General features: G+C 34.4%; 5 protein-coding genes across 6 annotated transcripts in view; 2 read left to right on the forward strand and 3 right to left on the reverse strand.

The window, feature by feature from the left end:
- Positions 1 to 5,459: 5,459 nt before the first annotated feature.
- On the reverse strand, positions 5,460 to 6,948 carry LOC128557187 (uncharacterized). The gene is made up of 2 exons (XM_053544156.1): positions 6,817 to 6,948; positions 5,460 to 6,651 (listed from the first exon to the last, which is right to left on the reverse strand). Coding segments are annotated over exons 1-2 (570 nt in total). The 5' UTR covers positions 6,819 to 6,948; the 3' UTR covers positions 5,460 to 6,083.
- Positions 6,949 to 8,252: 1,304 nt separating this feature from the next.
- On the reverse strand, positions 8,253 to 12,388 carry LOC123557802 (uncharacterized). The gene is made up of 4 exons (XM_053544731.1): positions 12,150 to 12,388; positions 10,066 to 10,221; positions 9,448 to 9,657; positions 8,253 to 8,569 (listed from the first exon to the last, which is right to left on the reverse strand). The coding sequence occupies exons 1-4, from the start codon at positions 12,226 to 12,228 to the stop codon at positions 8,253 to 8,255; spliced, it is 762 nt and encodes a 253-aa protein (XP_053400706.1). The 5' UTR covers positions 12,229 to 12,388.
- A 9,838-nt stretch (positions 12,389 to 22,226) lies between these two features.
- LOC123557803 (uncharacterized) lies at positions 22,227 to 82,377 on the forward strand. The gene is made up of 18 exons (XM_053544732.1): positions 22,227 to 22,238; positions 22,476 to 22,570; positions 25,268 to 25,537; positions 26,013 to 26,225; positions 26,655 to 26,866; positions 65,378 to 65,599; positions 65,856 to 66,083; positions 66,749 to 66,895; positions 68,682 to 68,819; positions 69,377 to 69,526; positions 72,371 to 72,508; positions 73,520 to 73,666; positions 74,905 to 75,042; positions 76,175 to 76,276; positions 78,540 to 78,690; positions 79,048 to 79,082; positions 80,428 to 80,490; positions 81,551 to 82,377. The coding sequence occupies exons 1-18, from the start codon at positions 22,227 to 22,229 to the stop codon at positions 81,577 to 81,579; spliced, it is 2,490 nt and encodes an 829-aa protein (XP_053400707.1). The 3' UTR covers positions 81,580 to 82,377.
- A 12,434-nt stretch (positions 82,378 to 94,811) lies between these two features.
- On the reverse strand, positions 94,812 to 102,839 carry LOC128557394 (receptor-type tyrosine-protein phosphatase mu-like). The gene is made up of 8 exons (XM_053544733.1): positions 102,761 to 102,839; positions 101,503 to 101,675; positions 99,615 to 99,765; positions 98,767 to 98,840; positions 98,015 to 98,212; positions 97,645 to 97,767; positions 97,277 to 97,422; positions 94,812 to 94,962 (listed from the first exon to the last, which is right to left on the reverse strand). The coding sequence occupies exons 1-8, from the start codon at positions 102,837 to 102,839 to the stop codon at positions 94,812 to 94,814; spliced, it is 1,095 nt and encodes a 364-aa protein (XP_053400708.1).
- A 9,365-nt stretch (positions 102,840 to 112,204) lies between these two features.
- Positions 112,205 to 144,179, forward strand: part of LOC128557189 (multiple epidermal growth factor-like domains protein 10) — a 48,950-nt gene continuing 16,975 nt past the window's right edge. For both annotated transcript variants that reach the window (XM_053544171.1, XM_053544172.1), the window contains exons 1-4: positions 112,205 to 112,361; positions 129,269 to 129,424; positions 138,274 to 138,489; positions 140,991 to 141,218. In XM_053544171.1, the coding sequence (XP_053400146.1) occupies positions 112,295 to 112,361; positions 129,269 to 129,424; positions 138,274 to 138,489; positions 140,991 to 141,218 (667 nt within the window). In that variant the 5' untranslated portion in view covers positions 112,205 to 112,294. The remainder of the gene's footprint in view (positions 112,362 to 129,268; positions 129,425 to 138,273; positions 138,490 to 140,990; positions 141,219 to 144,179) is intronic.

Here is a 144,179-nt window from a genome sequence, read left to right on the forward strand (position 1 = left end):
TATAATGTGAACAGTTAATACGGATATCTACTGGTGTTTTATAGTAAGACTGACTTAAATAAATAACACAACAGTTTTTGTGACGTCCTTGAATAAAGTATTTTGTTATTTCATTTTGAACCTTTTTATCTTCACATACAAAATCATCAAATATTACTACTTTTTGTTTTTCTGATTCAAGATTCTCACAAGGTTCAATTTGGTTGGAATCGGCCGAATATTCAAGTATTTGATTTGGATCTACTTTAATTTTTTTTGCAATTTGACTTAAGTGGTTAATTAAATCTTGATATTTAGATTGTTCTAAGATTTTAGCATATAGGTATAATTTATCATAATATATAAGAGGTTTTCGAAGTATATGCATTAATGTATTTGTTTTTCCAGATCCAGAAGATCCACATATTAACATTCCAAAACATGAATCTGGCATAAAAGGACAATGTTGTTTAAAGTTATTAGATTTATCACTTTTTGTATCATAATTTGGAATTTCCATTTATATATAATAATACATTATCTTACATTATATTACATTATTTTACATTATCGTACATTATCGTACATTATCGTACATTATCTTACGTTATTATATAAATGCAATCAAAACTTAATGAAATAAGAATAAGGAAAAACTTAATCGGGCAAAAGATGAGAGCTCTTAGAGAAGAAATAATGAGAGAAAAAATTAAGAAAGCTACAAATCGGGATATGTACACTGAAATTTATAAGCCAATTACTGAAGGAATAGAAAGTCAAAAAGAAAAATTATCAAGTCAGTTAAAAGCATTACCTGGAATAAAACAACAATTAGCGTTACTAGGTGATGAAATGAAAGACATACAAACATATCAGGGTTTACCACAGATATTCCAAGAACCGCTACCAATTACAGGGTCTCCTGGAGAAGTTGAAACATCTAAAAGACAACAAGAATATATACCAGTAGACTGGGGAGATGAACCTGTTAGATGGATACCAGGAGATAAATTAAAAGAATTAGAAGATTATGGAAGAGAAAAGATGGGAATAACTGAAACAACTGATGATACAGCTGAAGAATCAGAAGAAGAATTGGGAGCAAGACCAAAAGAATTTACAGTTGATTTTAATAAAGAAATTGATTTAACACTTTTAGGTGAAAAATATAATACACCACAAGAAGTGTTTGAATTTTTTCACAGCAAATCTAAAGATCCAGATGAAAAAACGACTAGAGAAGAAGTAGAAAATATCATAGAAAAGGCATCAAAGGATATAAAAAAATTGGGTAATGATTCTGGTTCAATAACTAGAAAGAAAAACAAAACAGATTTCGATCTGAAGCAAAATAAATTAATTATAGCCAAGTCGGATAATTTAAGAAAATATAGAGAAACGATTAAAGATATTCTTAATCAAGGAAAAAAGTATTTGGGAAAAGGAATAAAATATCATAATCCATATAAAGTTTCACCAAAAGGACAATATGGTAATTTAATTATTAACTTAAATAAACTTTATGGTCAAAACAAATTGGTTGCTAAGGATAGAATAACTGGAAAAGAAGTAATTAACACTAAAGTAGATAATGATTTGATTGATTTGATTAATAAAAGATATAACAATAATAAAAAACATTCAATTCATTCTAGAAAAATATTTAAAGAATTAACAGAAAAATCAGGATTACCTATCAATAAAAGATCTATGAAGTTTAAAAAAGTAATTAGAGGACAAGGTTATGACGTTTGTCCATGTAATCCGGAAGAATTGGTTAATGAGTTGGAGTTAATTTGTGGTTCAATTAATGCTGGAAATAATAATGAAGAACTAAAAAATGAAGGTATTAGAATAATTGATGAACTATTAAAAATGAATTCACTCTTACCAAAAGAACATGAAATGTTATATAAAAATTATTTTTCTTGAATTTAAATTTTAATTATATATAAATGGAACAAAAAATAGTATTAAGTTCTGAAACAGTTAAAGATAATAACAAAAATACTCCGAGTGATTTTACAATCAGATTTAGTCGTTCTTTAATTTTAGATAAAAATAAAACTTATGTTGTTGGTTTGGATAGTATTAACACTATGACCTACTCTTGGCATAATATTAGTGATGAATATGATAATAAAAGAATTCGTTATAATAATGGTAAGGATTGGAAAGATATCATATTTACAAATGGTTCTTACAGTTACACAGATATTAATAATTATATTAGGGAAACATTAATAAGTAATGGTGATTATGAATTTGATAAATCAGACATTGCTCCAATAAGTTTGGAATTTGATTTAAGTAGTTTTAAGATTTTGATTTCAATTAAAGATAATTTTATGTTGGATTTGAAAATATCAAATTTTCATACATTGCTTGGATTTGAGAAAAAAACTTTAAACAAAACTGAATGGGGAACTACAACACCAAATATAACTAACTCTGTGGATACAATTTACATTCATTGTGATCTTATTGATAATTCACTTGTTGATGGTAATTTCAGTGATATTATCTATGCTTTAAGTACTGCAGATTTAACAAGAGCTTATCCATTTACAAAAGAACCACAAAGAGTTGGATATTCTGAAATTAATAAATATATTATAAATTCAATTAGAATATATATTACAGATGTATTTGGTAGAATAATTAATTTTAATGAGGTTGAAACAAGTTTTACACTAATTTTAAAAGAAATTAATTAATTATGAAATTATAAATTTTAGTTTTATATAATGTACAAAAAAGTTTATGACAAAAATAAAGGAATATTTATTTATGTTGATGCTCACACAGGAAAAGAAATCATACACGGAACAGGTATCTTTGACACTTTATCTAAATTGTTTTCAAGCGGAGTTGCATCTTCAATTAGCACAGCTGGAAAAAAAGCTTTGGAAACAGCAGGAAAAGCAGCACTTGAAAGTGGAACAAAAAAGGTTGGAACAGAAGTTGGAAATTTAGCTGCTAATAAAATTGTTGAAAAATTTAAAAAGAAACCTGCTCCGGCAGTTGGTAATTTAATTGCTAAGGAATTACAAGAAAAGAATAAAAGTAAAAATAATAATAAAAATAATAATGATAAAGAGGAGGATATTCATATGAGAATAAATAGAATATTGTCAGGATCTGGAACTTCAACTCAGCGTAAACGTATTAACAGATTAATTTATAAAAACTAAAGTTTTAACTTTAATAAAAAATAAAAATAATATATAATATATACATGTTTAGAACAAAACAATATTGTGAAAGAAATGAATTAACTCCTATTCAATTAGATACAGCCTTAATATCTGTCTTGGGAAATAATGTTAAGCAACAAAAAAACGGATATCATTTTACAATTAATGATAGAAGCTCATATTTTGATTGGTTTAATGCTTACTTTGAAGTAAGTTTTAAAGTAAATAAGCTTGCTAACGGTAATAATTATGTTGCTGATGGAGATGATAATCAAATTGCCCTAATTAATAATGCTGCTTCATTAATTGATCAGTTAGTGGTTAAACAAAATGGAAAAATTGTATATGATTGTAATAATTTATACAAAGTAACAAATGTAAAGAGTTTGGTTGAATTGTCTGAAGATTATGCAAAAACAACTGGAACAAACGAATATATTTATTTAGATACTACTGATACTGCTGAGAGCAGGAATAATCAAGCTGGATATAATAGTGGTTTTGCTTCTAGGAAGTTATCAATCCAGGGTGGTAAAGAGGTAAATGCTAAAATTCCATTAAATAATTATTCATTTTTTCAGGGTTTAGAAACTAATATTATACCTCCAAGTCAAATTCAAATAACACTGCAACTGACAGATGATGATGAATTAATTTTTAGAGCTAATGCTGTTGATGCTGGTAGAGTAATTGTAACAAAATTAATTCTATGGGTTCCACATTTGGTTTTTAATGAATTTGGACCTTATTTAATTTCTGAAAGATTAACAAAAGCAAGATGGTCATACCTACGGGAAATGGTGACGCAATCAACTGATACACAACAAACTAATATAACCTTTAGAATAACGGCTGGTGTAACAAAACCACAACATGTATTTGTTTATTTACAACGACCTGATAAAAGTAATTCACAAGAACATAATCCACATTTATTAGATACATTTAAAATTAATGCATTAAATGAAAATTGCACTTTGAGCTCTTGTCGTCTTGAAGTAGGTAATGGTGATTTTTATCCAGAAACAGAATACACAAGTATATCAAGAATATATGATGATGTAATTAATTATTATTATAAACAAAATAATAAGACTACTGGAAGTCTGCTAAATAGATCAAATTTTTATCATTATTTTGGATTTGTTCATTTTAACTTAGAATATAAAAAGGAAGTAACTACAGAAGATCCTAAGCATATTACATTAACAGCTAAATTAAATATTCCACCGGCAGCTAATATTAGTGTTTACGCAATTGTATTGTATGAAGAAACAGTCGAAATAAATACTATTGGAAATGAACTTGTTATTGTTTAGAAATAAATTAAATATAAATTATATATAATGACATCAAATTATATTGAATATAAAGTTAACCTAACAGATGGACAAAAGAAAAATTTAGCACAAGCTTATAATAATAAAATTCCACATACTTTTAGATTAAAACATGAACAATTACATGGAAACTTCCCTTTACTATTAACAAAAACACAAATTAATCAAATTAAAAAAGCTGTTGCAAATAAGAAGGGATTAGAAATTAAAATTTCAAAAAAACAAATGTCCAGTCAAGGTCAAAATGGCGGATTTTTAGGAGCTTTGGCTGGTTTGTTAGGAAAAAACAATTCTTCCAATGGCAGCGAAAATAGTTCCAAAAATATTAGCCCCTCTAGGCATCGGTGCTTTGTCTGGGCTGGCCAATACTGGTGTTAGTAAAATACTTGGAAATGGTATGATTTCAGTAGCTAATGATAAGAGAAATATGATATCACCATATCTTACACCTAATCAAAGAAAGCAACTAGTAGGATCTGGAGTGATTAAATTAACACAAAAACAGAAACAAAATGGCGGGTTCCTGGGTATGCTGGCTGCTAGTCTAGGAATACCTTTGATTACATCTTTGTTAAGTGGTAAGGGGCATGGCCAGGGTATACAGATTGATTCTCAGAGAAGACCTTACAGACGAATTCCTATAGTAAAAAAAAAATAAAATTTATAAACAAACCAATTTCTAACTTTGAAATTGAACAATGGATTAAACAATTAAAAATTAAAAACTTTAGGGGTGTATTTAGTAGAAATAATTTACTAAAATCAAAAGCAAAGGACGAGTGCGGAATAATCAATTTAGATGACTCTGCTGGACCTGGAACACATCGGGTTTGTTACTTGAACACTTTGTACTTCGATCCATTTGGACTTCCTCCACCAAAAGAAGTAATTAAATATATACCCGGAGTCAAGTATAACAACATACAATATCAAGACAAAACAAGTACACTCTGTGGATATTATTGTTTATTTTTCATTAAAATGTTACAAGATAAAATACCGTTGTATGATTTATTGTATAAAACACTGAGAGTAAACAATCAAAGAGTAAATGAACAAACTATTATAAATTATTTTAATAAAATGAGTTAAAATGTATTAAAATGTATTAAAATGTACCAAGAACGTAATATTCTTTACTACTAACAAAAATGTACCATAAACGTTATATTCCATACTACTCTCAAAAGCGTATACGGAAGTGACGTGCGTTTACACTGTAAACGTTACTATAAATAGAAGTATAGATATATAAAAATAAATTTGAACGGAAGTGACGTGCGTTTACAGTGTAAACGTTACTATAAATAAAAGTATAGATATATAGAAATTCCACTAATGTTAAAAATAAAATTGAACATGGTATACGGAAGTGACGTGCGTTTACAGTGTAAACGTTACTATAAATAAAAGTATAGATATATAGAAATTCCACTAATGTTAAAAATAAAATTGAACATGGTATACGGAAGTGACGTGCGTTTACAGTGTAAACGTTACTATAAATAAATGTGAACATTGCACATGGAATCCTTACATAGATTCTTACTGTTAAAAGCTGATTTTGTTACCAATTCAACTCTGTACATATTTCTTCGATTAATTTCCTATTTTTGATTAAAGTTCCAGTGTTTAAAGCACACTTCAATAAATTCTTATGTTTCTCAATTAATTCATAAACTAAAGCCAGGTTTCGACAGTAGGAATCTGTGTAATGTACACCTCTGAGATGAAAATAAAGTCCCAGATCACAATCCTTTGGGCAAACTGATCTTAAATTTTTAATAATAAATCCAATCTGATGTGTACAATAAACAATATTCCGTTTGTTTCTGTATATCTGCTTGTCTAAATTTCTAATGCTTTCAATACATTTGTCCTCGCTTGAAATATCCACATTAAAATTTTCTAAAACCTCCTCTTGTGATTTCGTAATTTCTTCTTTAAGCTTTTCTTTTAACGTACTCCTTGTTTGTCGCTTTGTTGGCTTACATGTATCAACCAATTTCTTGTAATACTTTGAACTGAATGTTGTAGCCCATTCTTGGCATACAAAATCTTCTTTGTAATTATCTTTTAAATGGGTTGTTAATTCCGTCAAATCTTTTAACAGGTCTGCTGTTGTATTTTTATCCCTAAAAAGAAACACAATCTAAAGAATTACATAAGTATAAGCAGGTAAAAATAAATTTATCTCTAAGAAACACAAAATAATATTTCTAAAGTTAGTGAATGAGATCCGTCAAAGATCTGCTAAAGCTTGAACATAGTGGCGTAAATGTGTTTTGAAAAGTACTTACATTGTAATCGTTTTCCTTGTTTCTGTTCTATCGTTGTATGTATTATAAGTCAGCAAAGAATGTTCTGGTGTTAATCGATTAGGTTTGTGTTGCAAAATACGTCCATTTTTCAGAAAATATCACGTAGATCCCATATAACATTTTCAGATAATACGTCAGTTATTTATAACCAGATTTTCCGAAAATATGATAAAACGAAAGTAAAGGAAATATGTCAGTTATTTATAACCAGGTTTTCCGAAAATACAAGAAAACGAAAGTAAAGTAAATATGTCAGTTATTTATAACCGGGTTTTCCGAAAATACGGGAAAACGAAAGTAAAGTTAAAACCTGTGGATTTTAAATTGTCCGGCATTAGTTGGTTCGGACCGAGGATTAAAGGTCAAATGGGGTCAAATAGGGCTCAAAATCGGTATTTTATACACTACTGCTTTATAATAAGGTACTGATCAATAAAAGAACAACACCAAAAAAGAGAAAGATTAAAAAACGGCATTATGTTGTAAGAAGTGCGAGTTTGTTGGAACAACAGGGAGAAATTATGGTCATTGCTGAATTTCATGGAGGAAATACATGGCTTATATAAAATGGTAATACATTTAAAAACGCAACCCTTTTATAATATGTCGTGCTCGGTCAAAAAAGGTCACTGCTGCTTGTTATATTGTTTAATGAATTATGCGGTCTACCTGTTTGATGTGTCGTGACTCGTTTTAGCAAGTTAAGGACATATTTTCAGTACATTGACATTTTATCAGTTTTCCCGATTTGAACGTACACACCATAGTCAAAATGTTTCATCAAAACAAGTTTTTTAACTATAGCGTTTAATCTTTTATTATGATGAACACATGAGATCTAGTAATTTCGTTAGCTGTGTAAATCAGTACGATTATAGCGTTCTTTAACTTCCGTCAAGACTTCGGTTACTTCAAAATTGATTGTAGCAAACTAATAAAAATACTGCAGCTTTTCAATGTTCATGAAGTCCAAACTATTATTCATACGTCGATATTTCAAAAATACTCATTCCAACTTCTTGCAATGCTATTAAAATTGTTCTTATAGTCGAATGTTTAATTGTATGTTTTATTTGGCAAAATGTCGCGTTTTCGGGTATATTCACAGTAATTGTAAACTTGTTAAAAACTACCGGAAATACAAAATATTCATAAAGTAAGAAATATTTATAAATCTTGTCTGAATTGATATGAAATATACGGCAAGATATGATATTTTCTTGTGATATTTAATTGAAGGTGTGTGCACAGTAAAACCACCATTACATGTAAAACTGTTCCTAGACTTATTAGAATATTTTTACATTACAAGTTAAGAGTTCGTTCTTCTACTGCAATAAGCAGATTTATCAAAATATACTTTTTCTTTCTTTTTTAATCGACAATAGATAAAGTGTTGCGATTTCTAAAGCGGTTCAATATATTTCAATATACCTTTCATTTCGATTCGGATAATTAAGTACATCAACAGATAATAAGGAAACGGTTTCATTCAAAATAATACCTCCATATACCCTAACGTCGCATATAACAAGTTGTGCTGATACATTAGCGAGTTGTAGACGTATTTGATTCCCAACAAGATTCTCGGCACACCTGATGTACATAGTTTCAGTTGTTGGTATAGAGTCATTATGCTGGTGACACAACTTCCCATCTGAATGATATTTTCTGCCTACGCTGTCCTCTTTCGAAACATTTTGGACAGTTAAACTAAAGCCAGGAAAATGCACTAACGTGGAAAGTGAAAATTAAAATTAGACACATGAAACGGACGGGAACTATTTGTAACAGTATATAGTGCATATTTTCTGACCTGGCAGAGATATTTTTAGTTCAGGCTGTACCATTAAAATCAATAGGTAACTTGGTGCATATCGGATTTATCCGCACGGAATGAAACCAAATGTAATGATGTAACCGATTACCCAAAACTAAATGATAGAATGGCCCATTGATGACCTTTCTATAAATATCTCCGCCAGGTAAGAAAATATGCACTATACAGACAAAGTGCAGAAGGCAACATGGAAATAAGTACGATATCGATTTGCATACTTAGAAGTTCACCATATTGGCGAATTAATTATAGTACTTGTACCAGTGCTAGTCCCGAAGGAAACAGACGTGTAAATTACCAGGCATTATGTGTAGGTAAGAAGAATCAATAGAATTACGTCAATCACAAGTAAAATCTAAGTAAATAATCTAATATAATGTGTAATTCGAAAATATTCCTATAAATAATGATGCAACTAATATTTTGCTACAACGGTTACACCGTTAAAAGATAACTAACTTGACCAATGTTTCCAATGATAAAAGGTAAAGTTGATTTTTACGTTGTAAAATGTCAGCGTATGTGACGTTGACTTAATTAAACACTTCACGTGGGAGTTTTAATGTGACACTCTACAACCGCAACCTGTCCAGAATAATTTCGGTGACTCTCGCATACGAGATAGAAACTTAAGAAAGAAATGGACGCTGTTCGACATTGTTGCTTTTAAGGGTTTCAGAAATGCCTATTTTTGATGAGAATAAAGATCAATTGACTAGTTATTTAGGGGTGGCTGGGACGGAGGTGGATAATAGCAGTATTATACTTACATAAGTGTTTCATTTTGGTAACAATAACAAGGTTTCTGAACCTAACATAGTAAGGTAACCAAAGTGTCCACCAAGGTGCAACTGTTCTCGATGCTTCTGCGGTGTCAGTAAAACTGCATGTTGATAAGTCACGATCATTGGCATTGTCTGAATACTTTGGAGGGTTAATGTTATCACTATGGCGAACTACTTCATTAAGCGCAATGTTGTCTGAAATAAAAATATATTATTGTACACATCCGCACTTGACACTTCCAAAGGAATAAATATATGTATCGGCTGAATATCAACTACCGGGCAGCTTTGGTTAAACACAGAAACATTTATGTGAACTGTTGCGCATGTAATGTTACTGATTACGTGCTACCAGATTCTTACTGAGCAATGGTCAGACAATTAAATATGTAAATATCGTAACTGGCGGTAGAGAAATAGCTTGACTACTTTGTAGCCTGAGTGAAATTATTCTATTTCGTTTGAAAAGATAAATAAGTAAAATCAGCATTATTTCTTTTTCTAAACAAATTTAATACGTGATATTTTTCTATTTTGTTTACTTTTTACAAACTTCCTGTAAATGACTAGCGAGATGTACACCTTACCGCAGTAAACACTTACTGTATTGACAACCAGGTCCTGCCCATTCAAAGTCACACCCTGAGGTACAATCACCTGTACTAGAGTCGCACTGTTTTTTGCTCATACAATGACAAGCGTGTCTACAGTCTGGTCCAAAGCGTTTGATTCCGGCTGAAGTTTCACTACATTGCGCATCTGAAGTGATACAATTTTTAGGGTGTTTGCTTAAATCATGTTCTTTTTAAATTATTAATTGTTATCCTAAATGTAATAGTCGCCAATTTTAAACGAGGTTGTGTTTATTCAGATTTGGAGGTAAACTCTCTCAGTGCTTCCTCAGATTCTATCAGTACCTTTTGTTATTTTGAAAACAACATTGCTTGTATGGTGTAAGTTGTTACTTTTCGTTTTACAGCATGCCTCTTTTACACCCATTATCATTTCCCTCTTAAATCATATCAGCAATACAAACCTACCAAAAAAGCATATCTATGTCGTATCTGACAAGTTTAATATTAATAAATCTATATACCACAGAAAGAGTTGTTGAGTAGTAAGACAGTAAACTGAAAAGATATTCGACGGATTTTCATGTAGAAAATACATCGCTTGGATGCAATAAAACAAAGAACGATATATGTAAGATGCATAACACACGGACGAATAGACTACTGGCTCATTTACGCCCTTTCTCTTTTGACTGTGAGAGTAGGTTCCCACCATTGTGTGGTCACCGGCCGTCCCCGGGCGGTGCCTCAATGTGTTGCTTTTGCCGTTTTGTGTGTGTGTTTGTGTGTGCGTGTGTGAAGGTGGGGGTGAATGGGGGAGGGGATACTGCTTTTTTGGAGCGCGGCTTTTCCTGTTCAGTATTCATCCTTGCATCTTTCAACTTCACCTAACACCCTCATCCCTTGCTCTACCCATTATTTTATTTTTTTGTATTTTGCATATGATTAAAATGTACTTGCTGAATTTTTGAAGCAACCCGTCTACTGTGTCATTCCGCTACAGTTTCTTTTTGTCACAGGCCTACCTTGTGAAGAATGGCTTTCTGGCAGTTTTGAGGCACGCGACGTTTTTTTCCGTGAAATCTGTCAATACCTTTTATTCTTTATTAATTTTCATAAATTTTGTAATTACGCACCATTACTATGAATATATTTGAAAAAAGCTGACTTTCTTTGATTTGAATATAATTTCAAGTGTTATATTTGTAATCAATAGATATTTTCCGAAACGAAAGCAAGTTTGAACCAGTCTGTAGCTTTCAAATTTGATTTCTTTTTAACGACGAAAGACAAATGGAGATAATAATAATTTCAACAATCTTGCAATGCTGAAGAATTTCGGATAAATAATTATGTAGTTAGCAATGGAAATCTTTTACAAATATAACATAAATATCCTTATCAGCACTTTATTTCTAAGGCAAAGCATGTTTATTTGAATTCATACTTACCCATTAATAATTTTATCTTATTAGTGAAAAACAACCATTTACTAAGCTCTAGAATGAACTCAGATAGATGTTGATAATCATGGCTACGGTTTCGAACAAATCTATTGCTCTACCAAAATCTGATTAACCAACTTTAAGAAAAACACTATAAGAAGCGCCTTTAGAAGAATAGAACTTCATGAAGCAAACTAAATGCAGGTTTGATTTGACTGACTGTTAAGAAGGGGTAATGTAACGTGCAAAACCCCTCATGACACATACCATCGGCTTAACTGGAACACTTTTATACCTAATGACTGAATGGGTCCCAACGGAGAACAAAATATAACATCATTGAGGTACATCAGAGATAAAAACAAACCGGAAGCTATGTTTAAAGAAGGCTATGTTTCAATAGTCCTATTCAAACTATATAATTGCTTAAAATAAAGTTTCTTCAATATTTTTACTGATTTCTTAACTTCTCCATAAAACTTCATTTACATAGTCAAGCAGTTAAATGGATATTCTTATTCAAACATTTGTTCCTGAAATAGTATGTATACGTGGTTGCTCCAACTAAAAAGGAAGAAGTATTTTTTTAAAATTCAGATTTTCATAGCATTATATGAGATGAATTCTGACAGTTAAGATATAGTCGTTTGAAGGTTTGAAAAGTACATACCAGACATCGAAGTACAACACACAGTAGTAAAAAAGGTCCACACAATTCTAAATTTCCAGTTTGCGTAATTTCCTGTCATGTCCTCTTTTTAATCAAATGCTACATTCCGCGTGATGAAACAGTAAGTTTTCTTGAAACGTTTCAGATACATTTATCTTATGATGATATCTGTAAAAGTTTGACTTTAAATGTTTTCCGCATTGTTAAATTAGCTTTTGACATTGAAACAACAAGAGCTGTCGCTAGGACAGCGCGCTCGACTACTCCCTATTACACGGTTACAGATGTAATTAAAATTTATTATTTTTGGAAGTGGGTGTGTCTGTATGACACAAATAGTAAAACAACGTATTAACGTATGAGATATAAGATACAACTCAGTAAAAGAAGATTGTAAAAGAAAAATTACTGGGGTCGGAATATGGGGAAGTAGGTGAAAATGAGGGATATGTGGAAATCGAAAAAGAAACTCGTGTTAGGAATGTAAAACTATTTCTAATGGTGAGGGACGGGGTAAGGGGAAGTGAGGAGATGACGGATACCAGGACGAAGAAATATAAAAGCTATCTCTGTCCCTTACTTAGATTAATCCTTATGCGAGGTTTGATAATGATAGGGCTGGAGTTAGTAATTAAGATATAGTGAAATTGAGAATTTTGCTGTAAACCTTTAAACAACTACCAGTTACCTCTAGGATACTTGACCCTAGACTTATATATGCCTGCTCTCTAAAGAAACCAACATTTAAATGAAGATTTGTGATATTAATTGCAGTAGTTAAGACTTAAACCCGACACGAAACTATTTTGCAGAAATCTACATTTTGCGAAAATTTTCATCAGAATTGTGAATTTCCCATAGACTTATATTATCAGAATTTGCGTTAGATCCACTTTTATTAGACTCGTCTGTGAAAGCAACACGCACACGATCCTATCTTTTTTATTTGCCGAATTTTCTAAGTATATTGTGACGATTTCAATCGAATCTACATAGAAGAATAATAACACGAACGTGCAGAACCACATTAATAGAGTATCATTTCAGCTTTTAAATGCATTTAATGAGGAAAGAGAATAAAAGCGTTAGCTGTTAAATATGAAGTAGGAAAGGAAGAATAAATTTTAAATAAGACAAAAATAGAAACAGATAAAATCTGCATAAATAGAACCTATAAGGAGATCTTGCAAACTTGTGACAACCAGCAAGATGTGGTCGTACTGTAAGTTGGATTCTTTTTGCGACACTTCAATCACGCAATATGTTAAACAAGATACACTTTTACGTTGCTAAGCATTCGCTCTCGCTATCATAGCCATCCGTCAGTCAAAAAGCACAGTAACAGTTGATAAAGTGCCATATTAATTCTGTCTTTAAGTCAAGAAAGTGAAGCATCTTGAATTAAAGATTAAAAATTAGAAAAAAAGAAGAAACAAAAAATGATAGCATTTGGTTCGAACAACCTTATCTACCTTCCTTTGCTTTCAAGTGATAAATACAAATTTTCTTTTAAATGTAAATTTACGTATTTGCGTCTTCTGCTATCACTTTTATGGCGCACTGTTTGTGTAAACGGCAATAAGATAATTATCTCATCCTGCTAAAACAAAGAAGATTTATAGCGACCGGAACATTTAAACATATCTTTCTATATCATGCTGGACACGACTGATTCTGCATAAAGTTGCGACCAGTGCAGATGTGCAGGCTGATCATGGTAAATACCCCTTTTAACATACAAATTGAAATATGAACAAACTCATTATAGAATTCTATCAGGGTAAGGGTAAAGATATATGAGTTGATTGTTAATTCTGTTCGTTGAAACATATAACAACATTTACTGACCGATATTACTGATTAACAAGACGGTAATAGCTACGTAAATGTCTCTCCGTCTCATTTAATATTTGGTTCAAAACTGAAGAACATATTTCATGCCTTTCCATCATAGTTTTAATAAGTTACAATATATACATGTATCATATTCATAGATTTACAAAGTTCATTCAATTGATAAATTTCAGTCTTATGGAAGTGGCGGTTTGTATCAATATCTTTTTAAGCATATATACAATGTACTTTAAACATAGATTTGATTTAGCAATGAAATATAACTAGGATGCTCTCCGGGATTGGGGCGCGATTGTTTGTTGGGTTTTTCGTAACACCGACACAATAATAGATCATATGGCGCCTTTCCAATTTTTGATAGTAGTTGCTCCCCCCCCCCCCCCCCCCCCCCCCCCCCCCCGGCGCTTTTTCAGACACAAACGGGCACCTGGATAGAACCAATAGAACCACTTAACTTCCGCAAACCAGCTGGATTGCTTCATGAAATGAAATAATTTTACACCACGATGAGGTTTCAAACACACGGAGGTTTGAATTCAGTGACCTTAAGAACTCGTTCATGGAGGCCCATCTGGGGAATGAAATGTTTAATTTCAATAAGCTTCAAATCATTTCGCCCTTATAAAGGTAGAACAATACCATGCTCAGTGCAAACAACTGGTTCAAAAGCATATGAGCTGGCTTACATGACTTGGGCAACCTGCGGTTTTACAACTTTTTTTATTTTCACAAACTAGGACCCACGACAAGCTGTATCGTGCCCTCGTTTATTGTGCGCAGACATCTAAAGGTAATTAGGTAAATATTCAGGGTTCGAGAAATAAGAGTTATTAACTGACAGTAATAAAGTTACTTGCATGATGTTATCTTCTTAAAATATTTTATTCCTTATTATTCGCCAACGATTTATTTAGTCTTGATAGAAAGCGTTAATTCGTACAATATTCAAACTAAGATATCCCCAAAATATTTATAATGTTGCATTAAGCACTACACTGCGCATGAAACAACAGGCCGAAAACTAGCGGTGTTCAAATTACGAAGGCGGTCTTGAATTCTGCAGCAGTATTGACTTGTTCTCTGTTGGATACTTTGACTAAAAAATGGAGGATGTATTGCTTCGGATTCATTTCAATCTATCAAACAATCACAGATACAAAACCTCGCAGAGGTTTTAACCCCGATCCTCTTAATTCGAGGCATTTTGTTATACCTACTAGATAAACTTGCTGTGTGAAGGGGAATACGTTTAAAAAAAATTGTCATTTTTCTTTTTGATGGCAAAATGACACAGACACACTTTATTTTGTCTATGTTATCAGTTTTTTTCCAGTCTTATTTTCAAATCAAAACTTCCATATTCGAAGACGCATACGCAGTTTTATTGCTTTAAATCGCGATCACTATGTGTATCTATATAAACTATTACAAGATAAAGCTGTAAGTACAAAGTACGTATAAAATATGTCAGAGCCATTCTAAAAATAATCACAATTGTGCTTGAAAATGGTAAAAAGTCTGCAATTCGCCCTTAGTTGAGAAATCAAAGCGGTGAACGCTGCAGATTGGTCTCCCCCTGGTATGGTCTCAAATAACTGAAAAATTGCACTCCCAAATTCTTTATTCGATAAATATTTGCGCCCAGCCAGAGTCTTTTCAGACTTTGAAATAGGAAACATTCACAAGAACTTAGATCTGGTAAATAAGCAGGATGATTGATTTGTACACGGTTTTCTTCTTTCAGAAACGTTTGAACGATTGCATTTTTGTGAGAGAAGCATTGTCATGGATCAACTGCAAACGGCAAATTTCGTTTAACAGCTGTCGGTGCTTTTTCTGTTTAAAACTTACTAATGGCTGACTTTCCTGACGGTGTTGGACATTGTACAAATTTTAAAATACACATTGAGTTAAAGAAGATGGATTAATAAACCTGTTTGACACTTTTAGTTCTTTTGGCAATTACTGGTGTACGGTCACCTTTTCGCAGCCACTGTCTTTTGTCAATGAGAGGCTGCGGCTCATAAAGTATATCCAGGTCTCATCTCCAGTGAGGAGCTGTGACATTGTGCGATCATCTAAATTTAAGAAATTCTTCAGCATTTCTTTAGCACATTTGACCCTATTTGCATTTTGCTTCTCGGTAAACATATGAGGCACCAATCGGGCACAAAGCTTTCTTAAACCCAAGTGAAATACATAACAATGTCAGAGTTATATGGATAAATAATAATAACAGCAATGTTTTTAATAGTTCGTGTTTAAACTTTAACTATTTAACTGAAAAGTCAGCTTGATACTGCTCCCTCTCCTAGAGAAATAAAGTAATTTTACGGCTGCAGTTCAGCGACGATTTTGTCTATATGCAGCAAAGTGCTTAAGTGCTTGGCCATAATGGACCCTAATGACGTCAATTGCAAACTAAACGTCAGGATCCCAGAATTTATTTTTTAAAAATTCTCCTAGTTTGTTGGGTGCCGCGTCTCGTCGGTTTTATGAGTACAGCAAAGTCAGTCATTTTTTAGTTATCAGGGACCATCTCAGCGGCAATTGCAAACAAGACAGGATCTTAAAAGTTTAGTTAGGTGGACGGATAGCTCAGTGGTTTGCACACTGGCCTTCCAATCCTGAGGTCGGGGGTTCGATCCCCGGCAGCTACTCGGGAATTTTCAGAAACGCTTTTCAGTGTTTCCCACCCAACTATAGGTGTACTGGTCGGGAACCCAGGCAATCCTTGCGTGTATCAGTGCTATACACTGGGCACGTTAAAGAACCAGGCTGTCTATTCGAAACGAGCTAGGCTAAGTTAGCCGGACAAGCCTGTATCTGATTTCTGATCTCTCTGTCGTGGGGGCTTTGTCTCACTCTGTCCCTCTGGTCAGATCGCTCTGTGTCTGTACTAGTAGAGGATGAATTATGCGCCCTGTGTGGCTGCATTTGAACTATGTAAAGCGCCTTTGAACGTGAAATTGATCATGAAAAGGGCGCTATAAAAATCTGGTATAATAATAATAATAATAATTAAAAACCGCTATATTTATGTACTCACTCTAAGTGAGATAAAACGACTTTTACGTGTGTCGGTTCGCAATAGTACTATGGGTATATATCGGGGAGCCTTCTTGCATCATTTAAAATGAAATTATAGGATCCTTAAATTTCATAAAACCGCTCTATTTTATTTTCAAATCGAAATACGTCGATATGTGGATGACATTCCTCGCCGGTTCTGTAGATATAGAGCATTCTGTGTTGGTGCTTGATGATCTGGGGCACTTAAGCGTCAGTTGCAAAAATGAAACATTTGGTCCGAAAATCTGTTCAAATACCCCTTTTAACGAATCCAGTGACACCCTTCGCCAGCAAAGTCTAAGTATTTGCTCGAACATCTGTCCAAAAGCCGCTATCTTTTGGTATAACGGCCTAGAGAAATATGTTGTTTTCTGTGGGTACAGTTACTCGCCATATAAATTATTTGGTAAATAAGAAAGTTCATTGATTTTTGTACATAATGGACAGGCCTCGTGTAAATTGCAAATAATAAATCAGGATCCTTCATTAGGTAAAAATCCGCTGTATTTCTCAAGTATTTTATATTCTTGTGGAATTGTATGTCGTTAAATTATGTTTAATCTATCTTGTCCCCAAATCGAATTAGATAATTAGTTTCAATCGAGTAAGATTCCTGAGCGGTATTAGAAACCAGGGAGAAAACCAAAAGCATTGGATCACCGGTTCAAATTGATAAGTCCGTGTTTATGTAGTATTGCGTGGCATTTGAGAAACAGATTTTGACGCATTATTTCATTTCGTTCCTCCAGGATCTCGCTTACGACCAATAATAAAACGTATAATGTTCGTGCCGGCGACACGAGTTTTAATGGTAAAAGAAAATTATAATGTTTCATAAAATAACAACATGTAATTTAAAAGAAACACGTACAGAATACTTACTGCTACCTATGACATCTTCGTTTGCAACTTTTTTTTTTCAATATTCAAACATAGCATTCATGTAAGATATCAGATTAGATCAGATTATAAATATAAGGGCGTTTCATTTGAATATCTGGTTAGTCCAAATTAAAAAGAAGATGATATCGTATTTTAGAGTATTATACTGTTCACTGAGGAAATATTTTCACCTTTTGCACAGTGGTCTGACTAAATTTGTATGTTTCAATTACGATTAAGTAGCTGTACTTTTAATTGTTTCACACTTCATCTGAGTCATTTTAACATGACCCTACTGTATTCCTTCTTCATGTATGTTTATGTTAATAAACTAATCAGGTTTATGCTCAATCTGGAAAATAGGTCCCATATTGCCCAAGAACATTTTATTTCATTCAATTGGTTACCCGTCTGTAAAAGGGTGGAACAAATAACATTGTGTCATGTTTTCAAAATTAAGAATGGTCAATCTCCTGTCTATATGAGTCAATACTTTGTGACCCAAGATTCTGTGCATTCATATAGAACAAGATCTAGTGATAGTGGGTCTTTTATGCTACCAAGGGTGAAAGGCTTTGGTTTGAAGTCTTTTTCCTTTTTAGGTTGTAAATTATGGAATATGCTTCCATCTCAAATAAGGAATCTGTCCAGCCTTGCTGTTTTCAAAAGTGCTGTTAAGGATCTTTTTTTTTTTTAATATTAGATTACACATGCAGAATTTTGTCCTATTGTGCCAAACTTTGTACCTAGTCTTTAATTAAGTGCAATTCTTAATTAAATATCTTAAGTCTTTTATAATTCTTTATGAAAATCATGTTTCATGCCTCTCTATGTCAGAACATCACTAACAGGGACCAAAATGGAAATAAGGGATGTCTTCCCTTTTTTTGTGTTATCCCTGATATTGATTTACTGATATGGTTCATTACATATGCATATTTTCATGAATTTCATTATTTTTTTCCTTACTGATAAATCTTAATATCATATCATGAATGTTGTCATTGTAGCCATGTTGTCAATATCGCAATAAACAAACAAACAAATGTTCTGTTTGTTTCGTCTGTGTTACTATCGCATTCGTTTGTGTAATTACATACATTTGCTTAGCACCTGTAAACAGTATCACGTAACAATGCTTCCCTTTGTTTAACCTGGATTTTTATTGGATAAAGGTGGTCACATGGTGACTCCTTATATTTCTGTGGAAGGTCGGGAGATTCGTCCTGTCGAGTTGGACTGAAACAAATTGGCGATTACCACTTCGATTCAAAATTACTTTCTTTAAAACAATGATATCACGTCGAGTCACAACTTAATGTTTATTTGGCCTAAACTTTAAAGGGAGAGTAATACGTTAAACGAGTGACCTCCTGATATAACCTTGACATTGCAATACTGCCGCCTGTGGAAACAACAACATGGCATTATCACGTTTCTCATTCTCGTAGAGGAACGGCGTTTAATTGTCTACGCCAAGAAGACTTTAAAGCCAAAATAATCTGCAGTTAAAGTATTAAAGGAATATATAGCCGAGATTGTTAAAAGTGCTGATTTTGAATAGTTTTCAGTTGAAGAACTGGACATCATACATGGACGATTTTGGATGAACATCGGATGTGTTGATGGGTCAGTTCATTAATTTTCGCCATTATCTTCGGGCGTTTTCGTTATTTTACGCTATATTTGTGTTCTGAAAATATCTACATTAACTTAACATAAATAACCTGTGCAGTTAATCAGTAGCGCAGTGGTAAGCTCTCCAATCTCTGCACACGTCTCCAAAAGTCGATCTCAGTTCAGACTGTTATTAATAATTCATTGTAATGAAATTTTATCGATATTGCTTTTATTTGTACATTAGTTTATGAAACATATTTCACGGTTTTGTAGTATTTATTTTATTATTTAATTTCTATCGTTTAATGACACCAGTTCTTGAATAAACGAACACCTGTCCAGTCCAGAAGATTTAAGTCGACATTTTGAATAACGGTTCACTGACATGTACGTAGAAGAATGTAGGGAGCATCCGAGGGGGGAAGGTCGCTGACTTCAAATCACTTGCTCCTCACCGATGTGGGCTCAAGCCCCAATCGGGGTGTTGAATCCTACATGTGAGGAAGCCATCCAGCTGTCCTACGGAAGGTCGGTGGTTCTACTCAGGTGCCCGCCCGTGATTAAATGATGTACGAAGGGGGCACATAGGGTCTTCCTCTACAATTAAAGCTTGAATCTCGTCATATGACCTATAATTGTGTCGATGCGTCGTTAAACCCAACAAAAACATCAAAACAACATGTGTATTTCTTCAGATAAATGAATAATAAATCGTGATAAGTTTGACAATTGTCCGCTTTTATAGTAAACAGTTGAAATAAAAAGTAATATGGTCCGACAGGGGCCTCGAACCCACAATCAAGAGATTGGTAACTGAACGCTTTGTCCGCACAGCTATATCTGTACATGCCGTTTGGCGATTTATATATTGTTTTGTCAATATTTATATCGCTATTTAGGTCTGGGCACAGATTTACGGAATATTTATGAGTGCCAGGTCAATACGTATAGACAATATCTACATTAAATTTGTATTGTGATTCGATTTCATTTGGTATAACCATGATTACATATGACATACTGCAAAAAACATGTTTACAAAAGTGAAAAAAAAGGTTGGTCACGAACTTTCTATGAAATCACTCCAGATAAAAAATAAATTACACAAGGATCGGGATTTTGCTCGCATTACTAATGTTTCAAATGAAGTTCTTACAGGAACAGCTGTCTTCGTAAACACTAGAAATAAATAGTTCGTATGAACTACAACAGTAGGTTTCAATATACAGATCAATAACAAAAATATTAATGACACAAAGACAAAGTTAGTATAGGCATTAAGTTGTACATTGTTGAAAAAGGTGTTTCAGTATATCAACTCTATTTTCCTTTTAACTCGAACATGTGAACAAAAAAATGTCTTGGTTATGATTGATTCAAATTGTAATACAATATATATCTTAATCGAGATATCAATGTACGTAAATCGTTTGTTGTCTACGTAAGAAAACATTTTATCAGGAATCAAAATCATTACAGGTATAGATGTGAAATCAAAGGAAGAGCTTGATGATGCCTCTGACACTATTGAAGGCAGCAGTGGTGAGAAAATTGGTCTAATAATTCGCAAGTCTGATTACAATTTTCATATTTGATTTATATATAGTGCTTATGTTTCTTTTCTGAAAACCTTTGGAGAACAATGAATCCATTTGCATGTAAGTAATTGAATTTTCAATTTAAGCGTGTTTTATTTACTTTAATTAGACATTATATTAAAGGAGATAAAAACAAATAACATTTTTTTCGAAAAATCGTTCCATTTTTGTAACCAAAGACACACTTTCCATTGCTCATTATCATTTGACTTTCTTTACCACTTTATTTAAACTTACAAATTAGGTTACACTCGATAGTAGAAGTAGCATTCTCAGAAGAAGAGTACCAAAGACATTTCTGGTAATGAATGTTTATCTTGATTTTATAAGTTATGTATATTTTACTATTTAAAACACACAGGGTAAGTGTTAATTTTGTGCTACTGAAATATCAGTGCACAGAAACATATTTTGACCGTCTAATAAGGTAATATTATTAATGCGTCATTAATGTGTTCTAAGGTCGTCATTGCACAATCAAATACTACATAGTTTATCAATGTTTATATAATCACACTAAATAATACCCATTTTTCCTTATAAATCATAAAAATGATAATAATACATCAGACGGTTTTTAGTATGAAATTTATGTCACACAGTTATTTTGGTATTTCAGAAGATGAACATCAGTACGAACTACTTGATTAGAAACATAGATACTAAACACATTCTCACTGACCAGAGAAAGAAGCAAACCTCCTTTGTTAAATATTTTATGACACAAGAAGTAGCAGTTTTAAACAGATAATCAACAATATTTTCATTTTGAAAGTAACAGTTTACTTGGTTTTCAGCTGATTCAGTATCAAAATATATAAAACATTTGTGTCTATTGTCTGAAATGTATGTTGCGAGTTTATATACTACGTCATTTAATAAAATTCGCTAATGAAAAAACAATAGAATATTTGAATGATTAATTATTTATGAGTCTAGTGCCATGTTTCTTTGATATTTCCTATGCAATCGCTGGTAGCATTTTTGACATATATGGCTCATGCGGGGTTCGTTGTACTCAGTATTCAAGACATATGTTTTGATGTGCTCAATGACGTCGGAGGTATGTTTTATGTGTTCGATGATATTAAAGATGTGTTGACTGTACTCAAAGGTTTCAGATATGTGTTTGATTTTCTCTTTGATTTCAGACAAATTTTGCTGTGCTTGATGATTTTCAGTCACGTTTTGCTCTGCTCGATATTCTCATAGATGTGTTCACTGTGTTCGATGATTTCAGATATGTGTGTGATGTGTTCAATGATTTAAGACATGTGTCTGATGTGCTTGATTATTTCAGATATGTATTGCTGTGTTCGATCATTTCAAATTTGTGTTTGCTATGTTCGATGATTTTAGAGACGTGTTTGATGTCCTCGATGATTTCAGAGATGCGTTTGCTGTGTTCGATACTTTCAGATATGTTTTTGTTGTGTTCGATGATTAAGAGGTGTGTTTGTTGTGTTCGATGATGTCAGAGATGCTTTTGTTGTGTTCAATGATTTCAGATATGTGTTTGATGCGTTCGATGATTTCAGATATGTGTTTTAGTGTTCGATGACTACAGAGATGTTTTTGTTGTGTTCGATAATTTTAGAGATGTGCTTGTTGTGTTCGATGATGTCAGATATGTGTTTAATGTGCTCGTTGATTTCAGAGACGTGCTTGTTGTGTTCGATGATTTCAGATATGTGGTTAATGCAATCGATGATTTCAGATATGTGTTTTAGTGTTCGATGATTTCAGAGATGTTTTGTTGTGTTCGATTATTTCAGAGATATGCTTGTTGTGTTCGATGATGTCTGATAAGTGTGATCATTTAAAACATCACGAATAAGACCATTGCTAAAAAAGCCAAGTCTTGACCAAAACACACTCAAGAATTACAGGCCTGTTTCCAATCTGCCATTCCTCTCAAAAATCCTTGAAAAAGTGGTAAACAGAAGAATTGAGGAACATTTGACGAACAATCAATTACATGAAATAAACCAGTCAGCATACAGAAAATTTCATTCAACTGAAACCGCATTGTTAAAAGTTCAGAACGACATTCTCGAATCCCTTGACAAAGGTGACGTCACAGTACTTGTGATGTTGGACCTGTCGGCTGCATTCGACACCATTGACCATAACACCCTTCTTCACAGACTCAAATTTAATTTTGGATTCGCAGATAAACCCCTTCAATGGGTGGCATCATATCTAACAGACCGCTACCAAACAGTATGCATCGATGGCAAACTCTCTGAACCAGTCCTTATGAAATTCAGTGTTCCTCAAGGATCTGTTCTAGGTCCAAAATTCTACACGATGTACACAAAGCCAATCGGGTCCATCTGTAGAAACCACGGTCTAAACCACCACTTTTATGCAGATGACTCCCAACTCTATCTATCGTTTAAACCAGTTGACCAAGCATCAAAGGCAGCCACAATCACACGAGTTGAACAATGCCTAAAAGAAATCATCTCATGGATGAATTCGAACATGCACATGGACCATCATGTTAATTCTGTGACTCGAACATGCTACGGCCAAATACGACACGTTGGTCATATTCGACCATATTTGACAACTGAAGCCACAAAAACCCTGATAAACTCGCTTGTGACCTCACGGTTAGATTACTGCAATGCTCTTTTGTACGACGTGCCAAAATCAACAACGAGCAAACTGCAAAATGTCCAAAACACAGCTGCACGTCTTATTACGAAAACAACCCGTTTTGAACATACAATGTATAACACCAATCCTTAAAGATCTTCATTGGCTTCAAATACAAGATAGAATCAAATACAAAATTCTCATTCAAACATTCAAGGCCTTGCATGGACAGTCGCCGGTGTATATGAGAGACTTACTAGAGGTGTACGTGCCAACTAGAAATCTGAGGTCAGCAAATGCAGCAACAACCCTTGTGCCACAAAAAAGTCGACTGGTTACCTACGGGGATAGAAGTTTCAGGGTTGCCACCGCAAAACTATGGAACTCTCTCCCTGACAATCTCAGAAAAGATTCATCACTTAATTCATTCAAAAGAGCTCTCAAAACACACCTTTTCAAAATTTTCTACTACACATAGATACCAACTGTGACTGTTTCTACTCATAATAAATATGCCATTGTTATTTTTGTAATACAGAACTACAGCAAGTCATTCGTCGCTGACGAAGATCTCTTAACTGTACAATTCATCATGTAATTAACTAAATTGACAATCCATCTTTTATTTCATCATGTCACATTTTAAGGGTTATGACGTTCTATATGTGTGTTTTTCGCAAGACTTAAGTTTCACTTGAAATGTGTGGTATTTCTATCTAAAACAGTACATGATGGCACCATTTACCGGGAGGTTGAACCACTATATGCAGCCCGTCTGGGCGTACCAGATGTTTAAAGCACTGGTATTGGCAATAGGGGTAAAACGACCTCAGGGGTGGGGGTTGCGGTCATGGCTGTTTGTTACAATAAGGCTGTAAATATTATCATTGTTCATTTATGATATTGTTGTAATAACTATTATTTTTATTACTATGTACAACGCCATTGAAAATATCATTATAAAAAAGACGTTTAATCAAATAGTTCAGTTTCAGTTTTGTGATTGCATATGTCATGTTTTGTTATTTTCCTACATATCTGCGATGTGTCACATGTTTAATTGTAAAGCGCCTTTGAACGTATATTACATATGAAAAGGGCGCTGAACAAATCTGGTATAATAATAATATGTTTTTGTTGTATTCGATGATTTCAGATATGCGTTTGATGTGTTCGATGATTTCAGATGTGTGTTTGATGTGCGCATTTGTTTCAGAGCTTGTTTTGCTGTGCTCGATAATTACAGATAAATGTTTGCTTTTCTCAATAATTTCAGAGATGTGTTTGCTACGCTCGATAATTCAGATATGTGTGTGATGTGTTCAATTATTTAAGACATGTGTTTGATGTGCGGGATTATTTCAGATATGTACTGATGTGTCCGATCATTTCAAATTTGTGTTTGCTGTGTTCGATGATTTCAGAGATGTGTTTGATGTCCTTGGTGATTTCAGAGATGTGTTTGCTGTGTTTGTTCGATGATTTCAGATATATGCTTCTTGTGTTCGATGATTTCAGAGTTGTGTTTCTTGTTTTCGATGATATCAGAGATGTATTTGTTGTGTTCGATTACTTCAGAAATGTTTTTGTTGGGTTCGATAATTTCGGAGATGTGCTTGTTGTGTTCAATGAGGTCAGATATGTTTTTGTTGCGTTCAATGACTTCAAATATGTGTTTGATGTGCTCGTTGATTTCAGAGATGTGCTCGTTGTGTTCAATGATTTCAGATATAAGTTTGGTGTGTTCGATGATTTCAGGTATGTGTTTTAGTTTCATTGATTTCAAAGCTGTTTTTGTTGTGTTTGATGATTTCAGAGATGTGTTTTTTGCGTTCGATGATTTAAGATATGTGTTCGATGTGTTCGATGATTTCAGATATGTGTTTGTTGTGTTCGATGATTTCAGATATGTGTTTGTTGTGTTCGATGATTTCAGATATGTGTTTAAGTGTTCGATGATTTCAGAGATGATTTTGTTGCGCTCGATGATTTCAGATATGTGTTTGATGTGTTCGATGATTTCAGATATGTGTTTTAGTGTTCGATGATTTCAGATATGTATTTGTTGCCTTCGATGATTTAAGATATGTGTTTGATGTGTTCGATGATTTCAGATATTTGTTTTAGTGTTCGATGATTTCAGAGATGTTTTTGTTTTGTTAGATGATTTTAGACATGTGCTTGTTGTGTTCGATAATGTCAGATATGTTTTTGTTTCGTTCGATGCTTTCAGATATGTGTTTGATGTGCTCGATGATTTTAGAGATGTGCTTGTTGTGTTCGATGATTTCAGATATGTGCTTGTTGTATTCGATGATTTCAGATATGTGTTTGCTGTGTTCGATGATTTCAGATATGTGTTTGATGTGCTCGCTGATTTCAGATATGTGCTTGTGTTCGATGATTTCAGATATGTGCATGTTGTATTCGAAGATTTCAGAGATGTGTTTGTTGTGTTCGATAATTTCAGATATGTGTTTGATGTGCACATTTATTTCAGAGCTTTGTTTGCTGTGCTCGATAATTTCAGATAAATTTTTGCTTTGCTCAATAATATCAGAGATGTCTTTACAGTGTTCGATAATTTCAGAGATGCGTGTTCTGAGCTCAATAGTTTCAGAGATGCATATCCTGTCCTCGATAAGTTCAGAGATGCGTATGCTGTGCTGGATAATTTCAGAGAATAGTTTGCCGTCTTCTGTTTACTGTGCTCAGTAATTTCAGAGATGTGCTTGCTGTGCTCGATATTTTCAGAGATACGTATCCTGTGTTCGATAATTTCAGAGATGTGTTTACTGTGCTCGATTATTTCTGATATGTGCTTTGCAGTGCTCGATAATTCAAGACATGTGTTTGCTGTTCTCGATAATTTCAGAGATGCCTCTGCTGTTCCCGATATTTTCAGAGATGTGTTAGCTGTGCTCAGTTATTTTAACAATGTGTTTAATGTGCTCAAATATTTCAGCGATGTGCTTGTTGTGCTCGATAATTTCAGACACGTGTTTGCTGTGCTCGATAATTCCAGACATGTGTTTGCTGTGCTCAATCATTTCAGCGATGTGCTTGCTGTGCTCGATAATTTAAGAGGTGTGTTTTGCTGTAATCAGTAATTTCAGACATGTATTTGTTGTGCTCGATAAGTTCACTTATGCGTATGTTGTGCTGGTCGATTTCAAAGAGAAGGTTGCTATGCTTAATGATTTCATTGATGCCTTATATGTGCTCAATGATTTCAGAGATGTATTTTACATTAGAACGCATAAATTATGTAATGAGAAGCAAGAAGAAATATTTAGAATCCAATTGAATCAAGGAAATAAATATTTCAAGGAATTGTATGACCCTTAAAGGAACGTAATTCCAGAAAAATTCAAACGCCTTTGAAATTTAAGAAAAAATGGTCTTATCTATTGTCTGTCGTACACGTACATAATAAACTTGTACCTAATACGTACGCTTGTTCATGATGACAGTTTTATATAACATTCACATTTTCACATAATGCGGTACATAATTGACTTATTTAACTGTTTTGCAGTCGTCTATGTTTTATTTTACTAAGTTAAACATAGTTACAAGCCAAAACTAAATTTCAACAATGTTTGGATTGTAAAACTGAAATATCACACATTTAAATAAAATGCGTTTACAACTATTATTTAAAAGTTATGTGAAGTAGAGTAGAAAGTGTTCGCTACACATCATTTATATTTAATATTTGTTTTGGAAAAAGAAACCTCAATGCTTTTAACGCTCTACACACATAGTACAAGGATTAATCAAAATCAAATATTTATTTTATATTTTTAAACTTTGGTTTATGCAAAGGACTCCTCTTCTTTGTTAAGGGAAAAGTCGCGGAAGCACGATTGTATATTTTAAGTAACTTGTTTTTATCCAGGTACTATAGAGTTAAGAGATACAACAGGATCAACAATAATACTTCTGTTATAGTATATATCTTTAAGATTTAAACTAAATAATTCTAATGATATATTCTCATGAATCTTCTTGTAAAGTAGATTTATGTTCAAATTCGTAGTTGTTCATCATAAATGTATGTCATAACATAATATGTATTTAGATTTAAATATACAGCTAAAAATAAAAGGCGTTGATGTAATATTCGATACGGCGGCCAATACAACACTCCATACGGAAACTCGGATTCGCGTAAATGTGTACACATCTAAAAAAAATTATCTAACAATCTGAATACGTACAACCCGCCAATTAAAATATCCGGTGTCTGTAAATATATCTTAAGTGTTGGATATACTTTCTCTTTTAAATAAAACTCGCACACATAAAACAGTTTTTTTTTTTTGAGATGGCTAGAAAGAGTCAAAATAGGAAATTAAGTTTTTATGGAGTTTTAACAATCTTTACAAGTTTCATCCCAGCGTCTTGTAAGTACTATCTCTTTCTCTTTATTAAGCAACGATAAGGTGGTATGTCTAGGTCAACAGCAGTGTTACCTAAACACAATAATTTCAAAGGTGAAAGGCAGTTCTTCATCTGCTGTTTAAAACATATTTAAATTAGTTAGTTTTGACGGTATGCAGGCAGTTGCTGAGCGGGTAGAACAAACATTGCTTAGAAAAGCACTCAGTGGGGATGGGTTTAAGGCAATTACACACGTTTACGGCCATATGCCATAATAGTATAATATCTAACAGACCATTTATAATGCAGATATATGTATTCTGAATACTACTTAACTCACGTTATCAACTGAAACCTGATCATGTTATGATAATGAACTGATCTGTTATTTAATAAAATCAATACCTTTTTGTTATTACCTTTTAAAATTATAGGGAACCTAGAATAGCTAGTAAAACAAGTTTGTAAATTCGAATTCGTCTAAGTCTTGAGATAGATGTTAACTTTCATCTGTGTAGTTTTATTTTGATTACGGATTCCTAATCCGATTATTTCTATTCTTGATATAGATAATGATACTTAATATCTTAGTGATCTTTGTCTTGTCAGTTTGTCTACAGTATTTTAAGACACTGATACGTGCTAAATCGTGCAGTGTCTATATTTTAGGAATAGTTTAATGCGTCTTTGGACTTTTAGTATCTATTGCCATGATGTAGACTATTTTCAAGATATTTAAATAAAATAGAAAAAGTGGAAACTTCCCAGGTCGCTCAGCACGACAAAAACGAAAATGTTGCAGTTTCGGTTTGATTGAGCCTGTTCACTGACGGTAGTGGAAATGCATGCTATCGTCTACGCCCTCTAGCCGCGGGTTGAGGAGAAATCAACATTTACACATGCTAGAAGTACCAAAATCAATTTAGAGACATCCGCAGATGTATTCAAACGGCGGTGAACATAGATCAAACATTTGTAAGACGTGTTGTGCAAACGTTACTACAACGTAAACGTCTAATTATAGATCCTTACGACTGCAAATATAATGAAATCAGTTATTAAACATGCTCTCTATAACATGTGTAATTCAAACGCTTACAATATCAAGGTATTATTTATGTATTCAGTTACTTCCTCTTTTCGACATAAAAATCAGCAGATAAAAGGTTTAAACAACATTCATAAATTTATAACATTTGTTTGTATAAACTATAAAATTTTGAAATAAAATACGAGTCTGATTTGCCTTTTATAATTGTGCCACCATTCCTAAAGATATTTGATTATGTTTGTATGTGGTTATAGATTTTTATAATCAAGCTGAAAAATTTAGGTATGTTTAAATTGCTGACTATTCTGTGCTTCAAAATTACGTTATGAAACATGTAAAGTTTTACTGTGTTTACTCTTAGTCAGTCTTACGGTACAGCCTTTATAAACAGCGTACACCGGTCATTTAAGTAATGTAGTTCCTTAATTGATATGACTTGATTTGAAGGTTATGATGTGTACTCAATGGATAATAACATTATATTGTGTCAGTTGTAACTCAGATTACGTTGCTCTCTAGTCCGATTAACGTTTTGCCGATACATAACGTGTTGATTTCCTATTTCCTGTTATCAAGAGATTCTGAATTTTCACACATCTAGATTTTATTCGCCTTACTGACATTAAGTAAAGCATTACAAGCAGTAATTGATATTATTGGCATGGTGTTATATTTAACTACTGTAGATCAAATATCTTCAAATCATATAATGCATTTTACAATAATCAGTGTGGCAAAATTGAGCTCGTTGTCTACTAAATAACATGTCCGCTCTGTTCAAATTATCAAGACTAAAATATTTCAAATAATGATTCCATTTTTGAGATTGATATTTATTCCCGGAATGAATATTTTGCGTATATATATATTCATGACATAGATTCACAAAATACTCAGTTAGTTAAATTAATGAAAGAAGTCTTGCCTAACTTAACATTTTTATCCAAAAAGACATTCGTCTTTTAGATTCCGCATAGCGCTATGTTTTTAAATACTTCATCACGCTCAAACATACTCGGAAGTATGTCTTGGATGAGAGTTCTAATTTCTGTGACACTTTTGACCATACTAGACATCAAATATAACCTAAATGTAGTTCTATAAATTTAGATGAAAAATTCTACAAATTGTAGAATTTAATTAAATTCTCTTTCATGGAAACATCAAAATATACTTAGAAAATGAAAAAGAAAGAGTCGTGTGCTACAAATGCAGGTGTTTTGCTACAGTGATTTGAAAATACCTCACACAATTTATCATAATAAGTGACTATGGGAAAATAAAGATTTCTAATAAAATGGCGAAATAAAACGCACAGATCCTGTGGTTGTTTTTGAAATATTTGCCATTGGTTAAAGAGATCCGCACATTGCAAGCTGATTCTAAGACATTACTTGGTATTATTTAATAGTCAAACATTTTAAGCTGATTTAAGAACATTACTTGGTATGATTTAACCTTGGTACTATTGAAAAAGCTGCTTTAAGAAGATTCGTTGGTATTGTTGAACATGTCAAACTTTTTTATCATACTTTATCATCACAAATATGCCGAAAAAAGTTCATTTAAAATTGATATAAAGTGAATGTTATGCTGTTATATTTTGAGATCCTTTTGATCATTTAGTACATTCAATATGTAGGTAAAGTAGGTGCGGAAGGGCGTGAGGGGTGCTGCAAATTGTATTACCTTCTATTAACAGACTCAGCCAAATAGACTCTACGGTCGATTAGCTCAATATTGTTCCATGCTTCGGAACGATCTTCTTATGCATCATTAAGAATCAATGTACCAATTAGGGATTGTGTTTTAAAGGATTAGGAAATGAGTCTAAAATCAAGGTATTTCGTGTGTATTTATGATTGGCATAAATCTACAAAAATGAACACTTAATCACTAAACAATGATGTGTATAGTTATTATAAAACATAAATAAATGTTTACAGATTTTCATTTAATTATTTCCCACCTATTTACCGAATACATAAAAGATGTGTACATTACATCAACAGGCTTCTGTGTGGTTTATGAGTATTACATGTAAGTTTCAGTTGTTTCTTTATCAATGTTCCACAAATGCTTTTATTTTGCCAGACATTGTGTATGGTTTACTATATTAGAAGGCAATTATGAAATTACTGATAAAGAACGACCAAATTGAATCGGATAAGTTACATGTACCAGAGATTGTCAGCAGAAAAACATTACAAAAGCAGGCAGGCAGGCAACATATGCAAATGGTGGTTGAACTATACCTAAAGCTATGAAAGTGATTTGAACCACAAAGGGTGAAATGTTCAAGCTGAAGAGGTAAAAATCACCACTAACACATTCGAACTACATTCCATTTGAATGGTTTGAATGAATGGGGAAATATTTTACGGCCACCAAAGGCCACAAACGAAATTACTGCGATTGTAAGATAGAAAAAGTGGAAATTCCACTGGTCGTCCAACACGACAAAAATGAAAATCTTCAGCCTCGATTTAACTGAAACCGTCTATCAGTGGCTGCATTTAAATTTTAATAAATATTCGGACCTATGAACGCATCCTTCTCTAGACGAAATTCCAAATAGGTTTGTAAAAGCTTGCATAAATATTCAAATTTAAGAACTAAATGTAACCTTCACAAGCAAAATGCTAAATCGCCCAGTGCATGGATGCGTAAATGTTAGGATTAAGAAACGCAACGACCCAATACGAAACTCCACAGTGTATGTGTATGTATAGATTGAGAAATATTCAGATATAAGGACGCAACCATCCAAAAACAAAACTACACATCATTAGACCAAAGAATGTGAATTACAAATAATCATTATTTTTTTATTCTTTATAGAAAATATATTTTAAGTACAAACTTTTCTTCATGTAAAAAAGTAAAGCATTTGTGAAATTCAGTCAATGACAGAATGACTTTCTGCAGTATTAAGTGTTTAAAATGCTAAAGAATTGCAGGATGGGGTTCTCCCTCTAATAGTCTTCCCCACCCTCCTACACCTGGTGTATAACTATACATACATAATACAGTTGGTTCATCCCTGAATGTATGTCACTATCGCGCCTGTTAGTTTTTTTAATAACGTAAGTGTAACAAAAAAAAACAAGAGCTGTCCGTAAGACAGCACGCTCGACTTTTCTCAGTGCTTGACTCTGAATTAGAGCTTTGCCAGTAAAAAAAAATCCAAGTTAAAAAGGGACATAATTCTGTCAAAATTCAAATCAGAGTTATTGGAATTGTGTCTCCTGGTGTAGACTTTGATAGAAAATAACTATTTTGAGTTTCAAGTCAAAAGCTTTAATAGTAACAGAGATATTTGACTTTATCAAAAATTTTAACAAAAAATTCTAAGTTAAAAAGGGGCATAATTCTGTCAAAATTCAAAACAGAGTTATGGGGATTGTTTCTCCTGGTGTAGACTTTGATGGTAAATAAGTATTTTAAGTTTCAAGTCAAAAGCTTTGATAGTAACAGAGATATTTGACTTTATCAAAAATTTTAACAAAAACTTCTAAGTTAAAAAGGGGCATAATTTGGTCAAAATTCAATCAGAGTTGTGGGAATTGTTTCTTCTGGTGTAGACTTTGATGGTAAATAAGTATTTTAACTTTCAAGTCAATAGCTCTAACAGTAACAGAGATATTTGACTTTATCAAAAACTTTAACCAAAAATTCTAAGTTAAAAAGGGGCATAATTCTGTCAAAATTCAATCAGAGTTATGGGGATTGTTTCTCCTGGTGTAGACTTTGATAGTAAATATCTATTTTAAGTTTCAAATCAATAGCTTTGATAGTAACAGAGATATTTGACTTTATCAAAAACTTTAGCCGACGCCGACGCCGGGGCGAGTGCAATAGCTCTACATTTTCTTCGAAAAGTCGAGCTAATAAAGAGAAAAATTATCTTTAGTTTACTCTGAAAACATAATTCTGGCTTTCATGTTCTGCAAAAGTATTCTGACTTTCATAAAAGGCAAAATAATTCTTGGCTCCAAGTAAATTCCCACCCAACTCCCGGCCAAACGTTCTATATTCCCTTTTACTCATTTATGTCATTCTTTGGAAACAATAAAAAGCTGTAAAAATTTCAAACAGATGGAATAACAGAATTACAAAATAAGTTTGTCTAAATATAGAGTCTTCTTTTGAGATTTTATATATGCTACGTTTTGCACCATGGATAGTTTATGCTAACCTATTTGAATGTATTTTGAAACTAGTTCATCAACATACATTAATCTTTCTTTATGATATTTACCTGCATGTGTGTATGAGAGAAGAGAAGTCATTTTAATGCTAACTGCCAGGCAAAGGGAGCTACTGGTACAATCTATCATGTCTTTGGTCAGCCAGCGATCCAACAACCTCCCGCAAGAAGTGGACGCTCTATCACTGTACTACCTATGTACCATTCATAATGCAGCAAAATGATTTGACAGTGTACAATTGTTTAAAATCGACATTCAATATTTTTATAATAGAAAGCAACTTATAAATTTTAACTTTGTGAACACAAGTGACTGTGTATAAACTTCAGTACACTACAAATATATCAGAATCAACTGTATAAAAATCTTCATTTGGACTTTCATATATCTGCTTTTATCAATGTTTTCAATACTTCCTATTTTATTGAGAAACCACACAGGCGTGCTCTAGCGCTATTTCAAGAGTATCAGTTACAGTGTCGTAGTCTTCATGAATAGCAATTATGGTTTTGGTTTTAGCAATATAAATATTTATTTAAGCATAAGCCAACTTCCTGATTAAAAAAAAAAAAAAAAAAAAAAAAAAAAACAATAACAGCGCATGACGCCTTAAAACTGAGTTGCTGAATTAAACATTAATTTTATGAAGTCATTTCATGTGAAACAAGGTTTAGTTTATTCTCAAAATCGGGGTTTTATATTGATAAATGGATCATTCCTAATTGGGTGAAATTATAAATGTTTATATAGTTTTGATTAAATCTGAATTTTCGAATTTATTTCTCAGAAATGACCCCAGTGTCACCTATTTTACAGTTGAACGTTACGCTTTCCTCTTTGAAAGTGTCTGACGAAACAGGCGGAGGACTCTATGATAGGTAGTTCTTAAATCCCACCGAAAATGAGCTATTATGATTTCTATTCTCTGGCCTGTTTCGTCGGGCCCTTAAGGGTGTTTCCCTTGTTGCTCTGTTTTCCTCAAAGGCATAGTGTACATGCGTTTTTGGTTCTAAAGGATTGTTTTGTTTAATTAATATTTATATTTTACAAAACATGCCTTACGTTGCCATAACGTGCAATAGGGATTTATACGGTGGCACAGAGTTGACATCCGCAACACTTTATTTTTGTTGTGGACACAACTTTGTAAATTGTGGCCACGACTTATTATATTGTAGCCACAACTTAGTAAATAGTGGCCACGAGTTATTATATTGTGGCCACAACTTAGTAAATTTACTAAGTTGTGGCCAAAATATACATAAAGTGTTGCAGATGTCACCTCAGTGCCACCGTAGATTTACCTGGCAGGGATAACCTTTACTTACACTGTCATATGGCTTTGGAACATGGTGGTGATGAGAGTGAGGATAAGCCGGTGTCGCGGTTTAGGGTATAGCACAGATTTAGCAAGTTTTATCACCTTTAGCAAGTTGTAAGACAATTTAATTCGTGGAAAAGATTAGTAACTGTGTTCTGCAAGTTTTTTTCAGAAGCACCATAAAATCCGGTAAAATGCGCCAAATCGGGCTTATTCAAATCAATATTTTTAAATTTCTAGAGCATGAAATAAAAATAAAATTAAATAAGTTTTAAAAGCTATCTTAGATGATATATTATGCAAACTTGTGTAAATATTGAACAAAGAATAAGCATATGGGCAAGGTTTGAAAAACATATATAAACCGTGGACCTGGTCACGACCGTGTGAGAATCACGCGATACCGGTTTCAGCTCCAAATTGGTGTTTTGGCCTTTGACCGTTGAAAGGCGTTGTCCCACTATGTTCCTTTATTTCTTGGTTTTGTCATGGTGTCTTTGCATTGTGTGTGTTGGTCGTGTGCACGCACGCGTGCCGGGCTACGGTTTAAGAAGGCTGCGTTTTAAGAACGTGTCATTCCCTGTTGGATATCTATCCCTGTTTTTTTGCCTGTTTTGTTTCGTTTTTTTTTTTTTGGAATGTGAGTTGTTTTCCAGGCATTCATGAAATAATCTTGCTATTTTTTCTAACATTTAATTAGTTTTTTATAATTACCAAACAAAATATATTATATGTACGTAAAAAGGAGATGCGCATATTGTCTTTGTGTTCCAGTTGGGTGATTTTTCACTGAGTCATTGCGCTTTGATAATTCAACAAATTCATACGAGGAAGCTTGCTTACATAAGGTCGGTGGTTCTACTACGGTATCCGCCATTTTCTGAAACAATCCTCAGTGGAGCACCTGTGTTTTCCTTCACATTGAGAAAGTCGTCATATGACTTACAATAGTGTTGATATAACATTGCGATAACACCGCCCATCCCACACCCACCATACGACCCACTCCCAACCTAAAATATTAATAAACTGAATGTCCGTCAATCCAAACTTAGTTTTACTCGGACAGAAGTCATTAACAGACAGAAACTGTTACTTTAAATCTTAACATGTTGGTATAATTTATCAATGATTGGAAATATAATTATAAAATATGATAAGTTTTTCTGTTAGACTGTATCACAATGTATCTTGAAATGAATTGACGAGATAGACAAGTTTAAAAATACTAGAATTATTTTGATACTCGTTAAAGCGGACCTGAATAATTTTTACCGTAACTTCATAGTTCTGAAGTGTCAAAAATTGAGAGTGGCTGTAAAAACATTATGATTTTCTGTAAGCTTTAAAATTGATATAATGTTAAACATGTTCCCCCTTCTTGTAAAAAACAATAATGCAAGAAAACGGGTATATGACTATTACTGGAAAAACTTTTGTGACATTCAAATGCCATTAGGTTTTACTAATAATTGAAATTGCAGAGGAGAATTTATTCCACTGTTAATATATCCTTAAAAGACGTGTCGCTTGCTGAGTTTACAAAGTTGACTAGCAACATATTTTTGATACAATCGAAAATATCCTTTTTTGGCAATGTATTTTACACGTATTGGCGGACCTACATTAATCTCACAGAAACAAATAAAGATCGCAGGATTTTTTTTTGCTGTTAGAGAAGTGAAGATAAGTAGATTCGTGATAACTGTGTAAGATCTGTATATTTTTTGATTTAATCATGAAAGAGTTATTTTTATACACGGATCATGTCTTAACTTAATGATAACCACATGCTGCCAACTTAATGGTGCATACGGTTATAAACTTTGGTTTTGTTTAATATGTCTTTTCAAAGTTATTTAACAAAATTACTTTTAGCTTTTGAACATAGGACAAATATCGCTTATATAAAAATGACACGATATTGCTTTAAATGAAAATTTAAAAAAATAAGTAAATATCAATAAACACGGAAAATGTTAGCTTCGTACGAAAGATCCGTTGTGACATTTCAACTTCATTATTTCACGCTTTCTGCTTCATGATTTCACGATTTCCACTTCATGAATTCACGATTTCTGCTTCCTGATTTCACGATTTCCACTTCATGAATTCACGATTTCACGATTTCATGATAAAATTTCACGATTTCCACTTCATGAATTCACGATTTCACTATTTCCACTTCACGAATTCACGATTTCACAATTTCCACTTCATGAATTCACGATTTCCACTTCATGAATTCACGATTTCAAGAATTCACGATTTCACGATTTCCACTTCATGAATTCACGATTTCAAGAATTCACGATTTCACGATTTCACAATTTCATAATTTCCACTTCATGAATTCGCGATTTCACGAATTCATGATTTCACCATTAAACTTCACGAATTCACGATTTCTTGATTTCACGAATTCACGATTTCACCATTATATTTCACGATTTCACGAATTCACGATTTCCACTTCAAGAATTCACGATTTCTCGATTTCACGATTTCATAATTATAGTACAATTTCAACTTTTCGCGATTTTATTAGTCACATGACTGATGTATGACGTAGAAAACCGCGGATATTCGCTACATGTAAGATAGCGTGTTATATAATTGTACAACCAGGTTTAGGTTCTGAAAGTGAAAACTGGCCGAAAATGCCTCAACTGATGAGGAAATAGACTTACAAACAATACTTTTAGAATGCATTATTGCTTAAAATGTGAAATTGTTCCAGTCCCTTTTTTCGGTTTTAGTAAGCTCCCCATCTTTGTGCTATTAAATGAAAAGCGATGCATCTTATTCACATGTAAGCTGTTGCCACCTGCTGTGTAAATGGTATGCAAACTGAGTTGATCAAGCCTTACCACGAGGGCCGTTTGAAACGTAAAAAAGCGGCTTAGACGTTACAGGCGTGGAAAGGATATCGAGGGCTTGGCGCAAAACTATTGTATCTTGTTCTTTATTTATATACACTTACAATAGTTTTGCGCCAAGCCCTCGATATACATTTGTACATACAAAATATAAATTCAATCCATGCAAGCATTCTCTTTTAAATGAACAGAAACCATTGTGTCTATGGACGGAAAGACGGATTCCAAAATAACGGACTGACGGACGGACAACTGCAAGGCTTAATGCTCCGTCGCCATAAATGGCGTGGGCATAATAAACATACTTATATATTTTGGAATTGTCTAAAACAGTAAAGCTACTTGGGCATCTTATTTTGTTCATATATGTTTTAGTGTTGAAAGTAACCAATACTGTGTTGGTACAGGCACCAATATCCCTCCCCAACCTCCACACAGACGTATGCAGGAGTATAAACTCATCCTCTGTAACCCAGACCATTCATTACGTTTACACTTCATTGAATGGAGAGTAACGGAATGGATCGGCCAAACAGAACAAGTGAAATCAAGAAATCATGAAATCGTGAAGTTTAATTGTGAAATCGCGAATTCAAGAAGTGGAAATCGTGAAATCAAGAAATCGTGAAATCATGAAATCAAGAAATCGTGAAGTTTTTTTTCGTGAAATCGTGAATTCGTGAAGTGAAAATCGTGAATTCAGGAAGCAGAACTCGTGAAATCGTGAATTCATGAAGTGGAAATCAAGAAATCGTGAAATCAAGAAATCATGAAATCGTGAAATCAAGAAATCGTGAATTCATGAAATCGTGAAATCGTGAATTCATGAAGTGGAAATCGTGAAATCAGGAAGCAGAAATCGTGAATTCGTGAATTCATGAAGTTGAAATCGTGAAATCAGGAAGCAGAAATCGTGAATTCGTGAATTCATGAAGTGGAAATCTTGAAATCATGAAGCAGAAATCATGAAATAATGAAGTTGAAATGTCACCACGGGTCTTTCGTAGCTTCGAGATCATATTTTGGCGGACAAATTCAAATCTTCTTTTACACAGATGATAAAAATATAAAGCTGAAAAACAAACGGTAAACAATGGTAAATTGTTGATTCACTTTTTATATTATAAAAAACAGCGTCTTAGATGATAGGTATACGGCAGTATTGATATCAGCCAAAATGTAAAATTTGAAAGATTTGCTGCCTGGCATTGTCATAGAAAGTGTATTCAACTAACAGTTGATTTCTGTTGTAGCAATTTTCTCTGCTTTGTGCGTCTGTATAACGCTTTGTCTAGATAGTTATATTTTTAAATGGCAATAGACACGCATTGTAGCACATATATCGGAATAATCGTATGCAAATTTAAATACAGTATGTTTTCTTCTTACTGTGCAAACGCAGCAGGTTTTATAGTAAAGTAAGGGTGATACAATGTATCACAGTTTCGTAATAACTTAGCTTAACTTTACGTAGTTTAAATTTATTGAATGACTTGTCGGTCAATATTCAAATCTATTGCCTAAAATATAGTGTTGACAATTGACTGGCAAGGCACTCAGTAAATGTTTACTACATAAAACAATAAATAAACTTTCATGATTTTTCTTCTTTTCTTCGAGTTTTGTCTTTAGCTTAGCAAAATTAAGTGTTGACCAGTAAACGAATATTAAACCTCAAGAACATACTCAAAATATCAAATGCGCAAAATTTTGACCCAGCGAAAATGTGTGCTTTTACAGTATGACAAGATATGGACTTGCGATTTATACAAGGAATTACATGATAATATACACCTATTAAAAGGCTTTTCAATCTTTTGTAAACCACATATACTTTTAACGCTGCATATGTTTTAATTGTTTCAAACCAGTACTATAAATTATCAAGAACACTGACATTTATTGGTTCCTGCTGAATAAACTTTTATCCCGAAGTTTTGAAAAGCCCAGATTTAATAAAGTATAACTGAACCAAAGCATATCCTATGCTAACAGTCTCAGCTACCTCAACTAAAGAAGTCGGTTATTGCCAAATTGAATGTCGTGTGTCGCATTAATGGCTTTTGTATATGTGCGTTGCGCCTGTAACACGAAGTGTAGCGATAAATATCGAGTGTCAAGGTAGATTTGGCAGTCGATATTGTGACGCGATGCACGATAATGCGACGCGACATACAACGCTGAGTCGCTGACGCTATCGTGTGTCGCACCTGTATCATGAAATGCTGCGGTAAATATCGAGTGTCGCATCACATTGTCGTGCGTCGCGTTGCAATATTGACTGTCAAATCGTGTGTAATATTGTAGTGTCAGAATCCCATACTTTACTGTCAACTGATTGAAATAGCGCCTCATCTTCAAAATATATAATGTCTTTAGTCTTTAAAAGTAGGTAGACAACTTTTATACCATTTAAAGCTACTTTCCATAGAACGTTTAAGTTTCATTAAAGACAAACATTGTTCGGCCTCAATATTGAAGCAGTTGAAATTGTTAAGATGAGCGGTTTTTTTTTCGGATTCAGATTTGGATGGAAAATACCACGAAACCACTGTCATCCGCGAGCAGTTATATAAATAGCACAGTTAACCTCGGCACATGCGCAGACGTTTATTTCCGGATGCCAAAAAATGTCGTAAGAACCGAGATAAAATAACGAATTAGGATTCTGTTGGAAAGAAATTATCACTATTTCATAGACCAAAATACAGCTTACGGTCAAATTATCGTACCGAAATCTCGGAACTAATGCTTGCGGTCACTGTTATTGCTTACATCAGAGAATTTTATTGACGTATGGGAAAAGCGATGAAATAGTTTCGATTTCTTTTTCTAAACATACTCCATAAAAAATAAGCGATTACACAATAACAAAATGGATTTTAAACAAAACAATTGTCATTTCCATAACCTGAAAACGTAAATAAAAGAAATAAATGCTTGCAATTCCATGGAAGGAAACTTTTATAATAATACCGTTTAAAACATAGCTATTTAATGCATTTAATTCTACTGAATATTGCAAATATAGTAGATCCTAAACTTTCTTATTTATATATTCGCGCAGTGACACAGATGTGTACGGCTGACTTATCAAATTTATATTTCGTCAAAACTTTAATACCCGTAAATTCAAATATAATAACGTTATGGCTTTTATTCATTATTCGTTCATTTGAAACATAGACATAGAATAGTTACACAGATCAGTATGTGAATTTCTACTTTTACTATTGATAAAATTGTCAAAAGTCACCCATGGAATTATAAAATCGCCATAGATTTGATAGCTTCTTCAACTTGAAAATCCTGTTCGTAACTCTTATTTCCGTACCAAAAATTTAGTATTCTTACTGACTAGGATAGTCAACTAGTATGTAAGTTAGATTCTTGGACATATGAACAATTTCATAATCAGTGATGGATAAACCACAGCATGATTGCTATAATATTTAATGGTAATAAGATTCGTATCAGTACACGTAAATGTCGACGAAAGAATAATTTTAAATCTTAAAATGAATAAAAATCACTTAAGTTACGTTTGTTCGGTATTGTGTAGTCACTAATTTGGAAAATATAAGTCATAGAACGTCGCCCCGCCAAATCTCGCCGGCCAAAATTGAAGAAATAATAAATGATTTCTCTAAGAGTGTAAATGTAACTGCTCGGATACGATCTGACATGACTCTTGTCCAAACCCCTAAACAAAGTTTAACATTGACCTTTCAAATAGGGAACAGGAGCTAGGCTGATGGGTGGTCGGTTAACGCACGTACGCATATACGCATAGACACATGCACACACGCACGCATATTGCCCTGTTTCTATCAATAGTTCATGAAAACATTTCCCTCTGGCAACGCTACATTAGAGAATAATGTATTTTCCATAACATTTTAAATCATACTTCCATCCTTCCGATTTTTAAAACGTGGCTCGCTACTTTCCTCACGAATTTCGGCACCATCTAAGATTGTGATGTTTTTCGGTATAAAAGAACGGAAATACATCCCCTTTCAAACGGTACACTTTTTTAAATAAATATATGATAAAGTTTTGACGTCGAAGCGCCCCCTAGCGACAACAATAAATTTACACCTTTTTAGCGTTGAATGCTCATAATTTTGACAATTTTTATCCAATTTTGTCAGTTAAAACATTCATTTTATTCTACAGTCATTCTATTTTATCACTGTATCTATTTTTGAATGAACTTTTATAAATTGAAACGATTATTCGGTGCAACCGGTCGCTAAACCTATTCTGATGTCGGAAAATGTTGCCTCGTTCGTCAAATAGAATAGCAAAAACGGTGATTTTTTTCATATTTCCTCATTTTGTGCAATATTCATAAACAAAATGATAAACGGAAAAAAAAAGAAAAAAAAGAGGATCAGTCCATAAGATTTTTCGCTTTACATTTCCCAACAAAACTTACCGTCGTAATTTTACTACAATTTAACGTCAAAACTGAGGCAGATGAGTCTAATTTACGTTCTTTAAGTTTAATCATTTATAAATATCATTTTAATATTAATGTAAACAAGTGGCTTAAGTAAAACGAATATAATACTAGCTAACTAAATGTATTTTATTACAATTTCTTTTCCCATAGATTGATTTTCCTGTAATATTGTATCCTAGCGACTGTCCTGAACCTCTTCAAAATACTTAACATCATCTTTTGCTGTTTTTTCGTGCAAACAATAACTTCCAAACTAAAACATTCCGATTTGTATTCTACGCTTCAAAAGGATCTTTTTACAGATTTAATTATAAAATTAAATTGTTCGCAGGAATTCGCATACTTCTTCTCATTTACAATCTTGTTTTTATTTCTTTAATGGAATATATTTTCATTATAATTTTCTTCAAAATTTTCAACAGTTTTCAAAAGCGCTGTCTGCGCTGTGCACATTGTACACAGGCCCTAAGATATCTTTTACAAGATTCACCTGTTTGTATCCGGCCTTACTTTTTTCTGTCGGGATGTTCCTGTTGAAATAAGGTAAGTTTGTCCCCAAATCCTTCGACAGTTAGAAGTTTTTACAAGAATTCATAAGGATTTTGAATTGAATAATACGTTATGTGCAACTATAATTAATTTTCCGAATGGTTAGATAAAAAAAAAGTTAAAACGTTAATTAAAGCTGATCGGGTATCCGTTGATAACACACATTCGTAGTTACGGAACACATTTTCGATGGATTACAATATTTGTTTTTTGTTATTGCTTGTAGAATCGCACCATTTTGGCGGACATATGTAAGTATCAAAAGTTTTCCCAGATTTGGTATCCATAGCAGCTATGTGAATGATTTTTGCATCGACTTCTGAAAACAATATTATGAATTACAATTTCATCTATTTTTTTATAATTTTTCACACATGAAAAAAAAATTATTTGGTTCTTGACTGCGAATAAATTTTAGGAGAAAATATAATGACCTATGTTCACTTTCTAAAACCGAAGAACTTATAGTCGTCATTTTAAATAAATAAGAAGGAACCGGGAACATAGAAAAACATCCTTACCTCTTGACTGCTCAAGCAATCAAAAGATTATATTTTGTTTAAAATTAAGGAATACATCAGCTATTGTCCGTAAGTATTGACCTGGCACTCATGAATATTCCGTATATATCCGTAAATTAATTTTCGGTGTCCGGACACAATAGCGATATAATTAAATATTACATATATCGTTCTTAATTGATATACTGTCACATGTGCAGGTAGCTGTGCGGACAAAGCGTTTACCTATACTACTGGATGCACATGCCATTAAAAGGGTCATGAAATTGGCCTTAATTTTTTCAAACGTTTTTAACAGAGTTTTAACAGGTCACCATTAAAATTCACCCATTACTTCTTACTATTTAATGGGATTTTCATGACCATAGTTTTAATGCCATACATTAAAAAGCCATGAAATGAGTATATTAAAACCCTGGTAAAATATACCTTGTTAAAATGACTTTGATTGCCATGAAAAGCTGCTTAAAATAAACCATTAAAATAAGTTAACAGGCTCCTTAAAACTCCATGAAAATTTTTAATTGGCATGAAATTAATGTGCCATTAAAAAAGTACCCCTTAATTCCACATTAATTAGTAAGAACTAATGGGGACATTAACTGTTTTAATACTCTGTTAATGGCTGTTAATTATTAAAACAATTATTAATGGTCTCATTAAATATGTCAGATTCAATTTTAATGGGTTCGTAATATTTAAATGGTATATCAAATTAAGGGCCATGAAAACTTGCCATCAGAATTAGACATCTTAAGATAATCAACTTCGTATTGATATTTGCCGTACTGATTTAAACTACGTGTTACTACACATGAAATTGGTCATTTTTAGTTCGCAAATTAGCTTGGCGACATGAGGATTTTGCAATGTTTGGCAATTTTAACGTCTACTCGTGGATGCTTAGTCTGCAACAAGATACCAAAGCATGTTTTAAGGTATTGAACCCCTAACAGTAATGTTTAAAAAATAGCATTTGTTTGGTATATTTTTAAAGTTGACCATGTTTTGCACTGTGTTGCAAATTTTAAACAACTTTTACCGTGCCGTTTTTTGTAAATTTTGTATAATTTATGGTATTTCCCCAAGCTCAAGTGGAGACAAATTTCAATGTGATGGCAACTATCTAAAACGTTTGCAGAGAATTCATTACAGCATTAATTTTGATAAAAGAAACATCAAACTATTGTTAAACAATTATAAAACACGAAAAAAAAACACTGTAAAATATCATTTTTCCAGGGTGCCTCAAGTAAACAGATTTAATGATACAGAATTCTAACACCAACATTGAACAAGAGGGCCATAATGGCCCTATATCGCTCAACTGTCATCATTGCACTTAAGGACATGAAGGTCAACAAATCATAATCAAAATCAATTAAAAGAATCATGAGAAAATATAGTTGAAATTTTCTTAAAGGTACAGATATGTCAAAATACACCTATAAATTGGAGGTACCATCCATGTTGTACCACAGTTTTTCACTAAGGCCAATAACAAAAAAGTTTAATACTAAATAAGCTATTTATAGTAACATAAAAGGGAAGTAATTAAAAAAATTATTGTAAGTGAACAAAAGAAGGATCTGCCAAATAAAAACAAGAGCACTGCAATGCAACGCAAACGCAGAGCAATATACACACAAAACAAAGTCATATAAACTTTGACCCCTATGTGTGACCTTGACCTTGAAGTGAGCCATCCGAAACATGCGCTCTGCACATCGTTTCAATGAGGTGAACATTTGTGTCAGGTTTCTTTGAAATCCTTCAGGGGGGTTCAAGAGTTACAGAGCGGAAGGGAAATTGCTAACCAATAGACAGACAGACAGACGGACACCGAGGCGATAACATAATACGTCTGTTAGGGCGTATAAAAAGGAATCGAGATCTTATGGTGATACAAGTTGTGTGCAAGTTTGGTTAAAATCAAATTATAAATGAAGCTGCTATTGTGCAGACAAAGTCAAAATAGCTAATTTTGGCCCTTTCAGGGGCCATAACTCTGCAACCCATTAAGGGATCTGGCCAGTTCAAGAAAGGAACCAAGATCTGATGGTGACACAAGTTTTTGTGCAAGTTTGATTAAATTCAAATCATAAATGAAGCTGCTATTATGCAGACAAGGTCAAAATAGTTAATTCTGGCCCTATCAGGGGCCATAACTCTGAAACACATAATGGAATCTGGCCAGTTGAAGAAAAGAACCAAGATCTTGTGGTGATACAAGTTGTGTGCAAGTTTGGTTAAAATCAAATCATAAATGAAGCTGCTATTGTGCAGAAAAGGTCAAAATAGCTAATTCTGTCCCTTTCAGGGGCCATAACTCTGAAACCCATTATGGGATCTGGCCGGTTCAAGAAAGGATCCGAGATCTTATGGTGATACAAGTTTTGTGCAAGTTTGATTAAATTCAAATTATAAATGAAGATGCTATTGTGCAGACAAGGTCAAAAAGCTAATTTTGGCCCTTTCAGAGGCCATAACTCTGGAACCCGTTATGGGATCTGGCCAGTTGAAGAAAAGAACCAAGATCTTATGGTGATACAAGTTATGTGCAAGTTTGGTAAAAATCAAATCATAAATAAAGCTGCTATTGTGCAGACAAGGTCAAAATAGCTAATTTTGGCCTTTTCAGGGGCCATAACTCTGGAACCCATAATGGGATCTGACCAGTTCAAGACAGGAACCAAGATCTTATATTGATACAAGTTGTGTGCAAGTTTGGTTAAAATAAAATCATAAATGAAACCACTATCGTGCAGACAAGAAATTGTGGACGGACGGGCGACGGACGACGGACAAAGTGCGATCACAAAAGCTCACCCTGTCACTACGTGACAGGTGAGCTAAAAATTAAGGTCGAATCCTGTGGGTCTGTTTTGAATTTTGCTCACTTCATTCAAAAATAACCATGGGGCAGAAGTATAGTAGTCGCAACTTGACCGCGATGGTTGACCTTAGGCTGATTATTCATATAGATTATTTCATTGTAGAAAATAGGGGTGCTAAGGGAATCCGTGTATTGTTCAGAGTATGGAATTAGTTTGTGTACAGTGCACTATCAAAGTATATATACTTAAATTTCACGCTATGTTCCCGGATAATCTTAACACTGTTCAGCGACCCTAACTCAGTGACAACATGGCGGATGTAAAGCCGATACAACTTTGTTTTCTGTGTAATTACGATGTAGAAAGGAATGTTTCTGTTGTTATATCTATCTCCATTGATCAAGTGTATATTTATTTCAAAATGTATCATGTTAAATATATCAACCCTTGTGTTTTCAGATGGAAAAACGACGAACAAGGCAAATATTTCAATGAAAACTTTTACAAAATATCTTTAAAAATACTTATATGCTTTTGATGTCTCGACTATTCTGTTGTTTGAAAGCAAAAATATACTGCTTTATAGGCCCGTTTACACTATGTTGTTAACCCACTACATGTTGACACAATACATGTTCAAATGTACTGACAGCGAGAAAAGGGATAAAAACCTAACTTTGAGTTGATAAAAACGGAACTCAGTTTACATGAGGAACGGATAAAAAGCGAACTTACACGAAACTGCGTGACGGATAAACACCTAACTGACTAGTATTCTATAGAAATGAATGAGTTGACATGTACATGGTCTGATTATTGTAAACTTTATCATTAATTTTACAATATGTTATATGTATGCCCACTACAGTCAAATATTTTTTCATAATTTTAATATTATGCAAATAGCAATGTTTGCAAAAATCTGGATAAACCTTCAAAAATAACTCAGTATAAAAGTCAAAATTATTATATAAGAAATTATTTAATACCACCGATGTTCGAAGTTCTGTAACCCCCAACCTTCTCTCGCTCACACACACACACACACGCGCGCGCATACACGCACGCACGCCTACACACACACAAACACACACACACTGTTTCAGAAGAATTGTGTTTGTTTCAAATCTTGTATATCGTATAGTGTAATAGATTTTTATAGAGGCGCTAATGGAATATTTTTGATATAGTTTAAATGGGATTAGATTTATGAATAATTATTAAATATGATATTCTTCAGACGGTAAATAGGGAAGAAAAGTGTGTGTGTGTGTGTGTGTTGGGGGGGGGGGGGGGGGGGGGGGGGGGGCGGTGGGAGAGTGATGCATGGACTGACGGGGCAGGGGTGTGGGTATCCTTACATTTTTCACTTGACCACGGACACTTAAAAATCCACTTGTTCATAGTCAAATTTCACTTGCCCTGATTTGTAACCCTTCATGAAAGCGCAAACAGACTGGAGATCGAGTTCTTTATTTAGGACAATGAAAGGAAAAGCACATCACAGTAACTGTGGTAAAAATTAGCTGTTGAAATATTTGCCTTTTAACGTTTATAAAAGTCTGAAATCGCGTAAGCAGGGTTCAGGATCTTTTGATGTCATGCCCGAAACACTGCCCACGCAATGGTGCAAAGCCAGATGAATTCAGAGAAAGACTCTTAAAACGTTCCTACTTGATTTTAGTCATACTTGCGATCTCTGTGTGCTTTTGATTTTAATTTGGCTGACTACTGGCTCCAATATTTCCTTTGACAGTGAATTATTGTCTCAGCAGTTGGAATTCTACTCACTTAGTTTTAGTTACAGAATGCTATAATGCTGATTATGCAAATGTTTTTCTTCAGCTGCTTTAAGTAGTTCTTATGTTCCCTTTAGCATGTATATGATTTCTTCTTTTATGTTTTTTTTTAATACATGTTGTAAAATGTGACTCTTCTTATTTTTGTGTAGTGTCAGCTAATCTTTTTTATGTCGCTTTAAATGTGCTTAAATCTGTATGTGGTAAATTACTTTTTCCTTTTATTTGCTAGTACCTATGTGCTATTTTGTTTTAATGCGCTGTAACATGTATGTGATAATTTGTGATTTGTTTCTTATCTACTTAAAGCCAGATGCTTTTTTTGCTTTTATATGCTTTAACATATATGCATTTTATTACAGCTGTTTTACTTATATTGAGCTTATTTACATGTGTTTGTCGGAAAATAGCTTTAAGCTAGTGTTATATGTTTATATTTATCCGATGTTAAATAAATCTTCTTGTATCTAAATCTTCTCTGATATTTCATCATAGTCACCGAGTTACAGCGTGCGCGAGACCTAGTCAAAGAACCTATTATCTTTATCACATCCATACACTTGAAGCAACACACAATCTAAATGATATTTTTTGTTTTCTCATTTTATACCTGAAAAAGTATGCTTGTCCGCGGATACACAGAATGAAAAATGCACTTGTCCGCCGGCAAACAATCACGAGTCGGATAAGTTGGACATAGGAATCCCACATCCCTGCAGGGGTGTGTTGGTCAAAGAACTTCGAGCATCTACAGTCCATAAATAAAGCAAAGACGAACAGCTGTTTTCGTTTGGTTAGGTGTTTATCCATTCTAAGTTCGTATTTATCCAGCACTGTTTCCTATACCAGTTAGGAATTATCCGCGAATTTCAACCCACCTCATAATCAATACAATTTTTAAGCTATAAAAATCAATTTCAAACTTTGATACTGTTAAACATTGTCAAAGAGATGTTTATGGAACTAATACATTTGATAAGTAAGGTCTTACTGCAATTTCTGGTACTTTAAAACAGTTAGAAACATGAAACACGTTCATTTTGAAGACTTCTTTGAGTACATTTTAATGAATTCCAGCCACATAATGTGACTTTTTGATTGAAACATTTAGTTCACAAAACATGTTACCAATACAGGATATTATGACTATCAAAAGTTTTACGCTAACATTGCATACTAACATGAAAGCATGAAAAAAGACAAGGAAATTAACTACATACATCGTTTTTCTGTCAGCCATGTTGGCACTGAGTTAGGGTCGCTGAACAGAGTTAGGATTATCCGGGTACATAGTGTGAATTTGATCAGTTAAAACTTTCCAGTACACTAATGTATATTTACATAAATTTATATTTCCATTTTCTCGTGCAGCTCATGTTTTCTACACCACTGCAGTAAATCTATATAACGATAAATGTACGTAAAATTTGAATTTATGAATGCAAAAAGATGAAGCGTACATACCTTGTCAATAATAGGTTGTGCCTCATTATGCATTATAATACAAAGGTCAACCATCGGGGTCAAGTTGCTTCTACTATAAAACCTACCTGCATTTCTTCCACAATATGTAATCTAAAGAATGAAGGCAAAATAGAGAACTTTTACTGCATGTAACTCAGTATTTTTAAAGATGTCTACTCTATCCCTCCTGATTCAGAGGTAAATTCATTTTGAACAGCAAGAAATCGCTTAGGCCTCACCAAATTAAAAAGTTGTTCATCGGATTTGCCGCTCGTATATTTTCAGAAACACAAAAAAATTTTATTTTTTTTGTTTTTGGCTTGCGCTCGCCCCATTGAAAAAAATCAATCCAAAATTTTTTGGTGCGCTACTTTTTACGGACGTAAAAGTGTATAACTGCTTATACTTCCAGTCCCAGATTGTTCTCAAATGGATTTTAATCAAAATAAATACATACTACGCACACATCGTCTATAATAAATCATAATACTTATATTTAGTTGCATTAAAGTTATTTCCCCTTTATGCAGTTACGCCATTTTCTTCAAATGTTTACCAAAAATCGATTTATTTCATTGAAAACTGGATGAAGAAAAACATACTAATTTGTTTGATAACATCAATCTACATTATTTTGGTAAGGGTAAATACTTATTGATGCATGTCACTTATCTGTTTTCTGTTTTTTCCTGTCCAAATGATCAGCATTTGCATACGAAAGTTGGTGGGGTAAGGAATTTACATTACGAGTTGTTTTCAGGACAGTTTTGATTTTCAAATTTTCCAATCATTTAGTAGACTAATCTTAATGCACGTTAATCTCCATTTCAGACTTTAATTGAGACTTTGTTTCAACAAATTTAATATATTATGAAAGTTTAAAGTTAGAAAAAAGAGCTGTACATAAGACATCATGCTCGACTTTTCTAAATCAGAGCTTTGCCAGCAAAAGGGGCATAATAGTCAGAAGCCATTAAAGTACAGAGCTATTGGTCATTATATAAAACTTAATTAAAAATATTCTATGTTAAAAAGGAGCATAACTCTGTCTAGATTCAGACTTAAGAGTATTGTTTCTCCTGGTGTAGATTTTGACAGTAAATAACTGTTCTAAGTTTCAAATCAGAAGCTTTGATAGATCTAGCAACACTCACATAGATATTTGATGTATCAAAAACTTTGTAAAGTCAGCTAAGAATGCTACATTTTCATCTATAGCAGTAAATATTCGATTCGATATTTGATTACAGTGTACTGTTTGACAATGTTATTACCTTTTTTCACGAGTTCGCTTTGTTGTGCGTCTGCGGCTTAGATTTTCTCAATCCCTGGGGACTTACTTTTTAATTTAAAAGGGCTATACATTCTATTTTAAGGTTTTTATTAGTTAGTCGAGAGCCAAATGAAGACAAATATATTTCTTCGCTCTTCGCTCGCTCCTGATTTTCTCAAAAACCAAAAAAAAAATATTTAAATTATTTTTTCGCTCGCCGCCTCAAATTTTTCAGAAAAAAATCCGATGAACAACTTATCAATTTGGTGTGGCCTTATAAAATAAAAAAAAAATCCTCTTTTGTACAATACATCCATAATAAGTCTTGAAAGAAGTAAAAACTTACTAGAAAAAAGGAAAATATGGAGAAAACTTTTTTTGGTCCCAGTGGGGCTTGAACCTACGCCGCCCAGAAAATTGCAGTCAAAGTAGGTTTATGGTAGGAATTGAATACTCTTCAAAAAGGAGACTGTCTATTACGGGTCCAATACCTTAAGTATTTGGCCATGCTGATATAAGCTTAAGTCAAAGTGCAGAGTTTTGTGCTCGAATACATTTGTTTGTATTTTGAAAAATATTACTGAAAGTTCGGCGACATGGTTTTTTCCAATATGAGTCGATTTTGGGAGGATGGCTGAATAGTATCTATACATATGTACTGTTTTGTAAAATGTTAGAAGAATATTTGTTTCTTCTTTTCTCTCTCATTATTTTGTAATGTAAACACATGTAACAGCCTCATGCTGTCAGAATAATTTGTATAATTAATGTATTGCTAACGTAACACATAAGCACAGATAGTGCTCGACTCCCTTTTCATGCTATCTTTGCTATAACTATTGTTGAGTTGCTGTTAATAATAGAATTTGGGTCATTTATGGCTGATTTGGGTTTATTATATGGATGACTGGGTCCCTGCTTCGCACATTATGTCATATACAAAAGTTAAAAGGGAACCCGATAGTTAATAGAGCAGGTACTCGTTGTAAGACGTTGTGTTTAAATTTGGACCAATCAGAAATAAGTTCTAAAAATAGCACGTCTAAAAATAGCACGTCTGCTGGGGTATAAATAGATGGATGGAAGGACATTCGGTATCCAGCGGTCGAAGAAGTCACATCGAGGATTCAACTAATAATTTATCCCAGTACCTTGAGAAGGAGACTATTGCAGTTACCCTGTCAGGGCGGATAAATTATTAAAAAGAAGACTTTGGAAGTTTTTAGACTAACGAAGAGTAGCAGAATTTCGATAAGGTTTCGAGCTATAGGGCCAGCGCATAGGAGTTTTACCTTAAGGGCAGTTGAATGCTATATACGATAGCATATATAAGCTGAGCATCGGGAAGCTGAGACAGAGACCCAGAGTTTAGTAATCTACTGGGATAGTAGGAGAGTTCCAGCTTATAGAAGGTTCAGCATTATTGGCGAAGTACAGCCAAGGCATCGGGGATATACCTACATAGTAGTTGAATGCTACATGTGATAGCATATAGGCGTTGAGCATCCAGGAGTCAGGGCAATCATATAGAGTTTGAGAGGACAGAAGCCGAGCATCTATGCGATAGGACTCGTATGTTGTTGATTCAAAGACATTGTCTGACGGGAACTTCAACAAAAAGACCAGTCAAGTATAGAGTCTCCAGCCTATAGGAGTTTGAGCTAATCATTTTAACTGAAGATTGTTAGTTTGAAACATTTAGTGATTTGCCTGATCCCTGAAATTGTCTAGCTCATAATACGAAATCATTTACGAATCATTGGTACACGAATCATTTAGGCAAGGTAGCCAGAGGAAAATTCTATATATGAGATATTTGGTCTCACCAGCTCTACGTTTTAACAAAGGACATTCTACATTCGTTTGTCAGCTAGTCTAAGACATAGTCACCTTAGCGATTGGACCCAAACCATTGTTCAAGATACTAAAGGCGTAGGCACTTCCCTGGGTCATATAACCAGTATCCTGACACATACAAACATTTGTCATATTGTATCCTTATTCTGTCATATGTTCATATGAAATGAGAAAATAAATGGATAATGTATTGTATTGTGTTGTACTGAGAAGGGTTTACAGGTACCGGTTTAATAGATCAAGTGACCATGTGGGTAGTTTTAACTATTCAACATTATAATATTGACAAACATTCAGACCAAGTTTTTATTGGTACAGAGATTAGGCATCAGGTGTATTCAAAAAGCCACTGTTGATGACAATGTCAGCACACAATGGGCAATCACAATTAAGCGCTACTTCAGTACTTTGTGCTCAGGTGCATGCACTTAAACAGCTAAGAGCAAATGTTTGAGGCATTGCATCACAAGTAGCTTCCCCCCTCCCCAATCAAGCGTACCACACTCTTTGATTCATTGAAACGAAGAAGCGATTGATCTGCCCATGCCCCAAATGAATTTAACTCAGACTGTAAATCTACACAATCATGTGTACTGTTCACTTCTCTATAAACCTTAGTTTCTACTCAAGGATTGAAAAATTTGAAAATCTAAATTGGTCTGAACACATTTTATAATGTAAATTCCTTACCCCGCCCATTTTCTTATACAAATGCTGATTATTTGGACAGGAAAAACAAAAAACAGACAAAGTGGCATGCATCAATACGTATTTACCCTTACCAAAATAATGTAGATTGATGTTATCAAATAAAGTAATATGTTTTCCGACTTTCATTGAAATAAATCCGATTTTTTGTAGGAACACAATTTGGCAAACATTTGAACAAAATGGCGTAACTGCATCAAGGGGAAATAACTTTAATGCAATTTAATATAACATCATGATATATTATAGACAATGTGTGCGTAGTATGTATTTATTGTGATTAAAGTCCATTTTAGAACAATATGGGACTGGAATTATAAGCATTCAATGGGAGTGCAAGCCAAAAACCAAAAAAAAAAGAAAATATACGAATCACATTTTACAGAATGGTGGATTTAATGGGCATCAAATTGCTGTTAAGGTCCGTTAAGTTTACTTTTAAATGAAATCGTACAGAACCTGAACATTTAATGGGCATTAAATCAAATTTAAGGGCCATGAATAATCCTGTTAAATTCAAAATATACAGAATTTCACTATTTTTTCAAAGCCATTAACATTTTTAGCTACCAAACTAAATTTTTATTGCATGATTCATGGTCAAAAATTGGTGTTTTAATGGTATTTTAACATGTAACCCATTAATATTGTGAAACCTGTTAAATAAAGTCATGCAAGAATTAATGAGGTTAATTAACGGTTTTTCCTTTTTTAATGGATATTTTACAGGGTTTTAAGCCATGTTTAATGGTATGTGCATACAGTAGAGCTACCGATATCAGGATTGTGGGTTCGAGTCCTACGTCTGACCATATCTTTTTTCTCCCAAATTTTATATGCAGACTTACTACTCATTTGATCAAACGTATCGTATTTATGGTTCATTTATTAAGAGTAATCATATTTACCCGTTGTAAAAAAGTGGAATAAAATTGTTTTAAAAGTATTTTAGATAAAAGACAAATTCCTGTCACCAGCGTTCCAGAAAATAAATACTACAAGAGAAAACAATTAAAATTCAAAATATGATACATAAAATTATGTAAACGTTAAAATTATAATACATTAAATTGAAAAAAACAACAACACAAGATCTATTCACTAAGTGATTTCGAACCCTTGGTAACGTGCGTGGAAGTCAGACACCTTACCTCTACGCCACCATGTCATCGATTAAATTCACATGTTACTTTAGTAATGTAGATATTTTCAGGTTACTAATATTGCGTAAATTAACGAAAACGCCCGAAAATATTGGCGGAGATTAATGAGTGCCAGGTCAATACTTACGGACAATACAAAAAAAAGTAATCGAACGATAATTTGATACAGTCGAACTTCGATGGCTCGAACTCGAGGGTCCCGTTGAAATAAGTTCGAGTTTTCCGTTGTTCGAGCCATCCAAATGGCGGCCATTTTGAATTTGGGATTTCGACGGCATGATGTGTTACAAACCTTACATCGTAATATATTGTCATATTGTACCTACATGTGTGTATGATACGATGATTTGTAAAAACGAACGCTGAAATAGTCTTTATTATTTATTTTCAAACATTACATAGATACGAAAAAAACACAGATAAAACACTCATATAATCATAAGAATTTGGTGAAGACAGCATCAAATAGAAAGATATGAATAGCAAACCTTTATGAATCATAGTCCAGTGCAAATATTTTCAAATATAAACACGTTAAAACGCAAACAATTAATTCACGGACATGTACACAGAAATATAATTTGAAAACGGTACTAAATGACGTCACATGTAGACATAGGCTATAAAAAGACACATGAAATCAATACACAACATTAATGAGCATACGTCAGTTTATTCACAATATCAATGAGTCATGTACAGAATACAGTTTTACAGTTTGTTTTTTTTGGAGAAATCCTTGATGTAGGACTGAACCACCGAACGCTTGTTGAAATCTAATTTGGAGAGAGATTTGTACATAGAACACATGAGATTGAGTTTTTCACATTTGATGATGGCGTTATATATTTTGTTTCTAAAGTTTTTGGATCTTATTTTCGTTTTGTTCCTTGCCTTCCAGTATGTAGCCGACTTAGCTATCTCCCCGTTTCCGGGTCCTTTTCTAAATTATTCAGCCATGCTAAAGCAGTATGAAAGTTAACATCGAATCTCCCGTTTTTATGCAGAAAAAATAAAGACAGACATTGCTCAATTATTCTAAATACTTTTTTCGGATTAATCAAAGCCCATTAAAGCATTGCAGTGAACAAAAGTCACTTTGTTTACTTTGTTTGTCGTATATCGACGCTAATTACATAAGCGTGTGAAAATTACGCACGCGCCGGTTAAAGGGGAAGCTTGGCGAATGTCAGGCAGAGGTGTGAAAAACTTTGTAAACACAAGCCATTCCGGCGACAAATTGGCTGTTCGACTGAATAGGTGTAATTATCACTGTAATTGAGCCGAAGGGACCACCAAATGAGTTCGAGAGTTCGAATTTTCGAAGTTCGAGCGATCCGAGGTAGAACTATATAGAATAAAGAAGGAATAAATTCGGGACCGGGCGAAGAGTTCGAGCGATCCCGGGTGTTCGACAGATCCGAGTTCGAGCCATTGAAGTTCAACTGTATTTGTAAACCAACGCAGTCGACCTTATTATTTACCAGTTTACAGTAATCGAACGATAATTTGATATTTGTAAACAAACGCAGTCGACCGTATTTTTTACCAGTGTAGGTAAATCACGCATAGACGATATGGATTAGTATCTCAAACTGAGACTCGATGAACTGTATTAGCGCAACGCGTTAGGCCGCTAGGTATGACACCCGAGGTCCGGAGTTCGATACTGGGTTGAAGTAAACATTTTTTTTACTTTTTTTTAGCATAGATACAATACCTTTTTTTCCAGTGGCTTTGAAAATAATACGATAATACAGCATACACTGGTTTTTCGTGAACATCCATTTATATCGATGGAATGTAAGTACAGTATTCCCACATTAAACACTAACATACCATTACATAGCTCGAAATGGCGAACATTGAAAAATCTTCTGATGAGCGATTTCAGTGACTCTGACACAGAAACAGCGTATGAAGGTGAAAATTCTGAAACGGACCAGGAAGGTCTACTACGTATCAGTTGTTCCAGAACGGACACAGCTGACGATTCTGCAACAGATACCGCGGACGAGCCAGAAATGAAACGAATTGTAAATTGTATTGATTAAAATTTTATTGATATTAAAAGAGAGAAATAAAATAGAAATAAAAAATAAAAACAGTAATACGCGTAATAAGAAAAAATAATAAAAGAGAAGACCAACTGAGAATCAAACTGAAATAAAACAGAAATAAAGCAGGGCTACATTTTCTTAGAAAATAAACCTTGCTTGTTTCGAACTCGTGCTATTTTTCGCACTGCATTTGAAAACCGACAACTTAGCCACCTGAGCTATTTCACCATTCAAGTAAATGCATATTTTTATTTGACAAGTATCATAAGAATGCTTATCTAATTTACCGTGATAACTGACCAACCTAATTTATCTTTCTTAGACTCGCCTGACATTTTCGCGCCATTTTTATTATCGTTCGCCGACTGTAGGTACAAAAATTGTCTGATAACTTCGGAGTGACTATTTGGACGAGTCCAAGTCAGGAGGGTAATCGATAATTATCATTATCTAAGTACACACTTTTATATAATACCACTAACTGGAACGCTTACTTTGAAGTAGAAGATTAGTACCGGCCGTAGAGGGTTAGCCTTACAACTGCGATTCTTTTTTATTTCCCTTGTCGCGTTGGTTCGAATCCCACCGTGATTTATACTTTTTTTAAATCTTTGTTTTTTATTTACATTTTTTTTCAAAGATGTTTTTCTGTTTATTTTGGGTTTAACGCCGTTTTTCAACAGTATTTCAGTCATGTAACGGCGGGCAGTTAACCTAACCAGTTTTCCTGGATTCTGTACCAGTACAAACCTGTTCTCCACAAGTAACTGCCAACTTCCCCACATGAATCAGAGGTGGAGGACTAATGATTTCAGACACAATGTCGTTTATCAAATAGTCATGGAGAACATACGCCCAGCCCGAGGATCGAACTCACGACCCCGCGATCCGTAGACCGACGCTCTACCTACTGAGCTAAGCGGGCGGGTCAAGATGTTTTTCTTTCTTTTTCTCTTTTCATTTATACAGTCAAACCTGTGTTAAAGACCACCACTGAACAGAGACCACCTGGCTCTAAAGACAACATGCGTTGTTTCCCATTTTAACGTTTACAGTGTATTTTAACCTGTGAATAAAGACCACCTCCCAAGAAAGACCACATTTTCGCTCTACCAAGGGCGGTCTTTATAGACAGGTTTGACTGTATATTTCTTTTTTATATCATACAAATGTATCAAACAAATACAAAAATATCATAACAGTACATTTCAAGCACAAGAGGCTGATTCGGATTCTTTAAACAGAAATTAATTTAATAATATTTCTATCTAAATATATTAATATATTCCAGGAAAAATGAATGATTATGGTGGTTACCCTGAAAGAGAAACTCGGGGAAAAAAAACAAAACAAAAAACAAATAAAAAAGACACTTACCTGGATTCGAACCTACGGCCCGCAAAATTCGACATTTCAAACATCAATGCTTACCACTGAGCTACCGGGACTGACAGATATGTTGCAATAAAATATACCCAATATTATTGTTTATGTAAGCTGCTTGATTTATGGAAATACTCTGCTATCCAGTAAAACAGTTCTACCAAATGTAGTTTAAAATCTTCAGGATCGGACAAATATTTATTCATTCAACGGACAATTCAAACAACTGTTGTTAACGACATAAAATGAATTGTTTCATGAAATAATGTAAAAAAGAAACAAATACAAACACACGGAATTATATAAAAAAAAATGGTTAAAAATGAATTCGAACCCATGGAAACGTCATTACAAGTCAGAGAGCTTACCACAACACCACTGTGCCGCTGGTTATCTAAGTTGATTATTTTGATAAATCTAGATATTTTCAAGACACAAATATCTCGTAAAACAATGAAAACGCCCGAAAATATTGGCGAAGATTAATGAATGCCAGGTCAATACTTACGGACAATAGTAAATTGAAATGCAATGTTTATGTTTTACACATTGGTGGTATTCAAAATAATGAAGCTTATTAACGCTGCAATAAGTTACATTTAGACAAGACTGAGTTTGATTCTGAAATTACATTATCAGTTGATACCGAATCCAGTCGTCTCTATATTGAAAGGATTATTGAATTTCTAAGAAGCTGACATTTTTCTGGGCTCTTAAGCAACAGTTACGGGATTGCTTCTGTCTCATTTCCGGATTTGTACGAAATGCCTTCTAAGTTTTCATGGAGCACCTACTGTATTTTTTTCTCCGAGTCCAGTTTGCGCTGTTTGAAATAACGAAATGCCTGGCGAGAATTTTAAGCCTTAGTCGCTCGAATTTTTTATCAAGATTACCTTTTCGGACAGCAGTTACTTTTCCTTACGTTAATTTGTGTTCCTCTTTCACCTATTTTGTGTGTAAACATAACACAAATGCAGAAATATTTGTCTGTCTACCTGGAAAAAGGACTGAGTTGCCGATAAACCGATGTGAAATCAAATAGACCGACTAAATGACCAAAGAAACTGATTGAATTAATTATGACACACACACACACACTGAAAAAACAAAAACATTTCGTCTACAGTCAAATTTCTGTTTAAAGACCACCTCCGAACAAAGACCACCCTATGAATAAAACCCATCCGGGATAAAACAGTGTACTATTCATTTAAAGTAGAAGCACCTATGAATAAAGACCACATGTCAACAAAGGCCGCTTTGAACAGCTTCTTCCGGATAGTGGTCTTTGTTTACAGGTTATACTGAATTTGCAAAATGAAAAAAATGAAAAGGAATGAAAGAAGACTATATATGGAGTAAGGATATGGGACAACTTGAGTAATCATACTATCTCAATTGATATGAACATAATACATATACGTACCTAGACCTACATAGTCTGTTGAGATCAAGTTAACTGTAATAAAGTTTATTTCTTTCTTCATAATGACACTGATAATTTCTAAGAAAACCCCTTTTTCTAGGCTCATCTCAACAGACTTATTAAATGCGATTCTGGGGTTAAATAACGTACCTTGCATATATACATATTTCCTTCATTCTTTAGCAACATTCAGAACCTGTGAAATGCATTGATTTTGGAGCTTTTCTTGTTATTATTTGGCTTATAGTTTCAACAGCATTTGTTGACTGTCAATGATTAAACATAAAGAACGTAAATTAGACTCATCTGCCTCAGATTTGACATTAAATTGTTGTAAAATTACGACGGTAAGTTTTGTTGGAAAATGTAATAGCAAAAAATCTTATGCACTGATCCCCATTTTTTCGTTTATCATTTTGTTTATGAATGTTGCACAAAATGAAGAAATATGAAACCATTCACCGTTTAAAACTTGCGTTTTTTTGCTATTTTATCTAACGAAAGAGGCAAAATTTTCCGACGTTCATTCAAAAATAGATACAATGATAAAATAGAATGCCTGTAGAATAAAGTGAACGTTTTACTGGCAAAATCGGATAAAAATTGTTAAAATTATGAGCGTATAACGTTAAAAAGGTGCAAATTTACTGTTGTCGCTAGGGGGCGCTTCGACGTCAAAACTGTATCATATATTTATTCAAAAAATGTACCATTTGAAAGGGGATGCATTTCCGTTCATTTATACCGAAAACCATTACAATCCGAGATGGTGCCGAAATTCGTGAGGAAAGTAGCGAGCCACGTTAATTAAAAATGACTTTGTAATACTATCATATTATTCCGGAAGGTGAAAAAGACGAAGTGTATCGGGACGGCGTTTCGCGCGACAGGCAACGTATGGAAGGGTGACATTCAGTGGGTCAAGAATATCGGGGCGACGTTCGGCGGGGGACATTTGGTGGGGCGCTGCTCGGCAGGGCGACGTTTTGCGTGGCGCATGATGACGACGTTCGACGGAGCGGCAGTTGGCGGGGTGAGGTTTAGCGAGGCGATTTTGGCGTGAAGCTATACCGACGTTTAGCGGAGCGACGTTAGGTGGGTCGATGTTCGGTCATCGCCATCGTTGTTATGTCGCTGCGAAAGAATGAAACGGTACAAATCAACCGTCATAGATTAAGAGTAAGGTTTGGCATCTGTTTACTCCTCCTGTGATTTTATTGTTGCAGTCATTTGTGTTTATTTAAACATGCACTCAGTCGCGTTGTAGTGTGTCCAAATTGTACTGTTTTCATGTTGAATGATGTATAGGTTGTAGCTTTCTTTGACTGTCGTTTTCCCGTTTAACGTCTTTTTGCTAATGTCAAGACAAAATTGTTTGATATGACAGTAGCTATATAATTCCGAATTTAAACTGATGCCAGATTAGTACTTTTCAATTCTTAAATGTTTGCTCTTTCTTAAAAATAGAAATTACAAATATCGGGAAATGTTTTTTTATGACTGAAGAGTCTTTACTTAATGCAACACTCTTTCCCCAGATGCACAATGTAGTCCAACCTCAACTGGCATCAAGCGTTATGGAACAGACTGTAAATATTCGTGTCACTGCATCAACAACGAACAATGTGATGCTGTTACAGGAAACTGTACCTCAGGGTGTGACTTTAAATGGGTAGGACCTGGTTGCCAGTTCAGTAAGTATGATAAGTCTTAATAGAAACTATATCATTAATTTGTTACGAAGGTTTAACCTTTTTTGCGAAAGAAAGAGAAATGAAGGTCCTTGATATCGGAATTTCTGCCTTTTTACAATGCATGTATCACTTCAATTTGGGCTGGGTTCTTTTACTCTATGTCTGTAATCATGATCTAATTCATATGATTACAGATCTGATTTTGTTCCAATACAATTACAAAATAGATATTAAGCAACAAACCTGAAAGGTACAAACTATCACAAGCCTAGTATTTTGCATTATCTTTCAGTTTTGTACATGTTTATTTTATTTATGTCAAATAAAATAAAAATTAGATAAACTAAATGACAGATCTATGATCACTGGTATTGTGGTTGGACAATTTGCTGTAATACTTTAAGTCAGCTCGATCAAACTTATGCTTGACTTCCTATTTTAATTTGTTGCATTGCATTCATATTGTAAAAAAAGTATAATGTACAATTTACATAAAATGTACATTTCTTAAATGAAGTCTCATGAACATGAGAGCATTTTATTTCTGTCAAGATACGGTTATATGACCAAGGGAAGTCCCTACGACTTAAGTATCTTGAGCAATGAAATTGGTCCAATCGCTAAACTTTGTAGAATGTTCTTTGTTAAAACGTAGAGCAGCTGAGACTGTATATGTCATTTATATTTTTCTTCCCCGGCTACCTCGACTAAATGATACGTGTACCAACGATCCGTAAATGATTTCATTTATAAGCTAGATAATTTCAGGGATCAGGCAAATCACTCAATGTCTCTAAGTAGCAAGCTTCGACTAATGATAATAATCAGCTCAAACTCCTATAGGCTGGAGATGCTATACGTCAATGGTCCTTTTGTTAAAGTTCCCATCAGACGATATCTTTGAATATCGCATAGATGTCCAGCCTATGTCCTCTTAATTGAAGCTGCAACTCAACATGATTTCCCTGACTCCTGGATAATGAGCACCTATAAGCTACATGTATAATAGATAGCATTAAACTACCATATAGGTATGACCCCATTCCCTTGGCTGTACTTCGCTGATAATGTTGAACCCGTCTGTATATTAGAACTCTCCTGTTTCAATAGATTACCAAACCATATGCCTCTGCCTCTGCCTCTGCCTCAGCTTTTCGAGGCTCAGCCTGTATTTGCTTTTCTCTATCCCGTAAAGTACCGGTACTACGCGCTGGCCCCACAGCTCGAAACCTATCTCAATACTGCAACTCTTCTTTAGTCTATGAACGTCTAATAATTTATCCGCCCTGACAGCATAGCTGCAATAGCTTTCTCATCAATGTACTTGGAAACATTGTTAGTGTCCAAATCCATCGCTAAGTACAGAGTGGCTTCACTGTCACCTGTCTACCTATACCCTGGCAGAAGTGCACTTTGATTGGTGCTATTCGAAGAACTTGTTTCTGATTGGTCCAAATTCGAACATACTATGTTACAACGAGTACTTGCTCTTACAAATTGTCGGTTCCCATTTACTTTCGTACATAACATAATATATGATGCTGGGATCCAGCTATCACTGTAATTAACCCAAATCGTCAATAAATGACCCAAATGGTATTATGTACAGCAATTCAACTATAATTATAGTAATGATAGAACGAAAATGAGTCGAGCACTGTCTGTGCTTATGTGTTACGTTCACAATGTATCAAATATACAAATTATTCTGACAAATTCTTACATTCTATTTTGTATTTCACAAGAAACCAGAGTCTCATATGCGTTTTTAAAGAAGCGTCATAGAAAGAAATATTGTAAATTCTCCTCCAGAAATCTAATTTTCACTTGATCTTAATAAAGGTAGTCAGAATCGATGTCTTTTATAATTCACGGTTGAAACTAAATTATCTATGGGAAAAATTAGGCCACTGGTCCAAATTATAGAAAAATATTGTTAACAATATAAAAACCACTACTGGTTCCGTTTGAGTCCATTTGAAATATTTTTCTTCATGAAGTCTGGGTTATCTGACGTAAAAAGCTTGGGCACTGGCTCAAATAAAAGAAAAATCTTGTAAACACTCGGGAGGACATTATGTTTTACCTGATTGTATTAGGAACTTAATCAGGATGTTTGTCTTTCTAAAATAAAGGAGTCGACTATGAAATTTATTCATCAGTGGTCATAAACTAGGTCACAGGGTCTAATTGAAACTTAGTTAACTCACTAGGAAATCAAGATTTCTACCTGATCTATATGAAATGTGATTTAAACTTTTATCTTCATCAAATCGAGACCAACTTCAAAATTAGGTAAACTGTGGTCATAAAGTATATCAATAGGCCAAATCATAGATACACCTTATTAAAATGTGACTAGAGGCCAAGGAATCTAGGCCAAGTTTGCCAATATGTTTCATATCGTCATTCATGATATAGCTCGTCATGATATATATTCAAGGTCAAACAGTCAAGGTCAAGTAGGCGTCTCAGGACCATTATGTCCCTCTTTTTAAATCTACACAACGGTTATTTCATAATTTCATATTTAATTTAATACATATGTTACAATATAGAGTAACAAAAAATGAATGTGTTTTCAGCAGGTTATTGCTTTCACGCATTGATTATGACTAATCAGCCCGGGCCGAAAACTCATAATCATAATCCACCCAGTAAACACGTGCGCGTGAAACCAATGGCCACATAAAACGTCATCATGGTCAGTGCACTTTCAACATGGCGGGCGAGCGGACGTTGGAGTCGTTAGCCAACCGTTTGTTAGACTTGGGTCAAAACTGGACGTCATAATGGTCTGTCACCGGTCTACACGTTAAACCGCAGAGTTACAATGCTTGGTTTTTAGTAATAAAACAGGACATGCACATATTTGCATTTGAGCTAGAATTTCGAGTTTCCACAGTGTTAGGCTATGCGTTGTAAAACAGCATGATTTGCACCACACAATGTTAAAATTTCGACGAAGTTGCAGGTTTCTTCTCTGTGAAAACGTTATGACTTCTTTTCATAAACATAGATCTTCTGCTAAGAAAACAGCAGTTTTTTGCATGGAATGGCTCAAGTTATGTGTGTGTTGGTCCGCAGTTTTAGAATGGCGAACCATTTGATGTGTTTGATAGATACATATATACAAAGTTACTTCGCTACTTACCGTCAAGAAAGTCTGTAACTCATCTAAAGAATGCGTTTAGTGTACTCACTTATATTTTCCCCATATTGACCCCATATTGCTTCATGGTACGATTAAACACAGATTTTGAGACAAAAGTACCCCAAACTATTTAGCCATTGAAAACTAGCGCCAAGAGTTGTAATTACTCCCCTTGAGTAGTGCAACCAAATATTTGTATTAAAGACATTGATACAGAGCCGGGCTGGAAGATGATAATCGGCCCTGAATTCAAAGCCCTCGGGCCACTATTAATTTTCCGGGCCGATTATCACCTCCCGGCCCGGCTGTCCCGTGTATTAACATCTAATTTCTGCACTTCGTTAGTGCCAGTTTTTATTTTATGCTCTTCAGTGAAATTTACCAGTGCAATAAAATTGATATTTGCACTGTTTCAAACAGTTTCACTGGTATGGAACTACACTTGAATGTGAAATAATATGAATTATAAATTATAGAAAATTCCTTGCAAAATATTATTCAGTAAATTTAGGTATAGATGTATAAAGAAATAACAGGATCATAAATATTTACATTCTATTATAGGTAAATGTAAAAGGAATCAGGAAACGTAGTAGAACTATTTACAGTTTTACTACAATGACATCCTGACGTCACGAAATAATGACGTCATGATGCGATGCACGTGCCGTTGCGCGAAAAAAAAACTGGATATAATTTGGTTACAACCATTAAAAATGCATAAAATAAATAGAAAATTAGTTTGTTTCAGTGTAAGGTAGAAATATATTTCACTCGTAAACACCAAAATTTACATTTTCACTCTTGGCTGTGCTACTAATGAAAATATTGCATTTTAGTATTCACTTGGTGAAATATATTTCGATCTTACACTAAAACAGACAAATACGTATATCTATCCTGTATTTATATGATGAATCTATTTCTTATACAATGTAGTTGACCGATTTTCCGTTACTTTTGAATTTTGTACAACACGTTTTGGCAAATTCCATTTTACTCTTTCATCGTCATGTCATTTCACATTTGTATTTTTATTTACTTTATATCATTTGCTCCAAACATAGTGAATGCTTAAGGATTTATTTCTACATGTTTTATAATTGGACATATTGCATTTTTGAATGCTTGCAATACTAATTTAAATCATTATCCTACCAATTAGCCAAACCGACCTTAAAACCTAAATTCAAAATAACATAATACCAACTTCATTACACATAATGCTGTCCATAACAGTTGTGAATTACGTCGTTACGATGTAACACATGCATATATGAGTATGAATATTTCGAAAAGTATCTCCGATAACATTTTCTTTATTATTTATTCTGCCGGCATGCTATATATTTTTCAGTTTTCACAGTGATGATTTATTAACGTTTCTGTTTCAGAAAATATTGCATTAAATGAAGACTCTCGCCTTCTTGATAACATAATTACTCCAATGTTTTCATATCTGGCTAATGATGATGATGTATCCACATGTAGCTTTACTAATACTGCTGCTGCTGCTGCTGCTGCCCGGAAAACGGTTGCGCCTTGGTGGACACTTTGGTTGCCTTACCCCGCGACGTTCAGAAAACTTGTGTTTGTCACTACAGAAAACAATTTGCGTAAGAACTGCGAAATTTCTATTCTAAATCAAAAAATGTTATCATTATTGGTAATGAATTAAATCACATTGACGAACGAAACATTTTATTGTATTGTTATGAACACCACGAAATCAGTGAATATATCAGCATCGACGTGTTGATATTTAGATAGTTGTTACATAAATATGAAGTGTTCACTATGAAATATCATTACGATTTGAAAAAAAACTCATACGTGTTCTTGTACATGACTGTGAAATATGTTTGATTTCAGCATACTTTCCTAATTTCAAACTGATTGTTCAGAATGTCTCAAAATCAGACTTCGAATGGAAAAAGTATAGTACGGACGGAGTGTTGTGCTATCAACATGACGCCTCAATTCCACGAGAAACAACCGTGCAAGTCTCATGTATCGGTGTACCTGTTGGGAATCTTATACGACTACAACTTGCTAACACGTCTACACAACTCGTAATTTGTGATTTTAGAGTATATGAAGGTAGGCTTTATTTTCTATTGAAAGTTCATATTAGTACTGTGAAATCATATGATTTGATAGGCACGAAATTTCGTGATTTAATCCAGTGCGGCTATTTCTTTGAGAAATAAATTATCGGATTTGACCTTGGAGCATAAAATGTAATGGAAGTTTATTTCTTCATTGGAATTTACTTTCGTTAATTGACCTAACTACGAAATCGTCGAAAGAAAATAAGGGCCCAGGAATGTAAATGACGTGTTACTATATATCAATCACTTACTTATAATCAATCGGAAAGATCCATTAGATACTATTAGTACACTCTTTTGTAAAAGAAGATTGTTATTGTAATTGTTCCGAAAAACAAGTGTATGTACAAGTTAACAAATTAAATCTTGTTGACAAAAATGTAAATGTACAGAACTTATATTTACAATGAAAAATAGGTTTGGATAAATTTGAAATATACGTTAAGCAGTTATCAATTATTTGAATAGATTTGTAAATATTGACAATGGATACTCACAAAACAAAATACATGTTTGATATATCGTAATGTATAAAATTGAAACCTATCTTAACGCATAAAGCAATTGTACAACAAACTATATCGTCAACGAAACTGACCAAAACACTTCGCTGTAAATTATACCGCTATATTTGATGTATTGTGTGATTTGTAGGATGTGGCAATGGTTTCTTTGGCTCAGATTGTAGTGAACACTGTAGTAGTACGTGTTACCCTTCAAGACAATTTACGTGCGATAATATAGAAGGAACATGTTTAAATGGCTGCGTTGCTGGGTGGAAAGGCACTCGGTGTGAGAACGGTGAGAATCTTTCAAAAATGACAAAATATTAATAGGATATGTGAGATTAAATATAAGCAATTGTACCTTATTACGATATGTGAGGCATGTGCCTCAATAAACTATGAAACAACTTAAGTAAGTATGGCATCAAACAAAACATGTACCTAATCACAGTTCCACAGGGTATGCTTGTAAATTTTCTGTATGAAATCTGTACGCCAAATTTTTTTCGCCAAGTATTTTCATTTAAAAATGCATGCTTTGAGGTTGAATGCGCTAAATCATCTCCAACCAATTATAAGGCTTCATTAAAAATAGGATAATTTACGTTGTTTTGTAGAATACGGCTATTTATAATAATTCTATATCTATTTTATTTATCCAAATGAATCGTGAAAGTTTTTTTGCAACACGTGGCCGTACAATATATAACTGTATTGGACGCACGTGCGAACGAAAAATTCCTGTATTTTTTCCGTATTAAACATACAATTAAGCCCGAAACGCGCGAAAATGCTCCGAATTTAGATCGGACGAAGTAGGCGCTCTATGCACAGAGTTTGATTATGCGTCTTGAAATCAGGATTATTTGTCGTTTGAATGTAAACACAAAAACGAAAGAGCAAGTCATGGCAATTCTGTCAGATTTTAATATAAACACTTAAAGAAAAGCCAAAACATACGATTAAAAACATCAAACAGGCTGTTCCAGGCGAAAACAGAAAATTGAAGGCCACCATTCCAGACCAGCCTTACATTGTTCTGTATAATATATATTTGCACTCATGCCAAGCTGGAAAAATACAGAAAAGCCAGAAATACAATATTCAGTGAATCATTTTTAATATAAGCTAAAATAAAATAGATATAGAATAAAAAGGTTATTTAACATTGTACTTTGTAATACGAGATGTATTTGGACGAGTACCCAGCTGGGAAAACCATATTGGACGAGCCGCTATTGTACACAACATTGTTATATTACATAATAATATTTAGAGGGGCCTCCGTGGCCGAGTGGTTAAGGTCGCTGACTTCAAACCACTTGCCCCTCATCGATGTGGGTTCGAGCCTCTCTCGGGGCGTTGAATTCTTCATGGAGGAAGCCATCCAGCTGACTTACGGAAGGTCGGTGGTTCTACCCAGGTGCCCGCTCGTGATGAAATAATGCACTAAGGGGCACCTGGGGTCTTCCTCCACCATTAAAACTGGAAAGTCGCCATATGACCTATCATGTGTCGGTGAGACGTTAAATCCAACCAAAAAAAAAAAAATAATAATAATATTTCGAAGATCTATTAAAATTCAAATTAATATAAATCCAGTATTTTAGAGAGAGTTTTACATAATCGTTTTATTTTATGCTTGTTTTTTCTCGGTCAAAACAATCAGATTCCATGCTTTTGTAGAATTAATGATTTTACATCTACCAGTGTGTCTAGACTTACACTACTAGGATGACCGTTATGTAGAAAGCAATAAACATTCAATTGTAAATGTTACATTTATTTTCTCTAATATTGTAGACTTTTTTTTGCATCTTAAGTTTTGTCATAGTCAGCTTGTTTGGTTATAAAGTGTGCTTTAGAACATTACTTACAACATATTCTGATTCGATATTTAAATGCATGATTCGCTTTTTGATGATTGCATGTGTCCATCATCGATGTAGGTTCGCGTCTTGCTCGGTGAATTGAATTGTTTAAGTAAGAAGCAATCTAGTTGGCTTACGGAAGGTCGGTGGTTCTACCCCATACTGTATTACATATTTTTACCTTTCATTGAACGATAAATTATTTTACAGAATGTGAGCATGGTAAATGGGGCAGACACTGTGCAGACACATGTGGCAACTGTTTTTCTGCAACATGTAATAACACAGATGGTCACTGTCCTAACGGATGCGTTGCTGGATTTAAATTGACAGATCTATGCACTGAAAGTGAGAATCATATTTTCTGCAAACTGTTTAGTTTTCGGAAATTTTATACATTTATTTGATAATTAAATATATTGGCTTATCTGTCAATTTGGTAATCGTTCTCTGCCCAAAGTTTCGAGGGCTTTATGATTAAAACAGTATTTGATGTCTAAAAGTTATTCCTTTTTCATTCATTTCTTTTTCGTAATTATACTATCTTTTGCCTTCTGAAATTCTGATTCTAAAACTTTTGGAAGCGCTTTAAGACATAGACGAGATGAAATTCGGATACATGTCTGGTGCATTTCTTTGTGATATGACAGGTTTATAATTGTCCATATTGCATGTACATGCAATTATAATTCAGAAACACAGATGACATGTTTATAATTGTCCATATTGCATGTACATGCAATTATAATCCATAAATACCGTGTGACACATGCCTTCAGGATATCATTTTAAAAATAGATCCGGTTGATAGGTATAAAGATAAAATATGTGATCCACAGACATTGCTTTTTCTTATTCTATCTATTTCTGAAATAAACATTTAAAGAATTTATCTTGCTTGACAGAATGCAGTAATGGTTATTATGGGAAAAACTGTAAGCACCAATGCAGCAGCACTTGTTTCCTCTTCTCGGGGTCAGTCATCTGTGATTTTGTAAATGGAAAATGTTTAAATGGCTGCAAAGCTGGTTGGAAAGGTCTCAAGTGTGAAAGAGGTAAGACTTAAAACACGGTTGTGATGTAATCCTTTGTTAGTTTTGTCCATTATAAAGGTTATTGTACCGATACCGTTCTATACATACGATTATTTTACTATACCTGTCCATTATTAACCTGTAACTGTCCATTCTTAAAATAATGGATACTTTAAGAATGGACAGGTACAGGTTAATAATGAACAGGTATAGTAACAACCTTGTACGTTGAGAGGTGTGAGTACATCAACCTATGAAATTCGAAAGTTTCAAAATATAAACTGCAACGTTTTACAGAACTTGTAGCTGCAATAAAAACCCTGAAGGGGAACGTATGACATTAACCAAAATCGCCCCACAAATTATCAGTCAAATGAAAATCAAACAATGTGCCAAAAGTAATTACAGAATGTATGTTTAAATCTTCAGCCGTTAGAAAGTAGTAAAGACCTCTTTGTGTACTCCTAAATCGCAATAGAAAAGTATCGCAGATATACGGTTGATATGGCATTTTCAGTCGAAAATAGATGAAAATAGGCAACGTAATGTAAAAACAAGAGCTGTCGGAGGACAGCAACGCTCGACTATTCAACAGCTTTGACAATTGAATGAATATTAAAGTCGAAAAGGGGGCATAATTTTGTAAAACTTGCAAAAAGGGTTATGGAACATGTACAATGCATATCAGCTCATAACAATGGACAACTGTACAAGTTTCAGTCCACTCCCATTAGTGGGTACTGAGATACCAGCTTACATGCATAAAGTTAACCAACAACTGCTTAGTCGAAAAAATGGCATAATTTTGTAAAAATGCAAAGTAGAGTTACGGAACCTGAGCACTGCATGTCAGATCATCACAGTGAAAAACTGTGTGACGTTCCAGTCCATTTCCATTAGTAGGTACTGAAATACCAGCTTACATATAAAACCTTAATCAAAATGAACTTGTGCAGTGTAAGTCAATTTATCACAGTGAATAAGTGTGTGCAGTTTCAATCCATTCCGACAAGTGGTTACTGAGATACTAACTTAAATACAAAAACTTAACCAAATCGGGACGCCGACGCCGACGCATGGATGTAATACAAAAAATGGAACACTACAGGTCGCCCAACACGACATAAACGAAAATGTTGCAGGCTCGGTTTGATTGAGCCTGTTCGTGGACGGTAGTGGAAGTGCAGGCTAACGTACACGCCCTCTAGCCCCGGGTTGAGCAGAACTCAACATTTACACATGTTATAAGTACCAGAATGTAATTTAGAGACATCCGCAGATGTATTCATACGGCGGTGCACATGGAACCTTCAATGATGCACAGAGTGCAATTCGATGAAAAGCGGCGTATTGTCCCCAGACAAAATAATGGCTGTGCCTTAAACGAGAAAACAATGGGCAGAAACTGGAATCCAATAGCTCCACCTGTTCTTTGAATAGTCGAGCTGAAAACATAATTTTTCTTTCTTTTTCAAATGCTGCAGACCTATCTTTCTCATGCGGTGTTCGTGTAAAATTGGTTAAATGTTTGCAATAACTGACATTAATTTTGTTAAAGTCCTTCCAAGAAATGTGCAATTTCACCTTTCTACTACAAAGACAAAAAAAAAACAAAAAAAAAAAACAAAACAAAAAACGTCAAGTTCCCTGAAGTTTTACTGCACGTTTCGGTATTACCAGAAAATTTGGCCGTAATGATCTTAATTTAACAATACAATTTTCTTGCAATAACGATGTTATTTATTGTAATAACTATATATTTTCTGGTAAAAACGAGATATGAGTCATGACGAGTAAAGATCCCATGTGATACGGGTAATTTTCTTCTAAAAAAATTGATAGAATATCCCGTAATTACGATAAAAGAACCATTGTTTTTTAATTATAATGATATAAAAATACATACATGTACATACATTTTAGTGTCTTCACCTGGACCCGTCATTTATTAATTACTTGATTTATATAAAACTGCAAACTCAGCACGAACAAAGCATGGACAACTATTAATACATACATCATAAGGCCAAGTTAATTTTAATTTTTTAAAGGTACTTCAAATCATTCATAAACATGACAAAGCGAAAAATGTTCAAAACTTTCCTAAGAATCAGCGCTGAATATCATTAATGTTTAAAAAACTTTTAATTGCAATAAATATTTATATGCAATCTTATTTAAACTCCATTTGACTTGGTATTTTTATTTAGCACAGAGACACAAATCAATGAATTGTCTTTGCCTCATAGTGGACAATATTAGAGACATTATATAATATCACGACAATCTTGATTTGTTCGTGAGGACCGTGTTTTAAGTCAGAGAAAAGCCTCAAACTATCCATTATGTGAAAGAATGGACAATCTCGGCGCGTTGCGCCTCGATTTGTCCATTCTTTCACATAATGGACAGTTTTCGGCTTTTCTCCTTTACATAAAAGTCACATAATGTAGACTGAAAAGTAAAGAATAATCAGTAGTAATTCAATAAGTGCTGTATTATATTTATAGTTTAGTACAACTGTTTAATTTAATGAAACGTATGTACTTTGCAAGTTCTGTAGATCAGAACGCAATTAACGAACTATTTATCTTGATTGTTTAAAAAGGATAATATTTCAAATTCTAGTACGTTCTTTATTCATTAGTGCTTTATTGAGAGGCATAATTTTTACATGTTTATACATGATAATAATAAACGTAGGTAAAGTACATTTTAAGAAGATTTAAAAGATTTTCACTCTATTCAATATACATATTGTTTCAAATAGCTATTTTAAATTATGATTATTTGAAGACACTCGATGTACTAGCTATTAAACTACGTTTCGTTTATTAAAAGCTCATTTATATTTTAATCATATAGAATGTGAAGACGGTACATGGGGCATTGGCTGTGCAAGACATTGTGGTAACTGCTATTCAGCAACATGTAACCATGTAAATGGCAAATGTCCAGATGGATGTGCTGCTGGATTCAAACCGACAACGCTATGTACCGAAAGTGAGAATTTTTTGAAAGTTAAAATTTAAAAGTTGTTAAAAATCTGATGAATTTACATTAATCATGTACGTTTGTAGTATTATCGGTTATTTAATTGTTTTCTAAGCAGTACTAATGCAAAAATGTCCAGGTTCTGAATACATTTCAGACCTTCAGGTATACGGAATGGTTACTTTTGTGCTTCAGCTAGTTTACATTTTTCGACGTAAACATCAAATGCGAGTGTAGGACAAAATCCCCTGCGGACAAAACCCCCTTTGCTCATTTTTGCATAGGCGGACAAAACACCCTTCATGTTTTTTACAAGGAGGACAAAACCCCCTTCGCACTTTTTTCAAGGAGGACAAAACCCCCTTCGCGTTTTTTACAGGAAGGACAAAAATCCCTTCATCCTAGAACAAAAAGGGCAAATTATATAATAATATTTAATTAATCAAACTATCTGAGAGTTATTTAACAATTTACTTTAATGAACAGTTCAGTGAGAAAAAACATACAATTAACAAATTAACATGTCAATTAATTAAGAGATATTTCACACTTTTTTCTACAAACTATAATAATTGTATATGTATAGTCTGATTAATCTCAAAGTCATTATGGAACAAACTGTAATAATTATATATAACAGAGTAAGTACATCAATTATCCATGTTATAATCGTTAATTATAACTATCTTCAAGACATCTTTTTCTATAAATAAAATTATAAATCTTAAAGTGTATTATGATGTTTTCCCTTTTGAATCCTTATAAAAAGCAAAGGGGGTTTTGTCCTCCTTGTAAAAAAGTGTGAAGGGGGTTTTGTCCTCCTTGTAAAATTCAGCAAAGGGGGTTTTGTCCTCCTTGTAAAAAACACGAAGGGGGTTTTGTCCGCCTATGCAAAAATGAGCGAAGGGGGTTTTGTCCGCAGGGGATTTTGTCCGGATACCATCAAATGCACGTAACAATAATGCACCACTACGTGCATGATATTAATAACTCGTAATAGCTCTATATTCTGCTTTATAGAGTGTAATAATGGCTACTACGGGAAAGATTGTGAACACAACTGCAGCCGCATGTGTTCTCCCTTGGGATCAGTCATCTGTGATAATGTAAATGGAAGTTGTTCAAATGGCTGCAAGATCGGGTGGGAAGGTATCCGGTGCGAAAAACGTAAGCATTTTGGAAAGTAATTGCCATTGATAAAAACATTGTATTAAATACCTTAGGCATTTCTCTTTTAAGTCTGAAATAAATATTACTCTACAGTCTACAATTCTGTAACAGTTTACCATATCACTTTCAAAACATCATTATCTACGAAGGAAATTCAGCAGTCAGCACATGTTTTTGTCTCATATGCTAGAGCTTTTGTTAGACAGATTTAAAATACTGGTCATCTGGCCTAGTAGGCTTCCATGGGAACATCGCATTTGTTGATGTCAAATTTCACATGTTGAAAAGGTTCCACAATATATATTTCAAAGAATATATTTTCATACTTGTTGTTTTACCTTTTCTCAATTTAATTGTCATAATATACTTCCGAAACTTACTTTAATAAAGAGTTATAGGACATCTGCTTAATATTGTGATATAGTTATAACGCTGTTGTAATAAATATAACTTCACTATTTACTTAACAATTCTCTATCTAAACTCATGTATGATGGACTCTATTTCAGTCATATATGTAAAATATGTTGTTTAAATGGCTGCTATAGATTGTTGGTGGGAAAGGTCTCCAATGTAAAAGTAGTAAGACACTTCAAAAGTCACATAACTTATAGGGAAAAAAGTTTAAATGATACACAGAAATTATATTTGTACATTGCTGTTTTATGTAGTTTAGTACACTCCGTAATTTTATGGAAAGTCTTTTTCACACGTTCTATAATACGATCTTGGATGCAATTAACGTTTTATTTATCCTGATCTTCTGATTAATAAGAGGATACTATTTCAACTTTATCATTGTCTATTAGATTATATGAAATAATTGACAATGGTTATTTAAAATTAGCTAATTGTTAAGCATTCAATCTCTTTTGACTGTTGGTCGCAATATTGTATCGTGATAGTAAACACAATCATGCAGACAACCTAAGCGGATGATTACAGCAATCAATGCCTCGAAATACATTTTAAATGATTGTACATTTATTACAGACGACTCAAGAAAAACGCTCACAATAATACTAACCTGAATACTAACTTGTATATATTAGTTATGAATATTCATAGCTAAATCACTGCTTTTCATAGTAGTTTTGGAATCGTTATGATTATACTTAAATACCATGAATGAAATAAAAATTAGATAAAACTTAATTGCCAGAGTAAAGATATATAATTCTGAGATATACTTGTAAAGATAGATAGATACGCGTCTTTCCTAAACTTTCAAATAGGATGTAGAGAAGGAACATGGGGAGAAAACTGCATGAGAGTCTGTGGAAAATGCCTAAGTAGCTGTGACGTTTTAAGTGGAGCTTGCAATGGTGGCAATTGCCAACCCGGTTACAAGTATAAATTATTCTGCGATGAAGGTATATTTCTCTATTTTGTTTCGATTATTAATTTTATGATGTAAATGTTTAGTACATTTTTATTAATATTGCTTATAACGTTTTAGAATTTGCACAAAGATAGTATGCATAACATTATGATACAATATATATAAAATATTAAAATAAAGTTCTTAATCCTCGAAGTAGTAATTTCTTTAAAAAAATGAAAGAATATAAACAAAGAAAACAGAAACAGTAATAATTATTTAACTAACATCTTTAGTTCGCATGAACCAAAGGTGCAGGCTGAGTTGTTCGCGCAGGTGACTGATCCAACGTCAGTAGTACATTATTTGTCTTTCTGTCTCTGTTATACTTGAACAGCTAAAGCTCTAAATCTACTGGTAAGAATTTATTTTTTAGAATTGCACCAGACAGATTTGTAACGTCCAGGCATAAGCACTCGCTTGATTGAGCTACATTTCTGCTCGGGTAAATTTAGGGATACACAAAGTTAAAAGAGATGAAACACTGATTGTTTAAATGCTTGACGGATCTTCCCAAACTTCCCAAATTTGGTCATTGCAATCCTTAGACTGAACTTTCTTAAATGCATTTCAATAATAAATGGCTTATCAGTTTCCACCACATCTTAAAGTAACAAACCTCTTCAAACAACGTTTTTTAATGTAATGAGTATAGTTCGGTAAGTCTGTTTGACTGCACTCGATGGCCGCCTGAATTAGAAAGAAAACCTTAAAAATATTCTATGCATGACTGTTGTCAAAGATGTCGGCAAAACTTGAAAGGAAGCGATGACTGAAAGTGAAAGCCTGCTTATTGTTAGCAACTTAGGCCCATTTTGACCGCTTGTTAGAATTAAGTTCATCGGCAATTTCACTGACATTATTCTTATAAGCAATAATGTACGTCCAGAAATCTATATTGAAAGAAAAGCTACCACGATTGTGCACGATTGTGCTATTATGTAAATATTTTACGAGTTCCTGAGCGCTTTTTGTTGAAAAACTAGCAAAATAAGTGAAATAAACTCAGGAAATAGATCGTTCGTTTCCAGTCCGACACTAGATTTACTGCGATATGTAAATGTTATGTAATATTTATCATTAATCGTATTCATACTTTCATCATATTCCTTCTACCATAAAAGAATGTGAAAACGGTTGGTATGGCAACAACTGCAGCCGACAATGCAGCCCTGAATGTAAAGACTTATCATTATGTAGGAAATCAGATGGTGTTTGCCTAAAAGGTTAGTATGGTGGCTAATTTGTGCCATTCGTTATTTCTTTCTGTCGCAGCGACACAACGACAAACATCACACCACCAAACGTCGCTTCGCCGAATGGCGCCACACCGAATGTCATTATGGCGCTGCGACAAACGTCGCTACGCCGATCGTCGCCCCAATAAACATCGCCCCGCTGAATGTCAGCCCTCAGAATATCGTCTTTTCGGCTTCCGAAATGACATAATAGTATTAATCAAATTTGCGATAAAAGGTGCAAAGATCTTGATAGTTAATATTTGTTAGTCGCTAATGAATTGTTACTAGAGGAAATTGCTCACTCTTGACCTGCGCCCGTCTCACACCCAATTTCTTTAATTTATAAGTGAGTCCATCAGTTACACGATAGGGAACTTTTAAATTGCAATTTATTGTTCGTGACATATAGATAGAGGACAATGGCACAAATCAGCCACAGTAGGAAACAAAAAAACAATATTTCCTTAAAACTGTTCAAGTAACTGTGTGATAAGGTCTGACATGAGTCTCTCTCGCCTCAACCACTTAACAAAGTGAGACACTGACCACCTTTAAAATAGGGATTTGCTCGCGACACTGAGGCAGGCATAAAGTATGTTCCTAATGAATGACGACAGACGGACAGGCTTTACGCACGCACACATATTGTCCAATATCTATTGATAATTACTGAAAAAAGTATTGCAAATTTTAAAGTGGCATATCGAGTTACTAATGGATTCACTGATGAACTGAAAGTCAAGGGTGGGTGGGGGTGGGGATGGAGAGTTAGGGTTAAGAGTGAGCAATTTCTTTTGATTACACTTCATAAGGCTAACTAACACATATATTATAACTATTAATGTCTTACTGCTTTTTATCTCAAACCTGACTAAAAAATTGAAAAGACGACATCTGGTTGGGCGACGTTCTGTCGGGTACCTTCTTTGGGGCGACGTTCGACGGGGCGACATTTGGCTTGGCGACGTTTGTCTGTGCGATGTTTGCTGGTGGGGTCGATTTCTTCATGGCAACGTTTGGCAGGGCGACATTCGGCCCGGCGCCATATCGACGTTTATCGTTGTGTCGCTGCGACACAATAAAAATAACAAAATTGCACAAATAAGCCGCCATAGGTTAGTGAACAGGTCGGCAGTAAGTATTGAACACTATAACATGTATTTATAAGTACATAAAGAAAATAAAAGAAGTCTACTCCAAACCGTTATTTTGATTTTAGAGTTTTTAAAAATTCTAAATGACCTTTTAAGGCTACTGAGTTTCAATACTTCCAATAATTCCAGTAATCAACCTAGCTAATATATATTTACATTCAACAGTCACGTCGTTAAAGAATGAAAGTCCGTTTGGGACTACACATTTCATACAAATTTACATTTTAAGAGTGACCTATGAAATCGTGTAGTATGAAATAATGAAATTCGTGGTTTAATACTTTTAAATACTTAAGTGGTAACGTTATATTTTTCCAGCGTATGATTTGCAGAGATTATTGAAGGATTCCGACATTATCAAATGTATTTGCTAACAAAAAGTCATTTCAGTGACGCCATTTTAGTGTTACAGTAGTAAATTTCAACTGAAAAGATTATAAGATAAATGATGACAGGATATATTTTATTTTGTTACTTTCTTTAGGGGTTAACGCCATTTTTTTCACCAGTATTTCACTTATATTATGGCGGACAATTAACCTAGCCAGTTTATCTGGACTCTGTACCAGTACTAACCTGTTCTCCGCAAGTAACTGGCAACTTCCCCACACGAATCAGATGTAGTGGACGAGTGATTTCATATACGTCTCGGAGGACATACGCCTCGCTCGGGTACCCTCGACTCCTTTCCTCGTAATCCATAGATCTACATTCTCCCTATTGAGCTTAGTGGGCGAACTACATAATTTACATAATGATATTTTTATTATCAATCTGACAACCTTTGCTGTCAAACGCTTGTATTTGATAATTATATTTTATTATACACTCTTTATTGATAAAAAGGAAATGTTCAGCTTATTATTTCTTGACTAAACTCATATAATGTATGGTATAAACTCCTTGCTTAAAGGTATGAAGTATGAACTTCGAAGTATAAAGTTTGAACTATGAAGTATGAACTGTCAAGAATGACATGTGAAATTTGAACTGTGACGTGTAAAATGTGAACTCTGAAAGGTTAAGTATGAACTATGTAGTCATCACCGGGCTCTTATATAGATCTAATAAATGCTTGAAATTTTCTGTTACAGAATCTACAGAAACAGAGAGTACAAATGGAGCAACAATAACAACAGCATCGTCAACAACCGCAGTGATTGCCGGAGTAGGAGCAGCGATAATAGTCGTTATCATCTTAGGTGTACTTTCAGTTTTAATCTATATGCGGCGTACACAGCATAGGTATGAATTTATATTATATCATTTGAAGAATCTTTTCTTTACATTATTTAGTAGTTAATTTTAGTGTATAATATGCAATGTAAATGCTACCACTTCTAGCTACTTTATCCCTTTTTGCCAAGGAACATGAGACCGTTTTATATTAAGGTAAGTTATACATGTAAGATGTATCTACCACTTCTAGGTAATTTTTCGAAATGTTTTCGAAGTATACTAATATATAATGAAACATGCATTTTATAAACTAAGGCTACTTTCAAGATCTATTTCCTATACATGCCGTGAGCTTTTCTTTGAGATATGAATGCTGAATACATGCGGATGCTGTAAAAGGGATTTAATTTGTTTGTGTTTCAGTACTATCGTTAATAACGGTGGAAACGGACCAAAAGGTAACGTTGCTTTCTTTAAAGTTAATGATGATGTTTAATTTTATTTGACAGACGTTCCAAACCGAGTTGACGCATAATGTAGCTCCTCTTCTATGATAAATGCATTGGTAACTTAAAAGTTGTAAATAAATGTGAAGAAAATATACATTATTTTTGGAATATACTTGTATTAGTTTCCTTCACTGCTTATTTCCGTTTAATTTTAGGGTATATTATGCTTGTCTTGTATTGTGTTGTTTATCTTATAACTTGCCTAGCCGTGCCCTGTTGGATTTCTGATTTCAGACAAGTTACCGAGTATACTGCTGTACTGATATCTCGGATTAGCCGTACTAAAATGTTTTACTGCATACAGTCTGTTATTACTGTAAGAGCTAATATCTGCTTTGAATTATTTAATATAAACTGTCTTGTATAAATCTTGTTGAAAATAGCGTACATGCGAGGCTGACCTGTTCCAAGTTCGCTTTAGTCCCTAGTTTCCTTTATGTAGGTTACTGACCTTCCGAGCGGTGCCCTATTTCAACTTCACCACCCTCTTTTTATGTTTCCCCATTTTTGATGACACCCCGCCCCCAATTTTACTTACATGTTCTATTTATCTTTCCATTTATTTGTACCAACTCTTCATTTATATAATTTTAATTTATATAATTAAGATGCACATATTCATGTCTAGAGTACTCTTCAGTGAAATACTGAAATTTATCAGTGAAATAAAATTGATATTTGAAATATTGAAATATCATTTTTTTTTCTCTGGTGCGGAACTTCACTTGAATGCGAAATAATATGAATTATAAATAATAGAAAATTCCTTGCAAAATATACGTCAGTAAAGATATAGATGTATAAAAATACTAACAGGATTATAAATATATACATTCTATCATAATAAAATGAAAAATAAATCAGAAAATGTAATAGAACTTTTTACAGTTTTTTTTCTGCAAATATATCTTGACGTCACGACATAATGACGTCATGATGTCATTCATGTGACGTTGCGTGAACAAACTGGGTTTAATCTGGTTTAAACCAGTAAAAGTACATAAAATAAATAGAAAATTTGTTTGTTTCGGTGTAAGATCGAAATTTACTTCACTCGTGAACACCATAATTTACATTTTCACTCGTGGCTTCGCCACTCGTGAAAATATTGCATTATAATGGTTCACTCGGTGAAATATATTCCGATCTGACACTAAAACAAACAAACATCCTCTATATATTTATGCCTTACAATTTATATTTGTTGTTTGCTTACATTTAATGTGTAGCTCTTGTTGTGCTCATTGCTTCCAGGGAGTCTACTCTTACCTACTTTTTTAAAAATTTATTACAGCAATATATGTGAACTCAGCAGAGCCGGTTGATTCCGCTTACGATACAATCCAAGGCAGAAACTGTGAGTCTGTTTCTTTTTAACACAAGTCGAAGGTGTATTTTCTCCAGGTTTTCCACCGTACAACTATCAGTTCATCCAAAATCATCATCTTCTTTACCATAGGAAGGATATATACTTAACTATGCTTGAATGTTTTTTCCCATCAGGACAAAGTGCAAATATCTTGTTCTAAGTCTGGTAACTCAAGGTCAGTTTCACATCTGAGGGTGCAAGGATTGATGTTTTGATTTCATGTCATCAAAACCCTTTTAGACTTTAATGTGACCTAGCTTATAGACGAACCAAGGCTGGAATTCCATAGGCCATTGAGGTTAATGCCAAAGTTATTATTATAATAAATTTTGCATTTTACTTTCTCGAAGATATCGAAGTTCCATTTCGACCGAGTGGTCTAAGGCGTCAGTCTATGACACATTTTTAATGTAGGAATAGTTTTTCATTTACTTATATTTTTCCTCTTGTTTGTAACAAGGAAGGATATACATATAAGGTCATTAAGGTCAGGGTCAATGCCACTATTATCAATGTTCCTATATGAGAGATCAACCTTAGTCGAACGCTTTTAGGCGTTAGGCTACGGTATCTTTTGAATGTCGGCAGTTGAAAGGCCAACGATTCGATTCCAAAAACGGGTTGATTTATTTGTAATGATAAAACGAGCCATATGAGTCAATGTCGTCGTTACTTAACTATCACATTTTGAATGAAAACGGTTCAATACCCAGTGGATGATTTTATTTCTCCTAAATGTAGTTCTTATTGTCGAAAAGATATTTGTTTCACTTGCATACGTTTGGGGTTTTATTTAAGTTTTATGTTTTGTTTGCGGTATCACTTTGTGTTAATATCTAAAACAATTTGGTAATCAACTGCAATTTTGCATAATCTTTTCAATTTTCTAATTATATTTCATAGCAATATACACACTGTATTTAATACACGCTTTGGTGTTGTATTTGGTCTTGTATTTTGTCGTCTCTCACCACAATTTCAAATGACTAGAATATCATAACAATTATAAAAATAACTAAATGTATTTAATCTATTTTTATATTTTCAGTGAATGAGCATGAGTATGGGACAGCCTGATTGAAATTCAGTATTTGCTTTGATATTAATCGGAACATACTTTCGTTTTGAACCTATGTATGCTACGTAGTAAAAAACTGTGTTCTATAGGCAAACGCAACATTGCAAACTATTTTTGCACAACATGTAACAGTAAAACTTTACCTGCATTAAAAACTACTGGCACAACATTACACAATATTGCATAATTATTTGTAGTTTCATTATTTTCGTTGATTTTGTTGTTACGTCAATGGACGAAATTATATTCCAACGAACAAGTATAATTCCATTCATTCTTTTTCAAATTCATACACTGTACCGGTTTGGTAAAAACCACGTATTTCGTCCTCACATGATTAAATGTTTTCATAGTATCCATTTTGTCCGCTTATATTTCAAAGTATTTTCGTGTATGTATTTCTATTTCTCTTTTAAGATCAAAATCTTTAAAGCGGGTGAGAGACATAATGTAAAATTTATATAATAATATAATGTAATATAAGGTTGGAGTTTTTTGAAATTATATTATTATGTTTTGCGTGATACTATTATAACTCCATTCTTCAATTATGGCTATATTTCCATGTACATATATTTATTTTTGTCATTATTCGTATTTTTCTTGCGTTTTTGAGTTCTTTATCTAATTATGCATCCAATGATAATTAACATGTTAATTAAGCTGAAATGCTTTAACTCTTACATTATGCAAGAAAAGCGAACCAAGCAAAACATTTAACAGAGAGATATCATTTCTTCTCAGTACAAAGGGAATGATTTTTATGAATTTCAAGAGATTAAAAAAATTTCATGGTTCGTCGAGTAATTATTTATCTGATGATAAGAAGTCATGTGTAACTTTTCTTAACCTATAACTTTTAATATAGTAAAGAAAAGTAGACTTAAAAATACCAAGTTTTCATAGTACTTAAAGGGCTATAATTCTGGCAGACAGCAACTAAGAGTTAAGTTTATTGACCTATTTAATCAACTTCTGCTGATTAAAAGTGGACAAAGTTTTTTTTCAGAAAATGTGGACATAAATTAATTCTTTAAATGTCTATGCCGTTACAGACGTTGTTTTCTTATTTTCTGTGGTACACGCAGTTATAACTATCATGATACTGTTGTTTTTTTTTCCGCGATCCGTAGACCAACGCATTCCCTACTGAGCTAAGCGGGCAGACAGTCGCTACCACTGCATCATGCAGTAGCTACTGTGCAGATAATTCTCGTCATGTAGTTCTAATAGTTTTCTAGATATAATTAGTCAGGAAGTCGCTATTATTATTTTAGATAATTCAAGACAGACAGTCATACTATATTTGCAGACAATTCGCGTCAGGCTGTCGCTAAATTAAATATATTTGTAGATAGTTCACGTCATGCAGTCGATACTGTGTGGAGAGTATATGCGCCATTTAGTCGCTTCTGTGTCTACAGATTATGCTGGTTAATGTTTTTATTTCGCAAGTCACCATATTCGCGGATATTAGAGCAAATACACACCAGTTATAAAACGTATGTATTACAAACTTAGTCTATATAAGTAGAATAAGTAAGAAAACAGTACAAGGATTTCCTCATCAGAGCAGAAAAAGGTGCCTTTACTCACTGGCGCCAGATCAGAAAGAAAATGCCTCTGTACATGTTATACCCTACCCCTAGGTATTCTGTAAGAACCATGGTCATGAACGGGGAAATATACTTACCCGTTTCAATCGTACATTTCTCAACTTAAACGCGCAGTTCGGTGAATGGGTACCTAGTATATTGAACAAGCGATAATTTATCTTCCATCATGCACCAGTCACATTGTCTCAATATTCCATATTGCTGAGATTATTATCATGTTTTATGCTTTCGTCAACGTTATTGAAAAAACTTGCATGACCTTCCCTAATGAACATCCGGTCTAGAGGTCACGGCAGTGTGCACATGTTTGGCGAATTGTAAACAAACAAAAACAGAATTTAAAAAAAAAAAATCACAATTTACACTAAAACTCGAAATGATGAATGAAATTTATCTTGTATATTATCTTTAATTTGAAATCGTACATTGGTCTGCATCTGTTCTGTTTATTTTATTCATTTTGCACATTTATGCTGCATTTTCACATTTTAGCGAACACGTGTAGTAAAATGACGATTGACATACATTTTCACAACAGCCAATCAGAATGGTTTTGTAATCTAGAACGGAACTTCACCAGGGAAGTTCAAGCAAGTTTTTTGTGTAACGTTGAAATAACTATAAACTACGCGTTGTTTTTCTAAGATAAGATGTATTGAAGAAATGTGACCGGTACACAATGGAAGATAAATTACCATTTGTTTGATATCCATAGTACACATTTACCGAACTGCGTGTTTTAGGTATGAAATGCGCGATTGAAACGGGTTAGTATATTTTCCCCTTCATGACCATGGTTCTTATAGAATACCTAGGGGTAGGGTATAACATGTACAGAGGCATTTTCTTTCTGATCTGGCGCCAGTGCCTTTACTATACATGTATTGTATTGTCATTAATCATGTGAATTTGTATTGGTCTTGTTTCCTGTTCATTGATAGTCGTATTTGTCAAAGGCCGGAGGCATTGACAAAATAAATGGCGGTATTTCTAATTCATTTTTGTAGTACTCTGTTTGGACTTAACTGTGGTGACATTGTTATAATGTCAGTAATTAGGGGGCGAAATGAGTATTAAACAACAAGAAGCTTTTTATTCAGACTTAACGCTAGCTTATATTCTATTAGTGATAAACAATAAATCTTTGAGAAAAACATATAGAGAGATAGAAAGCAACAAAGCAAAATATTGACTTGATGGAGACGAGAAACAGAAAAAAAAAGATAAATGATGAAGTCGCAATATTTATATAATTACATGTACTGCAAATCATGACGACTTTCTGTACAAGTTAACGGACTACATGAAAAATTATTGAAGAAAATATCCAAAACAATGCAAAACATATTAAAAGTTTTCTGGGCTTCTATAGCAAAATATTATCCCAGAAATTAAACATGTTTCAAAGACAATATGTTTTAAGCAGTTTTTTATGTTGTATGAATTTCAGAAAAAAAAGTATGTTAAGCATGTAAACGTTGTTTTATCAATTTAGAAATACTTCAAATTTATTAGCTTAATGAATCTTTAGGAAAATATGAACGTTAGCCTTTCCAGTCAGAAAATATATTGAAACATTTGCTCTGTTTCAATATAAATATATTTGACAGATAATACTGATTAAGAGACATTTTAAGAAAACATCATCATTTGTCAGCTGATCGGCACAGGCTGTTCTTTTAAGTATGTAATGATAAATTTATTTAAATACATATATACGACAAAGTATTTTAACATGTTTAAGTAGTAAACGAAGAAAATTAAATTACAGTTTGAAGATGTCAGAATCCTTTGATAAATGACATCCATGTCACATCCTAACTAACATTGCTGACCTGTATTAACACAATGTTTATCAAATGTGCACGGGCTTCTCATGCAATACAAATATTCTGCACACAAATTTACAGGCCCGTAGGAAGCTGAACATTAATAGTACCCGGTAATAAAAGCACATGGTATGTTTCTTTCATTTTTATTAATTTGTTTATAATCATACTTACTTACAATAATTGTTCTACCAATCCGAATCAAACATGGACAAACTGGTTACTGATCACATCACTGAAGTTTCTAATTTAAAAGTTCGGATAGACGATCAACAAATTAAACTACCGACCATGTACTGGATTCCTAAATTGCATAAACAACCATATAAAGCTCGCTTTATCGCTAATTCTAGCTCTTGTACAACTACAAATATTTCAAAACTATTAACATCATGTCTAACTGCTGTGAAAGCCCACGTGGAAAGATACTGCGATAAAGTATACGAAAACTCTGGTAAACACTTATTTTGGTCGATTAAAAATTCTGGCGAAATCCTGGATAAGTTGAAAATTAATAATTACAAGGTATCTACAGTCAGTACATACGATTTTTCTACTTTGTATACCACTTTACCACATAACTTAATAAATGACAAATTAACTGCCCGAATTCAAAAGACTTTTGCCAGAGAGAATGCTACATTTATCGCTTGCAATTTTGATAAAGCTTTTTTTACTAGCAATATTATTAAACATTATACTATGTGGACCTGTGACGAAGTTTGTAAAGCCCCTTCCTTTTTATTGAACAACATTTACATCAGGTTTGGGAATGCAGTTTTTAGACAAGTTGTTGGTATTCCCATGGGAACAAATTGTGCACCCCTTGTCGCAGATTTGTTTTTATATTGTTATGAAAGAGACTTTATGTTGAGCCTTTCTCCAGATACGCAAGCAGATATTATAACTGCATTTAATACATCACGCTATCTGGATGATATTCTTAATATGGATAATCCGTTTTTTGGTCATTTGGTGGGTACTATTTATCCTAGGGAGCTTCAGTTAATTAAAACTAACAATTCGGATACTGATGCTTCATTTTTAGATTTACATCTCTCTATTTATGACAATATTATACATACCAAAATTTATGACAAGAGGGATGATTTTAATTTTAGTATTGTAAATTTTCCCCATTTGGATGGGGATGTACCTCAGGCTACATCTTATGGGGTATATATTTCTCAATTAATTCGGTTTGCCAGAGCGTGTAGTCATGTCAAGCATTTTAATGAACGTAATCAATATATTACAAGTAAACTTCTTCAGCAAGGCTACCGTTATTACAAATTGCGTAAATATTTTACTAAATTTTATTATCGTAATTCTGATTTAGTTTTAAAATTCAATAGTAATTTAAAGACACTTCTGCGAGAAGGTATTTCTAAACCCGTTTTTTATGGGGATGTGGTTTACAAACTTCGTAAGATCTTGGGTCATGGTAATTTTCCAAATGTATTTGGAAAGATTGTCAAACGTTTTATTAAAAGAGGTTACGACCCAATTGTTTTGAGACATACCGCATGTTTAGTGTTCAACCCGTTTACAGTTGGACACTACGCTTCCCTCTTTGATTGCGTCTGACGGAAGAGGGGGAGGACTCTATGATGAGCAGTTTTTAAATCCTACCAGGACTGAACTGTTTTGATATTTGTCTTCTGGCCTGTTTCGTCGGGCCCTTAAGGGTGTTTCTCTTGTTGCTCTGTCTTCTGAAAAGGCATTGGGTACATACGTTTTTGGTTCTTAAGGTTTGCTTTTTATATATTTATACACGAGCATTTTTGTGTTTTACATGCCATGCCTTTTTGTTTCCATTACGTGTGTTAGAGATTCAGCTGGAGGGGATTACTTTTATTTACACTGTCCCATGTCTTTGGAACATGGTGGGGGTAAGAGTGAGGTTGGGTGCGCACCATAAACCGGTTTAAGCTCCCCAGTGGTGTTTTTGCCACTGACCGTTCCAAGGCGGTGCCCCACTGTGTTCCTTTGTTTGTTCGTTTTGTCATTGTGTGTTGACTTTGTGTGCGCGTGTGTGTGTATGCTTATTGTTCGTTTTGTCCTTACGTGTTGGCTTTGAGTGTGTGTGTGTGTGTTGTTCGTTTTGTCCTGATGTGTAAGCTTTGAGTGTGTGTGTGTGTGGTGCACGCGTTTGCGTGCTGGGGGGTTCGTTTTGAGGAGGCTGCGCTTTTGGTGCGTGGCATTCCCTGTTTGATATTTTTCTTTGTTTCTATTTAAGGTATTGGACCACTAATAGTAATATTTAAAGACTGGCATTTGCTTGGTATATTCTTAAAGTTGACCGTGTTTCGCACTGTGTTGCAATTTTTAAACAACTTTTACCGTGCCGTTTTTTTTGTAAATTTTGTATAATTCATGATATTTCCTCAAGCTCAAGTAGAGACAAATTTCAAAGTGATGGCCACTATCCAAAACGTTCGCAGAGAATTCATTTTACCATTAATTTTAATAAAAGAAACATCAAACTGTTGGTAAACAATTATAAAACAAAAAATAAAACTGTCTATATAATTTTTTTCTAGGGTGGTGCCTTAAGTAAACGGATTTAATGAGACAGAATTCTAACTCCAACATTGAAAAATTAAGGTCGAATCCTGTGGGTCTGTTTTGAATTTTGGTCACTTCATTCAAAAATAACCTTGGGGGAGAAGTAAGACCTACCTACATTTCATCCACAATATGTACTCTAAAGAGTGAATGCAAAATAGAGAACGTTTACCGCATGTAACTCAGTATTTTTAAAGATGTCTAACTCTACCACTTCTGTTTCAGAGGTAAATTTACTTTGAACAGCAAGAAATCGCTTATAAAATGAAAATTTTCCACTTTTGTACAATAAATCAATAATAAGTCTTGAAAGAAGTAAAAACTTACTAGAAAAAATGAAAATAAGGGAAACAAATTGGTCCCAGTGGGGCTTGAACCTACGCCCCCCTGAAAATTGCAGTCAAAGTAGGTTTATGGTAGGAATTGAATACTCTTCAAAAAGGAGGTACTCTATTACGGGTCTAATACCTTAAAACAAAGGAGCCTGTAGGTAAGTCAGTAATCAGTCTCGGAATTGGTCTTCATGGCGCTACGCTCGCTCGGTTCACACATAACTGCACGGGTCTTTAAACATTTAACCTATGTATTGAACCATTACAATGACTTAAATTCCGTATATCTTTCTTGTATTTGCTTTGGTTTTATCATATCTGCTCAACTGAATTTTGCATAAGCCTCGTGCCGTCCACCTTATCCTATCTTGTATATTATTGCATAGTTTTGGGATACTACACGTTAACGGTGTAATGAATTTATTTTGTATGCGTTAAGAATGTTCCAGTAAAGATTTTCAGTTCAAATATATGTATTTTCAGGAGACTTGATTAATTTAAAAGAAAACACTGAGTCTCCATCCACAGCCACTTACAGAGGAACACTACATGCTTTCGGATACTCTTATTTGATTTAAACCTATTTGTTAAAACCACATTGAATATTATCAAACAAATAAACATATAAAACATTTAAAAGTGCAAGAGATAGGGAAACAGAGAAACGTTTTAATTACTGTAAAAAACAAGAGTTTTAAATAACATAAATTGAAATATTTCTCAATCGTTTATTAATAGTGATTTCAAAACGTGGATGAGGCATAATTCTCCTGTAAATAGATTGTTTTATGATTTCAAGAGAAATAAATGGCAAACCAAATCACATATCTACAGCTACATTAGCTACATAAAGGCACTGACCTCCAGATTTGGCTAAAAATAATCTTTCTTTCAAATTGAAGTTTGGTCAAATTATGAACATTAGAATATGAATTTTTGTTTCTAAAATATTAAAAAAATCCAAATCAAGAAAAAAAAGAAAAACGAAACAATGACCGCGACGGGAATCGAACCCCGGACCGCTGCGGCAATTAAGACATGTTCCCGCCGTCGAACCCAATAGCGCTATAGCTGAAGTAGTGAATAATGACTTCAAAATATAGAAATTTATAATGATCGAGACAGTTTACCTGGAGTAAAAGCGTGACAAACGCTTTTCGATTTTCATCGTAAAAAATAATAAAAACAGCAAATTCTCATGTGTTTATATGTAACATAAAGTGTGTCAGAAATTAGGTTTTAAAGCCTTCTTAAGAAATATAGCATTTGTTTCAAGATATCTAAAAAATACATTTTTGTTGTCGAACGATCTGGAGGCCAGTCGCTTTAAATGCATTTATTGCGTTAATCTTAACCGAGATTGATATCTTGTTATATATATACTAATTTGTTATAGCTCGATTGTGATGAAAGCTTCAAACTTATTGGAACCACTCTCGAGTCCGCTTCCTGGAAAAACCAGTACTGGTGTCATATGAGAAGTCATGGTCGTGACCTCAGTGGGGCTCAAACCCACGATCCCTGGATTGAGCGGCCGAAACCTTATCCACTAGACCACCGCTCCCACTACCTAGGGCTACAGGGACGCAGAGTCAATTAGGGTTTTCGCCTACAGCACTGCTTTAGATAACCTGTTAATGTTAACTTAAATACACTGTTTCTCCTTGTCTTGTTAAAACCTAAACCACAAACAATTAATCTACCAATAAGAATCGAAATAACAAGAATAAACTTACACATTTGTTATTGTTAAACTTTAGTTCTCATACAAGACAAAGTACAAAGAATCCTGAAAAATTAATCTCGACAACCGTTTCCTGTTGATATGATTTATAAATAGTTTACCTGTTTCACACAAGGTCATATTAAAACAAGGTTAATAAAAGTAAGGGTTTTCTTCAACATGGTTAATAACAGTAAGTGTTTTTTAGCAAATGCAAAATTTGATCAGATGTAACATCAGCTAATTTATGAATAAAGTATTTCTAATAACAAAGCTGTCCGTAAGACAGCGCGCTCCACTATTCGGGGATTTGACAGTAAAATGAATATATGTCTGAATAAGAGACCTCTACCTTAAAAGGAAGATACACCATGGGGCATAATTCCATCAAATACACAAATTTGAGTTTTAGGATCGTTACAACACATGCAGATGATGATGATAAAGATATCTCTTGAATTTCAAGTCATTATCATATATAATACCAAAGTTATGTCCAGAAAACGAAGTTTGTAAAAAATTTAAGTATGAAAGGGGCATAATACAAATCAGAATTATGGGGATTGTTACCACAAATGCAGATGATGATGATAAAGATACATTTTAAGGTTCAAGTCTTTAACATTAAAGTAGTATCCAGAAAGCGAAGATTGCAAAAAAGTTTAAGTACAAAAGGGGCATAATTCTGTCAAAAACACAATTAGAGTTATGGGGTATGTAGCCACACATGCAGACGATTATAAACAAATACTTTTAATTTCAAGCATCTTTTAAAGTACCAAAGATAGGTCTATAAACAAAGCTTTCAAAAAAATTTAACATGAAAATAATTCTAAGTATAACTCCTTGGTGACCTTGACCTTGGGTATAATTGGCCCAGCCCCTACACATACTTTGTTTGTATGCTGGACAATGTTTATGTGAACTTACAGTATGATATAAGCAAAAATAACAAAGATATGACAGCAAAACAAAGGTTGCCGAAAAACTTTAACCTTAAAAATAACCTAAGTATAACACCTTGGTGACCTTGACCTTGGGTATAATGGGCTCAGTCCCTACATATACTTTGTTTGTATGCTGGACAATGTTTATGTGAAGTTACAGTGAGATATAAGCAATAGTAACAAAGATATGACAGAAAAACAAAGGTTGCCGAAAAACTTTAATCAAAAAGGGTCACGTCGACGCCGGCGTCGGGGCGAGTAGTACAGCGCTCCCCCCCCCCCCCCCCCCCCCCCCCCCCCACCCACCCTATTCTCCGAATAGTGGAGCTAAAAATGAGAACGAATTTTCAGTAGTGATCTTACTCAAATGTGTAAGCACACTCTGTACATAGTTTTACCCTCTATGATTATATGCCCCAGTTAAATCATGTCAAGTCAATTAGTTTGCTTTTCTAAATTTAGCTTTTAATCATATTTTATTACTCTTTGATACGAAGTTATTAAAATATCAATTCCAACATACTTAATCAAAGGGCAAAAGGATCGGACAACAAGTTCTGACAACTTCTAAATTTAATATGCGCGAAGATTTGTATTCAAATTGCACCGGTAAATTTGAACTAGTTTTGTATTGTTTCTGGTTCTATTTACATCGCACAGCAAATAGTTTTTTATCGTAAGGTTAAAGGCACTCGCTACAGTTTTTCCGGACGGGTCGATATTTACCCCAACACCGTGCCAATTTGGTTGTGTTTCTAATCGATGTAGCTCACTGCAGAGTTGGTGCGGTCTTCTGCGCATGCCCGGAAGTGATTATCTAATGTCGCGTACGGCAAAAATTCGCAAATTATTGTATGTTCGCATGCATTTAATGTACAAAATGTATAATATACTGACTAAAGGTTAGGGTAAGTATCACCATGGTTACAAAATATATACATTTAAAGTACTTTTAGTTCAAATTGCTTCAATCCGACATATACTGGAGTCTGTTATTTATACCAGCGCTCAAACTCTGCATTGAGTCACAGTTGTTTCTAATCCCGTACCGTACCCGTACCGTACATTCGTAAACTATAGGCGGAAACTTTCATCGTTCTATGTCATCAAAGTGCTTCAGAAACAACTTAACATCCGCTTATTAAGAAATCTGCCGTTTGATAATTTTATATATATATTTCTAAGTCATTTGCTCAAACACTGAAAGAGTATTTCGTACCAACCTGCGTTGTATAAATGCCCGCCACACCCCACCTCGTTGTATTTTGGTTTAAACGAAATCTAATATGGTGACCTATCAATTTTCTTTTTGTTTTAGATTAGATAGACATAACGAAAGGTATGTGCAGAGTTTGATTTAATTCTATTATGTGAAACTCGATAAAATAGCAGAAGTACCAACTTAAAACTGACAAAAATATGCAAAAATAGCCCTTGGGTCTGCTGAACAGGTATTCCTTTCTTTACAAAATCATGTACTTTTGATTTCTCTGAGCATGTTTCAAATAGATATATTGTTTTCCGTTATAAAAATACTTAGATAATCAAATTGATGCTGATTATTGTACTTTACTGAAATATATTTTAGGATTACAGATTTTTTGAAAAATGTTTAAAATAGCACCATATCTAGGGGCAAATTAAATTGAAACAAAGCTGGTGACCTAGTATTTTTATTTCATTTTTCAATACATCATAACATGATCTTTTAATACAAAACATTTCATCAATATCTTTTATAGAGAAAGAAATTACGAAACTGTAGCGAGCGTCCTTAATAATAACCTTGGCGGTATTGTTAACGTTTGTAAGTTATGGTGTATTTCTCATTTTGTTATTGTGGTTATTGCTATTAGTTTGCCTCTTTTAGGAAACATTGTTATGAAAAAGTTAGATACAAGAAGGTTTATAAAACTAATAACACATATGACCTATCTTCAAAAATTCAAAACTTTGTACATTTATACATAAAGACTGGTCGGAATACGGAATTCAAAAATCTATAAATAAAGCGGAGTTAATTAGTATATCAAATATCTGTGAATCTTGTGACAACCTTCACTCATACATGCATATTACTGAAATCAACGAACTTCTTTTATTACAATGACTTTCTATTGTTTTGTAAACAATAAGATTAAGGCAAGAGCGGCAATAAATTAAGGCCTAGTAAGCGATCAATAATGTTATTTACAGACATTTCGGTAGGTCTTATTCGCAATATGAATGGATGAGATAATGTTCAATTTATTTGCGTAGCTTTGTAAGAGGATATTTTAGCTTCACATTCATGGAGAGATATTTTTCTTCATTAAACGTTAAAATCTTGAGTAATATCATGTCTTGGGTAAGTATCTTAACATTAGAAATGTTCCTAAATCAACAATTTCTCGAGTAGCTATTGTACACTCTGTGGCTATGACATTTATTAATTATAGAATATTGTGAACTTTTATGACATGGGTCCGAATTCCTGAACTTTGTGTTATATTTACCCAAAATCTCCGAAAGAAGCCACCATTTTTTAATTTTTAATTTTGTAAAAGTTTGAGTAAATATTTTGTTTGATGATTGAGAATCATATGTAGCACCCATTTTTTTAACAGAATGGAAATTGCATTAATTTACCAAACTGAGTATTTATAACGCGGCATAAATTCCCAACGAATAGGATAAGATATTGAGAGTTAGTTTATGTGATATACAAAAAGAAATAATAAAGCTTTAACCATCAGCAATTTCACCAACAGGTGTAGAATCGATTATGAATGATATGTTTTGTTTCTATATGGCATCAAGATGTCGCTACTCTAGATATTCACGTACATTGTATAATTAACACATTTATTTCTGAAGCAAAATGGTTCATATGGAAATTTCGAAATGAAACAAACTTTTCAGCAAGCAAACCGTCTAATTAAAAGACAACTTATGTTACTTAAGCGATAATTTAAAACTTTAGTACATCAGTAACCGATTATGTTATTCATGCAGAATGGATTGTTAACACTTTCTTCCAATTTCCCTATTTGTTTGTATTTTCAATAAAACACAAACATACATTATCCTGTTGTTATGCGATTTGTTTACATAAACACTACAGATAAGTGTATGGAGTCATTGTTAAAACATCATTAAATCTGTTATCCTTCACTTTTGTGTTATCATGTGATTTTATACATGTTTATGAAAATGATAATACTAAAATTAATACTTTTTTTTGCAAGCTTATTAATAAACAAAATTTCTCAAATGTTAGTATACGTCCATTTATATAAAAAAATATAATACATTCTAAAGGCTAATTTAATGGATGGAAACCAGCCCAGACATAACATAATATTACCAAATAACCTTTGTACATATGTATCTATATGATAGTCACCGCGTCCTACATTAATCACATGCTAACGTATGTTGAATTGCTCTCAACTGTCATGGAAGAGCATTGTATCTATTATGTTGTTATTCAAATTCATCAATTGTTAACATATGTTGAGATGCTCTCGATATGAGAAATCACAACGTCATAGTAGATTTTTGTTTTACAGTTTGACATATATTGTCATCACATGTTTGCACAAGTTGAACTGCTCTCAGTGTGAGAAAGCACAGCGTCGTGACAGAACTTTAACTGTTCTTGAAAAGCAATAGAAAAGATATGAAGACTCACTGTATGTTCTGCAGAGACCGAAAAATGTCATACCGTATTTGGATTCACAACTGTTATAATGTCTGGTCAATTTTGATAGCAACGTTTTATAAATATTACTGTATCATAGATTTGGAATTTGATAATAGTGCTGAGGTTAAGCTATTGCTAGAGGGCTTTAGATGTGTTATTTTGATAACCCCTAATAACTGACTCAATGAAATCAAGTCTTCTATCAGTTTAGTTGATGTAATCCTATTTTTCAAAAGCATCTTACAAATTTTATGTAAGTTACAATTTAAAGTGAAAGAAACTGTTAAAATTATGCTAATGTTCTTATGCTAATACCTTATTGCATCATGAAGTTTACAAGGATGCAACATATTCTTGGTTTTAAATAAATCTAATAATAAAGTTTATATTCTGACGTCGTGTTACCTTCAAGAACACAGATAAAACATGATAATGAATATATTAAAACTTTGAAAGAAAATGATCATATGCTTATCATTATCAATATAAAAAATCCAAGAACTTTATTCATTGAAATTTGTTCTATGATAACTATGATTTACTCCAAAAGTTTGGAATGATCTGTTGACGTCTGATTTTCAGCTGACGTATCACAAGCGAGATTGAAACTTCCTTATCGAATCGCAAACGCTCCAAAATATCCATCAGTACAACTATCAAACCGCTTCGTTGAGCATCTTTTCTATAGTAACATAAAAATGATTTTAAAGACAAATATGTTAACAAGAGGGCCATGATGGCCCTATATCGCTCACCTGTTATCATTGCACTTGAGGACAAGACGGTCTTCAGTAAAAATATTTAAGTCCAAAGGACAGGAACAACAAAGGGAAGAAATTTAACCAAAAAGAAAAAAAACAATTCTTACACGGTATAGATATGTCAAAATGCACTAAAAATTGGAGGTACCATCCATGTTGTACCACAGAAAAGTGGTCTCGGTTTTTCCCTACGGCCAATAATAAAAAAGTTACTAAAAATAAGCTATTTATAGTAACATAAAAGGGAAGTAATTAAAAAAAAATATTGTAAGTGAACAAAAGAAGGCTCTGCCAAATAAATCTGTTGACATAAATGAACTTTCAGATCAGTATCTTCATTAGTTACGGAGATATACCCATTTTAATTTGAAATAAAGGGAGGTAATTTGACATAAAATCAGTCCATAGTTATCTACCCTGATTGTCTCAGTCCAACTAATGACAATTATGAAATTTCAAATAAGTCCTATAAGTACTTACTGATATAAATCCATTTTGATTACAATCAGGGGAGGTAATCAGATATTAAATAACTCTGGAACCTACGATTGGATCTGACTTGTCACGGAATCTAAAATTTATTGTTGTTGAAGATATTTTGGAAGTTTGTATCAAATAAAACCATAAATGAAGTCTCTATATGGCTGCAAAAGCCAAAATAGCCAATTTTGGACCTTTAAGGGGCCATAACTCTGGAACCCATGATGGAATTTGGCCAGTTCAAAAATAAGGAACCAAGACCTTGTGGTGATACAAGTTGTGTGCAAGTTTGGTTAAAATCAAATCATAAGTGAAGCTGCTATTGTGCAAACAAGGTCAAAATAGCTAATTTTGGACCTTTCAGGGGCCCTAACTCTGGAACTTATTATGGGATCTAGCCGGTTCAAGAAACGAACCAAGATCTTATAGTGACACAAGTTTTGTGTAAGTTTGATTAAATTCAAATCGTAAATGAAGCTGCTATTGTGCAGACAAGGTCAAAATAGCTAATTTTGGCCCTTTCATTGGCCAAAACTCTAGAACCCATAAAGGAATCTCACCAGTTCGAGAAACGAACCAAGATCTTATGGTGATACAAGCTGTGTGCAAGTTTGGTTAAAATAAAATCATAAATGAAGCTGCTATTGTGCAGACAAGGTCAAAATATCTAATTCTGGCCCTTTCAGGAGCCATAACTCTGGAACCCATAATGGAATCTTGCCAGTTCAAGAAACGAACCAAGATCTTATGGTGATACAAGTTTCGTGCCAGTTTGGTAAAAATCAAATCATACATAAAGCTGCTATTGTGCAGACAAGGTCAAAATAGCTAATTTTGGCCCTTTCAGGGGCCATAACTCTGAAACCCATAATGGGATCTGGCCAGTTCAAGAAAGGAACCGAGAACTTATGGTGATACAAGTTGTGTGCAAGTTTGGTTAAAATAAAATCATAAATGAAACCACTATCGTGCAGACAAGAAATTGTTGACGCACGCACGCACGCACGGACGGACGCACCGACGACGGACGAAGGGTGATCACAAAAGCTCACCTTGTCACTATGTGACAGGTGAGCTAAAAAAGCATAGCGCAGGCAAGCATGATACAGTCGTATTGTGTTTCAGAATACGGTAGAATCGAACCCGGTTGCCTCGGCAATACAACCATGGAGTCCATTCAATACCCGCTTAAGCCAGTGCTAGGGCGCAGAAGAGATGTTGCACTTCCCAGTACCTCTCATGAACAGACTATCAAACCGAGTTTGCTATTGTTTGGTCTGATTGCATTATATGCTTCCACAGAATCTGTTTACAGTTTTTATTTCCTACCACACTGAACCAATACACTATGGAACAATTCGTGCAAGTGACCGTTCACATAAAGCATTATAATTAAAAGGCAGTTTACCTTCGGTGTCCTGTAGCAAAGGCTTATCAATTCTAAATGAACAAAAATAGCAAAAAGCAATTAATTTACAGGTGTGAAAACATATAATATGTCCGTTATTGAGTTTTTAGCCCTTTATAAGAAATATATAGCAATTATAAACCTGTGTAAATAAGTCAAGTTTTCTTGATAGGTATTAAAATTCTCAATTTTGATTCCCCTTCTATTCGTTTACCAGATACACGCTTTAGGTGGCAACCAATGAAGCACGTCTTTTCGCATTACAGAATAGAAAATACTTACATATCACTGGTGTTTTCATACGCAAACAGTCATGAAAACATCTTTTAATGAAATTAAGAACTTACAGACACTGGGCTAGTATTGGTTTATCGTCGTTTTGTCTCTGCAGTGTTTCTACTTCTTCAAGAAAATATAACATTTTGCTTGGATCTGATGGTGTCAAACTAGACGGTGGCCATTCCTTGAACATTAGCTGAGTAACTGAACGTTTCTGAAAACAGATATTTCAAAATTAATAGATAATATAAACACATTTTTTGACAATTTGTAGCGTCATTCATTTGAAAATGCACCACAAATGTAAAGCCACTTTTTGAATTACTGTTTATTGGAAAACGAAGTATACTACTTAAGCGATGTTCTAATTTTTCTAAAATGTTAATCAGATATATCTGTTCTGATGCAAAGGATTTCCGGTATTGTCAAAACATACCTCTGACTGAAATGTCAACTGGTAACCACGTCTAATGTAATCCCTCTTGTTTTCATCTGCAACAAATGTCATACCAAATGGCCCAAGCTTAACAGATCCTTTCTCCGGTAAATATATTCCGATCTAAGTATAAACGTGTAACTGATTAAAAGTGAAATAACGTGGTATAGTTGTAGAACAAGATTGAAAGCAGAGTTTTATATTATTCGGTTGGTTATACAAACCTGTCTGCAAAAAGCCAAATTTGAGATAAGGCACTTACTTAAATAGAATTTGTTTCAAAATTAGAAATATCTGTTTTATTTTTCAATAAGAATGTGTTACAATAATAAAGCAGAGATTGAATTTATTTGTTGATTTTTATTTGTACCAGTATAAACAGGTAACTAGACATATCTAAATAATCTGGAATAGTATGTGTTAGGAGAATATTTACATCATCATCGCCATCTTCTTGAAATGTGACAATGATCTTGACCTCCTGCTCGTACACTAGTCGACAACAATCGACAGCTGTAGACGTCAGTGCTGTCTGTGTCAAAATGTAGCCAAACTTGTTAAGGTAACCCTAAGGGAATAGTCATATTTTTAAAATCCATTGATATTCATATTGCTTGGATCATCGGGTAATTGATATGTATATAACACACGAGATATAATGCAACACGTGTGCTTTGCAAATGGTTCATTCCTTGTTGCCAATAGTTGTCATCCGTAGTAACATTTTTCATAACCAGCTTAAAGGTGAATTCATACCGCTGAACCTACTTATTCGCATACAGTATTTCTAACTTACTGTTAATAATTAGACTGATTTGATAAGGGCGTAATTGCCGTGTGGTTTAAGGTTTTCGTCTCAAAATTTTTTTATGCGGTTTGAAATTTTATACGAGGATAGACTGGTATTATGTGTTGCTTACAAGTACCCGAATTTGCCCGACCTGACACATTGACTCTTCCTTAAACATACAAAGCCATATGACATAAAGCTGTATCGCAATGAATTAAAACCGAAGAAAATATTAAATAAATTGGTACGGTGCTACAAATTTATCACTTGACATTATTAATCTGAAACGGAATCATTAATGCCTCCGATAGTTATTTACACTTCTTTCTTACCGGAATAAAAACAGCATTGATATAGTCTGGGCATCCAGGCACTTGTGTCAGCAGAAATGGTCGGAACTCGTTTGCTGAAGATATTTAGATACGCATATGAGAATATGGTCTTAGAAATATTGCATATAATTGTTGCAACCTGTAAAACTTCAGTAATCATTATAAAATTTAAAGAAATATCCAAAATAACAGGAATAGTGGGATCGTGTTTTCTTGTTTCAATATAATTTGTTTGAATACAGCTTCAAATACGACGTGTTTTGTGTAATCGATGTGTATAATGCCTGCTTGGAATTCTGAGAAAACGGTCAAATATGAAAATATTTACAATGTTAAGACGAAAAACAATACCTGAACAATTTGATAGAATATTAACAGTATGAAATGCATGAATATAACAGTAATACGTTAATTAATCAGTCACATTTGTACACTGCGATTACATCGATATAAATAGTGATTCCCATTTGTCTTAACAAAGTTACACGTCTAGTGATAATAAGTTATCCTGATTCGAGGATGGAGCCAAAACACATACTGACCTTTGAAAATGCAGACATACCAAAGAGATTTCACTAAACGTAAATCGTATTTAATTTAGGTTAATAATAAAACAACAGTTGCCATTAATGATCAGTCAATATGAGGATGTATCAATCATGGAAAAGAGATATCAGACTTGAGTTACGGTATTAGTCACTATCATTTCTTCACGTCAATAAATCCTTATAATAAACATTGCTAAAAGCAAATAAATGTAACAATATATACGTGTCACTTTAACCTTTCGCGCCACCATATATATTATACTACTAAATTAATACGGAAGTCAACTCAGACATATTTACGTGCAAGAATATTGTCATATCTATTTTTGCTTTTGTTGTCCGTCTTCTTTGCTGTTGTATAGATATCATCCTCCGAATTCTTCTCACTGACAGTTCCCGAGTTGCTCATTAAGGTCAGAAATATTGAAACAGGCAAGCATGTAGTATATCTCTTCAAGCATTAGTATTACTTCATTTACGGTCATTTATGAAAGGTTAATCCTGTATGTTATTATTGTAACGACTAAACACAGAAAACACACATCTTTTAAACTACAGGATGGCAAAAAAAACCCAGCTTTAACAAACCTCACATTTATCCTTACTTCAAAAGTTTTACCGAGCCACCCTCTAAATGACTGATATAATATTCAGTTGAATGAAATGACACAGAAATGCTGCTCTAAGACACTGGTGCCAGACCAGAAAGAAAATGCCTCTGTACATGTTATACCCTACCCCTAGGTATTCTATAAGAACCATCGTCATGAACGGGAAAATATACTAACCCATTTCAATCGTACATTTCTCAACTTAAACGCGCATTTCGGTGAATGGGTACCTAGTATATTGAACAAGCGATAATTTATCTTCTAACGTGCACAAGTCACATTTTCTCAATATTCCATATTGCTGAGATTATCAACATATTTTATGCTTTCGTCAACGTTACGGAAAAAACTTGCGTGACCTTCCCTAATGAACATCCAGTCTAGAGGTCACAGCAGTGTGCACATGTTAGGCGAAACGTAAACAAACAAAAACAGAATTAAAAAATCACAATTTTACACTAAAACTCGAAATAATGAATGAAATCAGTGAACTCGTGTAGTAAAATGACGATTGACATACATTTTCACAACAGCCTATCAGAATGGTTTTGTAATCTAGAACGGAACTTCACCAGGGAAGGTCAAGCAAGTTTTTTGTGTAACGTTGAAACACCTATAAACTACGCGTTGTTTTTGTAAGATAAGAAGTATTGAAGAAATGTGACCGGTACACAATGGAAGATAAATTACCACTTGTTTGATATCCATAGTACATATTTACCGAACTGCGTGCTTTAGGTGTGAAATGCGCGATTGAAACGGGTTAGTATATTTTCCCCTTCATGACCATGGTTCTTATAGAATACCTAGGGGTATAACATGTACAATGGCATTTTCTTTCTGGTCTGGCGCCAGTGCTCTGCGACATTAAAACATCAATAAACTCAATAACATAAATGTCTTATCATAATATGTTAGAATTTGAAATTCGTATTTAAAAACTTAATAACTAAAGCTTGGCAACATAATACACACATCCAAATATATTTGAAACATACTTCATACTGTAACAACAGCTTTGTCTTCCTTGTCCTTTGATCAATCTCTTTGAGGTCATTGTAGAAACTGTGAAAGTAATCTGTATGTATAGGTTTCGATGGTAAAGCTTCGTAAATTTTGCTGTTTTGACTAAATACATGAACATTACAAATAAACAAATATTTATTCATAACTTTGGAAGCAAGAGATTTTCATAATGCAAAACATGTACATGGTTATATATTCTTAATAAGATACAGGAATTAAGGTCATATAAATGAACTTAATGATACTACTAGGTACAATACAAATATTGTTTGTTATTTTTGTCAACGTAAGTTAAATGATGGTTATACCTTAAATTTGTAAACAAACTTTAGTCCATAATACAATATATACTACAAAAATAATAATTTACAAATGTTTCATTTATGTATTATAAATCCTTCATCTGCATTTCGCTGTTTATTATAAATCCTTCATCTGCATATTTCAATCCGAAACCAATAATATTTAATGTTTCCTGTTATAATGCCCATGACATTTAAACTCAGGATCGTTACCGAAATTACAATACGATAGAGGGCAATTATCCTTACCTTGGTTTGAACCATGTTTACTCTCCGTTGCCTCAGTTCATCAACACACTTGAATACATCAATGGAACCCTTGTCTGTGCCTTGGTCATACAGTATGTCTAACGCAATGAATGTTCCAGTACGCCCAACTCCTGCACTGAAATTACAATAACCTCGTAAATATTGTATTTCGCCTGAATTAAAAGGAGCTATAATACTGAATTATAATTTCTGGACGTTTTTGTTTCACATATCTTCATCATTCATTATTTAAAACTTCAAACTTAGGTTAATAACGCTAACATACGTCAATCCAATGAATACTTTGCATATACTATCGAATGTCTGGTGTGCACATCTTGCTTAACTTTCGGTCATTGCTTTATTTTCCGTCTTTTTGCAAAGACTAAATGTAGTATTTTTACGTGTTAATGTCTGTGAGTTAACTTTGTGTTTATATGTGGTTATCAGTTATACGCATGCTTCGTTGGCCTGAAATAGCATATATTTTTATGTGCGCTATTTCACATGTAGTGATTTATGGGTTGCTGTTGTCTTTGAATATGACTTTTCTGTTTTGCAAAAAATAATAAAAACTATAAGAAGACGCTTTAGAAGCACAGAATTCAACCAAGCAAAGTAACTGCAGACTCGGTTTGATTGAGGTAATGGATAGCGCTACGCCCATTACGCCCGCTAGCACCGGCTTACGCGGAATTCAATTACATAGATATTGATTAGACTTCATGATTCGAAAGGCAACACTGAATGCAAGTACGGGGAGAGTTTTAACGGCTGCTACACGACTATTCATGATTGCTGTTGTGAAAGTTAACAAAATCATAGAATGCAACCATGCAAAATACTGGTAGACTCGGTTTGATTGTGTCTGTTCACGTGTCTGTTCATTTTTGTAGTCAAATTTTAGAAAACTGACTAGAGTATATAGAGTATTTCAAATGTCATAGACGGGCTTATATTATGACTGTTTTGCACTTTTGTTATTTTCAATAATAGTATTTATGGAGAGATGTAGTTTCCTTATTATGTATTAGAGATTTGATCATCACAACGATATAATGTTGATGTCACGTCGGCGTATTTAGCACCATGTATGCATCGAAAAATAGCGCAATCAATATTTATCAAAAATTGCTTAAAATCATGTTGAAAACAAAATAACACATAGTATATCTGATTTAATTAATTTACACACAGAGAGAGTTGTTTATTAGCTGTCATTTGCAACCTAATGGTACTATTCCGCAAGACGTTTTACCATCTTGGAGAGTATAAACAAAGGAGCGTGACGACCAACCATTTGGTCCCATACATGTGCCAATAAACAGTTCTATCATATTCTATTGAACTTTTACAATAAAAGATATATATGAATCGAAATAATTTTTAGTAAAACTGTGTTTTAACACTATTTATACACTCAGGCGGTCATACCTCGTACGAAATAATTCACGCGGACTGCGTCCTAGTAAAAAAATTACACCTGACGTATAACCGCCCATCATGTATAAAAAGTGTTAAAACACGGTTTACTATAAATTATTTCGTCAGTAATCTACAATAATTTTCCCTTATAACATTATAGGGAAGCAGTGATCATTTAGTCAAAGTCAGTGCATAACTAAATTCATTGCAAGGTATGAAGAAAAACAAGCACTTGCCCGGCTGTGGATTGAAACAGGTTTAACAACAAAATTCACAGAAATATAAATCCATGTACAGTTTTTGTTAAGTTATCAAAGGTGTAGTTTCTATATCATTGAAGAGATAGTGTACATGCATGTATATCACAGTGTTTGAAATTCAGCTAAGTTTTAACATGCTTAAAATTTGTAATCGTAATATTGGATATGTATCAATTACAGAGAGATGGGTTTAAACAAATGTATGTATATCGAATTCCCTGTACAAACCACCTTTATACCTAAAATACTACCTGAGCACACAAGATGCAATGTACCTTTTTATTGCATATATTTTTTATATTACTTGACATAGATTTTTTTAATGTACCCATAATCAGATGTTTCATGCACAACTACAAGACTCTTAGCTTTAAGGTCAAGGTCACACGTGGCAATCAAATGTTAACATGGCATGAACAGGATGTGTTTCGTGTCCGGTACAGAACTTTGACGTTCATCAAAGCATTACAATTATATTACTTTGCAAAAAATCCCCATAATCGGACGACGTGTCATGCCAACACTCAGAACCCTAGCCTTAATGTCAAGGTCACACTTGGTCAAAAGTCAAGAATTTTTTCCCCTGAATGTGAAAAAATCCAGACCTCTAGCTTGTATGTCAAGATCACACTGTTAAATGTAAACCGTTTCTTTTTTCCTGTCCATAATGGGATTTTAATATTACTTGGCACAAATATACTCCATAATTAGCCGACATGTCATGCACAACACCCAGACCGACCCCTTTTTTAAAGATCAAGGTCACCATTGAGGTCAAAGGTCAAGAGGGTTTTATTCTTGTCCAGGCAATAACTCAGTATATAGAGATTTGAATATTACTTGTCACAAATATTCCCTATAACTTGACTTGTCATGTGCAACACCCAGACCCTGTCTCAAAGGTCAAGGACATAATTAGATGTCAAAGGTTTTTTTAACCTCATCTGATTTTTTGAAAAACAAAATGATGAGTTATTGTCATCACTTGATCGTCGTCAGCGTTGGTGTTGTTGGCGTTGGCGTTGCCTGGTAAAGTTTTGTGTTTAAGTCAGCTTTTCTACTAAACTATCGTAACTATTGCTTTAAAACTTGCAACACTTGTTCACCATCAATAGCTGACTCTGTACAGCAAGAAACATGACTCCATCCTGATTTTTGCAATAAATTATGGCCCCTTTTGGATATCAGATTTCTTGGTTGTTTTGCGTTTAGGTCAACTTTTCTCCTTAACTGCTGTGACCTGGAGGTACTACTCGTACTAAAATTGAGCTTCACTTCACCAAATACAACCTGCTCTCCCATTTTTCCTACCAAAATGTCAAAAATACATCCACAATGAAATTTAAACAGAAACTAGCTTCAATTTAGACCTCTGTTGCCATGCCAAGTGAAAAATTAGTGTTCAAATACCTGGCAGCCATTACGCGACTAGACCAGATGGCTCCCACGCTGGTTCCTTAAGTTTAGTTAGGCATACTGAATCTTCATGAAATTTTATCAAAATGTTTTGCCTTGATAAACTGTTGGTCAAGTTCGAATATGGGTTATCTGGGGTTATAAAACTAGGTCACCTTGTCGAATCAAAGAAAAAACCTCATTTATGCAATAGGGGCTGCATTTTTCACTGGATATTCGTGGAACTTGATTGTTTGTCTTTTTCAATTTTAGGTCAGGTTTGAATGTAGGTCATCTGGTGTCCTTTTGTATGGACAATTAGAGGCTACATTTTTCACTGAATCTTCATTGAATATGATTGGGATGATTGCCTCGATGAAATCTAGGTCAGGTTCGAATTAATATTATCTGGGGTCAAAATGTAGGTCACCTGATCAAATCTAAGAAATGCCTTGTGTATGGAAAATTAGAGGCTGCATTTTCCTCTGGATCTTCAAAAAAAATGATCAGAATGATAGTTTTGTTTTAAGATCAATTGGTTAAAGGTTCAGGAGTTAAGGATGCAGCAGCCGGAATGATTCCTTACTCTTTCTTTCTATACGGAAACGATAGAGAACAGTTTCTTCAGTCTCTCTTTCAGCAAAATTATTCCAGATGTTCCTCAGGTGGGTGACCTAGGACCATTTGGTCCTTGCTTTGTTTAAATTCACTTTTCTTGAATGCTTACAAGCTTTGAAACTTCAAACGTGTTTTGTCATCAATTAAGATGAGTAAGAAGGGCAGAAACCACTACTCTTTTCTTTCATATTATCCAGCAGTTACAAACGAGCAATATCACTTGCAGGCGATGCTCTTGTTATATTTATAGAGCAATTAACAACTGTAGATTTTTATACATATAAAAATTTTAATCCAAACTTTGCGTTATAACATTTTACAGATATACTACAATTATATTGTTAATACGGACGTATTATGTGATGGCGCGTGCGGTTGTCCATCATATTTCTGAACTGGAGCACAACTCAATATTTCAAGGTATTGATCTTAATCTGGAGATGACGATGATTAAACGTGCAAAGAACATTAACCAGTTCGGTAGGTCAAAGGTCAAGGTCACAAATGGAGCTTAAAAGTCAAATTTGGCCCTATTATTTCATGTTCGGAGCATAACCAAATACCTATTCAAGGTTTTGACTCCAGACATGGCATCTAGGTAGTTGAGACGAGCAGAGCACATGAACAAGGTAGGTTGGTCATTGATCAAGGTCACAAATACCGCTCAGAGGTCAACTAAATTTTGTGTTCAGATCAATACTAATTAACTATTCAAGATATTGACCCTAATCTTGATATATTGGTAGATGATAATGAGACGATGTTCAGAGTGCATGAATCAATTCTGCTGGTCAAATGTCAAGGTCAAATCAATCCTTCATATTTTATGCCCAGAGCATGAACTTGGTAGGAAGGTCAAATGTGCAGGTCACAAATTGAGACCTTTGTGTTTTGAGTAGAAATTCAGATTAAAGATGCACTTTTGCTCAATCTAAGTTATTACTAAAGGGATTTGATTAACTTAACTTAAGTCGTTCTATATTATTAGTTACATATTATGATACATTGCAGAAACCTACCATGAGTTATGTCACTTTTATACTTAATTAACGTTTTGATACACGTCACCAAATCTCTATTATCACTATAAACATTTGACACAAAGCTTTAAATATTGACGAAGATCGTCATCAGCATTGAAGCCATTATGTACTCCGGTGATAGCTCCAGCTTTCTCACATGTGTCCTATTTCACTATTCAACATTAAAATAGTTAAGCAAGCTATCTCTTGCTGCAGCTGTTGTTACCTTTTAACATTGCAATAAACTACCTGTTTCAGTCGCAAGTATAAACTTTATGAATTCAGAATGAAGTCATTTTTGGACGAAGTGTAAGTTCTAAAAAATAATTTGTGGGGCCTCCGAGGCCGAGTGGGTAAGGTCGTTGACATGAAATCACTTGCCCCTCACCGATGTGGGTTTGAGCCTCACTCACTTAGTTGTCAATGAAAAAAGCAAAAGGCATGTTATATATCAAAATGTTCGTTAGCTTCCATAGTAATGTGAAATCATTAATGTTCGTGGGGGACTAATTTTCGTTGATTTCATGGTTTACTCAATCCACGAAATATAATCCCAACGAACAAGTAAAATTCCCATTCATTTTATGTTCAGATGTTGAAATCCACGAATTCACATCCCCACGAAATTGTCGTTTTGACCAAAACCACGAAATTTCATGCCCACGAAATTAATTAATTTTACAGTATTCGAATCCATATATTGTAAACAAGTGTGCATAATGACACCATGAAATAGACATGCTTATTCCATATAAAGAGAATTTATAAACCGTAAAATGAAATTCTTACAATTGATTGTAAACGAACATCTTTAACGACAATCTAGTTGACAATGTTCAGTACATGGTTTACCGTTGTCCCATACTGTCCAGTATTTAGAATATTCTCAAAAGGTTGTTCTCCTTTAAAAAGTAAATCCATTTGTAAAGAAATAAAAATCAACCTTGAAAATGTCTTAAAATGATGTTTGACCTAATAATTCGAAATATCAGCACTGGGACCTTTTTGCAAAAGCACCTAACATTTCTTTGAAAATGGCACTGAACTGTTTAGAAGTGCGGCCACTTAATGTGGTCCCTTTTCGGAAATTCAAGGAACCATCAGTAAATTGACAATCGGGGTTGAGAATAATAAACATATTTGATAAGTTGTTCAATTTTCATGTAAACAGCTCTTTCTTCCTATGATTGGGTGATGTTCAAATTTCTAAACGTCAAATAGCCATTGAATCTTTAACATTTACACTTCAATTATTTAAGATTCTAGCTTCAATCATCTTAACGATATTATGTTGACGTCACGTCAACATGATATTTAGCGCCATGTTCCCATCGAGAAATAGCGCTTTCAAATTTGATCAAATATTTTACTTAAAAAATGTTTAAAATGAAATGTCACATAGCATAACTGTCTTAACTAATTTACACAGAGAGAGAGAGAGAGTTGGTTATTAGCTGTGCAGAATAATTCGCTATCATTTGTGCCCTAATGGACTATTCCGCAAGACGTATTACCATTTCCGGTACTGGCGTGTATAAACAAAGGAGCGTGACGACCTACCATTTGGCGCCTTACATGCGCCAATAAACAGTTCTATTATATTTTATCTATATTTTACAATAAAAGATATAACAGAATCGAAATAACTTATAGCAAAACCGTGTTTTAACACTCACTATTTATTAGTGATGGGGCGACAATCGGCGACAATCGAATAATCGTCGGCGTTGCATTTATGAGCGCGATCACCGACTTCACTTTTCCCTGACCGATTATTTACTTGGCGCCCTAAACGGATAATTTAGTTGTTTATGACCTTTTTCTTTCTGGTATTTACGGTTCTTTGGGGCAATAAAGCCAGGGTAAACAACTCTATGTAAAAATGGCTTCCTCCAAAGTCTCGAAAGAAATTGAGGTCATCTATGATCACCCAGAAGAAATATGGCTTTTACAAGGTTAAGCCGGGAAAACCAACAGCCTAAACCCTTGACATTAGTATGGCAGTATGCATAGCATTTCGTAAGACTTGCGCAAGCATATTAGCAAAGGTATTCTAATGTTTGATTTTGTGGGATTGAAATCATTCCAGTCGTTAACTAAGAATTGATAAATCGTTAATATTTTTTTATACGCCCGTTTGGGCGGGCGGCGTTTACAGACTTTATTCGGAGCATATATTCTTCATGCATGGGGTTTTTTGATGAAACTTGGCACGGTTATTCACCATCATGAGACGGAGTGTCATGCACAAGAACCAGGTCCCTAGATCTTAGGTCAAGGTCACACTTAGAGATCAAATGTCAAATTCAAGAATGACTTTGTCTTGAGCATATTTTCTTCATGCATGGAGGGATTTGAAGGACACTTGGCACAGTTGTTCAACATCATGAGACGGAGTGTCATGCGCAAGAACCAGGTTCCTATGTCTAAGGTCAAGGTCACACTTAGAGATCGAAGATCAAATTCAAGAATGACTTTGTCCGGAGAATATCTTCTTCATGCATGGAGGGATTTTGATGTAACTTGGCACAATTGTTCACCATCATGAGGCGGAGTGTCAAACGCAAGAACCAGGTTCCTAGGTCTAGGGTCAAGGTTACACTTAGAGGTCAAAGGATACAAGAATGAAATCTTTGTCCAGAGCATTTCTTCTTCATGCATGGAGGGATTTTGATATAGCTTGGCACAATTGTACACATCATGAGACAAAGTGTCATGCGCAGGTCCCTTCTTTAGAATTACTCCCATTTGTTGTTACTATAAATAGCTTGTATTGTAACTTTTTCTTTATTAGTCGTAGGGAATTCCGTAGTACAACATGCATGTTACATCCAATTTTGAGGTGTATTTTGACCTTTCTCTACCTGGTAAGGATTTTTGTGTGGACTTACATTTTTGTAAGTGTGGACTAACATACTTTCGTTTTTGTCATGTTGAGCGACCTGTGGAGTTTCCACTTTTTCTATTTTATTATCACAGCAGCGTTGTTTGTGCTGTGTGGCGACCGTAAAATGTCTCCCCGTACATTCAATCAGGGCTGTTATATTTCGATCTTCTCAGATCGTTCAGCACGACTTTTATGTCGTGTTACTGGTACTCTTCAGTTTATCAGCTTGAACATTTCGGCCTGGGTGGTTCCAATACTCCCGCTTTCATATTTTTGGGTATTGTATAATCACCCTTTGGATACGGTGCCTGCTTTTTAATTTTGTTTTTTGGCAGTTCCTGTGATATGCAGGCTACATAACCTCAGATCCCCTTCCTAAATTCCAGTTTGTTTAGTTCTGCCCATTGTTTTCTCGTTTAGGGCATACCCATTATTTTAACAGAGGGACCATACGCCGATTTTCATAGAATTACACGCTAGTGTATCATTGAAGGTTCCGTGTGCACCGCCTTATGAATACATCTGCGGATGTTTCTAAATTGATTTTTGTACTTGTAGCATGTGCAAATGTTGAGTTCTGCTCAACCCGGGGCTAGAGGGCATGGACGGTAGCATGCATTTCCACTACCGTCCATGAACAGGCTCAATCAAACCGAGCCTGCAACATTTTCGTTTTTGTCATGTTGAGCGACCTGTGGTGTTTCCACTTTTTCTATTTTACAATTTTTGGGGATTTTTTTTAAAGATTAACTTCCCTTAGTTATTACTATAAATAACTTATATTGTAATATTTTTATAATTGACCGTAGGGAAAAACCAAGACCACTTTTCTGTGGTACAACATAGATGTTTCTTTCAAATTTTATGTGTATTTTAAGGTATCTCTACCTGGTCAGGAATTTTTCTGTGGATTTAGAAAAACAAAATAATTACAATAATTACTAAACAACCACAAAATTAAAATTCCATTTGCAAATACAGGTGCTAATGTAAAGAAATTTGCTGTGACGGGCGTATATTGTGACATTCTGGCACTCTTGTTTGTGCTTCAGATAATTTTAATTTAATAACACAATATCACTGGATAAGTCCCTGGTCAAATTAAGACGAGTACCTGATTTGAAGTTTACTATCTTTACAAATATTTTACTTTTATGCTGTTAACTTACTCGTGTTTATGAAGGAAAACAATAGATATAGGGTATTTGATGTCTGTGTGGTTCATTTTGTAAGTAATGACATAAAACATACACTGTTGGGTGAACTTACAGATAGGCAACTACAGTAACCGATTATCCGATTATATCCGATTAATCGAATCGGTAGGCTTGTCCGATTATGCCGACTAATCGGTTGGCAAATCTAACCGATTTGTCCATCACAATTTACCTTTGAGCCTTACATTGGCTAGTTTTTCATTCGGACCAAATGTTACCGTCACAAACATGCAGGTGTCTCGGTATATCTTCAAATCTGTTTCGGAACAAGGCATCACATATAGATTGATTTCCTGTGTCCTTCTTTACTTGACAAAAAATACCCCCTTGGCGAAGGGCAAAAATCCGCCAACCAAAAGACAGATTAGTACAGCTGGGAACAGCCGTAATTATTCGACGGTTAATATCAAAGGCCTGGATCTTGGCAGTGAGCCAAGGGATTTTTGTCTTCATTAGCACAGTTGGGGGCTAATGACTCTCACAGTATGGTTCAAATAAACAGGGGTCAGTCAGTCTACCTTATACCTGTATCAATAAGTGAGAAAAGGAAACAGAGTATCTTATTATCAAACTTTTATTTAAGAAACGTGATAACGTTTAAAATTATATATATTTTTGGCATTTCTTTATTAGAAGAAAAAATGTTTATTGTTCATTCTAACACGACCAGCAAATAACCTTCATAAATATAGAGCAAAAACTATCTCGCGTTATTCTGCGATAAACCACTCGCGTGCAGTGACGTCATCCGATTCTGGTACGTAACACGGTCGTAAAAAGTAGTTTCCATTTTTTCTAACACTGTTGATACTAGAATGTCGTGTTAGAATCGGAATAATAAGTTCCCAGGTGTGTTTTTATGCAACTTAATATAAAAATTGAAAAATATTCAACATACTTAGATGAAACATAATAATTTGATTTTATCCTGTCATATTATATACCAGTAATAGTGATTACATTTATAAGAGAAAAGTGTTGTGTTTTGATATAATGGTACATTTGTATCACTTTCGCAGCTATGACCTTTTTCATTATTATGATATTTGCAGATATTGTTTGCAAATACAATATATTATTGTTTTCACCATTACCTGTATCTTATTATTATTATTAGTATTATAATTTATAATAGTATAAAAAACAAAACGTAATAATAATAATAATGATGATAATAATAATGACATTATTATTATTTATCTATAATAATCTAAACAACAGTATAATAATACTGTAATTATTACTAATATATTAATAATAATGACAATAATAGTAATAATGACAACAATAAAATGAATAAATATTATTATTATTCTATATTCACTGACAGATAATAATTTCCTTCCAACCCCAATGCACACATCTTCATGGTCTAGTGGGGACCCCTGCTGTTATAATTGCCCTCTAATAAGCTACTGTTACATAATCTCTGATAAGGAGCAGATAAGACGGAAGTTGTTTATTTGATTTGTGGGGTGTGGGGGGGACACTTATATTGTAGTGGATCTAGGTCTTTAATAAAAAGTTACCATTTTGAGGTATGTAATTGATTTTACTAATGTTTTTTTTTTATAAGCAAATACATCTCATCAGTAAGATCTACGGATTTCATGTCTTTCTGAAGAAACATCAGTAGTGCCATGTTCCAGTTTGGACAGCAGCTATAATACCTTGCCATCTCCCATAGCTTTTTAGCAGAAAACAAAATAAACTAAAATAAATAGTACACATAATAAATAGACAAAATAAAGCATGTAGACAATCTAGCTACGCAAATAGTCGGGTTATATTTTTCAAACGGTTTAACATAATATATAAACCTTCGCAAAGATATATTTTCAAGTTACTTCCGTGTATGTTAAGTTTATATATATTTTTTGTCAATAAAATGACGTGATGATATAAAGTGAATATGAAAACTTCCTCTTTCGCAAAATTAATACTGCACATTAATGTTAAATAAAAGTCATGGAAGTGATTTACATTAGAATTTATGGATTTTTACTTGCTTTAGCATGCTGCAGTTCCGGCTTAGGCAAGTATTTAATACAACTGTTATATATGAATCATTAAGAACATCTATAGGCGTTGGTCTGCAGCTCCCGATTCAAATTGTAAACTACATTGTAATTTTTGTTAGTCCACGGTTCGAATTACAAACGACATACAATTTTCAGTTTGCTTATTATTAGCTCTATTGGGGTCGCTCATAGCATGCATCCGTAAATCATCGCCAATGGTATAACTGGTAATGATGCATTTATTGGTGAAACTACATGTAAAGGTGTTAGCCTAGTAGACTATGTATTACTGTCACCTGAACATTTTCTTTACATAAGATATTTTTAAATCATACCATTTGATCCAGTATTATCTACAACACAGTTGCTTTTACACTTGAAGTTTCAAATACTCCATTTGTTGTAGAAGAAGATGATGTACCTGATTTTGTTGGTAATAATTCTGTTGTGCCAACTTTGGATGCTGATAAAGGAAATGTAATTTTGAGTAATATTGATCTTGATATTGTACGTGATCTCTGTTATGATATTGATAAATATAAGGATAAAAGTAATTGTAAATTAGACTTTATTAACAATATTACATTGACAACAGGCAAAATACTTACTGATGCAGCTGAAAACAGCAATGTATTTAAAAGTAAACAGAGAAAGCTTGTAAAACAGAAGGTAGCTAACAAACCTTGGTTTGACTCTGACTGCAGAGGAAAGCAGAAAGCTTGTCATCTTTCTAAGCGTAAATTTAGACAGTTTCGTTCACAAAATAACCTTAATGAGTTAAAAGATTATAACAAGTCTTATAAAAAATATACTCAAAACAAAATTGAAGAACTTCCATGAGAACATCGTTAAGAATTGAAAACCTTCAACATAGCAAACCGAAAGACTACTGGAATCTGCTTAATAAGTGTTCAGGGGAACGCAATGAAATTTTAAAGTATCATTGGAAGCATTTCATGAACACTTTCGGAAATTTATCATGCAACTACTATGCAAAGTGCCTGATATCACTTGCCTGATATTTTATTTTGTTATCAGGTCATTGACCTGATATCAAAATTAAGCTCCTCCCATATTGACGGACTAGCTTTTACATCAGTTTCCTTCCAGATTGAATTTTATTACAGAGTCCAGTTTCGATGTTGCACAACTGTAATCTCAACAAATTTCCTTGAATATGGTTGTCTCTAATTTTATTACACAGACAATAGCACTGAATGACGTCATTGTGAAACGTTCATCATGACATCACAATGTTTACATGGATCAATTCTTGAAAAGGTTTACAATGCACTTGACAATGTATGATATACTTATTCTTTATTTATGCCTTATTTAAGACTTGCACATTTTATTAAGTATTAGCAAAAGTGTTTGTGTTAATAATTATTCTTGAATCAGTGAATTATAATTCTTGGATCAGTGTAAATTTAGTTATTTTAAAAACTTTAAAGTCTGGAACTGGAAGTGAAATTTTCAGCGCTTTGGACATGTAGTTGTCTGAGTCAAATATTGTATACTGTAATATGGAAATAAAGCATGTTCTGGTTTATTCAAGAGGATGATTTTTGATTTTTACGCAGGTAAGAAATTATTTCATTGTTATTTTTTTTACAAGAATATCAGAAAATCAAAAACATTGTCGGAGTTGAATTCAATATGGCTGCCGTATTTTTTCGTTCATATGTTTCAGGGGCGGATGAATTTTCAAATCCGTAAAAAATAGCCGCCGGTTTCTTTTTGCCACGCCGGTATTTGGCAATTTCAGCCCATATTTATACGCGCTTTACAAAAATGAAAATTGCCTTAAATTGTTACATTAATCCACCTATTTTAAAGTTAGTATGTTTTGATATGATATCATTACTAGTTTTTTGTTAATCAGTACGAGAAAATTACATTTGCCATGGCAAAAGCGGTTTTGCCATGGCAATTTTTTTTATATTTTTCTTAAAAAGTGATTTTAACTATTTTCAAACGAATGTATTGGTAGAAATATGTTGTTTCATATCGATAACTCAGTTTTTTTTTATTTTGCCATGGCAAAAACTGGCCATGGCAATTTTGCCATGGCAAGATTCTGCCATGGCAATTTTGCCATGGCAAGTTTCTGCCAAGGCAATTTTGCCATGGCAAGTTTCTGCCATGGCAACTTTGCCATGGCAAGATTCTGCCATGGCAAAATTTTACCATAGTAAAAAAAAATTCAAATATTTTAAAGGAAGTTTGATAATTTTAGTGATTATGAAATACAATACTGACAGAAACAGAGAAGATTTTAGATTTCTTGGCACATTTAAATCAGCAAGAACAGAATCTTGCTACATAGATTGTTTCACCATTACTGGGGTAAATGCTGATTGATTTTCAGCAAGTATTTTTTTACTTCCTTGTTTTAATGAATGAGAATGTATGAAATGTTTTTGTAATATTACATAACAGTGACCGTGTGCCATATATTTTTCTATTTAGAACAATACAAATATTACTTAAATTACAGAACATATCTATTCATCAAATAAGTAAGTTTCTTTCGTTTATGAAATATAATATTAGTTATTATCATAGTATCCTGGTCTTTGATGTTATATATGACTCGAGAATTTTAGCAGGCTTGGATAATCTAAGCCGCGCAAAAATAGAAAAATAAATATTCCAACAAAAATGTTTAGCGCTTTAAAGTTTTTTTTTTATATTCTTCATCTGCATTCAGGTACATTTGTCAAATAACGTAAAGAGTAAGCATGTTTAAATAAAATATTTCTATTTTCATACTGACTGTATCTGACAACATCTGTATTTAATTAAAAATATTCGGGAATTTGGCTGTTAACATAGACGCAGTGCTTCCGCTGTAATAAATTACCTGATCACCCCTAGTCCACTAATAAAAAGGAGTTAATAAGCGATAAACATGCAAACAGATATTGATTGGAAATAAAGTTCTCTGTTTTCTACGGCTGTCACAGGCGCTCCGAAAACAATTTACTTAAAATGTTGCATTATATGTTATGAAATATAGTCATTTTTATTTATTAACATGATACGTCAGCAGTGTAATTTTCAAATAGAAAAGACCGATAAAACGTTTTCCGTATACAATAAAAACTTGCATGTTTCTTTAACTTTCTGATTATCTCATTATTGTGAAAATAAGTTTCTGATTATTTTATTATTGTGTTTGATCAACAAATATTTTTCTTTACATAGAAATGTCAAAAAAAAATTCAATAACTTTAAAAGTTATCAATTATTACAGAATTACTTTGTTTCTCTTTCTCACTAATAGATACACTTGTCAGGTAGACTGACTCTCCAATAAACAATGACCCTTGTTTATTGGAGCCATACTGTGATGGTCATTAGCCCCCAACTGTGCCGGTGAAGACAAAAATCCCTTGGCCAACTGCCAAAATCTAGGCCTTTAAATGAAGTCAGGTACCCTCATATCGCCGCATTTCAGATAGCGGTCCGCAGAATAAACACCCTACTTTCGTTTATAGGCATACAGTTTTTCTGATATATATCTCTTCATAAAATTGATTGAGCCTGTTCTTGGACGGTAGTGGAAATGGATGCTACAATCCACGCCGTCTAGTTAAACTCACTCATACACTATCACTTCGTAATATGACGCGAAATATGGCGTCACAAATGCTGACTTGTAGCTTTTCTCTCTTAGTTTAAACATATTTATTCCCAAATAGGCAACATATACATTGATACATAGTCATACAGTGAATATGTTGTAACTTAGGAAAGGATAAGAAAATATGAAGGCGATCTACTACCTGCATAATATCTTTACCCGCTAGGTAGGGAATAACCAGTCCACTTTCTAACGTGACTATTCCTTTCATTTTTATTTCAGTCTGATAGTCCAACTTGTGACGTAATTATAACCTTCGTTTTATTTCAGTCTGAAATTATGTCCAGCTCTAGGCGGACCGGTGGTCTAGCGGTAACACGCTTGACTGTCAATCAAGAGGTCCAGGGTTCGAGTTCCATTCCAGGCATTGGAAGTTTTTGAGATGCTCTGGAGTGTCTCCCACCTAACTAAGAGGCCTGTACTGGTTCTTCCCGGGAGAGACGGCTTTGCGTGAATCAGTGTTATACACTGGACACCTTAAATAGCAGAATTTATAACCGCAAAGAGATGGGTTAAGTTAGCCGGACATACCTTATCTAAATATGTTCTCTCTAACACTTCTGGGTCTTTATCTCATTCTGTCCCTGTGGTCAGGCCGCTCAGAGTCTGAAGTAGAGGATGAATTTCGCGCCCTGTGTGGCTGCATTTCTATATGTAAAGCGCATTTGAACGTGTTTACAATAATAATTATAACAATGATAATAATAATAATAATAATAATGATAATAACCCGGCCATATCTAAAATCTGATTAATCATTAGTGATTAAAATTGAGGAGCTCTATCTTTCCGCATACCCGCCCGTTTAGCTTAGTCAGTAGGGAGAGCTTCGGTCTACGAATCGCGGGGTCGTAGGTTCGATCCTCGGGCTGGGCGAATGTTCTCCGTGATGATTTGATAAAAGAAGTTGTATCTGAAATCATTAGTCCTCCACCTCTTTTTCATGTGGGGAAGTTGGCAGGTACTTGCGGAGAACAGGTTTGTACCGATACAGAATCCAGCAACACTGGCTAGGTTAACTGCCAGCCGTTACATGATTGAAATACTGTTGAAAACCGCGTTAAACCCAAAACAAACAAATCTATCTTTCCGCAAAATAGTTTCTGTGTTTAAATATTGTCATTTCATAATATGTTTATATAAATAAAACTGCCTTTGTAGCGATGCACTTAAAATTCGCCTGCCTGACAGGTTTTGATTCCCAATAAATGCTAGCTATCTGGCACCGGTGCGTATCTCTGAATTAAGTGTGTGTTCAGGTTTAACGTCTTTTTCAAAAGATTTACAGTTATATAAACTACGGTGTCTACCTGTAGCAGTGAGCACAATGCCCAACTTTAGTGCTACCTAACTATCACGCCTTAAAATGTGATATGATACCCCACCCAGTAACATTATACTGACACCGGGCTGACAAGTCCTAGGACTACCGTCTTGAGCGCCAAGAGAGGAAACTTCTAGTACCATTTGTGCGTCTTTGGTATGACGCGACCGAGCATCGAACCTATAACCGGTTTCGCTGGTGTGTGACTTTCTACGGGTTTTGCAAAATGCTCATTTTTGTAACATAGCATATGTTGCACAAACCTATGTACAAGGGAAAATCTGATACACATTCTTCCTATTCGTCATTAAAAATCGCTGTATTCACAATTATGTCTAGAATGCGTAAGTACCTCAATGCAGATCAAGAATATATAAAAAAAAACTTTAAAGCGCTAAACATTTTTGTTCGGATATTTTTTTCTATTTTTGCGCGGCTAAGATTATCCAAGCCTGCTAAAATTCTCGAGTCATATATAACATCAAAGATTAAGATACTGTGATAATAACTACTATCGTATTTCATATTAAACGAAAGTAACTTACTTTTTATATGTGTAATTCGAGAAATATATGTATTGTTTTAAACAGAAAAATATATGTCATATGATCACCGTTATATAATATTACAATTACATTTCATCAATTTTTATTCATTAAAACAAGGAAGTAAAAAACTACTCCTTGCCACTGAAAATTAACATTAGCATTTATCCCAACAATGGCGAGATAATCTTTGTAGCAAGATTCTGTGCTTGTCGATTTAAATGTGCCAACATAGGAAATATTAAATTTTCTCTGTTCCTCTTGTATTGTATTTCATAATCACTAAAATTATCGAACTTCCTTTAAAAATAACTTAATTGCCAAGGCAAATTAAAATAAACAACTGAGTTATCCATATGAAACAATATATTTCTACCAATGCATTAGTTTGGACATAGTTAAATCACCTTTTTATGAAAAATTAAACAAAAATGTAGCACAGTGCACAACGCCCAATTCCATAGTGCTGCCTCACTAGAATATCACTCCGTTAAAACGTGATATGTTAACTCACCCAGTAACATTATACTGACACCGGACTGACAAGTCCTAAGACTACCGTCTTGAGCGCCAAGTGAGGAAGCTTCTAATACCATTTTTACGTCTTTGGTATGACGCGACCGGGCATCGAACCTATAACCGGTTCCGCTGGTGTGTGACTTTCTACGGGTTTTGCAAAATGCTTATTTTTGTAACATAGCATATGTTGCACAAACCTATGTGCAAGGGAAAATCTGATACACATTTTGTCTATTCGTCATTAAAATCGCTGTATGATGTCTTGAATGCTTAAGTACCTCAATGCAGATCAAGTATATAAAAAAAATTTAAAGCGCTAAACAGTTTTGTTCGGATATTTTTTTTTCTATTTTTGCGCGGCTTAGATTATCCAAGCCTGCTAAAATTCTCGAGTCATATATAACATCAAAGATCAAGATACTATGATGATAACTAATATCGTTTTTCATAAACGAAAGAAACTTACTTATTTGATGAATAGATATGTTCTGTAATATTTGTATTTTTCTAAATAGAAAAAAATATATGGCACACGATGACCGTTATGTAATATTAGAAATATATTTCATACATTTTCATTCATTAAAACAAGGATGTAAAAAACTCCTTCTTGCCGCTGAAAATCAACCAGCATTTATCCCAGTAATGGTGAAACAATCTATGTAGCAAGATTCTGTGCTTGCTGATTTAAATGTGCCAACACAAGAAATCTAAAATTTTCTCTTTTCCTGCCAGTATTGTATTTCATAATCATTAAAATTATCAAACTTCCTTTAAAATATTTGAAAAAATAAATTAATTGCCATGGCAAAATCTTGCCATGGCAAACTCACCATGGTAAAATCTTGCCATGGCAAAGTTGCCATGGCAGAATCTTGCCATGGCAAAGTTGCCATGGCAGAAACTTGCCATGGCAAAATTGCCATGGCAGAACCTTGCCATGGCAAAATTGCCATGGCAGAATCTTGCCATGGCAAAGTTGCCATGGCCAGTTTTTGCCATGGCAAAATAAAAAAAAAACTGAGTTATCGATTTGAAACAACATATTTCTACCAATACATTCATCTGGAAATAGTTAAAATAACTTTTTAAGAAAAATGAAAAAAAATTGCCATGGCAATTTTGCCATGGCAAAATCACGAATTTTCTTGCCATGGCAAAATAATTTTGCCATGGCAAAAGACCGATTTGCCATGGCAAAACCGCTTTTGCCATGGCAAATGTAATTTTCTCGTACTGATTTACAAAAAAATAGTAATGATATCATATCAAAACATACTAACTTTAAAATAGGTGGGTTAATGTAACAATTTAAGGCACTTTTCATTTTTGTAAAGCGCGTATAAATATGGGCTGAATTTGCCAAATACCGGCGTGGCAAAAAGAAAACGGCGGCTATTAAAATATAAAAAATAATTTTTTGCTTCAGAATACATTTTTTACGAAATAAGAGATGAAGACATATGTTTTTGTATGAGTTTCATGATAAATAGAATAGCAAGCTACTGTCTTTTGATATCAATGTTATCAGGTCTCGGCTGATATGGGCGGAAGGGGTTCCCTCACCGCTTCCAGCCCATATCAGCCTCGACCTTATAATTTTGATATCAAAAGACAGTAGCCTGTTATTCTCTATTAAACAGCGATGATTCTGATAATGCTTTCGCTTCATCTGATATTGAATCGGTTTCTAATTTCAATGACTATCTGAATCAACCGTTGGCTGGTTCTGAAGTTTAAAAAGTTATCAAAAACTTGAAAAATAACAATGTTAGCTCTCCCAAGAAAATATATTGAACGAATACATTAAATATCCCAAAGAGGAATTATTACCATTGTATTGCAGTCTGTTTAATCTGATACCTAACACCGGGACTGTCCCTGATACATGGCGCATTGGTGCTATTTTACCGATTTATAAAACAAAGGTGATGAATGAAACCAAGATAATTAAAGGGGAAATCACAATTCAAAGTTGTCTTGGTAAATTGTTTACCTCACTTTTTCGAAAGACAGCGGTCTACTAATAGAAAAAAAAACAAGCAGGTTTCAGAGAAAAATATAGTACGGTTCAACATATTTTTTTCGTTGAAAATGTTAGTTGATATTTATCTTTTGTAAACGTAAAAAAAACTGTACTGCTCGTTTATTGAATATAAAAAAGCGTTCGATAGTGTTGGTAGAGCTGCACTTTGGAGTACATTGCTAGCTCATAATATTGACGGTAATATATTCAAAGTCATTCACAACATGTATGATAAAGCTAAGTCTTATGTCGGAGTCAACAACGCTATGTCCGACACTCTTGTCAGCTGTTTATGCGAACTTCATGATAAAAATCAATGGCACCTCTATACTGTATAGTCAGTTATATGTCAAAATCTTGTCAATGATTGTCTTTTCTTTCAAATCAGATAAATAAACAACAAAGTAATATCGATGTCGAGTTTACTTCAAGTTATATCTGTCACTATATGCAATATGTTATATTTTCTGAAAGTCATATGGGACTTAACTGTTTTCATGACTATTGTAAACTATTGAATTTTTCTGTTAAATACAACATAATACTGATAAAACAAAAACAGTTGCGTTTTGTCGTAGTAAGATAAGAAATAAACCCGTATTTTACTTTAACAACTCTCCACCAGAGGCTGTTGATGATTTCAGTTATATAGGAGTAAAAATTATTTTCATTAGCAATTTTAGCAACACTAAAAAGCATTTAACTAACCAAGCTCGCAAAGCAATGTTCAACGTTCTGACTAAAATTAAGAGACATTCTCTTCCTATTGATATACAGATGCAATTATTCGATTGTGTGGTGAAATCAGTCGGAGGTACGGGGATCTGAGAATAATGCTATCACCTCTCAGTTTCAACAAACATTTTATACTCAAGTTAAATCTGTAAAGTCCTACTGTTATGGTGCTGGGGGAATTAGGTGCTCAACCTATTGAAAATGACATTTGATCAAGGATGTTAAATTTTGTGGACCAAAATAGTTACAGGTAAACCGGATAAAATTTGTGGTGTGTTATATCAAACCACGTATATAACATTGCCATTTGACTGACATGACTCTGCTTAATTGTTTCCCTAGGAAAATTGTAGAAACTGGTAATCTATTATTCTCAAAGATGAAGGTCTAACATCTCGTCAACGTGGTCACTGGCCGAGCAAAACCTAAAGTATCAATTCTGTCCTTTAAAACGAAAAAAAAAAAAACAAAAAAAAAAAAAAAACTCCTCAGGAACCTCCACCCGTTTGTCATCGGCGAGTTATGCTAACTCATACCACTAGACTTTTGGTCTCATCACTGTACGCCTTTCCAAAACTATAGCGCCGTACCTTAAAATATTGTTATTATTATCATGATGTAAAGACTTACTTAAGAAACATATCCGAATTTGAATAGCGAAAATACGCGTGTCTGTATAGAAGTCAAGCCTATAACTGATTCAGACGGCGCTGATCGTGCAATAGCCCGCCTTACATCACTTGATGTTCTGCGTCACTGCATCACACAAAATGTAACCACGATTTTGGCCTTTGCCTGAGTGAAGACATACGTTCTGAGTTATACTGCGACACGCTCAGAACTAGCAAGTCTTAACCTAACTACACACAAAAACAAACTCCAGTTTGCAGTAGGCTAGACTTGCTATAGAACGGTTACAAATGTAAGAGTCGCTATTCAAATACGATCCAATATTTTGAAGGAACTGTAATGAAATTGCACAATCATAGTAATTTGAAAAATCGAGAAAAATAACAATCTCGTGTTATGGAAGTATTTCGTACTTTGCCGATCTTTGAATAATGAAAGATAGTTTGTGTTTAAAAATTAAGTTTCTTTGTGATTAACAATTTCTTCTCTAATGAATCTTTTATGACCCATCTTTTGCAATATTGCTTTTCCATATCCCGTGACGTTTAAAACATCCCTCTGTAACATCTTCCGCGTTGGTGACGGCGGTATCGCCGCTCGCCCGTAAAGAATGTGTACCAAAATGAAAATCAGATGCAACGGACTTGAGCTTTTTGACGATATACTCACTAATCCTACTGTAACTTAATTTCTTATCTTTATCCATAAAAAAACATTTTGATTTTGATCTACATACGAGCTGAAATAAAATCGCACTGGTTCCCTATTTCAAATTTGAACACGATAAATATCTTTTTTTAGCATTGTGTATGGGCATGCGCAAGAAAGGCCTTTAGCGATGCAAATCTCTCCTCCTTCGTATCGCGGTAAATGTCGGTTTTGCTTTTTCGAATGTGTAAAACTAAATAGACTTCCTGAAAATCTATCTCGTTACGTTTCAAATTGCTAGCTTCATTTAAGCGGAATCCAGCGTAACAGAGTAAAATCTTTGATAAGTCTCTTAAATGTATAGTATCATTTAAATGAGAGTACATGCTGCACAAATTAATTAAATATTCATGAGAAATAACGTCCTTTTTCGTTACTGGTTTAGAATTGTAACGTTTGCACATTCAGTAATGTTGTTGACGATGGGGTTAACTGTGGGGTCTTTAATCAGTCATTTAGTCATTAATGTCATGTAGCCATTTGAAGCCGTATAACGCTGATGTAATCACGCTTGCTGATTTTCCATAGTCTATTAAATGCAACAAATACATTGCAACGTGTATAGAATGAGTTGGCAAATATTCCAAACCTTTGGAAACACAAAAGTCTTTAACAAGTTTCACATTTCTGGTGTATTTATTAACGGTAGTGTCAGCACGTGAAGAAAGAACGTGTGTCGCAATGCGTCCGATGACGTCATCGCTGTTATGTATGGATACTCCTGTCTTGTCGAATTTCCGTTTGAGCGTTCGTTTCATACCAACACCTGCAAAGAATAAACAACTTATGATATGCTTTCTATGTTGTACATACGTACTGGTACATGTTTAGTTTGTTTGACTCAAAATATTCAACGGAGTGCTAACATTCTGAAAGGAAGTGGTTCTTTTGTAAATACACCGTTATTGCCTCTGCCCCTTAGAACTGAACCTACTACAGGCAGAACAAAGATATCTTGAACGAAATTTTTAAAACTGCCGTCGTTTTTCACCAAAAGAGGCCAAAAAGGGGCTGAAAACCACTCTGGTACAATCAATGTTCCGTTATATTTTTCATTTTTTAGTTTTGCTAAACATTTGACAGCCACTGTTGGAGGTGGTACGATCCAGTTATTTTCCATTGGCCAACTTATTCTAAAAGTGGCTCAACTCTCTGTGCCGGGGACCCAATGTTTCGAGTTAAACCTGACACATTTTGTGTTGTAATGTGTCGCGAATCTATCAACTGTATGTAATCCCCAAACTCGATTTAAATACTCGAAAACATGTTTGCTAATTGACCAGTCGTCGGCATCTGAACACTTACTTAATATATCTGCTTGGACGTTTTTATCCCGTGAGATCCATTCTAGACAAAGAGATATATTGTAAATCAAACAAGCTCTATGAATGTATAAAGATAAAATGTGCGAATCTTGAATAAAGCTACCAGACGAAATAATGTAATTCAAATTCTTGTTATCAGTGCAGACTTTAGTAATTATATTTTTAAAAATATGCAAATTAGAATAAATAATTTTCCGTATTGCCTCCAACTCTCGCCAGATCGAGCTTTTTGACGCTTCAAAAGCGGTCCAATGTACTGAAACTTCGCCCACATGCGAAATACTAGTTCTCATGTTGTTTAATACAGACTCACAATCTGTAGTACCATTGTACGTCAATACCTGTGTTGAAGTTTGTGAACTAGACCCTGTGGTGAGAAGAAGTAAACTGTCAGTAAACTTAACTACTTCTGGAAATATTGACCCATTGCCCGTCAATGAATTGTAAGCTTCAATTTTTGAAAACTGAACTGCTTCAGAGGATGTAAATAATTTACCTGCTTCCTGGGATTCTTGTGGATAACGGACTTCTAGTGACTTTATCGGACATTCCACTTCCTGTGACTCATAAACGTAGCTCTCTGCCAGGGACGCTATCGGACAGCCTGCGTCCGCGGGCGTTATCAAACAGTCCACTTCAAGGGACTCTCTCTAGGCAAACTCCTTGGGACTATGTCATACAACCCTCTTCCGAGGGCGTAAATGTCTCACCCAAACCCGTTTATTTGGTCGTAATATACCCGCTTCCGGGGACGTCAGAAGTATACACACTTCCGAGGGTGTCAAAAGTAACCCACTTTCTGGGATACCGACAAACTTGTAAAATCTTGAAACTGAAAACACTTACTCGTATTCAGAGAAGAAGAGTTGTCGTATGCGTCAAAACTACAGTTCATCTCGAGAACTTGAAACAGGACAAGAAAGGTGCTAACCTGTGTGTCTCTTGAAAAATTTTGTTGTTAGTGGAGAAATATTCTGGAACTATTGTAGAAGTGTTCGCTTCCGGGAACGGATTTCTACCATTTTCGTTCTTGACTAAAATAGAATTGCCATGAACGATTTTCGAGCTGGATAGAATTTCTACATATCCACCGTAACTGGAACTAGAAGCGTCAGTGAACAATATTGCCTGAACGACCACATTGGGACTCCAAAGTTTACCTGAATCGTTAAAGAATCATCGGTGTCGGCGCCAGAATTGCATTTCTTCAAAGGCCTCTAAATTGACTTTGACTGGAGCTTTACAACTAGCCCTATTGATGATACATTTCTGTAAATACCTGGTCTTAAGACATTCTACCTTTACGAGCACACTTTGTAAAGAAATGATCATTCCGACGACTGATGAAAGGAATTTCACATTGATCAAGTCTAGTTTGTTTATTTTTCTGAATCGTAGCTTGAACCAGTTTTTTATTCACAACATCAGAAAATTCCCTCCACTTACTTGCATGTTTTGCTAAAGGACCGACTGGAGAAATTACCTTGAGTTCTCGTCCGACTTGCGGCCGATCCTGACAAACTGTACCTACGTATGAGAAATGACACCATTTTCTACACTGCTTGATAAATAACTTGTAACAAAGTTACAGGCCTGGCCGAAAAAAACTCAGATTTAAACTCTATTCACCTTATTATTAGAAACAGAGGTGTTAGTTCCACACTCGGTCTTCCAATGTCCACTCTTTCAGCCCCCCCCCCCCCCCCACCCCAAATAGACCCGGACGCTGCCGTTGACCAATTGGGCTAGCTGAACCCTGAAAACGGCTGGGAACCGCAGCAGGTACCCCTAGCTCCACTGACCACCGGAAAGGATTGAAACGGATTCATCCGCGTTTCGACCTGTCATAACATGATTTCCTTGACGCTCGAGCCTCGGCTTTGTAGATTTTTTCTCGTCGTCGCTGTCGTCGGCAATAGGATTTTGTTCATAATCTAACACGAGTCTCCAACCGAGATCCGACGAATGAGCTAACTGGATTAATTTTTGCCGATGTTTCATCATATCTCGACCCAGAAAAATAAATACTTCTCACAAGTATATAAACGTTTTAGCTGGTGTGTAGAAACATGCGAATACCATAAAATCAGCCGTGAGTATAACTGACTGGTTTACCGAATGTTGACCTGTTTTTTTGGTTTGTTTTCATTTTTTACTTTATTTATCAATAACAAATTTACCTTTGATTAATGATTCTTTAGCGTTTTCGATCTTTCCGGCTTCCAAGTGAACTTCAGCCTCATCTTAGAAATATTTTTACTGTTGTGTTTGAACTGTTTTTCTCTTGCTTTTACGCTTGAATTCAGGAATCACGCTTGAGCAAGAAATATGTTTTGGAGCATTTATCTGACTGATGTAGAGTTCCCATCTCCTTCAATAGCTCGGCGTTGTTTTCCTTAATTTTCTCATCGGAAGCTTACCCCATACTTTCGTCCATTTTGAAGTGGCAAAAATACGTGTGTCTATATAGAAGTCCAGTCTAGAACTGATTCACACGGTGCTGACAATGCAATAGCCCGCTTTACATCACGTGACGGTCTGCGTCACTTCATCGCACAAAACGTTTGCGATTTTGTGCTTCGCCCGTACGTTCTGAGCTATACTTCGTAACGCGTGCGATTGTGTGTGCGTGTACGGATGTGCGTGTGTTTGTGTGTTTGTGTGTGTGTGTGTGTGTGTGTGTCCCGCCTTTTCCGAAAACAGGGGGGTCATTGAAATAGGCTGCGTCCTTCTGTCTATCAGTCCTTCCGTCCAATTGTCCGTCCGTTCTTCCGTCCACCCGTCCTTCCTCCCGTCCGTCACACTTCGTGTCCGGTCCATAACTCTGCCATCCATGAATGGATTTTCGAATTACTTGGCATAAATGTTACAAGAAAAGGTGTCATTCGCAAGATCCAGACCCTACAAAGGTCAAAGTCACACTAAGGTTAACAGGGTCTTTTTCGTAATTTGTCTAAACATCTGCAATTCGTGAAGATTTTTTACGTGACTTCGCATAAAGAATCACTATAATGAGACGACGTGCAATGCGCAAGACCCAAACTCGTAACTCCAAGGTCAAGGTCACACTTAGAGATCAAAGGTTAGCAGGGTCTGTTTCGTGTCCGGTCCATAACTCGGCACAATTGTTTACCATCATGAAAGGGAGTGTCATGCGAAATAACCAGGTCCCTTACTTAGAATTACTTCCCTTTGTTGTTACTATAAATAGCTTATATAGCTTATTTGGTAACTTTTTCATTACTGGCCGAATGGAAAAATCGTGACCCCTTTTCTGTTTATCAATGAAGGGAGTTTGAAATAGCATGGGATAAATGTTCCCGGTAACAAGATAACGTGTCATGCGCAAGACCTAGACACCTACCTCAAAGGTCAAGGTCACACTAAGAGGTCTAAGGTTAATCTGTAATAACTTGGCATAAATGTTCAAAATAATGAGACTACGTGACATATGCAAGACCCAGACTCCTACCTCAAAGGTTAACAGGGTATATTTCGTGTCCAGTCCCTAATTCTCCCATCTATGAAGGAATTTTGAAATACCTTGGTATAAAGTTTTACCATAATAAGACGACGGGTCATGCGGGACATCCAGACCCCTAGCTCTAAAATCAGTGTCACACTAAGAGGTCAAATGTCAGATACAAGAATGACTTTTTCTGGAGCATTTCTTCTTCATGTATTGAGGGATTTTGATGTAACTTGGCACAATTGTTCACCATCATGAGAGGGATTTCATGCGCAAGAACCACGTTCCCACTGGCACCAGATCAGAAAGAAAACGCCCCTTAGGCTCTATACGTGTTATACCCTACCCCTAGGTATTCTATATTCTTTCTGATCTGGTGCCAGTGCACGTTCCTAATTCAGAATTACTTCCTTTTGTTGTTATATTGAATAGCTCATATTGGAACTTTTTTAATACTGGCCGTAGTACAACATGCATGTTACATCCAATTTTAGGTGTATTTTGACCTATCGCTAACTGAGAAGGATTATTGTGTTGGCCTAGAATTGTCTTTTATTTTCCCCCTTTGTTGTGACTATAAATGAGTTATATTTGTTTTTTATAATTGACCATAGAGAAAAATCAAGACCACTTTTCTGTGGTCCAACATAGATGTTACTTTCAAATTTAACTTTATGTTAATGTATTTCTTTCTGGTAAGGAGTTTTTTGTGGTCTTATAAAAAGAAAACGTACTACCCCATGTTGCTACTTTGCTACTCTAAGTAGCTTAATCTTTGATTGTTAGAATTTGATGTGTCATTGTTTGGGCTTACTGTGTACCTTAAACTGGATATGTTATACTGTAACATCTACATGGCAGGCATATATTGTGACAATCAGTCACTCTTGTTATTTCTGTGGTCACGCCAAGATGCTGCATTAGCATGCAGTATATTTGTGGAAAAAATCCTGAGTCGAGGGACGTTGGTAATCTGTAAAATTTTCTTGTCTTTTTATATACCGGTATTACTTTTTCCTGGACTGTTTGGAAAAAATTTAACCTCACACAAGATTTCATAATGGAAGTCTATTGAAAAACACAGAATTTTGATTTTCAACAATGTACATTTGATTGATATTTTTTTGTCACAGCATATGTTCTATAATACGGTGAAATATAATGTATATGTCCTTGAGCTTGTTTTGTTTTGAAATATTTGCCCATGATTAAAGAGATCCATATATTTCAAGCTGATTTTCAGAAAAAGTTTTGCATTATCTGGCGAGTCGAACGTCTGATTATCAATCTTAATTTTTAAAAATAGTAACGTTGCTTTTTAAATATATTTCCTTTTAGGATATCATTCATTTATCAAATGGCTTTTATTTCCGTATGCCGAACCAAGGCAATAATTCGCGCTATACGGATCAATTTATGTTACGCCATTAATTCCGGTTTATAAAACGTGCAGAATTACCTTACCATTTTGAAGTAATAGTAGAACTGAGTGATATTCATTGTCTTCTATTTCTTTGATATACATAGTATTATTTAAATATGATATACAAATTTCCACACTACTATTGATCAGTTTTAGAATCCAAATTTGTACGAGAAATATAAATGACTTAGCAGAATGAAGTAAATGTTTTCTTAAATATTTACCATCATCTTTAGATGGATGTATAGAAGATGTACAGTGTAACCAAAAAATTGAAATAATACTTTTTTTTCAAATTATCAAATGTCTGTTCAGGTATCATTAGAATGCATATCCAGTCTTTGATAACTGTCTTTCGGGTAAAAAAGACATAAACTCCTGACTAAGTTAAAATGATAGGCGAACTGCAGACCAGTTGAACACCCATGTGTTGAATTATTACTCCTCTAGAAATTATAACCAGTTATGTGTATTGCAGTTTAACTGTAGACCTAGGTAATTTAATGTCAATTTTATTGAATAAATAATAAAACTGAACTATATTTGTGTATCGATAATTTTTTTTTAGATGCGCTATGTAGTCCAACCTTTGCCGGAATCAAGCGGTTCGGAACAGATTGTAGATATGCCTGCCATTGTATGAATAATGAACAATGTGACAAAAACACAGGAAATTGTGACTCAGGATGTGACTTTGAGTGGGTAGGACCTGGTTGTCAGTACAGTAAGTGCATCCTTGATATTATACAAATTTTATCTGATGATAAAGAGTAAATTAAGTTTAATACATTAATTGATCTCAACTCAACTTAATAAGGTAATATGCATGTATATAAATCGAAAGTCATTGGCTATTTAACCGCAGTACAGAGTGGGAATTGTACTATACAACCTCATCATATTAAACAACTCATATGTGTACGTGTTGAACGCCGTGGTTGCATTATATGGACATGTTTCGTGCTATTCATGCGTTTCAAGAATATATAGGTTCATTCACTCGTTATATTAATTGCAAAATGCAATATATGGAACCGCTTCGTCTTAATAAAATAACAAACTTTTCATTATATTTAGTCATTGTTTCAAGAATATACAGGTTCATTCGCTCATTATATAAATTGGAAATTGCAATATATGGAACCGTTTTGTCTTTATATGGAACCAACTTTTCATTACATTTATTTATACGTTTTAAGAATATATAGGTTCATTCGCTCATTATATAAATTAGAAAATGCGATATGTTGAAACATTGGTCTTTATATAGAACCAACATTTTATCATATGATATCTAAACAGTATTATATAGATTCGCTTTCCCTTTCTATGCATTCAAAATGTAATATATGGAACCTTTCTGTCTTTATATGAAACCAACTTTTCATTATATGATAGCAAAAGATAATAGGTAAGAGTTGATTTCTCGGAAGCACAGAGCACCAAAAACACAGCCTCAAAGCCATGCATTTGCAAAGTAGGTCCACAACAAAAAGAAGCTGTAACGGAAAAATATTATAGACGGGTTACTTCAAAAATCCAACAGGTACATACTAATTTTCACATGTATAATATAGAAAAAGCAAACATTATTATATAGAACCGAGTTTCCTTTATATGCATTCACAATGAAATATAATTATGGAACCGTTCTGTCTTTATATGCAACCAACTTTTCATTATATGATAGCAGAACATTATCATATGGGTACGATTTCCCTTTCTATGCATTCAAATAATTTATCACATGTTTGACGTCGCGGGGGTGTAATAAAACCATTACATAAAAATGGTAATACACTAGACTGTAAAAAGTTTTGACGTCGACGTCGTTTATAGTAGTAGGCGACGTTTGCAATTTTCACTGTTTGCCTTGTACTCGGTGCTTCCGAGGGATCTACTTTCAAGATTTAATTGACTTGTTTATATAGTAAAAGAAAGTTGAGTTTTTGATATTTCGACAGGAAAAGCTAATATGTGATAAAAAGAATATTACATTTGTGACTTTCGACATTGAATTTATTAAACTCGTTTGATAAATTCAATATGAAAAGATACTCATGTAATATCCTCTATATATGTAACTGTTCTGTCTTGATATGGAACCAACTTTTCATTACATGATAGCTAAACAATATAATATAGATTCGAGTTCCCTTTTTATTTTTTAGCTCACATGAGCCTATCATATAATCGCCTTTCGTCCGTCCGTTGTCCGCCCGTTGTTTTCATTTTCATTCAAAGAACATCTTCCAAGCCACATTACTGTAATAGTTTCAGCCCAATTCCTCGGAAAGAACTGGCTTGATTTAAATGAAACTTTAATACCAAGAGATGTGCATGTTGTCTGAGCCTTTTTGTCGGTTCCAGTACAATATCACAGCTTACTAGTGTTTAGATTTAAACTTTTTGCAGAGTAAATTCTACGCAAAGATGCAATATTAAAATGACTGAGAAGTACTGGGAGTTTTTTACTACATGTAGTATTAATATCATCTGGTGGTCCTCTGATGCTTCAAAATTTCCCCCTTAGGGTCATCCCACAAAGGAGGCAGCTCTAAGATACACATACAGTATACATGCACATAAGGACAGTCTTGTACAATTTTTTGCTTGATTGAACTAATTGTTCCCAAACTGTAACATTGCACCAAATCATCTTTCCATTTATTCTCGGTTGTTGAGTGATTTCTTATCTTGGTCATCTCGGTTTTAGTATTTTCTTTTGCCCGTCGGCTATCGCTGTCAACAATTGCTTTAAATTGCATCCTCTCAGAAACCACTGAACCAAATGGTCAAAACTACACAGGAATTAGCCATCTGGGTAGTATATGGTTTATGTTTTAGGCATGGTACAAAATAGTATCTTCTGAATCTGAGTATGATTCTTCTTGAAAGCAATGTTTGAAAATAACATTAGAACCTGAAACGATATTGATTTTAAATCTATGATTCTGGCTCATTGGCATGGGGAAATTTGTTCTGTATGCAAATTGAATTGATGTAGTAATATATCCATTGTATTGAACAAGAATGTGATTTCAGCTACAGGTGTTTGCATTTTGTCGATTTTTGTCGAGCCCTCTTGCAGTGAGTCCGACTTAGTCGTCACTTTTGGTGGGTCAGTGTATGTGCGTGCGTGCGTCCGTCCGATTTTATCCGGACCATAACTTTGACATGCATGGACCAATCTTGTTTATATTTGGCATGAATGTTAACCTCAATGAGAAGGAATGTCATGCGCAAACCCCCATGTTCCTGTATCAAAGGTCAATGTCACAGTTGGAAGTCAAAGGTCAAATTGCAGTTTGTCCGGAATATAACTGAAACATGCTTGGACCGAAACTGTTTATATTTGGCAAAAAAATGTAAACCTCAGTGAGAAGGAGTGTGATGTGTAAACCCAATGTTCTATCTCAAAGGTCAAGGTCACAGTTGGAGGTCAAATGTCAATTTGAAGTGTGGAGCATTTCTTCTTCAAGCATGGTGGGATGTTGATGTAACTAAGCATGAATGCTCATCATAATGAGACGGAGTGTCATGCGCAAGAAGCAGGTCCCTAGGTCTAAGGTCAAGGTCACACTTAGAGGCCAGATATCAGATACAAGAATGAGATTGTCTGGAGCATGTTTTCTTCGGGCTGTAGAGGATTTTGATGTAACTTTGCACATATTTTCAACATAATAAGGCAACCTTGTTTTTAGAATAACTTCCCTTTGTTGTAACTATAAATAGCTTATATGTGGTAACTTTATTATTACTGGCCGCGGGTAAAAATTTAGACATTTTTGTGTGATATAACATGCATGTTACATCTAATTTTAAGTTTTTGACCTATCTCTACCTTGTAAGGAGCCTTGTGTGGAATTAGATTATAATTTTTTTCTTTATAATTGGTCAAAAAATCATAATACAGCTGCTAGTGTAAATCCCACCGCAAACTAGCATACTTAATGTTACTTTCATATAGATGGTGGGTTCCACATTGACCAGATTGATCCCCATAGAACCCTACCTTGTCCTAAGTGTGAATAGTTCCGGTAAGATAATTACACCAAGAGTTACTGTCTTTGATATGAAATGTAAGACATTTTTGTTATCGCTACTTGTCTTATTCATGACATGACTTGCCTTGTCCTTGGTGATTCCGAGAGATCTACTTTCCAGATTTTATTCATCTCAGTGTTGTTTTATTTTCTGGTCCTTTGGGATCACTGATTTCAACTCATTTAGATTTGAAGATTAAATACTGCTTAAGCCGGTGCTAGGGGGCGTGGGCAGTGTTGAATTTTCCATTACTGCCCATGAACATAAACAAACCGTGTCTGCAATTTTTCACTGTTTGCCTTGTTCTCTGTGCTTCCGAGGGATCTTTTTTCCAGATTTTATTGTACACCTTCTCAGGTCAAAAAAGTTGATTGAGTTCTGTGCGTCCGGGGATGGCTGATGAGTCAAATCCGGGCGCGGAAGTATCGACAACAAGTAGGACACATGTAGTTTGTAGCAGTAGGTACTTCTGTTGAGATGCTGGCTAACCTGGCTTTGCGGACAGCACCTTTCTCGTTTACGGTCTGAAGCTGTGACTGTTCTGAGATTATGGATCCGACACTGGTGTGATGGCGCCAGTGAGGACGACCAATTGCGAATGTTTCCTAGTGTTCCCAGTCAATGTTCAAGGCTTTTAGGGCAGTTTTTAGGCTGTCCTTGAATCTCTTTCTCTGTCCACCTACGGCTCTCTTTCCATATATGAGCTCACCATAGAGGAGCTACTTTGGGATCTTGATGTCAGGCATCCTGTAGACATGTCCAGGCCATCGCAGTTGGCTTTTTTTTTTAAGAGGTGTGTGGATTGAGGGTAACCTAGCTCTTTCCGATACAGGAACTTTGTCTTACCAGCTGATATTTAGGATCTTGTTGTATGGAATTGCTGCAGTTCGCGGGTGAGTCTACTGTAGATGTTTCACACGTATACAAGAGAGTGGTTAGAACTACCGCTTAATGAACTTTCAGCTTGGTTGTGAGTGAGATTCCTGTTCTTTCCCATACAGTGGTGCGCATTCTTTTAAAAGCTGAGCTGGCCTTGGCAATTCTGCAGCTTACTTCATCATCGATGTGCACACAGCGTGAGAATGTCCTGCCGAGGTATGTGAACTTGTCTACTGCCTGAAGTGTGGTGCCCTTGACCTCGATGGTGGGTTCCTTGTAGGCAGTACCTGGTGTAGGCTGGTACATAACTTCAGTCTTCTTGATGCTAATGGTAAGACCAAAGTTGTCACATGCTTCTGCGAAATTGTCCATGCTATGTTGCATCTGCATTTCAATGTTAGCGTTCAGAGCGCAGTCATCGGCGAAGAGTAGTTCACGAATGTTGGTTTGACTGACTTTGATTGGTGCTTTTAGGTGTCTTGGGTTGTACAGTTTGCCATCGGTTCTGTAGCGGATTTCCAGACCAGGATCGTCTTGTGTGAAGTCATCGGTGAGTATCGCCGAGAACATGATAGAGAATAGTGTCGCTGCTAGAACACAACCTTGTTTGACCCAATTGCTGACAGGAAAGTCCTTTGAGACCTCACCATCATCAAGTACGTGTGCTATCATCCCGTCGTGCAACTTGCGAATCATGGTGATGAAGGTCGGAGGGCAGCCATGCATTGCCATGATCGTCCATAGCCCCTCACGATGGCTTTTGTTAGGTCGACTAACGTGGTGTAGAGACTTTGTTGTTGTTCTTGGTACTTTTCCTGTAATTGGCGTGCAGCAAATATCATGTCGGTTGTGCCTCTCCCAGCTCTAAAGTGGTATTGATTTTCTGGTAGTAACTCTTGTTCCAGCTGCTTGATGAGGCGGTTTATCAGAACTCTACCTAGGATCTTGCGTGCTATGGACAACAGTGAGATTCCTCTGTGGTTGTCACATGCTTGTCTATTCCCCTTCCGTTTGTATAGGTGTACAAAAGAGGCATCCTTGAAATCTTGTGGACGTTCTTGTTTACCCCAGAATGATGAGAATAGCTCAGTCAGCTTTTGGGTTAGCATTGGTCCACCCGCTTTGTAGATCTCTGCAGGAATGGCTTCTGCTTCTGGAGCTTTTTCCACAAGAGAGCTGGTTAATGGCTTTTGATGTTTCCTGGAAAGTTGGTGGTTCATTCAGCTCTGAATTAATTTTGATTTGTGGGAGGCGGTTGATTGTTGCTTCATTTATTGATAAAGGGCGATTTAGATTGTTGTCAAAGTGCTCAGCCCATCTTTCGAGGCTTTGTGAACGGTCTTTTAGGTGATCGACACCATCAGCCGATTAAATAGATGAGGTGCCAGACGTGGTTGGTCCGTAGGTCACTTTCAGAGCATCATAAAAACGTTTGGTGTCATGTTTGTCAGCATACCGTTGGATTTCATCAGCCTTATCGCTAAGCCACTTGTCTTGCATAGTCCGGAGTTGGATCTGGGCTTTGTGGTGGCAAACAGTGAAAGCTGTTTTCTTTGCCATTGGATTTGGATCACAGTGGTACGCAAGGTGGCGTCTATGTTTTTGTTCTAGGAGGCTCTTGATCAGTTCGTCGTTTTTGTCAAACCAGTCTTGGTGTTTTCTTGAAACTCGACCCAAGTTTTCCAAGGATGAAGCATATACCAGGTCTCCCTTCACTATGCTGTATTTGCCTATGATACCGTCCCATGTCTCATGATCAGACCCAACTCTGGCACTGAAGTCCCTAAGAACGAGTAGCTTGTAAGATTTGGGAACGCTTGACATCAAGGTGTCCTGTTCTTCGTAGAACCTGTCCTTCGCCTCCCCAGGATTTGTCATGATAGGAGCATAGGCGCTGGTTATGGTTGCTTGCTTCTTGTCTGAAAGTGACAGCTGCATCGACATGAGTCTGTCGTTGTAACCCTTGGGTAGGCTTGTGAGGTTCCTTTCTAGGTTGGCTTTTATGGCAAAAACCTAATCCAGCTTCACGGCGTTGCTCCTGTTTTCGACCACTCCAGAAAAAATGTATTGCCAGCACCCTTCTCAGTAAGTTGTCCTTCCTCCGCCAGTCTTGTCTCTGACAGTGCAGCAGTGTCCACATTGTAGCGAGCTAATTCTTTAGCAACTAGTGCAGTTCTTCTTTCAGGACGATCAGACTTGGTGTTATCTGGGAGCGTACGTTCGTTCCATGTACCAATGGTCAGCCTAGTCACCTTTGTAGATTTCATGTCTTTTTTGACCGCTAAACAGGACCCCTGCCAACAGCGGCAAGCTGGCCAAGGTAGGTTGAAACAGGCAATGTTTAGGGCGTCTTTTCTAGCCCCCTCCTCACACTGCGGAGGTAAGCAGTGCGTTCCTAAAGAGGGCTGCTCAGTCACTCAGGATGCTGCCGGGTTCCACTGCTGTTTCAGTCAATGGAGACGACCAAAGTCCTGAACCGCCTTTGTGCAGGTTTGCGGCTACAGCTGCTAGTGTATCCACACCTGCTACGTCGTCGCTCGCCTGTCGCCACAGAACTTATGTTGAAAATTTCAACCGCTGGATTGAAGTCATGAAATGCGCATGGTTTAGTTTAAAGTGGGGAGGACATGCGCAGCATCACCCACACTCTCTCGTCGAGGATCATCTGGATCCAGTGGCAAAACATGGTCAAGGCGGCTAGAGATGAGGCTAGATGCAGAAGTTGCCGGAGATAGAGTTTGACACAGGGGTTGTTTCCCTTAGACTTTTACTATTCCGAGTCACCCACAAGACAGTGGAACTATTTAACCCATAGCTGGGTGACCTGTGCATGGGCATCAGGGCGTGTCCCACAACACCGGTGGGGTCTGGTATGCCACATGTTGAACAGGACAGGGCCTCCTCCGTGTATACTAGTTAACCCATAACTGGGGATCTGTGGATGGGCATCAGGGTATGTCCCGCACGCCTGCGGGGCTTGGCATGTCACACCTTTAGGAGCAGATCACCTCAAAAGCCTCCATAATCTAGCCTGGGGCTGTAAGGGGTTCAATTGATCTGTGCCGCAAGCGGAGACGCACTACGATAGGGCTTGTTGCGAAGAGGCTATGTACCGGCTGGGCAGAGATTCACGCAATCTGCTCTTTCCTAAAGGGACCCTGCATGCCAGAGGTGAGAGCTGAAAGTAAGAAGTGACAAGCACAACCCACCCCACTAGGCGCATCACGCAACCATTTGACACAGTGGTTTCATATAAAAACGAAACGGTTCCATATATTGCATTTTCCGATTTATATAATGAGCGAATGGACCTGTCTATTCTTATAATGAATGAATAACAGAACAAATGTCCATAAAAGACAGCCGCGGCGTTCCATATGTATGAGAGTGCTTTTAGAAGAATAAGGTCAGTAATTCGGTCGAAAATGTGCTTCCGTGGTGTAGAAAGAAGTCCATAATAAATGGATCCTATAATTTTTCCATTTCTATCGCATATTTGTGTAGAATGAGTGCTTACATCACACTTCTTCACTGCTAGAATACATTCTGCATGAAATGAGACGGTTTTCATGCTTATATACCCCACATGGCAAGTTTTGCAGATTGAAACCGAAAGTAGGGGTTAATTGTGCGCGGACAAGAGCAAATATGCGCCATGTTTAGGGTAGCAGATCACAACTAACTGGCATTTCACTAGGAACTATTCAACCCCCTATTTTCTTTTCATTTTTTTGTTAATTTATGATAGAACTTTCATGAAAAATAGGTATAGGAAAAAGGGATGTTCTATAATGATACGTAAAGACGATCTGAAGTTGTCGTTTTTTATATGAAACAAAGAAGGATTTGAATCACTGACCTTCAACCTATAAGAGCTGAAATAAGACTTTCCTCGGAACATATTACAATTAGTCCTAATAGTCATAAATCTGTTGTATATGTTAAAAAATAGTGTTTCCAGTGAAAAATAATCATGAAATTCGAAAGATTTTGAAATTTGACCATAATTTGCATAGATGCGCCTCTGGGATAAAATGGCCAACTTCCTGTCTCCAGAATGTCAGAAAATGCACAAAATGCACCCATATTGGCCTTTTTCATGACGGAATGAATGGTGTTTGAGAATCCAAGTAAACAATAATGCATAATAATAGTGACTTAATAGTGATAATCTCATTGTTACAGTACTCGTTTCGGTCTTCCTCAGAATATCGAGAAGAACAAGTTGATCTGTAAAACAGCCAGTACATTCGACTGTACATCCTTAGTACCTCTATATGTTTATGTATCATAGAGATATATACATTATTACATGTATATGTTATCGTACTGAAGGTTAAAACATCTTTAAAATTTATTGCTTTCCTTGTACACTTTTTTGATCAGCTATAACAAAACTTAACGAAAACCCTCCTATCAATAGTATGACATTAATAGTATGTCAGCAAGCAGTCCCAGGACACAGTATTTCTTTAGTTGGTATTTGTATATGAAATTCTGTTTTTGATATCACTCATGCGTTAGATATTCTAGAACAGTCTTTTATCAATAAATTTTATATATTCATTACTCCTCATTCAAATGATATAATACTGATATTTAGACAGGTTACTTCTTTAATGAATCATGACTGTTTTTCATTTTTAGAAAATATTGCTTTTGTCCAGACAAGCCGCCACATGGATAACAAACAACCTCCTGCATTTGCAGATGGGGCTAACGATCATAATTTATCAACATGCAGTTTTACTGATACACCAGACTCAGCACAAAGAAGAACCGTTGCGCCTTGGTGGACAGTTTGGTTACCATTCTATGCTCCAGTCAGACAGCTTACATTCACAACAAAAGTGGAATATCTGTGTATGTGCGTTTTTGTTTAAATTATGTCGTTCATTTACCATGTTTGCACAAACAACAATCATACATTGTATAGGCCAATCATGTTTTGCAATTTTTACTGAAGCATTTAATGCATTCAGAAAATTGAAGTTTCTTGTCTTTACTAAATGCTTCTCTTGAAATCCACATGGATGCCATGCCTTAATGATTTTTGATGCTGTTGCCATGTACGACCTCAGGATGCTTATGCAATTTTCTTACGTATCGTACCAGTATCATTAACCTTTTACAAATTTAGGCACATCAGATTGTGGTTTTTACACTCATTTTGAATAAAACATTTTAACTGTACCGATTTTTGATGTTGTTGCCATGTGCGACCTTATTAGAGGCCAAAAATGTACTGGTTATTTTTGTGTCGAGAAATATGCAATCGTTATGCAACGAAAATATTTGTGCGACAGCAGGAGCCAACGAAGATGTGCTTTCGTCGAGACAACGGTTGAGATTATACCTGTGGTCACTCAGTTAAGGGCAAGGTCATGATTACTATAATAGAAAAGCGCTTTGATCCCAAAAATGTTCTTTTGGATCGAGATATAATGATGAAACGTGTTTTGGGAGCACAAGTTAGTAAAACAAACAATTTCTGATATTACTACATGTACTTCATTTCTAGATTAACATCTCTGTATTTGTGACAGTATTACACATACAAACATTTATGACAAAAGGAATGATTTTAATTTTAGTATTGTACATTTTCCCAATTGGATTTGGATGTACCAAGGCAACATATTTTGGGATAGAGGTTTCTAAATTAATTCAGTTTGAATAAGCGTAAAGTCAGGTTGAGGATTTCGTTGAACGGAATAAATATGTGACAAATACACTTCTTCAGAAAGGCTACCTTTATTATAAATTACGTAAACACTATCGTAATTCAGATGTGGATGTAAAAATAAATAGTTATCTAAAGGCATTTCTGCGAGAAGATATATCAAAACCCAATTTTATGGGGATCTGGTTTTCAAACTTCGTACGATTTTGGGCCAGGTTTTCAAGTTATAAAAAGGTATGACCCAACTGTTTTGCGACACATCGCAATTTTGATGTTCCACCATTTTACAGTTGGACGCTACGCTTTTCACTTTACTTCTGTGTGACAAAACATGTGGAGGACTCTATGATAGGAAGTTCTTAAATCCCTCCGGGTTTGAACTATTTTTTGTTTTATGTCTTTTGGCTTGTTCCATGTTCCTTAAAGACTGTTTGCAAAAGCATTGAATACATGCGTTTTTTTTGTTCTTAAGAATTGCTTTTTATATAAATTAACAAGAGCATTTTCTTGGTATTTCACAAAGCATGCCTTTTGTTTGCGTGTTAGAGGTACACCTGGCGAGTATAACTTTCCTGACACTAGCTGCCATTTGTCTTTTAAACATGGGTGTGTGATAAGATGCACCATAAACCGTTTGAAGTTCCCTAGTGGTGGCTTTTGTGCTGACCAATCCAAGGCGGTGCTCCACTGTGTTCATTTATTTGTTCGTTTTGTCCCGGTGCTGGGCTAAGGCTTAGGGTTGCTGTATTTTTGGAGCGCGACTATCCCTGTTGTATATTTGTCCTTGTTTTATTATTTTGCTTTTTGGTGTGTGGAGATGATATGTGGGTCACTTGGGCCAAGGTCACGGTCACTGGTATTTAAATAACAAGATGGTTTCCGTTCAGTGTCTTTAGTTTGGGTATACCAGTTGTTACCACATTCAATGTGTATACACATGTATAGCTGTTTTGTTTGTATTTAGGATCAAAGTCAAAGTCACTTTTGCAAAATACAAAAAAGCGTTCCGCTTAATAATGCTAGTGAAGAGTGGGATATATTGTGAAACGTGACGTTTAGGTAGCTTAGGTAAAAATACATGGTGAGTATATATAGTCGTTAAAGAGACAAAGGTTAGGGTTGTTTTAGGGGTCATTCAGGTCAAGGTCAAAATCATTGTCACTAAAATGGAAAATGCTCATGAACAGACTCAATAAAAGCGAGTCTGCAATTTTTACTGTTTGCTTTGTTCTCGGTGCTTCCTATGGATCTACTTTGAAATTCCTGATTTTATATTCCTCTCAATATCTTAAGTTGTCATCAAATTTAGTTTGTAAATAACTTTTAATGAGATAAAGGTTGCATAGTATTATACACTTTTGTTAGTCCTTTGATTTGCGATGTACGTTACAATAGTGCAATTGCTAGTCCAACATATGCTCTCATTCATATTACAGGTTTAGAAGTCAAGTATTGAATACCCGGATTCATGACGTTTCTTGAATAGTTTTTTTATAGATTTCTTATCATTATTTTTACAAAGGTATGTTTGTATTCATAAACAAATTATATGTAAAACACATGAAAACAGTCTGTTATATTTTCCTTGTATCATCTTATTATGCATTTACAGTCTAAATTTCGAAACCAATAATATAATAATCAGGAGTGTCCATTTGAAGTTAAACGCTTTACATTTCAGCACACTTTCCACGGTTTAATCTTACTGTGCAGAATATGTCACGTTCAGACAGCGAACTCAAAGTATACAGTTCCATTGGAGTATTATGTTACCAGCAAGATTACTCTGTTCCAACAGATAAAACTGTGAAGATTAAATGTACTGGCACACCAGTGGGGAATCAAATACGTCTACAGCTTGCTAACACGTCTACACAACTTGTACTGTGTGATTTCAGAGTTTACGGAGGTAATTCAATATCTTCATCTTCGACCACGCGGCTATTCATTACTTATGTTTGAATTAATTCTGAGACATTTAGTGTTCAATATGTTTCCTTGAAGGTGCATATGGATTAGATCCAAATTTTAGGTTTTTGAACATAAAGAATGACTTGATATTTTATGTAAATATGAAATTAACACGTTCATGTGTATTAACACTGTGCATTAGGTTTAGAATAGTACAGACTGTATAAATATATAGGCTAACGCAATATAAATGTATACTACCACTAAAACATGGCAGATCTTTAACACCTTACTGTAAGAGTTGTTTTTCGTAAATTTTAAACAAAAACAATTCATTTGACTATTTATATATTTATAGTAATTTATTCTTACCTGTTTAAGAAATGCGAAAGGTTCTTTCTGAAATGATTAACAACTATCAACAACCAAACTATGTTGCATTATAGTCCAGTAAATCTAGTGTCAAAAATGCGAATAAAGGAAACATTTTGCAGAGAAATATTATTTTTTTGTGTGTTTTCATGTTCTACAACATGTGCTGAGTCAACAAAGCAAAATCTACCATACTCTAAGTATGCAAAATATGATTTTTTTCGGCAAAAAAGCTGGAAACTGTATATAAAACTGTGATATTCTGGAATATTGATAATACGCATATAACTATGAGTAAATTTGAGTTTTGAAGCTTAAAAATGTTGAAACTTACCTTGTACATTGTTTTCAATGACTTCTCAACATTGCATGCATATTAAGATACACAGAAATACCATTGATGCAATTTTATAGTTCATTTTAAAGTACTTTAACTGTGTTGCAAATATTTTAAATCTACGAATTCAGTTTGTGAGAAAAGGGTTGGAACCCTATTAATTTCTTTAATGTAAAGAATAACTCTATATGAACTCTCAATGTCAAATACACACTTATGCAAGTAAGCATGCGGATAAGAATGCATTCTTTCATTGTACTTCCACGTCTAACTTACATGTACATAGTCACTTCTTGATTTTAATTTACCATTTGTAATCATGTTGTCTGATAAACATATAACATTTAGGGAACACTGTTTCTCACCAACCATGTTTTATTTCTTCACAAATAATCAAATAAGTCCCGAGCTATTATTCTATTCTACTAACCTTGGCGTCGGCGTCGGCGACACACCTTGGTTAACGTTTTGCATGCAAGTACATATAGCTATCATTTAAAGGCATATAGCTTTAAAACTTCTTTTTCTTTTTGTAGGCCAATTACAAACCTCACATGTGTCTTCGGGGTCATAAAACTAGGTGATAGCATCAAGAGTCATAACCCTGACATGCATTTTGGGCCAAATTAGTCCCCATTTTGAACATAGAAAATTCTGGTTAAAGCTTTGCTAGACTAGTTGATAGCATCAAGAGCCATAACCCTGACATGCATTTTGGCCAAATTAGTCCCCTATTTGGACATAGAAAATTCTGGTTAAAGTTTTGGATGCAAATACATATGGCTATCATTCAAAAGCATATGGGTTTGAAACTTATTTTGTTCTTTTTTTAGGTCAATTACCAACCTCACTGGGTCAAGTTCCATAAATCTGATATGTATTTTGGCCAAATTATGCTCCCTTTCGGACTGGTTAAAGTTTTACATGCAAGTAAATATAGCTATTACTTAATGGCATATAGCTCTGTAACTTATGCTTTCTTTTGTATGTCAGTTTCCAACCTCATTGGGTCAAGTCCCATAACTCTTACATGTATTTTTGGCAAATAATGCATTCTTTTGGACTTACTTCTGAAAATTCTGGTTTTGCATGCAAGTGACTGTCTCCAAATCAAATGCAGATATTAAATTAAAACTTTATTGTATCTTCAAGGTTATAAAACTAGGTTATAGCATCAAGTCCATAAATCTGACAAGCATTTTTGCCAAATTATGTCCCCTGTGAACTTAGAACTTCTGGTTGATGCAATTTACTATCTCTAAAACTAATGCAGATACTGGATTGAAAATCTAGCATTAAGGTTAATACTCCTGCTTCCAGAAGAACAATTCGAATAGTAAGGCATTTGCTGTCAGCTCTTGTTTTTGTAGATGTAGTGAACTTTAGATTGTTAAAGATTTAGTCAGTACTAATCTCCGGTACAAACGAGTTAATATAACAACAAGTCCAACAGGCGGAAAAGTTGTCATGAAAGTTGATTACTGTACTTGCCAATCAGGTTGTAAACATTAACCTGCAGTAAGTTGCAGAAAAGTAGGTCTGGAATGTAGTTCCGCCTGTTCGATGTGCAGAGAACTTACGTAGGCGTAACCAGAATTTATTGGAGTGGTGCCAGTACGAGTTGTGAAACGACGAGTGGGATGTAGGTGTGGGAGAGGGTTTCTCCTTCCGTAGGTGGGGGAATGGGAGCCTACCCCAGAATGTTTTTTAAATTAAGAAGTCATTTAAAGCGATTTGGCGTGTATTTGAAAGCTACTAATGAGTAGATATACGACTCATTTTATTGTTTTTTCTCTGAATAGTTAGTAGTATATAACGTTTTTGTAAGTTCAGTGAATTTATTTATAATCAGTAAGTAGTAAGAATAATAATAATACAAAAATAATACAAAATTAATTTAAAGAAAGATTCAACATTAAAAACAAATTATTTGACAGATGCGATGTGCATAGAAAAAAAGGTTATTTTGTTTATGAGAAAAAAATTACATTGTACCATTTATTAGAAAATTAATGTAAAGTTAAGCTGTCATTTTTATGGGTTTATTGCATTCCACTATAATTGTGAAAAGGTATAAAGCTAAACATAATTATTTTCACATAAAAGTAATATTATATATGCTCTGATCTTTCTAAAAATCATATTCTATGTTACAAAGAATAACTACATGTGCATGTACCCAGTTGAAAATATTTGGCAAGTAATGACTAGTTCGCATTTGACCTGCGATTCGTCAGCGGAGCCCATAAA

Source organism: Mercenaria mercenaria, chromosome 5, assembly GCF_021730395.1.
Source record: "Mercenaria mercenaria strain notata chromosome 5, MADL_Memer_1, whole genome shotgun sequence".
NCBI lineage: Eukaryota > Metazoa > Mollusca > Bivalvia > Venerida > Veneridae > Mercenaria > Mercenaria mercenaria.

Bases quoted from the DNA above. Each gene is read 5' to 3' on its own strand.
- LOC128557394 (XM_053544733.1), bottom strand. From the start codon at position 102,839: ATGATAGAACTGTTTATTGGCACATGTATGGGACCAAATGGTTGGTCG. The intron at 101,676-102,760 runs GTAAAACGTCTT...CTTTTAATTCAG, and splicing joins TGTTTATACTCTCCAAGATG to GCGAAATACAATATTTACGA. The intron at 99,766-101,502 runs GTAAGGATAATT...TAATGCTTGAAG, and splicing joins TAAACATGGTTCAAACCAAG to AGATATACTACATGCTTGCC.
- LOC123557803 (XM_053544732.1), top strand. The intron at 66,084-66,748 runs GTAGGCTTTATT...TGTGATTTGTAG, and splicing joins TGATTTTAGAGTATATGAAG to GATGTGGCAATGGTTTCTTT. The intron at 80,491-81,550 runs GTGAGTCTGTTT...TTATATTTTCAG, and splicing joins TACAATCCAAGGCAGAAACT to TGAATGAGCATGAGTATGGG.
- LOC123557802 (XM_053544731.1), bottom strand. From the start codon at position 12,228: ATGACAGGAAATTACGCAAACTGGAAATTTAGAATTGTGTGGACCTTT. The intron at 10,222-12,149 runs GTATGTACTTTT...GTATCACTTCAG, and splicing joins GTGTTGTACTTCGATGTCTG to ATGCGCAATGTAGTGAAACT. The intron at 9,658-10,065 runs GTAAGTGTTTAC...TTTTTATTTCAG, and splicing joins AGGACCTGGTTGTCAATACA to ACAACATTGCGCTTAATGAA.